General features: G+C 38.2%; 5 protein-coding genes across 7 annotated transcripts; 3 read left to right on the top strand and 2 right to left on the bottom strand.

Annotated features, from left to right (window-relative positions):
- Positions 1-775: 775 nt before the first annotated feature.
- On the top strand, positions 776-7,489 carry xkr5a (XK related 5a). The gene is made up of 7 exons (XM_055054496.1): positions 776-1,022; positions 2,114-2,297; positions 2,462-2,646; positions 2,731-2,943; positions 3,064-3,233; positions 3,433-3,544; positions 4,709-7,489. The coding sequence occupies exons 1-7, from the start codon at positions 887-889 to the stop codon at positions 5,653-5,655; spliced, it is 1,947 nt and encodes a 648-aa protein (XP_054910471.1). The 5' UTR covers positions 776-886; the 3' UTR covers positions 5,656-7,489.
- A 675-nt stretch (positions 7,490-8,164) lies between these two features.
- On the top strand, positions 8,165-15,450 carry tram2 (translocation associated membrane protein 2). Its single transcript, XM_055054422.1, has 11 exons — positions 8,165-8,348; positions 10,338-10,401; positions 10,577-10,686; positions 11,465-11,581; positions 11,708-11,766; positions 12,795-12,879; positions 13,066-13,136; positions 13,286-13,390; positions 13,509-13,652; positions 14,768-14,925; positions 15,035-15,450. The coding sequence occupies exons 1-11, from the start codon at positions 8,229-8,231 to the stop codon at positions 15,109-15,111; spliced, it is 1,110 nt and encodes a 369-aa protein (XP_054910397.1). The 5' UTR covers positions 8,165-8,228; the 3' UTR covers positions 15,112-15,450.
- Positions 15,451-15,970: 520 nt separating this feature from the next.
- On the bottom strand, positions 15,971-21,797 carry efhc1 (EF-hand domain (C-terminal) containing 1). 2 transcript variants are annotated; one of them, XM_055054420.1, is made up of 10 exons: positions 21,607-21,797; positions 19,735-19,947; positions 19,361-19,648; positions 19,090-19,248; positions 18,004-18,190; positions 17,624-17,841; positions 17,358-17,504; positions 16,549-16,762; positions 16,245-16,397; positions 15,971-16,089 (listed from the first exon to the last, which is right to left on the bottom strand). In XM_055054420.1, the coding sequence occupies exons 1-10, from the start codon at positions 21,673-21,675 to the stop codon at positions 16,073-16,075; spliced, it is 1,665 nt and encodes a 554-aa protein (XP_054910395.1). In that variant the 5' UTR covers positions 21,676-21,797; the 3' UTR covers positions 15,971-16,072. The 2 variants fall into 2 exon arrangements, with proteins under 2 accessions (XP_054910395.1, XP_054910396.1); XM_055054421.1 differs by having other exon boundaries at positions 15,978-16,086.
- Positions 21,798-22,310: 513 nt separating this feature from the next.
- Positions 22,311-89,119, bottom strand: LOC129375437 (protein eva-1 homolog A). Of its 2 annotated transcripts, XM_055054520.1 has the most exons (8): positions 88,855-89,119; positions 69,166-69,389; positions 67,675-67,798; positions 65,409-65,561; positions 57,407-57,550; positions 28,152-28,280; positions 26,121-26,276; positions 22,311-24,667 (listed from the first exon to the last, which is right to left on the bottom strand). In XM_055054520.1, exons 1-8 carry the CDS (start codon positions 88,964-88,966, stop codon positions 24,288-24,290), a joined length of 1,422 nt encoding a protein of 473 aa, XP_054910495.1. In that variant the 5' UTR covers positions 88,967-89,119; the 3' UTR covers positions 22,311-24,287. The 2 variants fall into 2 exon arrangements, with proteins under 2 accessions (XP_054910495.1, XP_054910496.1); XM_055054521.1 differs by lacking the exons at positions 57,407-57,550; positions 65,409-65,561; positions 67,675-67,798; positions 69,166-69,389; positions 88,855-89,119 and adding an exon at positions 47,313-47,724.
- A 1,686-nt stretch (positions 89,120-90,805) lies between these two features.
- On the top strand, positions 90,806-94,370 carry mrpl19 (mitochondrial ribosomal protein L19). Its single transcript, XM_055054141.1, has 6 exons — positions 90,806-90,909; positions 91,087-91,201; positions 91,290-91,408; positions 92,143-92,277; positions 93,499-93,680; positions 93,871-94,370. The coding sequence occupies exons 1-6, from the start codon at positions 90,837-90,839 to the stop codon at positions 94,090-94,092; spliced, it is 846 nt and encodes a 281-aa protein (XP_054910116.1). The 5' UTR covers positions 90,806-90,836; the 3' UTR covers positions 94,093-94,370.
- Positions 94,371-121,896: the final 27,526 nt, after the last annotated feature.

Genomic DNA, 121,896 nt, shown 5'->3' with positions numbered 1-121,896 from the left:
TGCTTGAGGGTCTCTTGTGGAACCTGGAGTGGCCATGCTCAGATGCATTTACCTCTGTAGTTGTAGCTGGATCTGTAAAAACGAGACCACATCCATGTTCCAGTAGCAAATGATGAAATTCGTTTTCATTGATAAAAACACTGCATCTGCAATAGGCTTGTAATGCCTTTACATAATAGGTGTCTTCATAAAGTTATATTGTCTTATCTGGCATGAAGATTTTCACTTCAGATGTACTAATATGAACGAATAACTCTGATATTAAGTGCATGATAATATCCACAGCCTTGTGCTTTCTTCCACAGTGCAACCCGGTGCTCCATATTAAACAAGAAAGCATTTTAAAGACATCTGCCTCCCACATACACAAATGATTCATCGGTGTTGTCAGTTGTTCCAGTTGTTCATTCCCACTTAGGTGGAGAACTCTGGTCAGCATGGGCTTACTGGTAAAAACCACGCAATGAGGTGTGGCCCACTGTGTATATCAGAACCCCCACGACCATCATCATTTGAGCTACACAGCTCATCTATTGGTGCTCGACATATACATCTCAACCAACAATACATGCCAAGATGAAGACATAATCAATGTTATTCACTTCGAATGTCAGTGGTCATAATGGTACGGCCGATGGTCATTAAATGCATCTGTGATGGTGATCAAATGATACAATGGCCTGCCATAAACTCTACAGTTACAGTCTCATGAGTCGCTCGGTAACTGATGCCCCTTTAAAGCGACCACTGACGTCATGTTTTTTGACAGGGGGGTGGGCAACGGGAGAAGAAGAAGAAAAAGAAGAAGGGAGCGGATGTTCCCGGAGAGAAGGATGACCAGGATCATGTACCCCGCTGCTCCTCGCTCCTCACATATATCTGCAACATGATGAACGCCGCTCCTGGAGCGCTCGCCCGCAGGATGCCGTCCGCGGCCCGGCGGAGCGGCTGCTGGATAGCGTGGTGCCAGGCAATCCTGCTCGGCGTGTCGGCGCTCGTTATCGTGGCCGAGCGGAGCGCACGTAAGTGGGCAGCTAGCTTGCCGGTGGCGTTCGCGCTCCCAAGTTAATGCTTTATGGAATAAAATAGAAATAAAAGCAAAACGACAGGTTTCATGACACTGTGGAGGTTTTAGCTGCATTCATGGAAATATGGCCTCTGTAGCACTGTCACGAAGCTTTATGTTCCGGTGGAAACGCAATTTAATAGGTGAAGCTGTTATTACTAGTGCGAGCAGAGAGCCGAGGCTTTGTTTACCTCAGCTGGAAACTGCTGTGAACACCTGAAGGTGTCCCCCAACTGCTTCACCTGTCATCCTCCCACTCACCACAAACAGCATTTATAGATATAAATATGTATTATTAAAATCCATACCCCATATTAATTTCTAAAATTTTAGTCCATATTAGACAAAATGACCTCTCCTGCTGTTCTCATCCCACCTGTAATCTGTCAGCTCAGTCTCCCTGAACAAGCGGATCAATGAGCCAAGGTCAGGATAGCAGAAAGATGACTGGGATCTGTACAAAGTGTGACTTTGTGTTCTACAGGTATACCATTCCCTGAAGATAAAAATACTCAGCTGCTGGTTGGACCCCACACTTCTGCCGATTTCTCATTTCTGAGCAGCATCAGTTTATGTAACAAATATTTGAAGTTTGCATCAAAACTGGTAGACAGACAGCATGACTTGCACTGGTGGGGATCTTTTTGCTCGTCGCATTCTGGGCTTTTGGCAATATATCTGAACATATGCAGTGCTTTAATACAGTTCACCTCAATTACTTTTATTTATGTAATGCCAATTTGCAATACATGTCATCTCAAGACACATTTCCAGGTGTATGGAAAGATCAAATCAATCTAATACAAACCATTCACATATTCAAATCCAGTTCCATTGTGGTTATAAAACATTGCAGTTAAATTCAGTTTGTAATGCCAAATGGTTAAGTTTTTTTTTTTTTTTTTTGCAGAAATTCGTCCCACTGATAAAGCATGCTTTGTGCATAATGACTTGTTACCTCATTTTGTTCTGGCACTCTGCAAGTTCCATTTGCACTTCAAATTCTTGCACAAACCTGCTCGTCTTTTGTTTGCGTGCGTGCATCAGTGATCTACTGTATAGGATTCTACCTTTGGAACGAGGAGACGCAGTGGGCGGGCCTCACGCTTGGCCTCTTCCTTCCTGGGACAGCAGTCCAGCTGCTAAGTGTGAAGTGGTACTATGATGACGGGGATGAAAGGCGGTGCTACCTCTCCATCATACACGTGCTACACTTGGGCATCTTCAAAAGGTATGATCTGTGTAACCCCAGCATGTCGGGGTTCATTGCATGTGAGCACAGCCAGCATGTTTGGAGAGATATGACACTCCTGAGAGTGCAGACAGGGATTTTGACATCATTCTGTCATTGAGAAGGTTATACCTGTTCAGGTGTTTGTCTCCCTCTGCTGGCAGGTTGTGGGACTGCATGAGATCCGTGCTGCATATGCAGGGCTCGGTGGCTGAGCTGGGTGCTGCTGTCATGCAGCAGGCAGACGTTGCTGCCCTGTGGCTGCTGGAGGCGCTTGTCCTAACGCTGCCTCAGAGCTTGCTGCAGGCATATGTGGTCGTATCTACAGACGTGGGGATAATGTCACCAGGTCAGCTCATGTCTAAGTCAGTTATTAGATCTTATTTGAGGCATGACTTTATTGTCTAATGCTTTGCTTCTGTTTAACACTCAGTGGCATATTGCTGTGGACTATGTGTGCTGTCCATTTCCTGGGCCCTGGTGCTGTACAGCCGAGCCTGCTGCCTGATACGGCCAGGCCACTTGGCAATGCCACCAGCAGCCCTGCTGTGCCAGCTGGTCTGGAGAGCAGGCATGTTGGGAGCACGAGTGACCTGCCTCATGTTCTTCGCCAGGGTCTTCAACTGGTGGGTCTGCGGAGTAGCAGGTGAGCACAGAGAGCAAAGGTCCTCCTGTGCCATTTAGGCACAACCCAAAAACAAACTTCAGTAGTTTGCGTTTGGGCTATAACTCTCTGATTCTGATGGCTTTTTGCCTTGATCTCCAGGTTTTCACTGGCTCACAGCCTCCTTCTGGCTAATATCACAGCAGCCCGACATTTGCACTGGTCACTGGTGTTGGCGTGCCTTTAACGCCGTTCTGGGGCTCATCCACGTCTTCCTCTTCCTCAACGTCAAAGACGGACCCTCACGCTTTCGCATGGCCAGCTTCTATGCAGTAAGAAATGTCTTGTTTTACAGAAAACTGTGTGCTGTGCACCGGTATGCCCGGTCATCCCACGCAGCGACCTACAAGGACACACGCTTATATAAAGCAAGAAGTTTGCACCGTCATCCTCACCTCAGTGTCCTCAGCCTGAAGTGACGTAAAGCTGTTGGAAAATTAGTGATGGTGTGACTTTCTCCTCCTCCCTTAGTTCATGCTCGTTGAGAATGTGACGCTGCTGCTGGCTGCGTCCGACTTCCTGAGCGAAGCATCATGGGATAGTATGACCCTTCCCACCTCTGTGCTGTGCAGCTTTTTCCTTGGTGAGTCATTTTGTCTGCAGCATCTGTACAAAGGGATAAACCAGTCCGATTTGGTTAATAATAATAATGACAGCAAAAGGTATGGAATCAAAACTCTTAAAAACAACTATATGGCTGCAAAGATAGAAAATTGATCATCTGAAATGTCTGAAACTGTTAAGATCATATGATACCAAATTTTCTTAAATACACAACATTGACTCTTGTCCATTGGTGTGGTGTGTCTGTGGTTGAACTCCTCCACAAAAGAGGATAGAACAAACAATTAAGTCTGCAGATGTTATCGTCAGGACTGACCTTCCCTCCATCCAGGACTTGTACAGGTCTGTGGTCCGGAAAAAGGCAGCTACATTCTCTGCATACCCCACACATCCTGGACTCAAACACTTGAGGCTTTTACCTTCAAGTTGGCACTACTTTTTTAAAAACGAGCCGCCAAGAGAGGTTTTGTTTTCTCGGGTTGTCTCTTTGATGAACACTTAACATTCGAAGTTCCCACATCGATACTTACCTTCACCTTCCCTAATTCAACCTTGTCTTCCTCTTTTGTAAAATCACTGTATATGCACACATTTACAAAAACATGTTTTAAAATGTTCATACTGAGGGTGAAATGGAACCAAAAACAAATTTCTTGTTTGCGTGCACAAACTTTGCGAATAAAGCTGCTTCTGACTGAAAGTGTTGGTCTGCAGCTTTTCACCATGACTTAACTGACTTTCCCTGATAAACCTGTTTGAAAAAATTCAAAATAAGTTGCAGTCAGATACATTCATAGAAAAACAAATTCAAAATATCCTTAATTACCATACAGTTATTACATATGGACAAAATCTTGCACTGAGGCATTTTTTTTTTAAATCACTGGTGCCAATCCAGTTTGCAACCCAAATAATTCCTGTAAAATAAGATAAAGCAGTTATTTATTTATACTTTCTTTCTAAGGTTGAGCAAAGTTACAGAAGACAACTAATAATTAATGGCCCATCTATCTTTGCCACTCTTCAAATTGAGAAAGACGAACATACCACCTGAGTAGGACACAAAAATGTCTGTGTTTACCTACTATCCCAAACTACAATGTAATAGAGGTGCCAATCAGTCAGAGGGCACAGGAAAAAAATACATGCAAAACTTTAATATTTTCTTTTGTTTTCTTCCAAGGAGCCACCTCGCTGGTCCTGTACTACCGGTTCCTCCATCCCAAGTCCACAGAAATTTCCCAAGGTACAAACCAGCATCAGATGGGCAGCACATGCATAGAGCAAGGAGAGTCCTCCTTCTCTCTTGGCGACAAAAGTCTGCCAGCGTCTTCTGTCCAGAATCACTGCAGCTTCTCCCTGTCTGGCGTGGCTGGCTCTCTGCTGGAGCACCGGGGAAACTGTCAAGGCCACTCTAACAGCTCCTGCCCTTGCTTCCACCACCACTGGCTCCTCATCCGTCTGGCCCTGAAAACTGGCGATCTCTGTAAAATCAACAGGGCATATGGAGCCGGTGGGCCGGCGGGCATACTGGACATAGAGGAATACAACCAAGAGTTTAAAAGTAATGAGGGCATCACCTTTACGGCTGGTGGCAGCTGTGAAGGAATGTCCACCTCTGAGTCCCAGGGAAAGGGCCTGGCTCCACTCTCAGACTGCAAAGACGAGTTCCAGAGCGTGAGCGAGCCCACGTCAACCGAGCGACCCGAGGGAGAGGACGACAGTCTGGAGATGGAAAGCCCCATGGAGTCACCCACGTCGGATTTCAAACGCAGCTCCCCGGAGGGCAAGTCCGTTTTCGGAGACAGCCCGGAGCCTTATTACTGCCCAACTGAATCAAGTTCTACCTTGTACTTCAGTGCTGATCCCCAGTCCCCCAGCAGCGCCAGCAACCCCCGTTTGGACCGGGACATCGGGGGTCTGGAACAGGGGGTCCGGCTCAGCTCCATCCCCAGTGATCCTGCCCTGCACAGAGACGTGCGTGGACTCATGAGCCGCGTCGGGCCACGCTGCACCTCCACTCCTAAGTTGGACTGCGGGGTGTTGGATTCTGTCCCCAGCATCCCACATCTCACAGGTCCAAGGAGACAGCTCATACTGTCCCGCAGAGATGAAGATAATACCTTCTAGCTGTCTTGTGGCACAATCAGGGAACAAGAGCAGCAGCTTATCCAACATTACCGGAACACACCAGCATTATCTGAGTCATAGGGATTAGAGCACTACATGCAGTAGGGAACCTAAAATAATCCTAAAATAACATCTATTTTTTCTCTTAACATTAACCATTCTTGAAAATGCTTCTAAATGTTGGAAACACAGAAACAGATAGTTTCTGTGTTTTTTTTAAAAGGAAACTCTGACATTCAAGTGACACTAATGGTGTATGATCATGCCACCAGTCCCAGTTTCAGTTCATATTTTTGCTATTGTTTGGCAGCTACACTTTGGAATTATACTGTGCAAAAAAAAAAAAAAAAAAAAATTGCTTCCACATGACTGTAATTACTTAATATGAAAGCAAAAGTATGCATACCCCTTGAAATTGTTTACATTTTGGAAGTTTCCGACCAGAAACTCTTTTTATTGGGATTCTATGTGCATGTGCAGATTTGTGAAGTTGTGAAGTAACTGGTATTAATTTACTAGTTTTTACCCAGTGATAGTCTCAACTGTTTATGCTCAAGACAAACATCTCCACAGTATGATGCTGGCACCACCGTGTTTCACAGTGAGCACAATGTTTTCAGGCTGAATGCAGGAGTAATCTGCTGCAGGATTCAGGGGGAAAAAAATGATTTTGTTGTCATTTGAATTTCTTCCACATATTTACAATGTCACACACATAATATGAGGTAAACTCCAAACAAAACAAACAGTTGTCTCTTCAAGAGTAGTTTGTACTATTCTTAACAATTTTTCATTAATAGTTTTGAGAACTTGTCCTCAACATGGTCTCGGGTGTTTTGATCAGTAGTATTCCCTAACAAATCCCTTCACAAAACAGCTGCACCTATACTCACATAAAATTTCATGCAGATTGACTGTATTTACAGATTAATTCTGGATTCAATTAGTTTCATTAGATATAGTCGTATCAGTGGTAGATTAAAGGGGTATGATTACAAATGCACAGCAAACATTTTTCATTTTCATTTGAAAAAAAAAATGTTGATCTGTCACATAAAATTCCAATGAACTGCATTGAAATTTGTGGTTGCTTGATGACACAATGTGAAAAAAATTCAAGGGATATGAGTATTTATTCAAAGCACTGTACATGTTAGTTTGGTTTAAAACATTTTATCATAGGCACTGACTCTGCTCTGAAACAACAGTAAATTTCAGTAAGTCATAACAAAACATTCATATCACTGCAGCTATTTGATGACAGAGTGCATAGTTCTAGCAGTGAGTGGAGCATCTGACCTCTGAACCTATCTCAATGTAAGCCATAGCTTTTATGGCTTCTTAAAAGCACAACTGTTTTCAGTATCATCTGTTTCTGCTGCAATGTTGTTGTTTTTTTTCTTTCTTTAACATAAAAAATAAGACTTCACTACATACATGTGATATTAATACGCCCTGTTTCTCATGTGGTGTTAATTGGCATTGCGTTGAGCAGAAAACTGTGATGTTTTTATCTTTTTTTTTTCTGTTACATGTTGACCATGTAATTGTTAAATAACTTATTGAACTAACATTATGTTGTAAAACAACAATAATGTCTCAGGCATAAATTCATCTACTGTGAGACAAAATGAATCATGTGCTTATGAGACATTTGTGGTGACTTTTTTTTTATTTATTTGCTCTTGATTGCTCTTTTCAGGTGACAAACTTTTATTAGAAGCACTGTTCTGAGACAGGAAAGCAGTGTAACAATGCTTGTGTGGCATTTTGAAATATGACGTCTGAGGCCGCTGGTGGCTTGAAATAAGCAATAAACAGCCTACATGTTTGACTGAGTTGCCTTATTATTTCTGTCATTTTTTTAAAGACAATTCTTAGGAAATTATTGAAACGATCTCAGATTTGTATGTTCTTCCTGCAGTGATAGTAAAGTTATTTAAACCGATGGAGGGCGGAGCTAAATACAAGAGACTCCTGGAGGAAAAGCAGCTTTAGACTGAAATATTTGACGCACACCACTTCAGAAAAATATATGTAAATAGTATGTTTCTTTTGCTTCACGGTTGTCCTTGGCTTTGTGTCGGTCTTTTCATAAAATCACGTGTAAAAAGCAAAAGGAACATGAATAGGACTTTTTTTTTCACGTAGTGAATATTTTATTTATTCACATGTTCTCCTATTGTTTTTATTTTTCCACAATTGACTGTAGGCTTTGAAAAAAAAAAAAAAACTTAAATGGAAAATAATAATCACTCCTATTGTTGCACTTACTATAATGGTTGTCTTTATAATATTTGGCTAAAGGTTTCTGTAACTTTTAGGCAAATATTTTTCATTGCTCGGTGTAAAAAAAAAAATACTGGTTGTTAAAGCAGCCTCAGTTTTGAGACGTGTGCCTTAATTACCTTTTGTTTTTCAGCAGGCTGAGACCAAACTGGCCTTAAAGGTATTTATGACACTCGCCCTTTAAGATTAGGCGCATGCGCAAACCGCCGCGAAAGTTAACTCCTGAACTTCGCAGAGCCGAACATTTTTCTCTTTTTTCTGATTTATAAAATCAGTGAGCTGACATGGCATTTCGCCGGAGAAACAAGAGCTACCCGTTCTTCAGCCAGGAGTTTCTCATCCAGAACCATGCCGACATCGTGTTCAGCCTGGTGATTTTCATTCTGATCGGGCTGATGTTTGAGGTGAGATGAACTCTGATTCTTTCTTTTCTTCCCTCGTCTCTGTTTGTCTCTCAGCTGTTTTAAGAATGCAGGTCTGTCTGTGCGTTCCTGCACTGATGTGTGAGCGAAAAAGCTCCGTTTCCGTCGATTATGTGCAGAGTGCATCAGAGGTTCGTTCACACCGACCAATACGAACGAGAATATCACCTTCTTTCATGTACTTTTTTATTTATTTATTTTTTGTACAACTTTAGTTGCCAGTCAGTGCTGCTTTTCTGCTCGAAGACATACACGAATTAAAGCTGCTTCACATAAGTGTTGAACAAAACTGAAAGGCATATTATGGGATCTGTTTTTCAAAGTGAAATATTACATATTTGCTTTTAGTGTTAAGTATCTTTAATGGGGCTTTTGAATTTCTTTTGCATAAACAAAATGACTCCGTAATTACCTGGTTTGCTTGCTGTCAAGATGAAAATGTGTTCTTATGTTTAACGTATGCTTCATTCCAGCACACATTGTGTTGTAACAAACTTTATGAACTGTAGCAAAAATCCCCAAATTATGCAGGAAATTAGGCAGTTCCTATTTTCAAAATAATAGCACGGCACTCGCGCTGTTGTAATTAAACCCGCTCCTTTTTATTTTGAAATGCCGTAACGGAAGTCACTGCATTTTCAGCCGCGCGCTTTCTCTGTGAAGTTAACTGCCACGTCTCACTCTGATCCTCTGCTTGTGGCTACTCTGGCTCCAGCAGCTCCAAAGATCGCTTTGACCAGCCTTTATTTCGGCAAGGACATTCAGCTAGATGGTTCATAGAGGAGCTGCGTCTCCTCAGCCCCCTGCCACAGCCACCGTGTCCCTACCTCCGGGTGTTTCAAGTTTCTGTCCGGAACTCTGGTTGTCATCACACATCTGGTCGAATTGAGAATAACTTGCTGGGGGATTCCCTTTTTTTTTCTGGTTTCAGAAGAAAAAGGGAACTGTGCATTTCATCTGAACTTGATTTTTCTGATCTTGTTCCCACAGGTCAAATACCCCCATCAAACAGAACAAAAGCAGTGAATCCGATGGCAGAGCACCAAGTCTTTCTCAACAGTCCTGCATGCTTTTGGCAGCTTGGACTGCTTAAAACAGTAGCAAGCAAATACTGTCCTTTACGAGGCTAGCTTTTGGACTTTTCACCACTTCACAATGAAAGTTATCTCAAGGCACCTGACTTGGAAACACGTGTAATTTGTCCAAATTCCAATCCACTCTTTTCATTCTTTGACTCCCAGTCATATAGTCAGATTCTGACCCTGTGAATGTGAAAGGTGGTTACTTTGTTTAGATGAGACCAAATCGGCAAACATAGGAAAGAAGATGCTCAAAGATCTAAACTGAACCTTTTGGCCTCCAGTTGAAACGCCATTAATGGCAGAAACCAAACACCGTACATGGTATAAAACCCACAATCTCAATTGTAAAACATGATAGCAGCATCAGTGGTTTACGTTGATGGAGGATCAGTGGTTTACGTTGATGGAGGATAGTTGTGCCAATCACAGTTGGATCCAAATTCAGTTCATATTAGTCTGAATAATTTCAGTACAGCTCAGTCGTATTCAGATCGTATTACCTATAATTGTTTTAATGGAAGCATTAAGAAGTTTTGTTTGTAGTTCGCCACAAGCCATGTCAATGGAACAATCCAGACATGTCTACGAAGGTGATCTAATCGGATAATATTAAAATAGAACTTTCTGGCTTGTATACAGTATTTTCACCACCACAGTAGAAGCATCATACTATGGAAATTCCTCATACAAAAAATCCTCAAGTATCTGGTCTTTCCTGTTTGGTACTCCTGATTACGTCTTTAACCTATTATCCATAGGAATTCAGTTCATCTTACCTCTTTTCATTCCTCCTGTTGACACTATCTTGATCTAACACTTTGAAGACTCAGTTTGTCGAAGCTGCTTTACTCAGATCACTTACTTGTTTTTGTCCTTTTTCTTTCTTCAGGCAACAGCAAAGACAGCCATACTCTTTATTCAGCCCCAGTACAACATCACCACATTATCACTAGGTAAGCAATTATATTTAAGACCATGAACACGTTTTTTTTTCTAACTTAAATGCAGAATATTCCTTTATATAAATATTCTGTCATTATGGTGTATTAAGGCAGTCAGCTTCTCCAGGATGTTTTAACAAACCGGACGGTGTGTTGTGTGTGTTTCTCCTCTCCTTTGTGTGCTTAGAGGGAGAGGTGACTACGTATAATTATGGATGGAAGGACTGTGCCACCATCCTCTTCTATTTCTTCATCGCTATCATCCTCCATGCCGTAGTTCAGGAGTATCTTCTGGATGTAAGCGCCAAAACTGCCAAGCAAAATTCATTTGTAAATCACAACATTTACAAACAGGACAAAAGTATTTTCTTCCATTATTGATTCAAAATTGCTAAAGTTTGCCTTTATATTAAGTTTTCTCCAAGTTTGCTAAATCATTAAATCATTTGTTAAACACCAAGTTTTGAATTTAAAAATGTTTTGATGACTTCACTGCTTTTAACAGGTATTCAGAGAACTTTGTCATTGTAATTGATTAGGAGATTATGTGACACGCCAACACAATATGCATAATTCAGAAGAGCAGGTAAAACAACCAGAAATTAAATAGAATTTTTTGGGCTTCATGCAAATTGGTAAAAGTAATGTGATTTTGACAGCGTGAAAGATTGTATTTCAAGTCTTTCCAAAGGTCAGAAAATAAACTTTTTCACCAGGCTGGATTTGCACACATAATGTTCAATCACAGTACATCACAAATATTTTCAAGCTCATTTTAAACACTGAAAAAGTCTGCTTGTGTATGGCAAAGTCGCATAATATTTGATCTGTCTTAAAATACAACCAGTCACTAAAGACAAATGAATTTTATTTTAGCACCGTCCATCAGTTTTTTGTTTGCCTTGAAAGGGGAGTGTTTGTCAGCAGCAGCCATAAATGGTATTGCCTGTCTCTTCTTGCCCTACTTTTTTTTTTTGTATCGGTGACACTTCCTTGTGCGCCACAGTGACAGTGACGAACATTATGACAGGATCCAGTGTCACTCACATGATCTGTTGTTTTGTTCCTGTCACAGAAAGTGAACCGCCGCCTTCACCTGTCCAAGAGCAAAAACACCAAGTTTAATGAGTCGGGTCAGCTGGGTGTGTTCCATTTAGTGTCGAGTGTGTGGAGTTTCTACATCCTCATTACAGTGAGTAAAGATTTCACTGGTACAACGTCTTATTTATTGATGCTCCACAAATATTCTCAAACTTTGACATGTAGAAATGAGGCAGTTAGAGAGTTTTATTTGTTCTTTATGATCTTTTCTAAATAGGAAGGATATCTTCTGCATCCCAGCAGCCTTTGGGAGAACTACCCCCATTCACACCTCAGGTAGATATTTACAAGGCTCACTCTTTTAGAAATAGAGAGCTGCTTGATGGTACACTGGAATATTAAGCAGAAGTAATAAAAAGTAAGAATTTACTTAACTGAATAAAGTCCTGCTGAAAAATATGCTTCTAGATCATTTTTATTCATAATCGGCCACCTGTATGATATCTGAGATGCACTGAGAAATTGGATCCTGACAAGAATTGACAATTTTCTTTTTTTTTTGTTTAGTTTTTTTTTTATGAAGAAGCAAGACCTAGTTTGAAGTCAAGAAGGATTGTAACTTAATTTACCCATGTACTCCATTTAGTTTGAATTGCTTTGGGTTATCAGAAGGTCGCCACATTTGCAAGCAAAGTTTTGAAAGAAAAATAAAAATGTTGAAAAGGAGTCGCATGTTATATGTATGACAATGGCCCCAGTGCATAATGCTTCCAGCATATCAGCATACTAAAGGATTTTCTTCTTTGTATAAACAATTTAAACTGACTTTTTAAAACTGCAGATCATTTATTTATTTATTTTTTTTACAGCTTAGTAATTAAATACTTTTGCAGTAGTTTTCAATGATGTAGAAACTGGCAAATACACGGCGTGCTGTAAACAGTGTTTTTATGAAAACATAAATAGGAAATTGAAAGGGATTTGTGAGGGCAAATTAAACATGCGGCTTTATGTGTTCTTCATATTGTTGGAAACCCTTATTTATGCTTAAACAATTCTTTTGATTTTATGACGCATAAAAACCCCATTCCCCTCTGAAAAGTTCTATTTCAAAGAAGACGCTACCAATGACCCACAGAACAGCTTCAGAACAGAGCTTCAAAACTATTTCTTAAAACAATGTCCGTCCTTGAAACAAAATAAAAACAAAGCCTAAGTGGCCGACACCACCAAAGTTAGTGCACTGTATGTTCCTGATCAGAAAAGAATCATCTGTGTTCATTTATGCACACACAACTGCAGCATGTTTGCTGCTGTTTTGCTTCTGTTTAATTCTCTCACCGTTCTCCATGTTTGCATTCAAGGTTTCAGGTGAAGTTTTTCTACCTCACTCAGCTGGCCTACTGGCTCCACGCTCTGCCAGAGCTCTACTTCCAGAAAGTACGCAAGGTCAGTGGGGGAGGCCCGGGAACAGAGGGAGCTCTGGAGAGGGACGAGATAAGCTTTGTTTAGAACTCCTTCCATGGACTTCTTGTGTAATTTCCCTGCAGATGTGCTAAACAAAATGAGGGGCAATGTCATGGAAGATTTGAGAGTCGGGTGTGTTTCTAAAAATAACTCTGCTTTCTGTTTCAGGAGGAGATTCCACGTCAGCTGCAGTACATCTGCCTTTATCTGCTGCACATCTCTGTTGCTTATTTGTTAAAGTAAGTATCTGTGAGGAGAGCTGATTGGTAATGTGATAGTGAAGTGTAGAAGACCTGTGAAGAAGTTTGCATTAGTTCTAAGATAACCCAGCTCAGTTGGTTTGTGGTTTTGCTTGTACGTCCTCAAGTTGATCTTTTCTCTTCTGTAGCTTGAGCCGTGTGGGTCTGGTGCTCCTTTTTCTCCAGTATGTGTCAGAACTGGGCTTCCATATTGCCAGACTCCTGTACTTCACTGATGAGAATCATCAAAAAATGTAAGGGGTTTCTTTCCTAAATAGGTTCCAAGTCATTGAGCTGTAAAAGTTTCATTTGCATTAATGCAGCTGCATGCAGGGTGAATCTGAAAAATGCCACGTTGCTGTGTTGGTTCAGGTTTGATCTGTGGGCGGTGAGCTTCGTGTTTACACGGATGGCCACTCTGACCCTGATGTTCCTCGCCGTGGGCTTTGGTTTGGCCCGCTGTGAGAATCAGGGGCTGGACATAGAGATGGGAAACTTCAACACAGTTCTGATAAGGTGAGCCCTGGTTTTGGTTTTTTTGACGAATAGAAAAAACTAATGTTTTATCATTTGAGAAAAACCTGCCACTCTACAGCCAACTCCAGTAGTACCATATTACAGCTTTGAAAAAGAATTTTCCTGATGTACTTGCCAAACTGAAAAAAAAGCTCACTTTTAAGTTCACCCTCCCACTATTATTTATTTTTTTTTTCTTTTTCCCAAAACGGTATCGGCTTTTCTTAACATGTGAACCTGAACCGTGTTTTGTTTTGAAATGTTCCCCTGTTGGTTTGAAAGTTGTTTTTTTTTTCACTTTACCAACACAAAACATATTCCATTAATAGCGTGTACATCAACACCTACTATCATTTTTTTTATTTATGCTTTTTGCTCCTTTGGATTATGCTGAAAATACAAGATGACATTAACAAATCATTGGTAAGCAGAAATGTGCATAAGTAATATGGATTATTCAGTTGAAGTGCAATTAAATGATGCTTATATTTCCTCTTTGCTGTTTTGTGGTATTAAATAAGTAACTCAACAAAATGAGGCTGGTTGGATTTATACCAGCTAAATAAACTAATATATATATTGTCTCTGTGGATAGTCATGTTTATATTTCTAATAATGAAATGACGTGTTGTAGATCTTGTTTTTCTTCAATTGAGTCTGTTGGTAATAGATGGTTTGGGTTTTTTAAAGCCTTTTGACAACAGGATGTTATTTATCAGAAAGAATCAGTTCCTATTAAATAGTTTCTGTTCTTTATAATGTGTGAGCTTGATAAAATGCAAATTTCTCAGTTTTTATTTTCTTTTAATAAGAAATTGATAAAGGTGGAGCAACATCCAACATTGGTGTACTGATATGCTAGCATCAGGTTAACTTACTGCCTTGTTCATTTTTGTTTTTTTGAGTATTTGTTTTGTTGAGTTAATTTTTGTTTGTTTAAGTATTTGACACTGGCCAGCTAGTTTGAATCTGTTTGAACATTGCAATTTTCTATCCAGACCCCCAGTATAAACATGTCTTTTGGCCAATATTACCAGGCCTATAAAGAAAAAAGAAGAAAGAATGTCAGAGTTAATGGCAGCAGCACTAATCTTCTCTCGTTTGGTCTCGCTCAGGATGACTGTTCTACTGGTGGTGTGTTTGACTCAATCTTGGCTCCTCTGGAAGTTTATCCGCTTCCAGTTGAGGCGCTGGCGGGAGTTCAGGCACGAACAAGCCGTCCGCAAGAAGGCTACTGCAAAACAACCCGTACGGCAATTAAAGAGGGACACATGTGAGCTCCTGAGATTTTTTATTATTTATTTTTTCCATTCAACTTGTCTCGCTCTAACTTTTATGACTCGTCAGAGAATATTTAAACTTTTCTCCTGTCTCCCTGCTAGTTGGTTATCATGAGAACGGCGTGCTTAAAGCTGAGAATGGAGTCTCACCGCGGACAAAGAAGCTCAAATCCCCCTGAGGTGGCAGATTTCCTGGCCTTAACGGTGACTTCATCCCTAATTAAGGTTTCTCATCAGCACAGCAGTGAAGCTGAGGGGGAGAGCAGCCGCTGGTCACAAAGTTTTCGCTGAGAATGTCCTGTTATGATGATGATACAGGGACTCAATTACTACAGACTTTTGGCTTGAATGCTGGAATATGAAAATCCAAGGACATCCTTTGAGCCCAACAGACATTTATTCCTCTCATTGTATCAGTATTTTTTTTTTTTTTTGTACATCCATACTGCCTGCGATCCAACACTAAGGCACAACGTTACTGACTCATAAACAACAAATAAAAAAAGAAAGTAAAGTGAGTATTGTGTGCTGCACGTTATCTTTGTGTCCATGTTGAATGTGTGTTTGCATACTCTCAAACATAAGTACTGTACTGCCGCTCATACTTGGCTTGTTTTCCATTCTGCTCCGCCCAGGCAGAAAAGCGTTGCTGATGAAACAATATGAACTAATCAGCAAAAAAAGAAAGAAAATATATATTATGCATTTGTCACTGGTCACTTAACAGATGTGTATCAAGTATATATTGTGGATGTTACCGCATGCCATTTCATGTCCTTTTTATTCCCTCTGTTTTGTTTATCAATTACTTTATTAAAAAAATACATTGGTCTGAAACAAATGGGTTTTATTTATTATTATTATTATTATTGTCTTTAAATGTTTCTTGGATTTCTTTTTCAGTTTTTCTCTTGGGCAACAATATATTTATAAAACCCTGTCAGCATGAAGCCTGAGATTTCAGTAATTATTTTAAATGACACCGTGCTTGTATGTATTGAGCTGAGATTTCGTTTGTTTTTCAGAGAACGACTTTAGAGTAATCACAGCACTACAATTTAATCTTATTTGGACGAAACTTTATTCATTGCCTTTGTGGGAGAAAAATAATTCTGAATTTCCTTCAGGTCATGGAGTTGATTATTTTTCTTCACCTGCTAAAACAAGGAGAAGCATTAAGTCTTAATTTGTTTGAACTTATGTGGAAAGAGCGACACCTACTGTATGTAAAGAGGACATGACAAGCAGAGAGATGTAAAATCTGAGGTCAATTAAAAAAGTTACAGGGAAAAAAATCAGATTTAATGGTTACCTTTTTGCTCCACTGGCATGCTACTCGCCATCTCTGCTCCCAGCACTTGTTTCAGTGACTCCAGAGTCTGAGAAGGGACCTCATCTGGGTTGGACTCCAAGTATTTAAGCACATAAAGGTCCGCATTGGTCAGAATGAAGCGGTGGCTGAAAACTGGTAAACAGTAAGCTCTGTATTAATGTCTTGTAACGGATTTATTGGACAGAGCTCACGGTTCATGTATGATATCTTTAAAGCATTGTAGCAAGACTTGTAAACTTTGCACGACTTCATAACAATCTTTCAGGACTGAAGTTAGGATTACCCTCCACAGTGGTTCCAATAACAAAGTCTGCAGGTGTGTAGTATACAGGATTATCCACAGTGGAACCTGGCTTGGAAACTTTGCACTGTCCCAGAAACTTCCCACTAATAATGCCAGAGTTGCGCCTTGGCGTTTCATAAATACTGATCATGTCGGTGTCCAGGTGGTATGTCAGTATAAAACGCCGGTCTCTATCTTCAGGGTATGGGGAGTCCTGAGGGACAGTGAAGAAAAATGTAAGTCTGGAGGGACTGAAGCATTAAGTGTCTCCATAGCAAGTAAGTGTAGTTTGCTATTTGATTTACAGTGCCAGTCAGAATATTACATATGAGCATTTTGAACATTAATTTCATAACTGACTGAGGTTTTAACTGTGCCTTTCTACAATGAAACAAAGTTGCGTATTTAATTAAGCTGACAACAAAATTTCTCTACTTCACAAAGGGTTAAAATTCCAGTAATTAATGGCAGCCTACTTAAAATCAGTTTTACACCATTGTCTTGTTGAAACTCTCAGTCGTGTTAAAGTTTCACGTCATGAATATGAACACGGTTAAAACTGAGTACAGTTAGTTTATTCAACTTGCTAAAGCAAATTTAGTAAAATATTAGTGAAGGTTTGAGATTTTCTATTATTTCAAACCTGTAAATATTCCACTGTGATAAACAAACAATAACATTGTTCATTAAAAGTCTGAAATTAATGGGACAATAATGTGAATGACAAGCGAACGTAAAACTCTGAGCAGCACTGTATGTTTAGCTGATAGTACTGCCACAGAGCTTATTATTCATCAGCGATATCTCACCAGCTTGGCAGTGTAGCGAAGCATTTTGTTGCTGTTTACTAATCTTTTCATTATATTCTTTCTGGGAGGCTCAGGAATTAAAGAATAACAGTATTGGAGAGAGTCTTCAAGAGAGCCAAATCCGTTGTAGGGTGGAATCACCTGTGTCTTTGGACAAAAACAAACACACTTTAACATTAGATAATCTAAAAGGTGTATGATCTGTGATGAGCAACCAAATGCAGATTTTATGGGGGGCGGGGTTCTGCAAATTAGCAAAGCCATACCTTCTTTGTTGTATCTTCCACCTTTGGTATTTCTACAGGTTTCATCTCCATCTCTGGGTAATTCTTCTGGTAATATTCTCTAGTAAAGCCGTCACAGTCATACAAGAAGAACTGATGGCTCAGGAGCTTCACCTTTTGACCCAGCTGGAAGTCTTTGGGGGAATAGTACTCCTCTACAAGGTCCTTGGAGATCTCCATCACAATGCTAGGGAAGGACTCTTAAAGGAGAGGAATTTAATCATGTATCTTCATTTTATGTAGTAATCTGTTGTTTGAGCATGTTTTAAAAATTAAGTATGAAAATATTTCAACATAAAATGAAGAAATATTTACACATATCAAGAGCTATATAGTCACTTACACATCTTAAAGCTTCCTACCTTCTTTGACTTTCTTAGGTATCTTTTGTCGGCTCATGAAAAGAGGGAAAGGATCGCGGCCACTGTTGCGCTGATGAGCCTCTCTGACATCCACAGTGTCGTCCACCAGGTAATAGTGAATGATGACAGGCCAGGTGTGACTCTGATAAGCATCAGATTCGACCCACTGACCGTAGAATCGGAGCACCTGACCACAAATCACAACAGGGAGTCAAGATACAATTAATTAATTAAGATCATATTAATGCCTTCTAAAAAAAATTAAGTAGTTGCACTCAAAATTTATGCTTGCCATTCAAAGATGGAGAATTCTGTCACTATTCAGAATTTTGAATTCAAGAATACTGCTTTGAAAGACGGAAGTGTTTTACAGACTGATTTCTAAAATTGTGGCTGAAACATGAAAAACAGAAGTGTATTTTAAACTGTTTTACGCTTTTTATCTTTCGAGAAATTATTGTGTGTGCTCTGTCGGAGCTTATCTTGCAACTAGTGCCCAGTTTTATTTGGCATCCTCTCCAATGTAAATTCCCTTTTGGCCTTCAGAATTGCCTCATTTCTTTGTGGCATATTCTCACTAAGTTGTTAGAAATATTTCTCAGTTGGTCCACATTGACACCACACAGTTCCTCATTTATCCAGTCTCCTGCTCTGGTGCATCACTATCTTACTGTACGTCTCCATAAGAAGATAGATAGTGTGCTCATAAAGGGATGGACATGGTCAGCAATAGTACCAATTTAGGTTTTGACACTGAAATGAAGGTCAATTAATATCAAGGCGCTCAAAAAGTTTCAAGAAAATCTAAAACACACTTTTACACCATCCAGCAGCAGATAATCCAAGGAAGGGAAACAGACATGCTGTAGCTTGAACTCAGGATTATCAAACCAAGCAAAATGTTCTGCTACTGTTCTCTTTTAGTGAACTTATGTGAAGTGTAGCGACAGCTTGCTGTTCTTAGTTGACAGGCGTGGCACCTGGTGTGTTCTTCTTCTGCAGCATGTCTTAGTTGTAACAAATGGTTATTTGAGCTGTTCCCTTTCTGTCATCTTGAAGTAATGCACCCATCTGCCCTGAATTTACCATGGAGTCCATATGAAGAAAGCGGTATAACTTCTCGAACTTGGCAGGGCTGGTGTTGACATGTTCTTGGGTTAATTTAACACTACGGTGTTTGATGTAAGGATCTTCTGGTGTTTTCTCTGGCTCCTTCAAAATGATGCCCTCACTCTCCATGAACTCCTGTTCAGAGGATGTGAGATATACACACAGAGTGTGTATGTTTCCAAAAGTAGAGCTATGAATGCCACTACATCTTTTTGTGTGAGGTAGGCAGAAGTGGTAATTACTGTACCTTAGTGAACAAATCACAGTCTGTGATGTGGTACTTGGTCGCATAGACCTCCAGGTCCATAGCAAGGTTGAGATCTCTCCAGTTGTAATAATTCCCATACTCGTTTTTAGGCAAACGCTGACGTCTTATACGCTTGCCTTGTGGTAGCCCAGAGTTCACCACTGATGGCTCGATGATGCACATGCTGTCATCCTCAAGGTAATAGTAAATGGTCACGGGGCGAACACGGTAATGTTCTGCAGGGGAGTACACGATTTCCTCCAAGAAGTATCCATAGAAGCGAAGAACCTAAAACATGGCATGCAACTAAAAGGCATTAAAAACAAAAAAGTACACGCTAACCCATCTCGAAATTTTTCTTCATGATCTCAGACCTTCTTATCGAGTGCCACATGAGCTGGAATGAATTCTTCATGTTGCGGCTTATCATATACAGTATATGGCGTGTCAAAGCACAGTTTATCAATATCGTGGTGAGTTAATGGCTCTGATGCTAGAACGTCCTTCCCAATGACCACAGAGGGACGATGAGACAGAGCAAAGCCATTCTTGTAGCCGAGTGTCTGGCACCGATGATAGGCTGTCTTCTGCACACACAGACCACTGAGAAGTCAATGACAAAGGCCTTTCCAAATCACAGTATCAACTCCAAGCATGTGCATGAATACAAAAGAATGTATCTGTATCTGCAGGATCAAACATTCATATGCACAGAATGTGCATATTAAAGATTAAAGATCACAAACAACTAAATATGTAACAATAACCTCACCCTATTGGGGAAAAAATCAATAAATTAGATGCTAGCATTCGATCAGATACAATGACAAAAACCCAGGGCCTGCTCCCACAGTTTCTTTCGAAAAGAACATGTGGGTATTTATTTATTTTTTTTGTGAAATTGCTTCTTCTGACCTTAGGATGAATTTGATGGCAATGAAGTTCAAATGATTTAATTTCGCTTTGAGGTTAGAAAAGTATTTTTGAACTGAACTGAATAAAGCAACTGACGTGTCTTAAATATTTTTTCATCTGTAATCTTTTTCTCTACAGAATGATGCCAATAAACATTAGACATTCAGTGATATGTTTTTTTTTTTCTTGGCTATTTCAAGTCAGCCAGTCTGTCGTTGTTTTTGTTAAACCCAAAACCGAATTTCAAACACATTTAGGTATCATCAAACATCATTATTTAGAGGCATTTCACCTTTCACTTTTTAACGATAATTTCCTGTCAAAGAGGAAAAGTGACACCATCTTTTCCAAGTCCTGACAACAAAAATTTGTTTAGTGGTATGTCCTTACATAATGAATGACGGCAAGTTGTGTCTTTAAGATGACTGCAGGAATCCATCTAGGCTCTGTGATAACAGACAAGTGTATTCTCTAGGTCAGCAAACATTTTTCATGCTAAAACTCCATGAATGGAAAATATTTTCCATGCTCTGGTTTTATTCTAGGGGTCTACAATTTGTGGCTTCAGAGCTGCAAATGGCTGTTGCGAGATATTCTACAGTGGGTCTTAGTAACTTTAGCTAAAAATGATGAATAACAAATTAATGTTTTTACATATAGATATGAGTTCCTAGTAATTTTTTTTCTCATGGAATGGCTGCAATTAATTTCCAAAACTGAATGACACTAAATGCCATGCCATTTGGTTGTAAATTATGTTCTTTTCTTAGACCTTACTAAAAAGAGAAAGTATTTATCCTCATTTCTTAGGTTTTATGCTATTCTTTAGACTCTAAAAAAGGAGTAAGGGGTGGTTCTTGACATCTTTTTTTCTTTTCTTTTTTTTCTAATGTTCATGTAAGATTTATGGCTCTAAACAAGCTGTATTTACTCGGACTGAGAGCAAAAAGAAATGCTTTTGGGATTGTACAGGTTTAATGTACTTGTTTTATGTTCATCTACACCTGACAATGTCTTGAATTTACCTTACTATGTGGACAGGACACCCTTACTGGAAACTGGGTCGCTGCAGCTAGAAATTCTCACAAACTCGTATGTTAAGGGGAAAATGTTTTAGCTCTTAAATTCGTTTGTTTTTCGGCCCCTTAAGTTAAACGGGCCCCGACTTGCTGTCTGAAGGAATGCGGTAGCTGCATTTTCATTACCGGGGGACACAAAGCTATTTTAGGAATGAAATGGAACTTCTTGAACAAGACCTTGAATCCTTAAAAAAAAAAAAAAAATTAATTAAAAAAAAAATTTAATAATAAAAGTTATGTTCAACAAATTACCTCCAGATCCCGAAAAGTGTATCCAGGTATGAATGGTAGGCCTAATCTGTCATTCCACTCGGTGGACATTTTCTTTATCGACTTTCTTCTGAAATTTTCCTCACTCTAAAGGCCTGGTAATTCCCTGTTTTAGGGAATTAAAACGATTTCTTTGACGCAAAAACCTGCACCAAACTTCCACTGTTTAGTTTATGGTATCCATGGAAACCGAACGCCGAAAACAACTTAAAGGCAAAATGAGGATTTTTAATTTATTTATTTATTTTAGTCACTCTGAAAATGCCACAAAATAGACATTAATGGTAGATGAATCGATACGGATTTCAAAAGTGTTACTTCTGATCACAACAGCCTAAAGTCTGTTTCAGTATAACACAAGTTGCAAAAACTGTCATTCAACCAGCAGGTGGCAGCAAAGCTCAAATCTGACTGACCCCAACTGACTTGAGTTGCATTGTGTTGCTTGTTTCCATCGATTATTAAAGATGTGATTAAGTTGTTTGTTTTCTGTTTATTGATTTATCCAGGTATGCTGTTGAGTACCACTTCTCATTTACAAACATGACCTGGCTACAAACCAAACTAGAAAAACAACACTGTGTATGAATACCAAAAGTGCTTGACTTCTTCAGTAAAAGAGTATATTTACATAAAAAAAATAACAATAATAAAATAAAAAATAGTAAGAAAAGGCAACGTGGATGATCACTTAATTTGAACACAGTTTATTTAAAGCACAGATGAATGACATAGTTTATTCTGACAGAGAGCAACGCTTAATTTATTTATCATGTAGGCATAATAGTCCATGTGGACTGGTCCATTATAATAACAACTCTGAAATGCCCTGTGTGTTTTGTAACAAAACTCTGTTAAGATATTACAAAGCCAAAGGCAGTAGCTTATGTTATCAAACTGGCAATGTGACTGAAAAACAAAAGCAGGTTACATGCCAGTTAGGGAGGTGCACATCTCAATAAATTAGAATATCATCAAATAACTCATTCACGTCAATAGTTGAATTCAAAAGCAAGAGCTTACTTTTGTTATTTTATTTTGATGAATAAGGCTTACAGCTAATAAATAACCAAGAAGTTAGTTAGAAAAGACCACATATTTATGACGATTGTGTAACATAATAGTTAAAAAAGTGTTTTTATTGGTCTTATCTCTTAAAAAATTTGCTCAGTAACTGAATGTTGTGTTTTTATTTGCTGCACCTCATATTAATCAAAGTTAACAGAAACAAATGTTTGAAATAAGCCACTCTGATAGAATTTCATGTTTGAATGGATTGACTTGTACAAATGAACTTTTCAATGCATTCTAATTTACTTATACACATGTAGCCTACTTGTTTATTGTGCAGAGCTGGTTCCTTCTTCAGATACCCACAAACATCTGCTCAGGACCACTAGCTTTACAATATGGTCCTGATTGGCAGTAGCCCAGAACTCCACACAATCCTAAAGGAGCGAGGACCAAAACAGGAAAAAAAAAACAAACAAAAAAACGTTCAAGCAAAACCACTGGTACGGAACTGGTATATTCTTGTAATTTTCAGATCCGTCAGAATACATAGCAAGTGCAATATTAAATAGAAACATTCAGATGTGACACAAGCTTCACCTTTTCATTGCAACTGTACTGTAATAGTGGCATGCAAATGAAGTATTTCAAATTAATTAGCTCACCTGTTTAAAACATTTGTTAAATTCTACAAACTATTTTTCATAGCTAGAAAAAGGCACTGATCTGTGATTTACTGTATCAAAAATAAGGTTATAAATCATTAAAAACCTCTTGGAGGCTCTTTGCATCATATTCTAGCTATTTTCTTCCAATGCCTTAAGAAAGAATTTATTTGGTCTGCTGATGACCCTCTTTTTAGAAAGAAAGCGCATCAGCCAAACACAGAAACACTAGGATTGCATCCCTGAGGTGCCAGACAACTTTTGCCATGTATAAAAATATTTAAAAATAAGCCATACTTGAGAGCAAAAGGTCAATATCTCTTAAATATTATAAAATATGTTTCATAAGGACTGAGATGAATCCCTCGCACTCACACAAACACACACACACAAACAAAGTCTTTTGGTTTTATGAAGCTCAAAGGCAGCACGGTTCACCATGGAAAGATTGTCTTAATTCATCTCATTGTCAAGAGCACTTTTTTTTTTCTTTGTTGAAGTTCATATTGAATACTGGAGAGTAGATAGCAGAAAGCTCAAAGTTTCACAGTCTCATCCAGCTGCCAAGTGTTCTGTGTATAATAGACCCCTGTGAGGCCGTGGTCCTTCAGTCTCCATGTAGTCTGTGCAGCCCTGTGGATGTCCCTGGCAACCAAATCCCCACTTCAAAAAGGCCTACTGAAGTCAACGGAGAGTCAGTGTTGCCCTTCACCACTCACTTCCGGCAGTAAGGGCGAGCCATGAGGTGAGCTTGCCGTGCAGAGCCCAAGCTTATTGTTTGACTGAGGGGGCTGCACCTTATGATATCCAGTGGAACACGCAGACCACCCTACAAGCCTGCAAAACTTCCCCTCTGTTTTCAGAGTCCACAGCTGCATTTGCTTGCTTGCTTCCAAAGCTCCATGCTGGCTCTGGTTCCTATCCTCATAACCAAGTGCATCCTGGATTACGTTAAAGGAAGTCTTCAATAAGAACGGCAATAAGTACTCAGTAATACCGATTGAGGCTCCGTGTCCCTGGAATATCGGGCTGCCCATTCATCCAGATCTCACGTATGATTCGCTCCCTTTCCTCGAGTCGCTGGGCTCGCTCCAGCTCCTCTGCTGACGTGAAAACGTTCATGTTGAGCGTGCGCTCGAAGCGCCTGTGCCTCCGCGCCGACAGGTCCGATGTGGTGTCCCAGTCCGAGTCTGAGTCGCTGGAGCCCGAGGATGAGTGGGCGGGACGGGGCGGTTTCTTGACGGCTGGCCGCTTCCGAGACTGGCAGTCTGTGCGACAGGAGATCTGGACCACCAGGGCAAAGAGGGTGAGGAAGAGGCCCAGACACACACCACAGACGAAGAATAGTGCGGCCCTTTCGGGATGATCTGTTTTTGAAGAGAAAGCACATTGAAAGAGGGAAAGTTCCAAATTAGTGAGAAAACAGGGGAAATATTTAATTAGACCTAATTAGTTATGTAATTTAAGTAAGCCTATTGGTGGTGCTGTAGCACTGCCCCACAATGACACAAGAAACACAGAACAACACTGTATGGCGCTGTGTTTTCTAATTTTGATAGTGAGGGTAAGGGTTAGTGAGGTATATGCAGATTACAGAGATGGAGCTTTTTGAAAAAAGAAAACAACAAAACTTTCAAACAGACCACAGAGCAGATTCTCATTACTTTTTGTCCTGTGCTGTGCAAACACAGCAAGAAAACATGGAGGTACGCTCAACTGGCTTATGACACTAAAGTTGTGATGCTAATTGAGATTCATTTCTGACACTAAACCAAAGGATTTTATCATCGGTTTTTTAATTAATCTAGATTTGATTGTCTTTAGCTAATATCTAAAACACTTAAGCTGGTGGTAGTGGTCACACAGACTTTGGGATTTATTTAAATTTTATTTTATATTTATAAATCCAAATAGCATGCCAAAAAGTTTTAAGGCTGTAAAAGCATTAAAAACACAGGCAGACAAACAACATGCAGATGGAACAGACTTGGACTGAAATATTTTACATTATTAACAACTATTAAAATACAAAATAGTTAGGTTTTTTTTCCGCTTAAAGAATGTGTTTGAAGATCATGTTTTCCAAAATTTTCAATTTAAGCATTGCACTAACAATACTTTAAATGAATTTATCAATAAGTATGGAGGACATGAAAGCATCAGTTTGGTCATTTTCCAAATTTCTAGGAGCATGTCAGACATTCTGTTCTCTTATGAGTTAAACAAACTGGTCAAAGCACAAAATGAAGAAAAATGTCATCCTTAGAAAACAGATCTCAGATTCTTCTCTGCAAAAACACACTCCAAATTCTGAAAATTTTGTTTGTACTCAAGGAAGAAATCCCACAATGTAATCACTGGTTATTTACATTTCGCTCTGCTGCAGCGAAATCGATCAATCCACATGACCTTTTGACTACATTGAGAAAAATAATCTCAATGTTTTTGAAACTGCATCATCACACTCACTCAAATAAAGAAGAAATAATAATAAAAATAACCCCATAAAAACCTGTTTTTGGCTGTGGTGTAACTTCTGCAGCAAATATTTATTGATCATAAAATGTTATTACTATTAAATATGCAAGAAAGTTTTTAGTTTTGTGCAAACTATTGTTCTTGGATGTTTATTTTTATGCATGCACAATGCAGTTCATAACAAATAAACAATTGTTTCAGTCACAGAGTTGGATATTAAACACTCTAATAAAGTCTGTTCAGATGACATAAAGTTTCCCTCCTTCTTTTGCACTTTTCCCTTTATATCAGATGAATGCAGTCATAGTTGCAGCTCACTAAATTTCACCAACAGTGTCCTACCTGATATGTAGGTGTATGCTGCCAGTGCATTGCTGATGAGGGCCATGTTGGCTCTGGAGGTGGCGTTGATCACAGGATTCATGCCTGATGGCTGTGATGAACTATTTCCGCTGCCTCTTCTGGTGTCAGATGGTTTCTTCTTGTCGGGACTCCGAGCTAAAGGTTGCAGTTTTAAAAGCAGTAAGTCACCATGAGGCTTCGACTTCAAGCCCATTACATTCAGTGTGAGTAATTCATCATTACTAGGGTAATTTATGGTAAAACAAGTGTGTATTGTGCAAACATCTGTCAGAAAACTGAGTCACCTGAGGCCTCTCAAGAGAATTTTGTTATGTTTTGTCAAAGACACACAGAGAAATTCAGAAGGTGGAACATCTGCTTCTGTTTGATTTACTCTGACTCAAAAATTTTAAGCGACAGAAAACCACATGGAAATAGTTTTCAGTTTGGCAGCATTTCAAAATACCCCCCACCCCCTATTTCTCAGGAGGTTGTGTTCATAAAAAGTAATACTCTGGATTTTCGTCATTTCTATTTGTGCCGCCTTTGGTCATGTATGTGCCAGTTTAATCACCGGCTACAGACCATTTTATTTAACTTTAAATTGTTTCTTTTTTTAGACACAACTTGATCTCCATGAATGAACAATGCACCGCTAGAAAAATAACCTATAAACAAATGCAAGATGCATCTGAGTGTGGTTACACTGTCATGTTACTACTTTTGGACTTTTTTGTTTGGTGAAGGTAAGCAGGCTTTGGTAAACTGACTTACCTCTAATTGTATGTTTCTTAGGATGTGTCAGACTTTTTTATCTGATAAATACAGTTTGGATTGGGTTTGCTCACTGTGCAGTTAAGTGGTTCCACCTGTGCCTATTAATGCGACGAGCACATAAGTTCAACATTCAAGCTGGGCATCTTTCTCTTTATCAAACACAAACATATTCACAAAACTGTGAACAGAAAACACAGGAAACAGAAGAATGTTTCTTTAATAAAAAGAAATCTTAAAATGTGAAAATCTTTTTGGTTGTTTGAATGACATTATATTAATTGTAAATATTTTGTTTGCATATGCTTTGTCTAATGCTAGAAAAAGCTTTTTTTCACAATTGTGGGTAGAAAGAGCTAAGTGTCTCAAATAATTTGAGACACTTAAGTTTCTTAATAATTTAAGAAACTTAAAACTATATTGAAAAAGAAAATAGGAACTTTTTTTTTAAGAAATACGTTCTTAACACCTGGATAAAAAAAAACAGACAATGATCAGAAATGGTACATTCCACATGCCATTAATGTCCCAGAAATCTGCATGCTAAAATAACTAGCTGTTACTTTAGAATAGGTTCAGATTATGTACGTTTAACTGTTTTCCTGCAACATACCTCTGTCTGCCATTGAACAGTCACTTTTGAGATAAAAACAGGTTTTTCCCGAAAAACTCATAAAGGATTTTGTTTTTGTAAGTTGTGCAAGGAAGTGAATCTATTCATGAGTCAGAGGCTGTCAGTGCTGCATCATTCTCAGTTCCCCCTGTGCTTTTTTTCCCTCTATTAACTCCTTGTTCATTCAAGCATCCTCCTGATCAGTACTGTGCCGGTAGCTGAGCAGAGTAATGAGTATTGGATGGGAGCCAGTGTCCCTAAAGAATGAAGCTTTGTTCGAGTTTTCTTCATTGCCAGGCTCTCCACTTTTTCATTTTATCAGTCTTTCTCTGTCTTTTTATCTCCCTGGATGTTTGACATTATAAGACGGGCTTAGACTATGCTTACATGCAGGCTAATCAGTGGATCCTTGAATGCTTAATGTTTGAAAGGCCACTGATCACAACGTGAACTCGACACATATGGAAACAGTTACACATGTGACTTTTAGTATACACATACCTCTAAAGTTGAGCCATAAATTATGATTGGTCTTGAGTCCTGGAAACCTTCAAGACTTCTTTTAAAGAGAAGAAACCTTCTCTTTAAAAGGCTGAATGTTTGAGTCTGGATCTATCAGCTTGTGCTTTTGCCTTGTTGCTTACTTGGAACAGTGTTTTGGCCTGAACTTCCCCCAGAAGGCCCGTCTCCCACTACATTGGGGTCACGGGTGGCAGAGGGTGGGTGGTACACCGGTGGTCTGCGGCCTGGGTCCTGGAGGAGTCTCTTTGGCACTTCAAAGAAAGGGAAAAGCAAAGTTAAAGAGTTAGTTAAAGGAGAAGATAATTAAAGAAAAATATTTTTTATTCTAAGGCACTTCTAAATAAATATTTAACAACTTTTGTGTATTTAATGTAATGCTAGCCTTATAACTAAGTGGCTTACATAGGTATTTGCAGCTCAATGTAACTGCTTCAAGCCACAATGATGAACAAAATTAGCACATTTTCTGCCATAAGAAAGTAGACTTGTGAATGAGATGCAAACACAGTTTTTTAATAGCAGTAAAAATAAGTTTTGGTTTTCATTTCACAAAAATAGCAAGTAGATCATTTATTTTAGTTTCGAATTTTTGGGTAAAACCCCTGATACAGCAGTTGTACTTTAGTTTTTTTTACAAGGAGAATCTCCTACCTGCCTGCAGTTGTGGCTTAGTATTTTCAAGCTCTATAAGCTCTTGTAGAGACTAAGTAGAAACTACTAAGTATAAGCTACTAAGTATAAGCCATGATTTCCATTTTTTATTCAGAACTAATCTTTCAATGAAGCTAAAGATCCAAAACAGGCTACAGCAGATGCCAGAGATGCTTAACAGATGCTGCTGATGAAGACTGAGAGTTTCCCTAATGCCTGGTGTGCTTCATTAAAGCAAAGACAAAAGAAAAACAATCATTAAACAGCTTCTGTATGAAGGAGACAGATGTAGAGAACATCTTGGCCATGACTCACATTCGTCTTCATGCTACTCACTGATTCTCAAAAGTTAAGATTCTTCTGTTCCCCCATACCCACTGCAGCCCCCCACCATCACTGCTACCCCCATATCCTAACAGGGCCCTGTGAGTCAGAGTCTGAACTCTTTTCCCTCAGACACAAACCCACAATGCAGTGGGTTATACATTCCTGTTCGCTCAAATGCGGTTTCTGCAGGCCAGGCCACGCTCCGGTCACCTTGTTTATCTACCCTGTTGTATCTGCAGTGATTTGTAACTCGACAGATGACTGACTGTCCGACTTTCTGCTCTTCTCTCATGTTCATCTCTCTGGACAAGCAATCGGACTTAGGAAAGATTTGCTCCATGTTTCTGCAGGCATCATCAGCCCTCCTAATACTCAGATTCTGACACATGACTAAGGACAAAACCCCCCCAAAAAATGCCCGGTTTGTTTAAAATCTGGGAAAATAAATATACTTTCCAGGGTTATAATTTGGCTGTGATCCAAAAGCCAATCAAAACTCAGGAAGGAGCTGAGCGGACCACACTCTTTCCAGTCACTGGATACTTATCCCCAAGACATATTACAAGGCTTTTCCAATTGTAAGCAATAATGAAAATATAACCACTGACATGCAAAGCTTTTTCTCTCTGGGAATTCTGTTTGGCAGAGTTATGCGCTTATCTTTACAGCACTGTGGAGAACATTTCATTGCCTTTATAGTAATTAGATTTACATCATATTAAAAGGGAACAGCAGTCTGAATTCCAAACTAATTGCAATTATCCCAAGTGACCTCCAAAGAAGCAGTCATACTACTGCTTTAATTGGTGTCCAGAGGAAAGTATCATGGTTATAAGGGTCGGTAAAATGCCAGCAGATTCTTTGCATAACTTTACCACCATTTCAAGAAACAATCTGGCAGCACTGGACTGAAAAATGATGCCAGGTTTTGAATTACATTTATACAGCGTGTTTGTAATTAGGTATAAGTACTTATTGTTACCTGAGGACATTGTGTGTTTATAATTGGCCATTTTTTCCTCAATATTTTCCACCAAAGTTCTGGTTCAGAAATAATGTGTGGCATCACACCCACTATGATTTTAAACATTTTCTTAAACATCTTGGCAAACAAAACATTAATTTATCTTTTTTTTTAATTATATTTTGGTGTGTAATGATGCAACCATTTGTCAAAAATTAGAATCTTTACAAATGAATTTTCCTGACTGGATTAAAAGTGAATAAAACAGTGGATTCAGACACAGTGGTCCAGCTGGTGGAAACAGTGGCTGTTTAAATTTAGTAAGAGGAATGTGAAAGGTCATAAACTAGAATGCTTTTAGGTTTTGGCCTTCAGAGGAACCAGTTAACTCACTAGAGAAATAAAGACAAGTGAAGCAGCCTGTATACACAAGGGGCTCTAAAAGACATAGTTATTGACTTCTAGTATTTGTTTCAGTTCGCTATTCGCTCAAATTCCAAATGGCTTTAACCATGTTTCCAGTTGCAGAAGCATATATTCTTACATTTAAATACTTCCCTGTAATTGTACAAGGTCATGTGGCAAACCAAAGCAATATATCAAATTTGGAAGTAGGAGAAACAGCAACTTTGAGAAATGAGATTTGACCTTAAAGTTACCCTGTGTTCTTCCTCATCTATCTGACCCACTAATCACAAGTCCTAAAATGCCCCCAATAGCACACCGCCATCTTCCCCATGCCCCGCCCTGATTACAGCTTTCTGATTGGTCCTAATTGACTGCACATGTGGCCTGTGCTCACAGCGAAGAGACACCATAGTGTGACATGCACAAACACACTAAATGAGATGCGGTTGCATTACCTTCCAAAAAAATATGCTTCAGTGCAATGTGTTACACTGACCACAGCTCGTCTAAAAATATCAAAAAAGTCAAAAAAACTCAAACTTTGTGAATTAAATGGCCGCAAACCACCCCTCAGAACCCAGACAGTTAGACCGAACCAGTAAAACGGGAGGAAAAAGGGGGTGAAAGGGAGCAAAACCGAGCACATAAATCACACCCCAAAGCCTGCATTATAATGACATGCTCACATAAATGCAGGGCAAACGATTCCTCGCGATTCTTAAAATAACTTTGCCAAACGAGGCCTCTCTGCTGAAGCCGTGACTCTCAGAGGCCTGGATCGCCACGGGGAGCGAAGATACGAGGCGGGAAAGAGCCCTCATTACAATGACCCTTGTTTACACTGGCAGAGCACAGCTTTGTTTTCACTGGGCTCTGCAGACCAGTGTGCGTGTGCATGTGTGTTGGTGTTTGCGAGCCCTGTGCTGACCAATGCTGAAAATATTTGAAGCAAAACCTTGCAAGCCGAAGGGGATATAATGAAATATTAGAGCCTAATTATCTGAGGTGAGATCAAAACTGTGCCAATTACTTTAATGTAATGTAGCCCTTGTGAACATGCAAGAGTGGAGGGGTTGGGAGATTCGGGGGGCTGCAGGGGAATAAACATTTACAGCATTGTTTTAAATTCTCAGTTTGGCTCTGAAACCGAACATATGTAATGTATTTAAGGGGGAAAAAAATACACTGAGACAATGTGCTGGCATCTTGTTGGAAGTCTGAGAATAAACTGTCTGGTTTCAATTAGCACACAGCCAGTGTCTACTTAATCTACATCAATAAAGTGATGATTAAAGCTCAAAACTCAACTCATGCACACAAAAGGGTAATGATTCAGTGAATCTGTTCTATGTTTATTGACACATGGAAACAAGAAAATGTTTTATTCTCTTTTGGATCTTTCTCTCACCTCCCACAGACATGCAGACGGACATCTCCATGCACACATTCAAGAACTCATCCACAAACCTAAACACACACAGTCATTTTTCACTTAGGTAATGGCATTCCTGCGGAATAACAAGCGAGGTGAACAGGGCAGAAGCTGAAGGTGTCGAGAAAGCTTCTCAATTGTCCCTCCCCCAGTGAAACGCTATAACAGTATCCAGATGACAACAGCCTCATTGAGGCTGAGTGTGAATATGTGTCAATTTTGACTTCTCGTGAGAGACAGACAATGCATGGACATAACACAATACAATGATGTGAGTAGGAATGAGTGTTTAAAAGACCAGAGGCTGGAAAAGTTTATCTACTACCATTAAAAAACAGGGATACTAATACTCCATCTGTGGGAATAAATAGCTTAAAAATTGTCAACTTGTTTTACGTTTTCATCCATTTCCTTAGATTAGGGTCTGTATGTCAGAGGGCGTGATTAACTCACTCATTCTTGTCTTGTGTATACAAAGCAGATCAGATTTAACTGCAGTAATCTGAACACCACCAAGGGACTGATGATCTGTGCTAAGGCCTTTTTCTGGTTCTGCTCCAATTTTCTGTTAGCTTAAACTATGCAAATGACTTTATTGCTTTATTAGGTTTAGAGTTTAGCATGCGGAAGTACTAGGAAAGAGTTACAACCCACTATCATTGTGGTAACTTAAGAGGAGTCCTGAAGCAAAAGGCCAACAGTTTTATTTTTGCACCCTCCACAAATATTGACATCCCCAGTAAATGTGTGTACAAAAACCCTTTTAAAATTTTTAATTTTTAATCCTGGATTAAAAGTTAGGAGACACCGTGATCCACTCAAAACAGAAAAGGCTACATAAAAAAAAAAATGATTTAGCAACTTAGGTTAAAGTAGTTTTCATTGACTGGACCAATATGGACCTAAGAAGTCAGATTTTGACAATAAATTTTTGTGACCTACCTTGAATAATTTGTTGGTCAAAACATAAATTTGACCACAATTTTTCAGAACAAACTCTGGTTTGTGGGTACTTACTACTTATTTGAATGGCATCCATACCTCTAATCTTTTTCAGGAAGCAAATAGATGGAAAACATATGACACTACATCTAGAAGAACTATAATAAATGCTATTCTTAGAAAATCTCATCTTGAAAAAAATATTTAAATGTGTTAAAATATATTTTTGAAACTCAAAGCTCTGTCAAAATGAAAAGTGATTTAAAATAAATTTCTATGGCTCTTTGAACACCTTTATATTGACACATAGGTGTGGAAATCTCAAGTCATTATTCTGTGTTTTTCGGTAAACAAAATATGTATATGATAACATGTCACAAATGATTCAAGACAAGGAGAACTAATAACTGACACTTTGTGAAATCAAGAAATTCTCTATTTTGGAACGAGTTTGTCCTATATTTGCATCTTTTTTTTTTTATCACAATACAGGCTTACAGAGCGACACTAGCCCAAAAAAAAACAACAAATGGTGATCCAATCCTAAGAGAAGATAGCTTCACTCCCTACTTTTCAGCCTTACTTTTATTGTATGCCCAAATTCAGCTCCAAAACACAGCATTTACAATTTTTATGGATAAACCATGCCAATTACTTTTCACATGAATGTAAATGTATGTGCACACACACACACACGCACACACACCTACGCGCGCACACATGCAAAGACTCCACAGACTGGCTTCAAATTGTGATCGCTCTCACCTCACCACAAACATTTGTTTCACTCGACAGCCCAAGCTGTTTTAACTATTTAAGTGCTTTTCATTCTCTACACAAGCCGATGCACACGCAGGGTATCACTAATATACATGAAGTGACAGAAATGGACAGAATAGGGTCACAATCATGAAAGAAAGACTTTGTTGTGGTACTCTTCCTCAGATCCCAACCCATACATGTAAATGATGTTAGATCTCTGATGCTAATAAATCAAAAATAAATGTACTAAACTCTTTAACAGACTGGAAATGTTGTCACAGCAAGCAGATCGGCTCTCTTACTCATGTGGCTGTTTTCGTCAGTCGAAAGCAAGAGAAACTTATCTCAGGCTGAAATCAGCAAAGCTCGTCATTATCTGGTGTCCATCTGTGGGTCAACAAGGATGTATCCAATGCTGAATCATCAAACCAAAGCCACCAGCCTAAACTCACTCGTTTGTATCATAGTTATGAGGTCATGGGGGCTATTTTCATAGGCCCACACAGCAGCTGAGGTCACCAATTGACTGTCCGTAAACCACCAAGATGCAGACGTGTCATTTGTTCTCACTGATATAAAAGGTAATTGTTTGGGCAAAATAAGACATCGGCAACATGCAACAAGCATGCCCTGACAACTGTCATGGCTCTTCTGAACAATAGCACTATCTTTAGCTGAGGACAACAACTGGTTAAACAGAGGCAATAATAACATCAGCAACTGAAAGAAATCTACTGGGACCAGGAGAGTGCATAATGCTCCAAGATTAACTGCTGTTAAATTTATTTCCCAGTGTGTATGCTAGCTAACTGTTGCTTTTCATAGCCACAAATGGAGGAAAACAATGCAATCACAACTTTTGCTATGATTGCAATACAATAATAGCGTGCAGAAGAAGCATCTGATAAGGGTCGTCATTATCAGATGTTTGCATTGATTTGGATTTTGATGAACAAAATCAATGCAAACAAATAAAAGAAATCTGTTCTACCTTTTTAAGAAGTTGATTTCACAACAGCCTTTGTCGCAAGTTGAGACGAACGAGGTAATCATACAAAGATAGAACAGTGTTGCATGCATTGTTTAAGAGATTTCCAACAACTAAGTGGCTTTTCAGTAAACACACAACAGAAGTGAATTAAATTAGAAGCTGTTGTCTTAGACACCAGAGGACAAAATTATAGAAGCATCACAAAACATCTGCTTTCAGCATCTGTGCATCATTATGCACTCTATGATTTGATGCAGAACATCTCATTCTATTCGTTATTCAGGTAAAAACACTACCGCCTGCCTTATGTGTGTAAACTGTATATCACTGGTGTTACTGTGGTCTGTCATTGTCAAGCAATTATACGAACCATAAATGAGAATGATTATGGCCACCAGATCTCAGATAAGTAATACCTTACTGTATTACGCAAACAGACAATCAGTGATAACTTAAGCATCATCACATTAAAACCGCTGCGTGGGAGTGCGTATCTAAATGTGAGGAATGCTTTTTTTCCCCCCCAAGTGCTGTCAGAGTGTCATACATTAGAAGTGGGTTCTGGAAAGAGATGCTGATAGCGAGGCCTGGCTCAGTCTAAGTTTGTCATCTGTCTAATCATAAGACACAGGAGATTACATAATGGGAAAAACTGCAACACCGTTTGTTTAGTCTACCGTTAAACACTGTGCTGGAGTTTTGACTTTTAGAAGCAATCGTTACACAGTAATGGAAATGAAAGGGTCAATGGCAAGAGGAAGAACAGAGTACAAAAATAGAGACAAGGATAAAGGAAACACCTGGTGAGCATAAAAAAGGAGAAACTACTGACAGAAAGCAGAGGTGGTAATTAATAAACAATCACTGAGTGATGGAACAAAAATCTGAATGATGCAGATAATAGATTTGTAACCCAGTCCAAAATAAAGGTGTTTGTGTTGAGTTAGGTTCATGGAATAATGTGTTAAACATGTCCAAGAAGGAATCATTACACAGAAATGGAAATGAAAGGGTCATTTCCACTTCAAAATTGTTTTAAATAAGTGTTAACAAAAAGTTGTGCTCATAAGTACTTATAGTAATATGGCATAATAAGCTTAAAGAATTTGGAAATATGGAGTTAAAACCGTTTCATAGAAAAGTAATTGTCACCATATTTTACTTTTGTTTTTTTTAGTTAATCATTGGTGGCCTTGGTGGACATAGAAGTGTGGGCCCAAATTAACTTAAGTTTTGTGAAACTGAAAGAGTGAAACATTTGCAATTTTGTAAATTTATTATTTTGTTTAATACATGTTCATTTATTATTCATGCTGAGGGCTGTATTATTGGGTGATAAGAATAGAAAGTACTGGTGTAGTATTACTCTAAGTTGAGTGAAACTCAACATAGGTTTAAACACAAGAGTGTATTAGAGTTATTATTTGTAAGTTAATAGGTTTGACGAACTCAGGGGCCCTTACCTACAATATTAATGTAATGCTTATTTCAACATTGAAACTGTTAAACATTGAAATTACTATAAATGCAATTATACCTAAGCTTCCTACATTTCTTGTGTGCTGCATAAAGATTTGTGATTTGAGACAAATAAAGGTCCAGAATCAACTTTAAACATCAACTTAAAAGTCTTGTATTTTCAGGTGACTCAAGAGGTTTTGATCCACTGCATTTGCACCATGTTGCTTAATTTCCTCACATCTGGACCCACATAGAAAACAGACCACATCTACAGACCAGGAATATATGCAAAACTGATACACTGTATGTCACCAAATGCATTTGTACCACATACCAGGTGCAATTACCAGACTTATCCTTTCCCAGCAGAGAATGTTTAACATGACTCTACTGTCAACTATTATTAGAACCAGATCTATAGTTAGGCAGTAGTAAGCAGGTGTTACTACAGAAAGCACTCAGCAGCTGTTTGTGATCAACAGACAAAGAGGAGAGACAGTAAAAGAGAGCAGGACAGCCTCTATAAACATTTCAAAGGGGAATGAGAACATTTTTAGACAGATCCCACAGTGATTCTTGGGTCAACCGATCAAGGTAAAGACTCAAATTTATGCACGACGTGTTTCCACTCACACGGTAGAGATGTTCTGGTTGTCTGTGTTGCAGACAACCAGACAACCAATACGTGTGCTGCTGTTTCCTAAAACAACGAATACGTGTGCTGCTGTTTCCGGTGACTCCAGTCGACACAGCCATGGCTTTTAAACAGCTTGAGACCAAACAGATGTGGAGGCATGTCCCCAGGGTTACGAGAGCAGAAAGACAGAGCACAAGAAATCAGCCGAGAGAGCAACGCTAGCCTCAGAGACAGCTCCAGACACTTTTACAACAGTCTGTTAAAATAAACACCTGCTGCAGCAGACCAGAGAACCTGCACATATCTCCTCCTCCTTATGAGCAATTCAATAAGAATATGAGATTTGCACAAGTTTTACAGGGAACAGTCAAGTATTCTCAGAACAACAACTGTAAATTCTGTTGTCTTGAAAACTACAAAAGATCTTGGATGGACAGCCGACTGTGGCTGACAGAGGAAGAAAATGCAATTTGATCTGCAAGGCTTGTCTTTTCTTACAATCCCTTTTATTGATTTTATCAAAGCCAGACTTGCATAAGCACATACACAACACAAATGTCACCATTTGACACATTACGCTCAGCTGTATGAGACAGAGTAAACATCCAGCACTCAGTTGCCAGACTGAGCAGGGGGGAGACAAGAAGTAAGGCAATTGTGGCTGATTGTGGCAAAAAGAAAAAAATACTTTCTCGAAGGAATGATGGAGGTAAGTTGGCTTTAAACCGCATTTTATCTGTAAATGTAAAAACATTTACAGATAAACAAAGACATTTGCAATTATGTATTTACAGAGATGTCTGACTTAGCTTAGTAGATATTTGTTTGATTTCCACAGCAATGCATTCCCAACAAACAACATATCTGTTTCTTCTTCTATAATCCAGACATTTAGCATGCATTCTCGCTAAAAGATCAAATATGTATGTATGAGCAACAAGTTTCTGATTTACCAGTTCCTGCAACTTCATACATGAAAAAAAAAAAAAAAAGGCTTGTAGAATACATATGGGGTCAGTGCAAGCCTGCCGTAAAAAGCATACGTGGTCCAATGGACCCTATAAGCAAAATCTCGCAAATGTGAAAAAATAAAATCTCTATATCCAGATAATTTGGAGGAAGCTAAATTCAGTCCCATAGAAACCTGAGTACATTGTGGCTAAGTTAAGTGTAACTCAGAAAGCTGGCTGAGCTGTAGCTAGTGCATGTATTTATGCACACGGATAAAAAACAAAACAAAAAAAAACCGCACACACACTGTGAAAGAAGCGTCTAGCTTTTCAGAGTGGGCCTGTGGATGGACATTTTCCTATTGGACAGGTGTGCTAAAAACTAAAGAAAAGTTAAAATCAAGCTGCTTATGGAGTCTTCGAGACCCAAAAATAGTCAAATGGAGTTTTTTCCAAAAAGTTTCCTTTTCTTCTCACATGCAAGACTTAAGTATATCTGAGAAAAAACAGACACTTTTCAAGCATTGTTCTATTACAGCATACAGAAAACCAATAAAATAGAAGGTATCCATACCTAACAAATTGACATAAAATACCCCATTACTAAATCAAGTATGTCAAAGTAACATGCGCCACATGAATCAGTGCTGCAGAAGAAAGTGGTTCCCAGACAGTTTTGATGAACCACGTTTATTATGTCACACCCGAATCACATGCAGCCACATGGGCCGCTCCGTACCAACATAAAAGCCTGCCAGCGTTAGCATAGCAGTTAATCATAAACCCCATAACAGCGCACACTCCCCAAAACTAGCAGAACCCAATCTGGCACAGGGTGTCATGTTGCAGGCAGGAAACAGATGGCCTACTGGGAGAAAAAAGTGGAAAAAAGTATGCCAAACAAGGACACAAAACTGCTTTTCCTCCCACTTTTTCTCTTGCCATTTCTTCTTCCATCATCTTTTGCATCTTTGTTGAAGGGAAAAGGAAGGGAGTACAACCGCTTTGGTGCTTAGAGTGCAGATCAGTGGGCTCTGGCTCGAGATCAGAGTGATGGATGTTCTCTGGGAGATTTTATAAATATCAAGCCTGCAGGATTGTACTGTACTCAGCCACGGTGGAGCTTTGAGCCTGCAGGATATTTAAGACAGACTGTGGGACTAATACCAGTGGGAGAAAATAGATTTGAAGCCTTTAGCAAAAAATATTATTATCTAGAGACAAGCCAGACATTCACACTAAGGATTATAAACTAAGTTTAGTATTCAGTGCCTTGCAAAAGTATTATCGCTTGACATTCTTATTTTGCCATCCGAATACCACAAATATTAATGTTATATTAATTTATGTCATTCCCAAAACAATGTATAATTTAGACATGCGCTGGTGATTCCGTTGTGGAATCTTCATGTGGAAGAGGGTCTTACGCTCAGGTCAGACCTTTTGGGCGACATGCAAAAAGCTATGTGTCATGGCAAACTAACACGTAACATCACCCAAAACACACCATCACCATGGTAAAATTTGCTGGTGGCAGGAGCATGCTGTTTGATGCCAAAGTTCAGACCTAGATCAAATTAAAAAACAGTTTGAAAAATGGGGATTTAAAATGGATTTTCACAGATGGTCTCAATCCACCTAAACTCACATTAACCTATTTTTTTTTTAAATATTTGTAGGAACAAAATTACTAACCATGCATATTTTCCCCTATATTTTGCAATTGTGCACTACTGGGTCAATCTTTCACATTAAACTTTCAATAAATACATAAAGTAAGGTGTTACACATTTTGTTTTATAATGTTTCATAAATTACATTGAGTCTGTCACTTAACTTCCACTTTCAAAAAAGCAACATCAGGTAACAACAAGTTACACACTCAGAAGTGAAGACTGAGTGTGATAGGTTCACTTCCTGCTGCTTAACCCTTTGTGGCCTTTGCTTGGAACACAGAGGAGACCTATAAGCAACAAAGTGTAGATAACTTTTGACCCAGAAGACAACAATTACAGATCAATATTGTTTGAAGAAGAGCAATCTGCCACGTGATAAGTGGACTGACCCCGGCTGTTTCAGGCCATCATCCATCACATGTTTACGTACTTCTGTGTCCTGTGTTTTGCCCAAATTGCCATTGTCAGATCTTTATCAACAAAACAGAGCTCTCACACAGATCATGTAACATTTACAAAATCTTAGTCCTTCAGTCTAGAACTTTGATAGATTTAGATGATCAGTTAGATGTGGCACATCAAAGGTCACAAAGTAACAATTTTAAGTAAAATTTTAAACAGTTCAATGTAGTTTTCTCAAATTCTAAGACTTAAAACAAAGAAATAATGTAATCACATTTAGAATGCTTTCATTTAAATTAAAAATGTAAATACTGACAGCACAGGAGGTGTACAGAAAAAGATTTAACGCATAATTTGTAAAATATCCTTAACTATAAGAGCTTAAGAGGCCATTTTTAAAACTTGTCTGTTAATTTGTAAAGGTTGTAACACACCATGAACGAAACTACTGACGAACTGCAACCCAAGACCAATGGTTAAAGTGTAAAAAACGTGCTTCATGTGGCCTGACTTACATATGTTTAGATAGAAACCTCTCCTCTAATGAACGTTCATTAAATTTGCACTCTGTAATCCTGCTTCAAAACATTTCAAGCTTTATAGGCGGTCTTAGAAGTTGGTTGAGGGGTGTTTAGTCTTTTTGAAAGTCTCCAGGCTTCTAATAAACAGTCAGGCAAGCTAAAATATAAAAACACTTTACCTCATCTATGATTCTTTCTTCTTTCTGTTGGCATAGGGGCATGGCATAACATCAGTTCATTTGCTGAACTTCATGAAAATTATTTTAAAAAATAATTGCAAATGTCTCTCCTTTCTTATTTACATCTCAGTTTCAAAGAGCATTCTTTTTTTTTCAAACCACACACTGAATACTTGTCTGAAACAAGTTTTAACTTTGTTCTGCTCACTCAACAAGTGTTTTCTTGGCTCAAAGCAATCTTCGCCTCTCAGAACAAATTGAGCTTAATAGGGTGAGACTGGGTGAGGTGACAGTGGGGAAAGGGGAGGGGGAAGCAAAAAGAGGGCTGTAAAAATACCACATGCTACTCTACACCAGTATGCAGGTTGAGAACAGAACAGCAAATTTTAGATCCAACTAAAAGGCTTAGTATACTTATTGCTTTATATAAGTGTTGTTTTTTTGCCTTAGATATCCTGGATTTTTATTGAATGATATAAAACTCCTGACATCCTGCTTTACCTCACTTGGGGGTTCAAGGGTTACATGCCCTTTCCTTACTGACATACTTGGGCCAACCAGATGTTTACAAAACTTAATATATCGACATGAGTAGCTACATAAATTTTTAAGAGTGAAGTGAGCAATTACATTTCCAATAGGATACAGCATTTAAAAACTATCTGCAAACTAATATTAAAACCAATACTGTTGGTACAGAGTTGTTTTATTTAGATGCATAAAATTCACATACTTAGTTATCTCTCAAAAGTTGCACTTCTGACTAACAAATGCTCAATACTTTTTTCTACTAATGTGGGACAAAATTGCTACAGAGAACAAAACATGTTATATGTATATACCCCCTAAAGAAGCCAGTGTCAAAAAGACACCCGTTTAATCTAATGTGAACAGTAACTGGCAGATAGCTGTTGACCGGTGTCCAGAATACACAGACCTGGCCAGACAGGAAAGTGGGCAAACACACACACCTTGAGCAAGAAGCCTGACACGTACTCACAAAGAAGGCATGGGCCTCTGTACTGGACTTTTTCCACTTTACCTCATGCTGCAGAGCTCTGGTTTAATTACTTGGTCTACTGTTAACGGTCTTCTACTGCCAACATATTTATTCTGTGTCCTTCACTCTCAACATGGGGCCTTGAAAAAGGTATAGTTAAAGGGCCAACTATGAAGGTAGAAACTTTTCAGAATAAACCCTTTAAAGAAGTCATCTTGTCAAAAAACCTATTGTTCAGACTCCTGCAGTAAAATTTGAATATTTTTAAATATATTTTATGAACCACATCGCCAGAGACTGTTTATTTAATGTGCATGAGATTTTGTATAGAATTACAACCAAGCATCAGTACGATTAACAGAAATACTGTATAAAGCTAAAAATCCAGTCTTTTCAGAATCTGTGAATGCACCATTTATTTAGGCGACCAGATAGTTCTGAACACATGTTTCAGTGTGGATGTAGTTACTGAGGGAAAAAACAGCAAAATATCAGTCAGATATTTAAAACTAATATCAGCGGAAGAACAAAGACTTGAAGAGAAACTGTATTTTCTACTGAGATATATTCAGTCGAGCTGCTACAACACTTCTGTCAGAGCTGAAGAATCACATGGAGTTATCTTTGGCCTTTTCATACTGCAACGTTTTCCCCATTTCATGCTTAAAATTTTCAGAAACAAAAGTCACTGTGCCAACACAGAATTAATTTCTGCCCAGTGATGTTTTATGAAGTTTGCAACGTCAGAAGATATCAATACTGCCAATGTGATGTTTCTAATCTATCATGGATAATTGCATACTACAAAATGTCATGAGCCTTTTATCAAATGTCAGAATAATGAGTAAGTTTTGAACACAGAGAGAAACCAGTATACACTTATTAATGCCAACTGTGCTGATCATGCTAATTGCTAACACAAAATATGACAAATATAAGTGTAAAATGTCAACTCCATAATAATTTGTTTTAAATTAGTACATCAGTGTTGCACTGCAGTCATGCTGTTGAGCCTCCAGCCAAGAAGGACTGAATACAGGAGCTTGGTATGAGAACTATTAATGTCACAACACAGTGCAATGACCTACTTTCAGTTTCAACAAGAGGAGGAGTTTCAGTGTATAAAACTGTGAAGACATTGCAATTGATACTGAAGTAATTCTATTTCTCTTTTATTGGTCTTTTATGACTGCCATAGGTGAGACAAGTGCACTACGTGAGACCCCTTATCTCGCTGACAGAAGGAAGGGTTTACTCCTTGATCAGAAACTCTGGATCCAATAGAGTCACCAGAAAGGTGACTCTATTGTATTTGCCACAGTCAAAGGAATACTCCTGGTTTATGGTTTTATTCAGAATTCTTTAGAAGGAACCTCATACTTACAGATTCCCTGAGATTGCTGTCGACAGACTGTCACTCTCTGCTATCCCTCCAAGCAGAAGGCATGTTTTAATCACAGATAATCCTGCAAGGTGAGACTTTCTCCTTCATGGGTATTTTGCCTTATCTTTTTGGCACCTAATCTATGTAAAACGGCCCCAAAAACATTCTAAAATCTCCCATTTTCTTAAAACAATTTGCATCTAAGCTAAATGTAGCTAAGGGCTACGGCATTTCCAAGACAAAGCTTTTTGTGTTCACACAGTCAGCCAAAACAAACTGCTGACAATAAACCACTGATATTGCTATTTATAGTGATATTGCCTTAAGATAGTTTTAACAGCAAAATGTCAGATTCTGTACATTTAAGCCACACTCTTGGTGTTCCAAATTATTAATCTATCAGTCACTGAAGTGGTAATTAAGTACATAAGTACAGAAATAAATAGATTACAAATATATTTTTGAAAAAATTCATTAATAAAGCACTATTTTCTTTTGAATGAACCTGTTTTTTCAATATTCACAACTCATGCTGAACTGTAACATCATTGTATAATTTTTCTTGATTTTTTTTCAATAAATTTTAATATTTTTATTGTTTTTATATTTTCATCATTCTTTCATGATTTTTCTCAGTGGTTATGTGTTACTAGATCAAAGATCTTGTTGAATACAGTATTTAACTGAATTCTTTTGTCAATAAATGTATATGTTACAAAGAAGTAGTTTTTATTTATTCCACTTAATATCTTTCTGCTGAAGGATATTGAACACTTACTTAACTTATTATTTTAAACCCTAAACCACATCAGGCTTGATTTATATGAAATAACAGAAACTGAACTGTTTGGCTAATATTATTCTGATATAAATGGTGCCCTTACTTGTAATTTTGATCAAAATGACTAGTTTTATGAATAATTGATCTAAGGAAACATTTATAGTTAATCATAGCCAAATCTAGACTCCTATTGTTGCACAACAGCACTCTTTCACAAATGATGTTACAAAAGAATAAAAAAAAAAAAAAAAAAACTACTCATGGCAGGATAGCAAAAGCAAAAAAAAAAAAAAAGATTTTTGTATCAGCACAAGACTAAACAAGCTGGGATTTGTAAATGTAACTTCAGAGCATGAAGATAATGAATTTCTGTACTTTGTGTGGGTGAGCCTCAGTAATCTTCCACTGTCTTACTTCAGTGACTTGAATTCTACCTAAATCTAGACGAAATGTTACTGGGAGATAATTTATTGTCCATAGCAATAGAGGTCCCCATGAATTCCTCAATATGGAACCAGCCCAGGCAGTAACCTGGGCATCAGAGGAAAGGCAAAAGTACAGGTGTTTTTTTTAGATAGGACAGAAGAAGTCTCTTTGGCCTACCAATTGTGGTAGAGTACAAAGAAGTGGCCAAAAAGGAAAGACATTCCTATTAAAGCACCTTAAAGAGAAGAAGAACAAAAGTAGGTAGCGCAGACCTGAAGTACATAAAACTTGATTGTGTGGCTCCTAGCAGCAAATATTCAGTGTTGTTTGACAATAGAGACATACAGTAAAATGGTACATGAACTTGCAATGATCAGCCTATCTAAAACCCAACACGTAGATGCATGTTTGTGTTAAAAGAATTTTTTAGCTTCCCGGTATAGTTATCCCAAAATATTTTCATAAATACTAGTATTTCTTGAAAAGGACAACTGAAGTGTGAAGAAAGAGGTAAGAAGAAGGATGGAAAAAGAAAACACTTCTTAAGGAGAATTGAAGCCTTGAGGAATGCATGCTGGGCTGCAAAAACAGAGAACAGAGAAGGAAAGGATAAAAATGAAATCAAGGGTAGAGGAAAAAAAACGAAGGCGGTCAAAAAGGGTTTTTCTTTCTGTGAGAGAATCAGACCAAAGCTCAGTACAGTGCCAGGTTATATTTAGACTAGACGGAGTAAATGAAGCCACTTGATTAAAAACAGCAAAGAAGGGAAGACAGTGCAGTAGGGTCGGGGCTCCACTAAGATGAAGAGATGCTCCGACGCTGCTTCCTCTCTGTTTTTAGAACTGAGCCATAGGTCTTATCTAGAGACCAGACCCAAATCCAGATTGATTAGCACAGCACTGTGGAACACAAAGTCACAGAGAAAGAGCTACAAAAGGTTAGACAAAGAATAACAGAAAGATAGAGAAACATGTTTCGTTTGCCTATTAATCATTTTTGCTGCCCTCCCAATCTCTGCAAAGTACTAATCTGGAATAACAAACAGAGGCAAACCAACATCCTGAGTTGCTGAGCTAAATCCTGTGTCTGTGCTGTAAAACACCTGCCTCACAAAGCCTCTCCCTTTCTCTTTTGCTAACACAAACCACACACTAATTCATAAATTACAAACAAAGAGTCTCTTGTGGTTTGGGAGGGTCCAGGCCGACACTGCAAACTGGCACTAAGGGGGAACAGCCGCGCATCAATTAGAAGCAAACCTGGCTGGCAGGGAGGGGTAGGCGAGGGTACATGCTTGGAGTAACAGATTCTCATACCTTTGCCATGTATGTATGGCTTACATTTGTTTGTAGCATGCAATGAAACAGGCAGACCATTTGGAAGCAATATAAACAACTTGCTCCAAAACTACTAAGCAGATATTTTGTGCCCAGCCTAAAAGACTTCACACTTTATTGGTGGCAAGAAGAAATGCTGAATCTAAAATATTTTAGATCACCTCTGCGCATGCTAATTTCACAACTGTTCACAGATGGAGACAAGTTCAAAATCCAGCTCACATAAAATTCAGCAGCGGAGACACAAAACTATCCAGATTGTACTAAACACAGGTGGCAATGCAGTCAAAATGTTTGGAGGATAGATTGCAAATATGACTCCACTTCCATCTAGATCTCCTTCTTTAGTCTGAACAGAAACCATCCTCATCCCTGAGATTACACATATTTCCCTGTTCTTTTAGACACCTTGAGTCACCACAAGAAGTAACTCCTTTCTAACTCCAAAATACAAGTCTGAAACACAAATACAACACAGTTTCAAGCTTAAAACATGTACTTTAATAATGGGGCCCATAACAGCAGCCCAGGCAACATCACCACCTGGCTATATCCTCAAGGGACACTTTTTTATTTTGACAGGAAATATATAACTGTTGCATGAACTTGTGTCATGAGCTTTATAATTAATACTACAACTGGATATATAAATTCTTCTGATTGCTATCACACCATAAAGTAGTGGAAATGAGAATAGCAAACAAAATAAAGAAACAAAGTGACATGTATGGATTTATGTGGTTAAAGCATCATAGAAGCAAAATGGTTGTTTGTCTTTTGGACTTAAGAGTAAGTTCAAAAGAAACCACAATAGTCTTATGTCAGTATTATGAAGAGATATCAACCAGGACGTAGGACAGTGGTCTTGCAGTAGTGTCAAAATTAGCAATACACTTAACCGTACACAGGAAATTCATACCAAGTGATACATTTTTTTCATTTCTTAGATCTTGTTATAAGTGAGATTGCAATTTTTAACTAAGGAACAGTTAGATACTTAAAATTTTCAATTTCAAGCCATAAAAAATAAAGCAATAGTAACTCAGGAAAGTGTTACTTCAAACCTTCAGGGCTGTACTAATGTCAGTATTTTAATGAATAAATCAGTTACCTAAATACTCAATACCCCATTCCTGCCTTATTGTGTTTGGAAAACATATTTATAAATACATTAAATATTTATTACAGAAAAAAAAATTATTTATGCTTTAAATGTTCTAATTTTAACTTCACAAACTATATGATCTTGTACTTATTTATTCTTTTTTTTTTTTCAGTTTTAAAATCGGGCTCGTTTAAAAGTCACTAAAGACTCAGAAGAATTTCCACTGTCAAGTTGTATAATTTGGCCTGATGGCTTTTAACAGAAAATTGATTTAGCACATCAACAAAAATAAGCAAACTTCTTAGTCTTTTAACATTTGATTAGCACCTGAAATATATATATTTTTAGAATGAAGTACTTTAATTAAGCTTCAGTGTTTCATCACATTTTCCGTCAGCATGTACGGTTTTGAGCAGCAGTTGGTATTTGCTGTGAACATCTCATTGCCTCTGGTATTTTTGATTAAACTCTGGAACCCACGGTTGAGTTAAACTCAAGCTGAATAAGTTGGTTCATTAGGAAAACCTGCTGATCTTCTATAGTCACACTGAAATATCTAAACAAATAGCGTAGCTATCAATGTAACAGTGCAGACCAGAGAGTTTGTCAATTTGTCATGTTCACGTTTGCATGCTGGCAAGTTGTTCCTGAATCCACAGTCCGTATAAGACTTTAAGCTTGCAAATTAGCCTCTGATCATATTTCACAGGAATAGAAAAGCACAATAGGAATAGCAGCAGACATATTCACTTCAAAATTATTTTAGCCATCTGAGACATTCTTTCATTTTGAAATATCCTTCAGAATAAAACAATTTTAAAGCTTGGAGGATAGCAAAAGCTGGTTCAGTCTTTACCACCAGCCTTCAACAACTTCAGCCCTAAGAAGACAGACAGAAACAGAGAAATTCAAGAGCGTGTTCAGGCAAAAGGCGAGGGGACACTTACATAGACATTGCTGAATGAAAAATCCTCCAGGTTTAACTTCTTTCTCTTTGAGCTTAGGAGACTGCTTGGCGTGTTAAAGACCACCCTTCTGCCCCGCAACGAGAGCTGCAACTATCTTAGTCGTAAAAACAAATGCTCATGTGAATAGTCCACTGTGGGTCTGAGCAGAATCAGAGAGTGAGCCAAAAAAAGGAAACATAAGGAAGGAAGGAGGGAGGATAACAAAGAATAGCCCCTTTAAGAAGGTATGGTCCTTTATGGTGACTCCCCCTTTTTTAGCCAAATAAAGTACAAGGGGAGTTACCTCTTTTTTTCTTCCTCCAGACCAAAGGATAAGGATTCTTCTCTCTTAAGCTCTGCCTTCCTTCCTACTCTCAGCAAGAGCGAAAGTTAAACTCGGCTTTAAACAACTGGAATGTGACAGCAGGAGAGAGAGAGAGCGCGAGAGAGAATGAGCTAGAGAGGGAGGGACGGGGAGAGGGAGACGTGGGACATGTGTGGTGTCCACCTCCACTGCTATGTGAGTGAGCAGTCAAACAGAATTACAAAGGGGAGGGACAGAGCAAGTCATAGAAGGCGAGGGGCTGGTGTGGGCGGGTGTAAGTGTAAGAGAGTGAGCACGAGACAGACAGAGCCGGAGAGCAAAGAGAAATGTCAGAGTGTAGCTCTGGGAAATGACTTGAGAATTTCATTCAACCGATCCTGGAAAATCTGGAAGCAGGATGTGAGTGAGCTGGAACATGCTGCTGGGAGCTGCACGTAATTGAAGACACACTGCTATGGCAGGAGGCAAAGATGAGATATTCCAAGCAGTGTATCTAACTTTTAGGACAAATGTATTATTAGATCTGCAGGAGGCAGACATTTGGGAGAAACATAACCACTCATTTACTTTAATATTGAGAAGACCATGTTTTCTTCTCAATATGTCATTTGGTGCTGATCTCTGGCTTTTAGATCCAAGGAAGCACAATGAGGCACAACAAACAATGGCTATTTAGACAAAGAGTATGGTGTGGTGGAGGAATGGATTAAAGAGAGGACTTTCAGTACATTTCCGTATGTATGAAGCACAGCTCACCTTTGGACAAAGATGCACAATGCATAAATCAGATATAAACTGGATATAAAATAGTCTTTGTAAAACCATAAAAAAAAAAACCTTAAGCTACAGGGCTTTGGCTGTTCTGGTAAACAGCTCAATAGAATAACATTGTAACCTGGACAGGTTGCCAGTCCATCACAGATTCTAAATACACTCATAATATATTCTCCAAAATAGTCTTTGGCGAATAAAGGCTTTTTCTGCAAAGAACATTTGCAAACAATATAACAAGGACTAAGAAGCCAAAGCATTCCAAACAATATTTATCCTAATCATCTGCTTTGACAAGTCAAGTGGATTGTTTCCTTAAACTGTTCAATGTCCATGTTAATATTTTTAAAAATAAAATAAACTGCTGTATCAATGACAGAAAATGCTGAACACCTTGTGGGACTCTTTGAACTTGTGTAAAAGTTAACAAACTAAAAAAATGTTAAAATGCCAAAAATTCCAAAAATTATTGTTCTTATTTGACTCCTATCCCCAGACAGGCCCTCTCCTCTCGCACACAAATATTGCTCACTGTCCCATAATCCCTCTCTCTGCAGTGGATAAGGAGGCCTTTTCCCTCTGCAGGAAGAAAACTGAAACCAGCCACAGACTGGAAAACATTAGTCTGCCCCCTCCGTCTTCTGATTCAACATTCTCCACATATAAATGAAAACAAGAACAAGTCACAGATAGAAAAAGATGCGTGTTGTTGTATTTGACAAATTTGGTCAATATTTGTCCAGATTTGCCTATTTTGTAGTTTGAAGAGCAGTGGCCCATTTGGCAAAAAAAAAAAAAAAAAGTACATTTTTACATGTGCTGAGTAATACATTTGCTTTTACATCCAAGCACACATGTGACTGAGTGAATGTTAACAGACTCTGTCTTTTGTGTTACCTGTCTAAAGAAGACAAATGGCTTACTGGGTTGAATGCAGAACATTCCTCCACTCTGGAAAGAGCTTCCTATGCAGAGTGCTGGAATGGCTAGTTAGACATAAGTGGCTCTGGCTCCAAGCTCAGACTTTAGAGAACTCACCAGTTGTAACAGACATAATTGTTAACATGAAACCTGGCCTTATTATGAGCCATAACAGAGAAATAACTTATTACTGAAATAATGGGATGAATAGGAGGACAGAAGGATTTTTTCCCCTAAAGGCTTTGATGATGTTCACATTATAGAGAAAAACAACAGTGGGCAGGAAGTAAAGAAAATCCACCCACAATAATTCCATTAGCATTTAGTCAGATGGAAAATGATATGATTAATGATTCAAATAAAGACAAAGATGGCCCTGGAACCTTTGGCAGCTTCAAAAAAGCTGGGTTATGTTTAGTAATTAAAGAGACAGCTTTGCAAAATTGTTGATCGGAAATGAGCCACAAGATCTCTTGATTGGTGCAATTCTGTCAATACTATTTTGTTAAAAATAAAATATTTTACTTCACGCATTTATTATTATTCGAAAGGAGCAGAATATGCTGGGCACATAAACTTAAGTTGCTTTGCTGATGCATGTGACAGTGAGTAATTGTAGACACGAAACACTGAATGAACTTTGTGGTAAAGCAAAACACTGTTAGCGTTTGAATAGACAGAAAAAGCAAAATAAATGGTCACCATCTGTTGATTAGGATACAATTGGATTAGTTTTGCTTCAAGTTGCATGAGGTATCTGCCAGGGTGAGCAGAAAAAGATCAGAGGTAATAAAACACCTTTTCTACTTCATGATTCATTTATTTTGATTAAAATTTAACAGCCTCTCTCAGCTGAGATCACACTAACAAGGCATCAAGCTTAATGAGAAACATATGACTACAACATATTCTGTAATGTTAAGTGTGGAAACATTAAAGTCAGGGAGAATTAGTTTGGTGTTACTGAACTGTTCAGACATCAGTTTATGCTGGCAAAGCATGAATTTTACAAATCAGTAAAACATGGAAACTCACCTAATGTTCCTCACCCTTATCAACTGATTGTACTGATTGCCTTATTTTATTTTATTTTATTTTATTTGCTGGACAGCAGACTGTTCAAATTGTTAGCACCTTTGGTAAACATATTCAGTTCACATTTTGGCAATCAATTCAATGCACCATGAAAGAGATTAACAGAATCAGTTTCCATTCATAATCATAGCAAACCAATAGAAATCAATCATATGGACAAACCTAAATTTGACTCTATTTCGATTCAATCTCGGTTATAATACTCTGAGTATTACAACTCAATTAATACTGTCGAAAAAAGTTTTTAGAAAGTTGTATAGATAAAGAAGCCCTGCTAACACAATATTTCGAAATCACTTAAAATATATTTTGTTCTTTATGTTTTTGTCATTAAAATGTTGATTTCTTCTCGAGTGTGTTTGTTCACTGCAAGAAATAAATTCCCATACAAAGAAAGCAATGCTCCTAACATTGAATAACCTGTGCCACAATGATTAACCCTGACAATCCACTAAATATGTCACTAAAAATATTTCTAATTTATAGTTTAATTTTATAATATGATCCAAATGTCTTTAAACATTAAATTATAAATCCATGTTTACTGTATACAGTAAATATTTTTCAAAACTCTCCAAAATGAGTAAGACAAATGAACTTGCCTGCATATAGTGTCGACCTTCATAAGTGCTGACGTAGTTACAAGAAAACATCCCCATACTAAAACTTTCCTGTATCTACTCTACAGACAAATGTTTGCAGGATTTGAAACAACTAGAAAAATGTCAAACAAAGTTGGATGAGGACTCATGTTTATTGTGCCACTACATATAGCAATGAGAGTGACGGGAGGGGGAAAAAACTTTCTCCATTTCTGCTGAGTAAGCTTTGTGTTGTGAGAATGGAAATAACTCCACAGGGATTCTGCGGGATCCACTTTCAGATAAAGACAGTTCTCAACATCTTGGCAATTTTTCTTTGCCCAAAACATGTGGCTAATAAACTAATGATGCAAGAACATTTTTCAGTTACCTGAGCCTGGAGTTGAGTTATTGTGTACTAGTCTGGATTCATGTCTGGTTACTCCAGTTCCATTTGGAACACAAAAAAACTGATTAAAACCACGCTAAACGGGTTTTAGAGATTAGAGATAAAGAACAGAAAGTCCTCTTCTGACTGATAACTGTGTAAAATGCTGTGTCACATACACAGCTGTGTGTGCAATCTGTGTAAATTGTAGTTACCTGAAAAAAAAAGCACATGGTTCAGTGAACACACTATAAAACACGTGTGTTTTGGGGTTTATGTTGACCAAAAAATCCAGCTATACAATGAGCTATGAGAGAATGATGAGTCCCAGCAGCAGCCACTGTCTGCCTGGCTGGGCAGCAGCTTCATACAACCGAGCCAAAATAAACATCTTCCCCACAGTCTCCTCTGCTGACATGAAATGAATGTGCTCAAGTAGGCGGAGTATTATTGTTCATCGGTGCCTGTGTCTATGTGTCTTGGCCCACTTCTGCAAAACCATTTGACTATTCAAACCACAAGTTTCTGAGTTACATCTTTATCTTCCTCCTTTCCCCAGTTGCATATAAGTCATCCCCAAAGCAGCCATATCTAAAGAACCACAGGCTCCAATACTGGGTTTGTCTTCCGCTTAAACACTGGCAGTAAACTCAAGGGTCCATCATTCTGCCACTCACTAGATTTTCTTCACAGACAAAAGTAAGTTACACAACAGTTACTAAAATTATGAAACGTAATTTAATTTATGTTGAAAAATATGTTGATAACTTTAGTGTACTTTTGCTAAAAAGTTATACTATGACTTGTTTTTGTCTTTCTTAGATTAATTCAGTGATAGTGATATTTGGACCCTGCTTTTTTACAGAAGTATTTATTTATTTGTTTATTTTTTCAAATACATCTACACAATCAGTTTCTGCTATGTATTAGGAAGAATCCAAAATGGCTGCCTTTACAAACACACCTTTTGATACTGTAGCCAAGATAGCCAAACACAAAACAAAGTTTGTACACAGCACATTCAAAAGTGTCAGATGTTTTTGTGTTAGTAGACTTTACGCAAAAGCAGAGTTAATTTTACTCAAATAGAGTCACACTCTGTTTATATAACTCTGGTTTGTGCATTATTGGTAGTTAAAATCCAGTGTTAAAACAAAGTGTTTCCGTATGAAATCTAGAGGGGTTAAAATGGAATCAGTATGTCTTGACTTCTTAACTCTGAACTCCCACAGCGGCTGTAACACTAAGAGAGTTAATTCACTGACTCCGCCCCCAGAATCACAGGATCCCACCAAAGCGAAGCAACAGAATCCAAGTCATTTCAGTACAATTTAATTTGGGCCTGCTGGATTTGCAGCAGGGCCAAATTTGCCGATGATCATGTGTTAAGGATGATAAATGTTAACGACAATGAGTTTGTGAATAATAACAGTAATAAGTCTTAATGTCAAAACATCAAGAAGAGGTTTGAAGACTTGAGGATAAAAATATGCATTGTGGCCACTGGCCAGGTGGTGAGCTGGACAAATCTGTTCTGGACAACTAGAGTAAATCTGTGGAGGATTTTATGAAACAACTCCTGCCTTTTTCCTGTGTATTTTCATCCCTTGGATTATTTACAACCAGCAGATATGCAGCATGTACACCTGTAAATAAAACAAGGCTGTATTTTTTGCACAACAGTCACTTTGTCTACAACGTAATACATCTGTAAAAGTTACCATTGCTCGTAACTTACAACCTTTTTCGCAGAGGTTAAGACATAGACACTGCTGCATGATTTTCTTAACTTTTCATGAGTAAAACATCTGACAGTAATGCTAAATAGCGTCTTGACAAGGTGTCACTTTCCAAATACCATATATGTACACTTGCTATCTGACAAGCATAGCAATTATAAGATATGTGCAGTTATAAAAACAGGCATTTTACATGTTTTTGCACTTTTGCCCAATTTTATTTGTTTTGTATTTAAAGAAATGTGCTTTATATGAACTTTAAGGCTTTGCTTTTTTAAATAAATGGTACAGACCTACAAAGTTTTAAATGACTCAGTGTTAATTCTAAAAATAAATAAATAAATAAAATAAAAAACATTGTGAATCACAGCATTTCTGCCCAAGGATCTGTGGAGAACCAGATTAACCTAATGTTAATCTGGTTACGATTGAAAGCTCTAAAAAGACCATAACTATTAGGTAAGATTTTTCTGTTTTATATGGTTCAACAGAAATGTGGCAAAGGGATTTCTTGCGTGCTAAAGTGGATGCAGTCGTAAAAGCTTTATGTATGAGTACATAAATTATGCTTAAATTACACTTGGTCTTCTTTCCATTCGGAGCTTACAAACTCAAGGCCGGACATTGATGGGCAATGTACAACAACAGCCCCAAAATGCAAAAAACACAACAACAACAGAACGCTAAACTGAATTAATTTTCTTTTTTGCAACTGAATAAGTTTATTTCAGCTTTCTTTAACTCTCCTCAACAATGTGTGGTATAGAGTTCAAAACAGGCTGTGATGTTTTTATCTATTATTCCACATAGAACAGATCTGATGCAAAACCTTCTAGAAGAGTTTGGAAGAGCCTCTCCTTCATTTTGATAGAAGTTCAAAGGCTTTAATACTTCTTACGGGAGTAAAACAGGAAATGCCTTTGGGGTAGTGAGACAACCTTAAAACTGAGATTGATTCAGAAAGATGAAGAAGGAATTTTTCTTTTTTTTGTTTGCTTTGAGTTCATATGATTAGAATGATTGTTCATAGATCGTGTTTGGTTAACTTTAGTTTCAATTTATAGCGACTTTATGTAGAACAGAGCAGCCATTGGGCTTCCCTAAATGTGGCAGGAATGTCATAATATACAAAGTTACTTCATGGAGGTCTTCAAATAAATAAATGACAATACAGCACAAAGGTATTAATCAGCCCTCGAATACATTTTTCACATGTCATTACAGTAGAAACACAAAATTAAATGGATTTCTTTTTGGTTTTATGTTATAGTTTAACACAAAGCAGAATGTGCAATTCTCAGAGGGAAAATCACATATGGTTTTAACCAAAGCTGAGGTTTTGGCTGAGTGTGGGAGAACACAAACAATACAAAAAAGAAAAAATATGAAAAAAGTTCAAGCAGAGATAAATATCTCTTTAAAGCACCTAGCCCTTAATATGACCCAAAATTCACATTTCACATTGAGCAAAAATGCTCTGGCAGGTTCTTACATGCAAGTCTTTATTTTGTTTTATTGTATGTTCCATTAGTTAAAAATAATTTACTCATTGTTTTACAAACAGCAACTTCAATTAGTGGTCAAATTGGGTCAAATTTACCACAATGCTTAAAAAACAAATCTAAGAACAGAAATGTTATAGTGACAAAAAGGTCTATTGTTTAATTGTCTTTCAATACAGGTCAACCTTCCCATATATCTAAAAAACATAAGAAAAACAAAACATTAAAAAGTCCCTTTATGAAAAACAAATGCTCCACAGAAGACTCATTTATCCGTCTCAGGTAGCTACAATAAAAGAAAATATTTACTTTGTGAATAATTGTTAGCTTTTAAATATTTCTTTTCAACCCTAGTCTCACCAATTATATGGCATTAAATTTGTTCTACTCATAGATACATGTAGCAGTTCTGGGACAAACAATTCACAGGGACTTCCTCCTGAGGGAGAAAATGTAAATGAAGTCTGGCAGCGGAGGGCATGCAGTGTGTGTATTCTGCTGGGAGACTGGCAGAGAGTTCCAGATCATTTGCATCTGTGTCATTTCTAAGGAGCGAGTCCATCCCTTGAGCTAAGGGAAGAAGAAGCTGTGAAGCTTCATAAATCACAGGCAGGCTGGGGCTGATAAAGAGTCTTCGTCATAAATCAAAATAATACTTTCACAAATTCCCTAATGGAAATACAGCATCTTACAAGGGTATTTACACACCTTGAATTTTCCACATATTACCTAGTCACAATGGTGTTGTGTTCAAAATTAATTTGAACACAAATTTCAAATTAATTGAACACAAAGACCAACACAAAGTAGATAAACTGACACAAAGTACCCTATAATTGTGACCAGAAAACTGTAACAGTAGATCAAATGTTCTGGAGCATTACTGCTCCAACTGTGCAATGACTGGAAGTTTTGTACAATGCCTCAAACTCAGTCAGACTGGATGAAGAGCAGCTCTGAACATCAATTTTCCAATCCTGACACAGATTCCCAATTATATTGTTGACCCATGTTTCCTAACAAATCATTGAGACTTTCAAAGAACAACTCAGACAAAAACATGCAGCCAACTGCAAACTATTTTAAGGCAGTTGGCTGCACAGGGTATTTGAGTAAAACAGGTTCAACACACTTTTAAGTCACTCTCATCAAATTTATTTAGTTTTTTAGACTGAAAAGCATATATATTCCTTTAATTAATTTTCACAGGATAAAAACTTAAAATGTTCAGGGCTATAAATATTTATGCAAATATCGGTTTTCATTGAAGTATTGACGTGCAAACCCTTCATGGTGATTTGATTTTCCTGGCATACATCAAAACCTTGCAACCTTTTTGATGTAAATATGTGTGCAAACAATAACTCTTAAACACAAAGTTCCTTTTTAGATCATTGACACAACTAGAAATGATTCACAAATGATCATTTTTATTCACCTCTCCCAAGGAACAAGATGGAAAGACAGAAACATGAATGCAAATTGTTGTAAACCAGGCTCCCAGACTCCATTCGCTGCCCCTACACTCAACCACCAATGAAAGAGGATCCCCCTTAATTACCACGTTGCCTGAGCTCATAGCCACCAGTGACTTCATACACATGGTGGATCTACTCACATTCAAACATCTCCCTCTTGAACCGCAAACCCCCAGCCTCCTCTCAACAAGCTGCACATTTACAGACGCAACAATCCTAACTGCTGTAAAGATAGCAGGCTAACATCTCATATTCTTCTCCTTTCTGCCCTTTCTATAATACTTTTACACAGGCATTCATTTAGAAACTGCAGCACTGGAGCTCTTGAGGTTGACTGTTGAGTTATCAGTGACGGATAAGGGAGATCAGACAGAGATTCGGGCCAAATGACTGCGTAAACACAGCTGAACAGTCTGTGTATTTTTGTCTGCAGTGGGAAGTTGTCATTGAGACAAAGGCTGCAAGGATTTATTGAATGATTGCTGATGGTATTTAGTGATTAGTGTCAAATGGGAGGGGGTCTTGAAAACCAGACAGCATGTAAAAAGTTAGTAGCAGAACTTTGGGATGCAGAATGATTACATTGAACTGATTGAGAATGCAGAAGAATTGCTGAAAATCCAATCCACACAGATAAACTTTCAAACCAAATGAGAGCATAAAAGGCTTTTTCAAGCCCAGAGGGAACAGTGAAAGATGAAATAAAATGCAGTCCTTAAAATTAGAACTCAAAAATGCCACTGACATGCCAAGCCTCGGAGCTGGATTCATCTAATTTGGGGTTTCTGAGGCTAATGTTCTTGACGATTTGAAAAGCTCCACGTCATGGCGCTCACTGATCGATTCATGGTGCTTGAGGCGCCTCTGGGAGTGTCTGCGTGTGTGTGTGTGTATGTGTGACCTTTTGAGCATACCACCAAACGTGTGGTTAATGAATTACATTCTTGACAGTTCAGGATTAACCTGAGGGTAGGGAACAGATAAAAGACGGAACTCCTTATCTATTTATCTCGTCCACTGATGTAAAGCTAAAACAGGAGTAATGAAGAAAGAAAAACTGCCCCAACTCAAAGAAAATATGTCTCAATCACAAAGAAAGAAAACTGTTTTCTTTGAGAAACTATAGGCAGTGGAATTTTTGTGTTTCAAAAGCTGTGACCTTTTATTTTGGGGTGTATTTTAGAGGCAAAGAAGAATAAAGAAAATTTAACAGAAAAATGCACATTTTATAAATGAGCAAGTATTACCCCCTAGTGGCAGGAACATAAAATCTGATGAGTGTTGTCTGGCTCACCACATGTATAGATGACACTGAGGTACTTCTTGGTGCCGGCGTAGCATGGATCTCCAAATTCTCTGGTGGAGGCTTGGACCCGACAGCTCTTCTTTCCCTGGCAGCGGGCAGTAAGAACCTGGAGGGCCTTTGCTGCCTGGCAATCTGGGGGTAAAACAGGAAAGAATGTTTGATTTTAAGCCAACCAGCCTGTTCAAAATGGAGGAAATTTGTTCCTCCAATTTATGGCATAACAATTATATAGAAAAGTTTACAAAATTAGATGGAAAAGATTTGATTGCTTTCTCCACAAGACCAAAGTAACTGAACTTACATGGGTACCTATAGTGCCTGAAAGCAATGACAGTATGTTCTTCAAAAAGGAAAAAAAAAAAACTGTTGTTATGACACTAAAGAATAAAATATAACTTTGTTGCGCAAGTTCTGACTAAACTTAAACAAATTAGTAGACACTGGGTTTTATGAGCTGCAGCTTTTGAAGATCAGTGTATTTTTTTTCCATTTTCAAAGGAATTATCTTTTTAATCTCTGTAAACCAATAACATCTCCTCCATTTTTATACATAAAAGGAACATATATATATGTATATATATGAATACGTATATATTAAATGCAGATACATGAATAATAAAGACACATAGGTAATGTTTAAATAGTTCCATAAATACATAAAATTAAACGTACACATAACCGTGCCTTGAAGAAATGTGATTTTAAGGAGGAATAAAATTAATAGATAATTTGACTCACATATCTAAAAGGACTTGCTTAAATCATATACAGAAAATCTTAGTGTAGTACAACAGTACTAAAGCTTTATAATTATATATATATATATATATATATATATATATATATATATATATATATATATATATATATATATATATATATATATATATATATACATATATATATATATATATATACATACAATATATATATATATATATTATATATATATATATATATATATATATATATATATATATATATATATATATATATATATATTTAAAGTTAAACTCATATAGATTTAGTAAATGCAGAAAGATCTATTTTTTGTTTATGTGGATTTATCTTTAAAGTTACATGATTCAAATTCTTCTTAAATTAAAATTTCACATAACTCTTAGCAAAATAACTTGATCTGAAAACACTGCAGAATTAATGGAGCATTGTCAAGAAGGAAGTAAGAGACAGGAGAACAAACATCATCTCCTTGCCATACAGATGTACAACAGATAGAAATGTAAATTTAATCAAATAAAAGTATGCTTTTGAAATTCTTCATTTATAATAAAGGTCAATTGCATTCAAAGTTATAAACTTCTACTTCTTAATGAGTCATTACAATAATAGAACAGGGAAAAATAAAATAGCCATTCACCTTCAGTAATCTCTACTAGTGGACGAGCACAACTACAGCAGCTGTAGGTATAAAGAAACACAGTCAAACCCTTTCCTCACTCAGCTTGCACTACATTGACGTGTGTGTCCACATCAGAAAGCTTCCAAGAGCCATAAATTGTCCAAAGGACACATGATACTGCATCTGTGTGTGCTTGTGTGAGGAGACAAGGCAAAGGAATGGATGGATGGGTCTCTCATATATCATCACTAAGCACCTGCCATCTCCTCATGAACATCTCATCTGCAGTTCTCATCGACAGGGAAGCGTGACTGCACAGATTATGTCGACATGAACTTAAAAGGTGTTCACCTTGAAGGCGGCTAACTGTCCATTTATCTAGGGCAGTGCTTGATAAATGGACCATATTGTCTTTTCATACAACCAATTGTGATTTACTGAAACACCGCCAGTGGATTTATTGTGTTCTTCATTTCATAATACAAACTGCGATAAAATAGCACAAAAGCACATCAATACAGATAAAGTCAGAACGAACTCCTGCTGTGTGTCTAATGGGAGCGTGAATGGTTCCTGGTTTCGCATGGATGCCTCTCGGGCCTCCATGGTTCACCTAAACCCCTTAAAACAACAGGAGGAAACGAGCCTTTGAAAGTGGACACTTGGCTGTCTCACTGTCTCCCCTGGTGGGCCTTAAACAGAGGATAAAAAAAAGCCAAAGGTAAAGAGAAAAGGCTGGTTTAAACTCGGCTCACACGTCAACGGGCCATAACAAATTACGGTGAAGGTCAGAGGTCAAATGTCACAGTCAGGAAGACTGCAAGGGCAATCTAGTGGATGTGTATAGTTTCATATAGGGATTTTTTTTGACTGCCTCTAGCTATGCTATCCTGATTTATAACCAAGAAAAAGAACAATTTAAACCAAATTAATGGAAGCTAGAATTGTGTGTAATAAAACTAATGTAATAACAAGTCATAATTTGTGCATTAAATTATTCAAGCTGGCACCCTGTGGGAACCAGTAACAAGATCCAGAAACAAGCTGTTCACCTCAGTTGTTACACAGTTCCCACTGTCTCCTCAAACACACGGAGTCACTTGCTCATTTGCATCGCAAGTCAATAAATAAAAACACTATTGGAAGAAAAGAAATGGGGAAACGTCAATACTAATTTAATAGCTGTCCTAAGTTGTTTTGAAGATTTTAGTTTGGTAAATCCCTGTCTCTCTCTCATTGTTGTGGTGTTTAGAAAATTTGATATTTAGAAAATATAAGTAATTTAAGTAATTCTAATTGACCTAAAACATGAGAAGCTTAACTTCATCTTCAGATAGTGAGGGAAAAAAAGGTGCAAAGTGTCTTTTAACTCTTTTCTACGACCCACTCATTTGGCAGCAAACATTTCTTCATTGAGTGACACATTTAATGAAAATGATGGCTCAGTTCCCTGCCTCACTGCTGGTGACATTCTAAAACTTTTAGATGACCTCAAGAATAATCAGTGTTATTATTCTGGGAGGAGATGACCAGAACATGCTGGCAGTACACACGCAAGAACACAGCTTCAGAATCAGTGAATGAGTGCAGTTTTGATCGGTGACAGGTTATCACATGGCTAATTGCTAAAGGATTTGATATGGGTGGCCAGAACAATCATAAGAAACCCTCCATTAGCTCTTTTTTAAATCTGGACAAGGTGCCCTTCAAAACTGAAGTTCCAACTGGAGCCTCAGTTGGGAAATGAGGCTCCAAAGTTGACCTTTGTTGAAATAGGTGGTGCATTGCAGGAGCAGGCCCTAACGCATCTCCAAATGCCACGAGACATTCAAAGATGATTCAAACATATATAAAAAAGTCAAGGCAACACTGTGGGTATGTTTTAGATGGGGAAATTACATTATAAAGTAATATAAACCTTTAAAAAAATGATTGCGCGTAATACCCTTTCCCCTTTTAAAATGATTCTGCTGAATCATAATTCGTCTGATTTTCACTGGTTAATTTTAAGTAAGTTTTTCTTTATTACTTTTGTTCATTGCAAGTATTTCATTATGGGCTTTTCGGTCATCGAAGGAGGTTTGCTAACAATTTTGTCCATGTGTCCATGTGTGTACTTCCAGTCACTCTGGAGTTTGACAGGGCGCACTGCTCTCTAACACCTAAACCAAAATTAGGGAAATGACAAGACATCAACCTTATAATTCAAAATTTCTCTGCAGGTGATCATGCATATGTAGAAACACAATGTTTACGCTGCTGTTTTTTTGTCCATCTTTAATAAACATGTCTATGGTGACCTGCAGCTTTATTCAAAAGCAGAATGATTAGTTTAAAAGGGTCTGTCCTGCAGGCGCTCATTAGTGGTATTAACATAGATTGACAAGGATACCACATTATGTAATCTTTCTCTTTTTATACACACATGTAAACACAAGAAGGCAACAAGTGACCGCTCGCCTTTACCCCTAACAATTTCCCAAGATTGTGCTACCACCATTTTATCCTCACAACAAAATAAGGACAGGGCCATTGTTCAGGTGAAGAAGGCCAAAAGCCAAGACAGGCAGAGGAGTTTCCCAGCAAAACACACCTGTTTACTCTCACCTATTCTTTTTTTACTCAGATTTTACTGATTGCATCTACTAATAGAGTGAAATAACAAATCAGTTCCAGCTGCATTTTGAATTCTCCAGTTTCTGTTGCTTTGATACCCTGTACCAGCAGTATCATAGTTTACACTTTTAGCCAGCTCACTCAACAAATGAAATCAAATGGAAACTTTTACCTTTCCACCTTATGTTACAAGTATCAATGATGGATTGTGTACAAGCTTCCCCCACCTTCTTCTTGTTTTAACATGCTCCCATCTTTTCACATGATAACACACCAGAACAATAACATATCAAATACAATCTTGTGTACTGACGCTTAACGTTGCTTTCACTTTGGAAAGGTTATTTACTGATATATTTTTTTTAGGATGGCCGTGAGTTAAACCTGCTTTCTGTTAAAAAAACAAACAAAACAAAAAAAAAACAGCCTTTTAACTCATACAGTGAGGAAACAGATAAACCAACACACATGCTCATATCAGTATATCCACAGCAACTTCCAAAACACTCTTGTTTTTTCCACCCACACACACCTTTCCCGGAATTTAAAAACAATGGCCGGAGAAGACTGTCATACATCTCCATCTCCTCTTTCACTCTGACTCACCTGCTTTCCACAACACATAGTACTGCTTTAAAGGGAAGCTCAAAGTGAGCATTTATGAAATTGCCTTAAACAATCTAACATATGGACATTAACTAACCACCCCATTTTATAAGTTAATCAATTTTGCCCCTAAAGCTGGTTATAGTTGTGGTCCAGACTGAGCAAAGTGTCAAAATAATTCCATGTGTTGGCCGCAGATTTGTTAACTGCATATTCATGATGTAATTGTTGTGTTCCACCACATCTCGAACTTGGTCAACTGGGCTCAGAACTGGTAACTGTGGAAAACATTGGAGTACAGTCGACTCATTGTCCACTGTACTTTTCTACAGTAATCCACTAACTGGCTTGAGATGATTTCTGGGACAAGTTTCATTAACCTGCTGGATGCATACATCAGCAGATAGGTATATTGTGGTTCTAAAGAAATTAACATAATCAGAGCAGTACTCAGTTAGGCAGGGGTGTTTATAGGGGGCTAGTAGGAACTCCTCTGAATACACCCACTCATGTCCATACGTGATGGAAAAGAAAAACGGCCACACCAGAGTGTGATGGGGTTATAGTATGAAAAAGTTTGAATCATTAACAACTAAACCATCGCCTAGATGTTTTTCATTTGCTTTCTATTTGATGATAAATAAAGTCATACGACAACAGATCTCACTTTTAAATTTTCACCAAATTCACCTTTTCAATTTTTTTTTCATCTTGCCTGATGGACTAATAAGCCTGGGTTTAAATATTTTGAATATTTTCTTTGAAGCAGCGACTCAAAAGTGAAAGCACAATGGTCTCCCCAAAGAGAGGGGAAAAATGTCTGAAATCCTGCATGCCAAGCATGGGGGCCTATTTAGATGTCAAGAGGTGTGTGTGATGTTAATGTGGCAGATGAGAGAGGAGAGCTGAGGCAAGCCCCTTTACTTTGAGGATTCTCCTTCACCACCAAAAGTTGCCAGTCGCTCCCCCACTCCCTCAAAAACCAAGAAAAAAAAATGGGATCAAAGAGGCTTTAGTTATGTGAGCATGTTTCATGTACCTGCTTGCATCTTTATCTTTTACATTTTTCAGGGCTTCAGCTTTAACAAGCGACCTGATGTATGATCTAAAAGCAGTAAATTGCAGTCAATGTACACACTTCAAGTACAGTGCCTTGCAAAAGTATTCATACTCCTTAGAACTTTTCCACGTTTTGTCATGTGGGTGGAGGTGGAATAAATTGTCAGCAGGACCACAATTAGTCATGCATTCACAAATCAAGAATAAAGCAGGGTGAAAAATGGTGGTGGTAACTTCATGCGACAGGAAGCTGGTCAAGGTTCATAGGAAGATGGATGGTGCACAATACAGCCTGTAGTTTACTTGATCAAAGAGAATATCAATCAGAGCATGAATAAAAGATACCCTAGTCACAGTTCAGACCTGATTCAAGTTGAGAATTTGTGGCAAGAACTTAAAATAACTTTCTACGTCTCCATGCAGAATAAACAGTACACCTGGGCAGGTGCAGACATAGTGTGAACTCACCTCAGCAAATAATAAACTTACTCGGTCCATGTACTTTGGGAGACGGTCCTAAGCTCTGCAGTTGGCACATATTTACACGTTTTAAAATTACAGTGGGTAAAAAACAAACTTATGAAATTATTTAGACTTACATGGGGTACCATGCCACTTTGTGATTTAGAAAGAATTAATACTGCGTAACTAAGCTGTCACTTGAGGCAGTCTTATTTCCTGTACCAGGTGACATGGCAGCCACATCAAAGTCAGAGATGACAGGGGAAATCCCACTACAGTACCACAAGTCTTTTTGAAACAGCCTCGGGAGATGGTTATGGATGGCTTGATTTCACAAGCACACACACCCACACACACACACCCACACACCCATACACACACACCCCTGCACACACACACACAGTGACTCAGTGTTAGAGTGAAAGACCAGGGTCTTCCACTGCTCTATTGTGATTCGATTTTTCAATGTTGGGAGCTAATGTATTTGGGTCTGAACTTGAAACCAAATCCTTAGGTGTCTAAATTCACCTGCTACCTGTTGCACATTTTCGGTCCACCTGTATGAGGACCCCTTCAATGCAGCTATCAGTGCTCGTGTATATACAAAAGGACATAGATACATGTACACATTCCCACACAAAGCTGTTTTGTACATTTGTCTATGATGACTCAGTGAATGACGCCTTTGTCAGGCTGTCAACACTGAGCTGAGACCTTTGTCAAAAACTTATTATGTTAACCCCAACATCTAAAAATGGCCCCCAGCTTTCAGATCAAGGGAGATGTAGAAAAACAGGTGCATCCTCTGTCATTATTTCCTCCGGTGCAATGACAAAATAAAGGTGGAGCAAAGTAAATTAGCTAGTTAGTAATGAGTCTTTGGGCCAATGCCACAGTAGCTGCACTAATACTCAGAGTAGGTCCCAGCTTAGAGTCATTAACATTCCTCTATAACAAGGACAAGTATACATCTGGAAATCCCAAGTGCTCAGATGCGCACATCCACTACATGGTCTTGCATGTAAGGGAATTCAATATGTCCCCTTTTCTACAGGCCAGAACGTGCACTTTGGATGACATTTGATCTGCATTCCACCCCAGTCCTCTGGCAGTGTTTGCATATTTGACTGCGTCTTTCGTCATTCACCCTGAGAGATGTTTTTATTTATCTGAAAATGCTTTCAAAACAAGTGTATAAAAAGCAAAGAGGTATATTATGTCAAAAGTAATTTTTAATTACCCAGAAATTGTAAGGCAGGTATAAACAGGTTTAAATAGCTGGTGTACGATGTTTCCTCGAGATCATTTGAAGCTGGTGGCATCATAGGAAATTATGAGGCCTTAAGAAACCATAAGAACCCCGTTCAGGAAATATCTTCTTAGTTGAAAGAAGTTAATGAAGGGAATATGCAACAGGCAATTTGTTTTGTAGTTAAAAGAAGTTCAAGTTCTGACGTGTTAAATTCATTGAAATTTTGGGATTTTCCATTCAGAAATGATGTTTTGTACATTTTTTTTACACAAGGTTGCCAAAAGATGCTATTGGTAATTCCCAAAACATCAACTTGTATGAGTAAAAAGAAAACATGTGTGACAAAATAAGCTGGGCAGTTATGGTCTTTGAAGGACATAGGTCTATTAATTATGCATTGCAAGAGTGGAGACTTATTAAGTCAAGTTACACAACAAAACTTGATATTTGGATGTAAAGACTTGCAATGAACAAATATGCAACAAAAAAGCAGTTTTATCAACAGAACCTCGTGTTAGCATTGTGTGCTGAACGACATCCACCAAAGCTTTGCCATCCATTAGTGTGAAAAGAGAATTACCAATCAGCCTCAACTACGGTGCATCATGAAAGCTGACACTGAGAATGTGACTCACCTACTGATGGGGGCCTCCTGTAATGAGGGGGGCACTCCAGTGTGCCTCGTTGAGTTCGACCAAACATGGCGGAGTAAACAGAAATCTGCATGCCCTGTTTGCAGTTGAGCCTCATCTGCTCTTCCTCACAGACAACCTTACTTTTATACTCATCTGTGGACAGAGAGAAGAAACAATTACACAAAGTTTCACAACCTTATTAATGTTTCAGTTATGATTATATTCTCCTACAATTTCCAGAAACAATAAAACGTTGCACAAATTATGTGGCATAGGTTAAGCATAGGTTCTGGTAACAGGAAACAGAGTTTTATTGCTTGAGAACAATGACATATAGAAGAATATTAATGAGTTAACGTGCAGAGCCACGTAGAGGAATTCCTCAGACACACCCAGCCAAAGTGACCTGTGACAGCAAAGAGCAGATCCACTGGGCTTGAAATGAAAACAACAACGGCAATCCCTTCTCCGTCCATGTGGGGAGTGGAACAGGAATGTCGGCTAAAAACAGCAGACAAAACGGACAGGATATTTCCTGGTGATGGATTCACTCTTGCTTTCTCTGCCTCTCTGTTTTTCTTCACTTGAGGTGCCCTCCATCCGACTTTCCTTTCAGAAGCAGTGACACCTGCCTGTTGCACCTCACCAACGCTCCATGTGGCCTTTCTTTCTTCTGCACAGAAGCCATTGGTTAAGTAATACTGAACAAAGAGCTGTTGATTGGCCCCAGCGTCCGGTGCAGAAAGAAAAAGTGGGGGCACCAGGAGGATCAGTGGATTATTGCTCACTTGTGGTCACTCTAGCGAGAAGTTTTACACAGCTCAGTGCAGCTTGGCTCAGCACAGCTCTTAGATTTGAATGGATGCTAAAATCTGGGTGGGATTACTGCACTGTTGAAGCTCACCTCTGAAGTGATACTCTTAACTTGCTGGCTCACAAAATGGAAGCAAAACGCAAAGACTTTTTCTTTGGTAAAAGAAGAGATCTCAACAGATACAGAAAGATTACATTATATTATAGGGAAATTAACTGATGAAAAGGATACTGCTCTGCTGCTTTAGCAACCCCTTTTCTCATTTGTCCCTGTCAATAACAACTATCTTCAATATTATTAATATTTTAGATGATAAATCAACATAAACTGATGCATAATTCTGAAGTAAATGGAAAAACATATCGTTTTCAAAATTCTAAAGTCTATAAAAAGTAGCGTCTATTCAGCACCTCTTAGTCAAGACTTGGTAAAACCAGTGTTTTGGGACATGCCTAGCTTTGAACATCTAGAGACACATTTTACTTTCCATTGTTACTTGCAAAATACCTCAAGCTTGGTCAGGTTGGATGAACAGTGTTGCCGCAAATTAGATGTACACCTGGACTGTGACAAGGCACCTGAACTTGCTTTATTATAAGCCACACTACTTAATTTCCAAGTTGCTTTGCAGAAAGGTGAATCTTTGTCAAATCTCACATTATTTTAAGCTTCTAACAGAATCCTCTAACAGGACTTAAAATTGCCAAGTTTCATTCACATCTCCCCTAACTTTGACTATCATTACAGCATGTTACGTGTGGCCAGTTTGATGTGAAAAGTCATACTTTGTGTCACTCGTAGCCATTATTACGTGTGACACACTCGTAATAATGATTTTTTTTTAAAAAAGCAGAAAATATAATTTTTATTTTTACTTGCATTTTGCAGATTTTTCACTGCAGAGATTAAACTGACAGTTGTCTATTTTAACTAATTGTTGTCCTGTATGAATAACTTCTACATATTTCATTAAAGCTTGTTGCTCATGAGAAGATAACCCTAACTTGTACTAACCAACCATCTATTATCTTTTGCTTAACTGAGATCAGATCACTGAGGTAACAGATTCAGGAGGGAAACCCCAGATACCGCTTTCCCCATCAACACCCATTAGCTCATTTTGAAGGAATCCAAATGGTTCCCAGGCCAGACGGGTTGTATATGGTTGCACTGGGTTTCATTTAAGGGTTGCATTGTCAATGGAGCTGAATTCAAATGCATGCACCATTTTTTTTTTTTTTAAATCAATAAAAACTTTGTAAAACTTCACATATTTTTTCCTTCACCTTACTGTCACTGCTTTGTGTTGATCTATCACATAAAATCCCAATAAACCAAAGTGTGAAAGAGTTCAAAGGATGCGAAGACATTTTTAAAAGCCCTGTCTAAAAACAAGGTCCAAGGGTCACATGGGAGGGACAAAAATGTCAGAGAAGGCAATGATGGACTTACTAGGTCTGCATTTGTACCAGACAATGAGGTATTTACTGCTGCCAGGACACTGGTCCGTCCCAAACACACGGCTGTTGACAAGGACTTGACAGCTCCTTCTGTCTTGGCACTCGTCCAACATTTTCTAAAGAAGAAAAGTGACACAGAGCAGAAGAGAACCAAAGGCAGCTTTAGAGGGAGAACAATAAACAAAAATGATGGTGAAATCGGGACCCTGCAAACCTAAACCCACATCAAACAGGCTGGCTATATCCATGGAAAGCCAAGGTAAGAAAATGCTTTGGGAAACTCCACTCTTGTAATTTCCTGGCATTGTTTTTATTCTCTGGTTTCATCATCTGCATCCCTGGTGAGAACATTCAACAGTAGCCCAGATTTTTTTTTCTCCCCTGAGTTCCTCTGCACAGTGTGAGGAGACAGGGTAAACTTAGTCTCTCATCCAAACTTTTTTGTCAATGTGAGATTTTATTAACGCAGTGAAATATGAACATATTTGGGATAAATTGTGTATATTTCTCCCAACTTTATGTTGCTGCCTAAAAAAATTATCCAGAAAAAATGTAAAATCTGTCAGTTATTAAACATACAAAAAAAACTGGTGAATTATTTAATAGTTAAATAAGTTCCTATTTTAGCTTCTTTATAATGTTTTATCATTGTCAAATAAAATTTTAAAAGACAAAAAAAGGGTCAATTTTAACATTCAAGAAAGTTTACAGAAAACAATTATACAGCAACAAAAGATTATATTCAAACTCTACATATTTAGTCTTAGTTTCATATGTACTTCATTGAATTAACAAGACATTTAAACAAAACTACAAACTCCAACACAGTTATCATTAAATTCAACATTTTACAGAGATATTTCCACAATAATGTCAACAATCCTGCAGTCATGAACAGGTGGTATGATGGGATTCCACAGTTTGGCTCATGTGGGTGGCAGATCAGGCAGTCAATGTTTCACTTCCATACAAAGCAGCCTCTGTGCCTGTGCATTCATGTCTGACTTGTCTATGGCAGAAATAGTGGGTGTTTGACTCTAAAAGGCAGGGCGAAACAAGAATGAAGCTAACAACTGAATGAATGCTTAACAATGTGTTTGTGTCTGTGTTGCAAAGCGGTGGTTTTAGTCCCACCGCATCCTAATTTGGGAAAGGATGCTGAAGCAAAAACTCCATGAAATTGCATTGTGCCGTGGGAATACACGAGCCCCTTTCCCATTTAAAGTGGGTAATTTGGCGGAAAACACCCCAACAAAGCATTACATAATCAGTCGTTTCACAAAACTCTACACTTGTCCAATTTGACCACCTTGTGAGACACATTCTGCCACAGAAATTTGGAGAAAAAGAAGTTTGTTTATGTGCTAAAACGGGACTAACAGGTGAGCAATGCCATGAATGGAACTGGAATTTGTAAAAGAGCTACATCAGAATGAATAAGTAAAGAAAGACATTACAAATTATCACCCTCCTGGTTATTTACCTGTAGTGCAGTGGACACCGAACAATATCGATCATCCTCCTGGGAATGGTAGGAGGTCAAGAGAGCCTGGTAAGTTTGAGGACACTGTTGAGGATCAGAGGGCCTTTTTCTACCGTAGAAAGCTGATTGGACAGTTATGGTGGTACGGGGGGGACAACGAACAGACAGGAACTCTCCGTCACAGGCCTGTTCAGTGTAGTTCCTCAACACTTTGGACAGGTAGCCTTTAAAACAGAGAAAAGCCACATTTTTACAAAACATTGCAAACTTTTTCTTGGATCTTCTGTACTTTAATTGTTTAAACTGCAACAAACAGAAAATCTTATGGGGAATCAAACATAATTTGCAGCTCTCTGGAAACGTATATATGCCCTTTTAGAAATGTCATATTTGACAAGTGATGTTCACATACAAAATGTTTATTCTCCACAAGTGCAAAGTAAAGATATACCCATAGCTGATATTGAAACATAAAGAGGTTTAAAAACTGTGTAGTCATATGAACTAACAAATATGCATGTCACTTTACTAAAATTACAAATATGACAAATTTTTATTTGTCAAATTTTGAGAATTATATGTGCAATAATGTAGTATAATATGTTTTTGTTAGTCTATTACAAAACATTCCAATGAATTACAGTGAAGTTGTAATGAGAAAAAACTGCAAGACTATTCATGTGTAATACTCTTGCATGACACTGCAAAATAAACCATGCACATTCTAATTTAAATGATCATTATTCAACAAACTAAATATATTTAACTGAGCTAAAACTTCCTTTTATTGTATTTGCAAACACATTTAGCAAAAAGTCAATACACTCAAACTTACATAAACTCACAATATGAACACGGCACGATTCAATTATCCCTATTTGTTCAGCAGTATAAAAGAGGAAGGGACACACACACACACACACAGTGTATCCAAACACACACAACAAAACACTTGAACAAGGCACACTCACACACACATTGGCCCCTTATCACCATGGCCACAGCTAAAAGGAGGAAGGGAAACACAGGAGACATTTGAGGGCTTCGAAAGGTCAGCCTCTCTCTGACTGGAGATGCTTTTAGAAATGATCATTTCACCAACTAACAGGTTTTTAGATGTGAAAATGGAAAAGGAATGAATATCCAGTCAGTATTTACGTGGGATTGATTTCACCCGTCACGTTATTAAAAGTTCAAGCCCCAAAAAACAACAGTACCTGCCTTTGTTACATGTATTATTTCCAATACTTGTATCATATATAGTTGAAGGAACTACCCATCTAATCCAAATTAAATTGAACATTATCTCAAATTAAAGGCTGCCTGAGCAGCACTTGAGTAGCTTGGACATTTCATCAAGACATCATTTCTCAAATTGTGATTGTTTTAATGATTTGGGCTTTGCTGGTCTCCCTCCGCTCCCTCACTACGATCTCCATCTTCAACAACTGCACACACCCCCTGTCTACTTTGCTTGCCACATTCCAGAGTGAGAGGGAACTTGGCATTCCCCCTGGCAGCAGGACCACACACACACACACACACACACACACACACGCACACACACACGCATGCACGCAGGCCTACACACACATAAAGAAACAAAACATCAACACAAACAATGTGGTCAGGACAAGCCTGTTTGGCTCCTGAATATGGGACCTCTGGTGATGTTGTAACAGTATAGTATTATCCAAAGCTGGTTCCTGGCAGAGTCCCCTATCGTGCTACAACAGTGCATTTGAGTAACCAAGGAAACAGACAGGGTTAGGAAGGCAGTGAAACAGACTTGGCTTAAGATAGCTTAGAGAAATTGCCATTTGGAGGTTTCTTCAAAGAGACGTCCTTGTGCAACAGTTTCTTCACTATAACCGCTGTGATGGGCCTTACTCCACCCAAGAAGGGGGGCAGGGAGGTAAAAAAACAAACAGATTATCTCACAAGAACCCTCAGGTGCTTTTCGTAAGACTCCAAGTTGTCTCTTTTTTCCTCCTGCTATTTCAGGAACATACCCATTGTTCATCTTCCTTCTACCTGTTGAATGAGGTCTACTTTAAAGACCAACAAACCGGGCGGCTGTGTGGACACCACGGCCAATGACAGGTGTCCCTCAAAGGCAGACAGCTTAACAATAATGGTGGAACACCCAGGCATCTTCCTCCTCCCGTTTCCTCCCCCTTTTCTTTTCATGTAGCTTCAAACTACTTCTTTAACTAGATCTCTGCCCTTTACCCCTAACAAAAGCTGTCACGCTATTTTGTCTACAGGTTTGTTTGTTCGGCCATTAAAAGACAGGAGGCTGCGGTGGAGAAGCCGTTCTAGTACAAACAGGTCACTTTTGTCTGAGTTCTTTGTTGATATTAACATGTTTAATCTCAATAGAGGGACCACTTGGATCTATTATAAACAAAGACAGATGAAGCTGCACCTGCCTTTTGTATCCAAGGCCCAAACGAGACAGGATCTTTTCCTGTGACGCAATTAAACCTGTCAGTCGGGTGTTCAGCTCACAGACCGTATAACTAGACCTTTGGCTTCTCATTTGTGGTCATGTGAGGACTCTTAAGTCTGACCCGGTGAGGGAGGAGGTCAGGTATGATGGAGATTAGTGACGAGTTACTGTGTTGTGTCAACAAGACAGAGAAGGAAGCTGCTGTGAGAAATTTTTCTTCTAAAATCACAGCTCGCAGCTTTCCCACAATGTTACCTGTCTCGCCTTTCAGGTCAGCTGGGCTTTGACTAATTCAATTTGTGGTCCAGGTTCATTCAGATTCTTGCCTTTGCTCATAATCAGTATGCCAAGCCCTTAGAGAGAGAGAGAGAGAGAGAGAGAGAGAGAGAGAGAGAGAGAGAGAGAGAGAGAGAGAGAGAGAGAGAGAGAGAGAGAGAGAGAGAGAGAGAGAGAGAGAGAGAGAGAGAGAGAGAAAAAGCAAACAAAACTAAACAAAAAAAACATGGGTTTGACAAAACACTTTTGGCCCAGGTGGAGAGTCAATGAGCTTGTTTTCTGTTTGAAAGATGCAGTCTCTTCCTATTGGCTATTACCTCAGTGCATTCACAATAGCAGCAGCTTTAGATATAACTGACATGTTGTTACAGTGTTAGCTTAGCACAGAATCTTAATGAAGGGCTTAAGCCTTTAGCTCAGTTTATTATGTAAAGTAAACCTTCTTGCCTTCAGTACTAATGTATTACTCTGGTGAATATTAACAGATTAAAACCTAATATAATGCTGCAAATATGGGTATTTACATTCACAATTAGAGATATTCAACAGTCTGCAGAAACTACAAGATCATGCAGAAAAGTCCAAGTGCAGTGCCGAGCAATAATCTTCAGACCCCATAAACTTTTTAAAATGTTGTCAAAGTACAGTACAGTCATAAAGTATTGTACAGTAGAAAGTGATTTATATATGGTCTTCAAAATTTTTAACGCACAATAATAATCTGAAATGTCTGGCAAGCATTCCACACATGGTTTAAAAAACATATAAGTGTGCGTTGAATCTTAAAAAAAAAAAAAAAGTGAATAAGTTCAAAGGATACGAATACTTTTCTGAGGCACAACATATCATTAACTATACTTCAAAACATTTAAAAGCCATGAAATCCTTTCGTTTTTGCGAGAGCAACAAGAACCAAAGCCTGTATTACGTACCATCATGCCACATTTAAGCATTTACAGCTTCATAAATTTATTGGGATTATTTTAAGCAAATTATACCCATTAAACCATGAAAGGTTCCAAGACGCTGTGCTGCAGGCTTGCTGTGGGAGAAAGAATTCCCTTCAAGTGGTAACTTATAGGAAGCATTACCACTCAAAGACATAGGCCACACTCTGTATTTGTAGAGAGATGGGGGATGAAAAGTAAAACTTATACCACTTTATTATGACAGAAAATGGCTCAGAGGTGACTGAGTGACTAGGTGACTGCATGAAAACTGTACTTAAAATCCCTAAAAGAGACATTAAGACACTGAAAAATAAAAGAAATAAAAAAAATAAAAGAAATGGAATGAATAAAAGAACTTTGAGAAAGATTTCTACTTTGAGAAATCTTTCTAAAAGTAGAAGCAGGATGTGGCCATAACTTTAAACCTTGAAGAAGTTACTATTCTTAATTCAGAAGCCTGATCACACTGTAGCTTCCAAACAATTCATGCGTCTCTTAGACGTCACATGAATTTTCTATCATTAAACCACAAGCTCAAAAATGAAGAACAAAAAATTTCCACAATTACCACAACAAAAAGACGTTTTCAGATGATAATGACAAATACCAAATGCTTTTCTACAGATACAGAGCACAATGCTTACAGTAAAGCTCTTCAGATTGAAGCCTAAAAAAATGCATTCCTTAAATACACAACATTCTTATCCTTACAATAAATTAGTCTTGTCCTTACAGTCACGCCTTGGATTAGCCTACTTTCTAGTTAATCACACTATGGGGCAAAGAAAGCGCATGGGGGGAGAATACTGCACAAATGGATACTTCACTGGAAGCCCTTTTAAGATGTGGTGAAGCCCCGCAGGATTTTGATCAGAATCTGAATGTGCATGGGAAATATCCTGCAGCTTGAAATTGTTGGGCAAGTCTTTAAAAAAATTGTTGGAGCAAAGTAATGTTTTAAAATTGTGGAAATAACCTAGAACATGTTCTTGGGGATGGTCTTAAAAATTCTGGGCAGATGGAGTCATTAAAACTGGAGACACAAACACAAACACCCCTGTTGCACAAGTCCGATGATTCCCCTGTGCCAACACTGACAGTTAAGCACACACTCATAAATAAGCCAGCAGGGTCACACAGAAGCAATCAGACATCAAACAACTCTGCATAAATAACTTCTAACCCAGCCTCTGCCCCTACTTTGTCTGAAAGCAGCTCATTAATTATTTTCATGATGTATGAAACCAAGAGAAGCAGCCTGCAAAGCCTGGACTTGCAGGTTGGACTCACGGGACTGTGAGTTTTATGTCTGAAATGTATTTACAAGAACATAACAAAAAAGAAAGTATAAAACAGTGAAAGTATAACACAGGATATAAGTATACTAATATGATAGTAATGGAGCATAATATTGATAAGTTTTAGGTACATATTTTTAGCAAGAAAATGATAAGTCAATAGGATCAACAGATTAAATAAGCCCAATATAAAGCAAAATCAATATCTTGCAGGTCAAAAAACAATCACTCTTTTTGTTATGCACAAGCTCTTAAAGTCAGTGAAACTACATTTAGATTTTTCAATCATTTCAAAGACGTACTGAATTGGTAAACATCAACCGAGGTTGAAAGTGGGCTCTTGGTCAATTTCCACCTTTGCCAATATGTATTTCATTTTGCACCAATGCATTGTGCTTTTATCTATTCTTATTTCCATTTAATGCCCATGATTTACCCACCCCCTGCAGGTAAATGTTTTTTTTTTTTATTTGATTGCAACAAAATCTTCCATGCTAGAAGTTACCATCTGGTACCCAAAAGATCATGTTTAAACTGCTTTTAATGGCAAAACATGCAACGATACAAAATGGCAAAAGGGCAAAATAACAAGCACCACATAAGTAACTCTAGGTCTGTTGTGACAAAGAGAGTTGACCCAAAAGGCGAGCTTGATTATTTACTACACTTTAAATGACACAATGATAGTTATATTTGCTTGTTGCCTGAAAGAATGAGACCCAGTACAAACACAAAAGTTAGTGTACTCAATAGAGTGGTTCTGGATACCTTTAAGGACAGATTTAGGAGACTGGCTTATTGGTGGAGGTCAGAGTACTAGAGTCATTACAGCAAAGTACTAAATGGAGCTAGTTAATGTGATTTAAGCATAGAAGGAATAGATGCCTCCTGGAGAAGTTTTAAGGGAAAGCCTAATACTGCAACGGAGAATAAAAGGTCATATTCTAGCTCAATAATCACAGAATAAGCCTACATGTTTTTCCTTATAAACATTAGGCAATCTTAACAAACAATAAGAGACGTTCTACTTGTGGGTCTGTTGTCTAAACTCTCCCTGAGGGATAAATAGGTATAAAACATCTGCTGGCTTACAGATGTCATCACAGCTTGACAGTGGCTGCAAAGTCTCCCTTAGGGAATCCTCAAGCATTGGTCCCACCCAAGCCCACTCATGACCTCTTTTAGCACGTGTCTTTCCTGGTGACCTCTGAGGGCCAAAGGGTAGCCAGGAGAGGGGAGATGTTGCTCTTAGTTTCTGTGCTGTGGGTTTCTTATCATTAGTGGGTGGTAGCTATGGAGATAAAGGGTGAATAGTAAGAAACAGAAAGGTTTCAAGAACACCGCTGCATGTCCAGACGCCCACAGACAGAGTCTAATGGAGGGGCAGACACACAGATTGAGAGAAAGGCCAAGAAGAGGACACATAAGTCATTTTAATGGTCATTTTTATAGCCTGGGAGAAGTGGGTGGAAACCAGACTGTCCATTATTAACTGGAGCTCCAGCTTTTATTGCTGCAAAGTGAACGACAGATGGAGTCTTCCTCAATCATTCAAAGTGGATCGTATTTAAGCGTCAGAACAGCATAAATCTGTGCCAAAAGCATGAACCTGATAAGTCTCAGCAAGACATTGTCCAAAGCTTGTGCATTATAGTAGAAAAGGTTGAACAATAACTCCAAAAATATTGTTTTGAACTAAACTTTATACAATTTTAATAGCTCAACAACTAAGTAAAACTGTGATTTCAAACCTTGACAAATAAGGACCCAGAATGAAAACAGGCAGTGCCATCCATCCATCCATCCATCCATCCATCCATCCATCCATCCATCCATCCATCCATCCATCCATCCATCCATCCATCCATCCATCCATCCATCCATCCATCCATCCATCCATCCATCCATCCATCCATCCATCCATCCATCCATCCATCCATCCATCCATGGTCTGTATCATGTGTTCTGACAATCTTGGGTATAAAAGACACTTAGTATAAGTGAACCCATTCTTTTCTCAATTAAATGTACCTCTCTAAGTAATCCTTAGGCCCAGCCCACCCACATCCTTCCATTGCTACAAAGGTTTGAACCTGCCAACAGCACAATACTTCGCCTCTAGCAAATTTCAAACATGTGCAGAGAAGGTGAGAGAAATATTTTCCTTAGAAAAAGAGAAGTGGGGGGAGAGGGGGCATTGGGATTCTTCTGCTTCTCAAGGGGAATTAAAAAGCTTATCTCAGGGGTTGTTTTTTGACAACAAGGAATAGAGTAACTCTTGTAAAACAGAAAATATAAAAGGAGGGGTGCAGCATGTCCAATGAGACTTAGAAGGGAGATCTTTTTCCTAAATAAATAAATAGAGTTTCCTCTCACTCCGAGAGCTTTTAGTTTTTAAAAGCTAAAAGCTCTCACAGTACCATGTTAGTGTGAAACAAGAACAATAGTTTGTTACTGGTGTGGTGCTTAAAATGTTATTCCTTTAAATCTTTTAGTTTAAAAGATGTCACTCTGAAGTGTTTCAATCAAATTATTAAGAGTCTGTCTCAAGGTCAAAATGTAATTTTTGTTTTTCACTAAAATGGGCCCAAACAATGATCACCAACTGAAACTCCTTTCAGCCTCAGCTCTGTGCTGCATTTGTTAACTTGCAAATTTGTTAAGTAGCAAAAGGTTACACAACTACCTGTAAATACTTGTGAACATCTTTCTCCTTCACACAACCTGTCCAAAAAATGCTCAATGTTTCAGTTCACAAACATGAAGAGTCATAGTCCTGCCGATGTACACTTTCTCTGTAAATACAGGATCCAACCTGAACTAGTGATTTAACTGCTAAAGAATGAAGATGTTTTTATCTAACCTGCCAAAATGCCAATTGTGCTAAGATTTAAAGTTTTGGGAAGCAGCCCAATAAAAACAATCCTTCAATGGCCCATGCTGCAAAAGAACACTGCTCATCCGGCATGCACTCTAACGTCTCAAATTAGTGTTCAAAAATTGGCTGGCCAAAAAAGTGCCCTGTTTTATTTTTAATTAATGAATATCCCCAAACAACTTTTCATTAAAGAGAAAAAAAAAACAGACCTAAACTAAGCATGCCAAAAGTTGGGACAGAGGACTGAAAAAGGCTTCAACAAATCCTTTTTATAAACTATACAGCAACAAATAACATAAATAGAAATAGATTGAATATGTATATTCGGACCTTATTCACAATTTCAATCAAATCTGACTGAAATTGTGAATAAGGTCCGGTTTGCACAGGTTTGCACTCTCTCAACTCATAAAAGTTATATTAATTTCTGAGTTCGAAGCTGAAAAATTTACTGAAAACAGAAACCAGCTACAGATTAGTTGTGATTTTGGAAGGTGTTTGCTGAAGTGTGCCGTAGTGTATACAGTCAGTCCGACACAGTTGGGGGGCTACACAATGCCTCCTTGTTCAGCCTGGCCCTTCTGCTTCTCCATCTCTCTTTCCATCTCTCAGTGTGCCTCAAGGAGTTTAATCAAACTACAGCCGCTTTGTTTTTCTTTCCTTTATTAAAAACGGTAAGATAAATAAGTTGGAAAGACTTGAGTGACAAGAATAAAGTTAATGTAAGATGAAGGCAGACACATTTATGTCTAAACCCAAACATAAATCAGTTATCAAAAAGCATGGTGAGGAACATGAAAGAGGAGGAGCTGACAGTCTAAAAGCAGCAGAAGTAGTTCTGTCCATGAGTTTCTGCATGTGCTTGTCATTGGTACTACAATGTGTTTTATTCCTTCACTGTAGGAGAGCTGGACCAAAGCGACTCACCGAGGTACGTACACACCCACCAACCTGTCTGAAGATCTCATTTCTGTTTAATTACATCTTATGACTATCAAACTGAATACTACAACATTTTGTGATTACAGCTGCAGACGCCATAATTTTCCGAATTCAACTTTGCTCTCACAGGATGAAAAATGACACAGCATTCTTTGCTAATCTTTCAATTGTTGACTAAACAGAAGCAGCCAAGATGTGAAGATAGTTTCTCAGCGCAGCTGGGATCTCTACTGAAGAGTATTCCTCACATTTCCCAGTGTTTTCTTTGGAGCATCTAGGGCAAGTGCAAACATACACCTGTGATGTATATAGACATTTTTGTAGGTAAGTGGTTGAAGAATCAGACTCCCTCTCTATTCACCACAATAACAGTCATTACTAAAAAGAATCTATCCGAGTCAACACCTGGCTGGGCAGTTTGGGTGGTTTCTTGTATTGAAAGCAGGCTTTACAAAATAATGATTATCACACGGAGGCCTCGCTTTTGGGACACTCATCTACCAGTAATAAGAGTTGATTTGGAAACCAGTGCTGCTCATAGAAAGATCTCCCTCTCAGCACATTTTAGTAATTCAAAAAGCAACACAGATGAGCCCAAACTGAGGCACTATTTAAAAATAAAGTGACACCTACTTTTGCTCAGACATAGGTGTGCTTTCTCTTTACAGTAAATAGAGCGATAACAGTGCATCGCCTTATCTGTTGTGGCCAGTTTAGGCTGCCTTGTTATGGTGCTAAACAGTGGTTTTCATGATTTAAACCATGGGAAATCTCAACAATTGTCAACTTGTGACTCATGAGTCATATAGCAATATGATAAGATGAACTATGGGATTTTAGTAAAGAAAAAAACTGATTCTATCCGGGCTGTCCTCAGTGGACCATGTCTAGTTAAAGTAACCTCAGTATACATATATTAGAGTACAAGACAATTCCAAAATATGAGTAATAGTTTGACCTTTTCAGTTTCTGATAAATGGTATTGAAACAAAAAAGATTTCAAGTTATCCATTATATTTTGCTAAGTTAAAAAGTCTAAAATAATCTAGAATTAGTTTTTATTTTAAATATCGGTTATCATTGACTGTATTAAATATAGAAAAAATACAGTAAAAACACTATGAAGTAACAGACAGTTTCTATTTTTAGCCTTTTTTTGGGCTGAAGAGGATGTCTCATTTGAAAAATATCGTTCTTACGTCGTCTAAAATCCACATTTACGTCCCCTACACAGAAACAGACAGCACAATGGAAAAGAATCCATCCCAAAGCCTCAGCAGAGTGGGTCAGAAAGAGCCATTATCAACCTTTTGGGTTGAATTCTGTATGCTGTCTTTTGTTTGCACTCCACACTACTGTACACTGATCTATTTTGCTTCTAAAATTCTACAAAGTACATAGCAAGAGAGAAGATCAAAGCCTAGCTTTACAGCAACAGGTTTATGCATGATTGTTCTTGTTGTAAGACCAAGATATCACTAAGAGTAATTAGTGTGATCAACTCTAAATCCTTTAAACCTTAACATGTGTTCGACCAGAAATTAATATCATAATAACTTAAACTATCAGCACTCAGAAATAAGAATTATTGACGTAGATTATGTGCACAAAAAAGGAATTTGACTTCAGTTTCAAATACTCACATTAATATCACATTAAAAGCATTAATATCCAAACTTTAGCAGGAATAAAATAAAGGTTAAAAGGAAGAGTATGTGTTACAACCAATTTGGCAGCTTGCATTTGTAAGGTTGTGTGTGCACATACTTACAAACCACAATTTTTATCTATTATACTACCAGCTTCCTGATTATATAAAAATAATCTCAACCTGAGTGGCCTCTGATTTAGAATAACTGGCACAGGAAGCTGCCGCATTGCAGTGCATTTGTAAAAACTCATTTCAGTGGAAAGGTAATCATGGTCCAAAAGAGCTTTTAGTGCTCAACACATTTTCTCTCTCTGCTGCTCACTCTGTGCATTGAATATGGATTTCCTGTTCATGGAAGTCCTTTTTGTTGACAGTAACATTTTCTACATAGCAGTGGCATTGGAAAAAAAAAATGTGTAATGTAGTTTGAATACTGCCAGCCCAGTGTGGCTGTGCTTAGGTTAATAAGGCCATTTGTTTTTTGTGTGTGTGTGTGTGTTTTAATTCTGGGATGACAGGTGCCCGCATAGTGAATAAACTACTGCTGGTTGTATGAGGCCTCCACAAGGCCTCCATATGTTGCCACCATTCTGATAAACTACCAAACTCTCAACAGAATAGTTTCGTGCAAGCTTGAAAAAGTCAGGGGACTTTTACACTCCTTCACATGTACAGGGCAGCTCACTGTGCTCTTGATGAACAGCCGGCAGAACACTCCAAGACCCAGGAAAAACTATCCACATTCTAGTCAATTTTTAATGCAGTGGTGTGGTTTTTCTCCAGTTTGAAGGAGAAATAGGTAATTAGTGAATCCTAAGCCTGAATTGCTAACAGGGAAAATCAAAGAAGAAAACCAAAGTGCTTCATATTTTCCAAACATCCCAGCATAAATCACTTAGCAGCTGTTTCCACCATGTCTGTGCGTTGCTGCATGATGGTGGGATAACTTAATTTTCTCATGTCGAAACTGAAATGAGTGGAGCTTCCTGTAGTAAACACTCATCTCTCGTCAGTAACACCACTTTGTTGTTCCCCCAGCATGATGTCAAGCTCTGCTTTATGTGTGTTTGTATGTATCTGCTTATTGTATCCTGAGGGAGGAACTTACAAATCTTTCATCGCTGTCTTGTTGTGCCAGGTCAGACTTCCTCCTGAAATAACACACACACACCCTGCTGCCTGCGCCTGGTGGAGACAGAAGCTGTCTATTATGTCCCTGAACTGTCTGCATTCAATTTATGTGTAGTACCATGTGTTTCCACACTTTCTTATCAAGAAAATAAAGAGAAACTTTAATAATTGAAATTAATTAATTGAGTAGTTTAGACCTTTATCTGCCAAGACCTTAACTACTCAAGACCTTGGCAGATAAACATTGTCAGCTTTAGTTGATGTTGCCTAATAGAAAAAACTGCAGTTGGCTCACAGTAATCTATTGTCATTCAATGCAAAATTGAATAACTATTAAATTAAGAAAAAATGTACAGGCCTCTGAAAAAGTTTGCAGATTCTTTGGTACACTAAAATGTTTCAGACCATCAAGAGTTTTTAATCCCAGACAACAATCCCAGATTTTAATTTATAAAATAATTTATCTTTAGGAAATATAAGTAATTGCTCTCTACTCCTAGTCAGTAATTCTACCACCGTTGCCATTGAGTGTGTTTGGTAATTGGTTTTCTACATTCCTGCTAGAAATATTTTATGTGCAGATTTTTGCTGAATTCAATCGAGTGGCTAAAATCTTCATTCTATTTTTCTAATTGGAAAATTATTATTTATAACGTAGTTTCTTATGGAATTGCTGGGTTAGACAAAGACCCATGTATAGAGTTATTTTCTCAACAACTGCATAAAGTTTGTGTTATGAAAACTAAGCCTAAGTGGATTTGCAACAATTTAGATTCTGTAAGCGGATTCTGAGCTACATTTAAATCTCACAACATGCCATAAATCCACCTATTTCCTTCTGAAATCTGTCTACTGTGAGTTCCAGACAGGCCCTAAAAAGATGAAATTTTAAAAGGATCTTAGTTGAAGCAAAACTCTTGTGGTCTCGTTCCTCTATTCACCTCTTCGAAAACACAGTAAAAAGACTTGCTCTTTAATGCCTCCTATTCAGTTCTTAAAGAAAAGCAGCCTCACGCCAGGCCCTCGCTGTCCGCCCAGCCGCCTGCCTGCAAAGCGGTAGACAAAACAAGTGGGAGGCAGGATTTGTTTAGACAGAGCTCACCTGGCACACACGCAAACACAGAAACAGTGATCAGGCAAGCTCCAGGGAGGAGTAGAGGCAGCACAGAGGAGGAGAAGGAGGGGTGGCGCTGGCTGGGAGAAGACGGAGGTGAGATAATGAGTGTGTGAAGGAGTGAAGGGGCTCAAAAAGCAGAGCATGGGGTTTGACGTGTTACCCATCTACATGGATACTAAAAAAAAGTAAAGCGGATAAAGGTTTGAGGGGAATGATTGGTGCTCAGCCATATGTGGAGGGGCTTGTATGTGAGAAGGGGTTTGGAAAAAGCCTAATCCAGGACTTGCTTGTGCAGTAACCGAGGAGGAGAAATTCTAGGTTTTGTGTGTGTCTTGGCTTCACTTTTACATATCTTGGCATAGAAAAACATTTGGGTGATTTATCAATCTGGATGAACTTTGCTCAGCCACAATTACATGAAGCTTCAAAAGCCTAAAATCCCAAATATTAACAAACTGTCAGCCAAAATCATCCAGAATAAGGGAAATAAAGGATAATCTATTACTACTGGCACCATGAGTCAGCTAATATATATATATATATATATATATATATATATATATATATATATATATATATATATATAAAATTCCCTTCTCACCCACCGCGGGTGGTTCTTATCCTCTGAGCTCGGGTCCTCTACCAGAGGCCTGGGAGCTTGAGGGTTCTGCGCAGTATCTTGGCTGTGCCAAGGACTGCACATTTCTGGACTGAGATGTCTGATGTTGTTCCTGGGATCTGTTGTAGCCACTGCTCCAGTTTGGGGGTTACTGCCCCGAGGGCCCCGATGACCACAGGCACCACTGTGGTCTTCACCTTCCAGGCCCTCTCCAGTTCTTCCCTGAGGCCCTGGTATTTCTCCAGTTTCTCGTGCTCCTTTTTCCTGATGTTGCAATCACTTGGTATTGCTACATCTACCACAACGGCTTTCCTCTGATGTTTATCCACTACGACAATGTCTGGTTGGTTCGCCATTACCATTTTGTCTGTCTGGATCTGAAAGTCCCACAGGATCTTAGCTCTGGCGTTCTCCACCACCTTTGGGGTGTTTCCCACTTTGATCTCGGGGTTTCCAGTCCATATTCTGCACAGATGTTTCTGTACACTATGCCTGCCACTTGGTTATGTCGCTCCATGTACGCTTTCCCTGCCAGTATCTTGCACCCTGCTGTGATGTGCTGGACTGTCTCAGGGGCCTCCTTGCACAACCTACACCTTGGGTCTTGTCTGGTGTGGTAGACCTGGGCCTCTATTGCTCTGGTGTTTAGGGCCTGTTCCTGGGCGGCCAGGATGAGGGCCTCTGTGCTGTCCTTGAGTCCAGCTTTTTCCAGCCATTGGTAGGATTTACTGATATCAGCCACTTGGGTTATTTGCTGGTGGTACATCCCATGTAGGGGCTTGTCCTCCCATGATGGTATCTCTGGCACCTCAACCTCCGTTCCCTGTTGTCTGAGACATTCACTGAGCACATTGTCTGTTGAGGCTTTGTCCCTGATGTATTTATGGATCTTAGTTGTTTCGTCCTGGACAGTGGTTCTCACACTCATTAGTCCTCTGCCTCCATCCTTGCGGCTCGTGTACAGTCTGGGACTTATGAAATGTGCTTATTTTTCCTTTTTGTTTGTTTTGTTGTTTAGGCCATTGTCATACAAATTTTTAGACATCCCACAACATGACATTAATTTTACATAGCTGTAAGTTTGAGAAAGGACAACTGATAAAAAAAAAACTGAAGTTTTAATGACTTTATAAACTGTATTAATCATAAATTAAGTGTCAAATAATATAAAAACTATAAGCTTTCTTCTTCTCAAACCAAATAAAAACTAACATTTCTTTGCTTTAAGAACTCATTTTTCATTTCTGTTCAATCCAAGATGATAGGATAAAGTGGCAATATTGTTACTATTTGCACACCTTTTCGAAATGCCTATCACTTTTTGTCCCTGTAACAAAAAGCAAATCATCTTTCTAGAAACTCACTGGAAATACATTTAGTGACAGGACAAAATAAACATATAGAATGATTTAGTAAAAAAAAAAAAAAAAAAAAAAAAAACAGCCATAACGGAGTATTATAAAATGCAAACATGTAATTGCTATAAATTGAGCCTCGGTATCATTACATGGAGTTTTTCCATTGCATTCTACTTGACTGTGCTTGACTTTTCTCCACTCACTGCAGATAGTTTCCTCTCAACAAAAAGGCTTCAGCTGCTTATCATCTTGGCACAATGTCAAGTTTCAGTGATATAGATGAAGGCTTGCAGGGAACTAAACTGAAAAGCAAGATGGATTCCAATGGGAAATTATTGCATATTAGACCATTTTGATTAGGCTCCTCCCTACAATCTCTGAAAATGGCAAAATATAAGAGACAAAAGAGCAGAAAAAAAAATCTTAAATGTAATTTATTAAAAGAAAACTGGGTTACAAAACATCAAATCAATTTTCTTCTGCCAGTTAAAAGTTGGCTATGACTGAAATAAACTCAAAACTAAAATAAATTAAAGACTGGTATTGTCTTGACTTTCCCTCAACCTTTGCAATCTGGGAAAGAACATGTGAGAAGGGCCGTCAGGAGGGAACAAAAAGCAAGATGGATGGTAACTTCCCTCTAACCACACACACTCTCACAGTTACTATGGGTTGACCTCAGTTGACCCCACGGCCCCTTGACAGCCTCTCATCCTATTCACTGGGATTAGAGAGGGGTTTGTCCACGGGGTTTTATGACGGTGAAAACAGAACGAAAGTGGCCTCACAGTAACCCTTCGGCGACAACGTGGTTTTTCTGGTGAGACCGCTCAACAATGAAACATTTTTAACACATGTGGCAGAGTTTTGTTTGCTTGGACTAAGAATGACTCAATCTAATAAAAAATAATTCTTTTTAGTTCCTATTTTGGTTAAGCCTTTCTGAGGTCATTTCATCTCTTTCAGTTTCCTTCATTTCCACATGTTGATAATCTGCTGTGCTTGAGTTCATGTTGTCATCCAGATATGAAAAAATAAACACATCTTGTGATCCTCATACTGAAAGATATTTAAAACATTTCTGTCAGTCGTAAGATGACTGTTCATTTTTGGTAATAAAATGAACAGGAGAGTAGTAAACAAAACGAATCATCTATAAATTAATTAACAGAGCATCAATAAAACATACAGATGAGTATTAATTAACTGCTGCCACTGTAAGCCTAAAGACTCTTAAGTGTTCCACAGCTCACTCTGCACCTCTAATTATCTCTGTAGGCAGCTGTATACTGTAATAGACGAAGATGACGGGGCAGAAGCAGGGGTAAATTACCCACCAACAAACTATAGTTTTCTGCAGTAAGCTAAAAGATGCTGATGCTGTATTAAAGTGCAGCACTGATATGACATGCAAGCACACACACAAACAACTTCAAACAATATGAAGCAGAATATAAACTTCTGGTGTTTGGAAAATAACAACTAATTCCCACTGGTTATTTATCTTCAGCTCAGAGGTTAAACGTCATATTTAAGTCATATATAGTGCAGATGTGATTGAAGTGACAAAGGACCACCTTCTATCTTCCCACCATAGACCCCCCAACAGGATGGTAATAGAAGAAGAGAAAAGTCTCTGAAGCATACTGTTTGATAAACCAACAAATATAGACAAGCATTTGATGTTGTCTGGCAGCTTTTGTTTGGCAGCTGTGTCACAAAAAATGTGTCTGTCATCCACTTACAAAAAGTAATATGCAGAATCTGCCTCTACTGGGACTCAAAATGAAATCACAGACTGGCATAAAGCTCCCCCCTCCCTTCCCCATATGTAAGCTGCCTCTGCTGTTCATTCATCACCTGTCAGGCCCATTGGTGATGAATGAGAAGGCATTCACAAAATGAAGCCAGCATTGCAGAACCAAAGGAGGCATGTAGCGGAACTTATCGAGGTTGAAATAGAGTTTTACTGAGAAAATGAGGGTCTTATTCTGAAAGGTTAAACACATTAAATCCCTGTGATTCCTGACCACTTTCATACTCAAGTCAACTGTTCTGTCTCAGAACATTTTATCGCAACCTGTTCAATGTGAGATGAGCAGTACATCCATGTCTTGCAACCTTAGTTCTATACAAAGAGGCTTAAAGTGTTTTCTGAAGCTGGCTTATGATTTAAACTCCTGTTGGCCAGAAATAGCCTGGTAAAAACTAGACCATTGGATTATATTTTTCTTTTTATGAAGACTCTAGGCTCCCTGCTGTTGAGAAACAATTGCTTCCTGAAGGCAATTGATGTTTTAAATTTTGTCCAATTGATAATATTTATCTGTTAATGTTAATTCAATATATGGAAGCATTCACTTCCGCCAATGCCACTGCTAAAATTACAGGCAGACTACAATTCTCAAAACAGGGCAGAAAATCAATGTCATCATTCACAACATCTCCTCCTGTTCGCTGATTGGCCCGGTCAAAAATTGACAAGAGACAATCCAAGTCATGGGGGAGAAAGCCCACACACAATATGCCAGAAATGAGAATTTTTTTCAAGAGGAATTGCACAGGAAGGCAACGGCCAGACAAGAAACAAAGGAAGAAAATATGGGAAAACAACTCATCTCTCATCAGGTTTGTCATGCTGTGGGACTGTTTCTCTTTCATAGGCCCTTAAAGTCTTATGAGAGTGCATGCCATCATGGACTTTTACTATTTTAGATAAAAATCTCTCTGCCTTTTCCAGAAATCTGAATAACATCATGACATCTCTTAGCTAGATTCCTTCATCCACTTTTCATACCCTTTTAATCCATGCAATGTCCCTGCGGATAATACCTATCTTCAGTAGTCAACAGTCAAGAGGCAGCGTACACCAAATGGTCACCAGTCCCTCGGAAGATATTTCAGCTTGACAGTGATCCTAAACATACAGCAAAAATATCTGATAAATATTTAAGCAATCACATAATTAACCTCAGATGGTCATCTAACTCATTAGAAGATCTAAAACCTTTACTGGAGAAAGTATTCTGAAAGAGCATCAATGAATTCTTGCAACACAGAAAAGTTGCACCATAACACCTAAGCTTGGACCAGTCAGCTGAAATCTAAAATTGCTTTGCCTCTTCCTGAGTTAACCACTTTCTAGTCCACTCAGCAGAACTATTTGTGACAAAAAAAACAACACCCTCTCATACGTGGGGTAATTACAGCTTTACCAGCCATCCCTAGACCATGATCTTTAGCAGCTCATTAAACAGTATCAAGAATAGTATGCATGGGAGTATATTTCACACATCTGTTGTTCAGCAACTCTCACTATATTGTCACTTTGCTGTTTCCAACCATTACACCCATTAGAGACTAATTAACACTGTGACAAACATCCTTCCTGTTTTATAGCACCGTAAATAAAAGTGTTCTGACTTAATATGGGTTCCCTTCCTCTTGTTTGTGTTTTTTGTTGCTTTAAATTTTTTGAATCACTCAATTCAAAAGGCAGTTTTCAAATCATAACTTCATTTATAAATGGAAATAAACCTGTCTTAGTCATCCCAACACATCCTGAATAAGTAGTTACTGGCCACATTACAGCAACTAACTGTGATTATCCACATCCAAAACTACTCCAAGAGAGCATCAACAACTCATCCAAGAGGTTGCAAAAGAAGCTGGAACATTAAAATCACTGAAGGACTCGCTGTCCATTATTTAACAGTGACAAAAATACTGAACAAAAATGGAATCGATGGATGAATTGAAAGGCAAAATGAGCAAAATACTGTCTCAAATCTTAATCATCTCCAAGACTTGTTCCAAAAATGATTGGTTTTAATAGTTGTGTTTTGGTGATCAATATCGTCATTCACATCTCCTTCACAACTTGGTGATGGCATTGTTATGGTTTTAGCCTGATGCTCTAGTTTGGTACAGGACAATTTACCATAACTAAAGGTAACTAAAACTCCCAACTGTGTCTGAATTAAAACAGCTCTGCGAGAAGAGACCAAATTTCCATTTATAGTGATGTCAAATTCTTATATCCATTTACTGAAAACACTTAATGGAAGTCCTCGCTGCCAATGGGGCTCAACCACTTCTGAGCAGGGCGTTAGTTATTATTTCCACATAGTGGAACAGGTTTTGAACAGCTTTTTTAATAAGTAAAATACCAATTTACAAATTGCACTTTGTTTTTCCTCATGTTTTCTTTTTTTTTTTTTTTGACAGCTAAAGTTTGATGATCTGAATTATATTAAGAATGACAAACAAAGCAAAAACAGTAGCAACACCTATGGGGGTAAATAGTTAACTGTGGTTAAGTAATACAAAGGATTTGTAGTAGCAGATGAAAAATCCCAGCTCGTTACCTAACCAAAGTAACAGGCGGGTCCAAGGCACTGCAATGTATTAGCTTTCAAAGTGGCACCAGAAAACATGAAGCATGAATCTGCAGCAAATATTGTCCAACATATAGTAACCACATTATTCAAATCATCCGAGCCGCATCACCAATAACATATTCTATGTGTAAAACTACTTCACAGTAGCCTAACTGTACACCCAGTCGTTTTGAAGAACTTGTTCATGCAGATCGTTCAACAGAAAGTGACCAAAAGCAGGCCAAAGGTTCGGCTCATTCTGGCTCTTTATTCCCTCTCCGTGTGTTCGAGTTGTACATCTCAGAAGGTTTACGAGACAAACATCTGAGAGCGCATGCTGGAGCACGCCAGAGGCACGGGTCGTGATGCGACGCTGGACTGAAATTACACCTCAAAGTTGTTTTGAAAGACGCGCTTCATAACGAGCGCTCTCAGTTAGATTGAATCATTTCTTTGAAAGAGTGTGAGTTTTAACTGAAAATGCAAGGTAAAACGTGGAGAACCAATACGCAGAATAGTTATTTTATACATAGATTTATTTATATATATTTATATTCTTTATATATAAATACATATAGCGCATTTGTTTTATTTTATTTATTTATTAAGAGGTCCACACTTTTAATTAAAATGGTTACCTGAAAAGTCCGGAGAGCCCTTGGTGAGATCGCAGATGACGGTCAGACACGTTATTCCCAACAGGAGCGCAAAATTCACGGCTGAGATAGTCCAATCTGAGAATAACATCATTGAAACCTCGAAGTTTGTAATTTCCCCCCGAATCACCGAAAAGAAAAAAAAAATACAATAAAGTCCAGCAGCAACGAGTTCCAATTTCAAGAGATGTGTGATTCCATGTTTCTAGACTTCCATCATCCTCCCTCCACCACAAAGCTTCTTGCATCGACGAGGGCTGGGTTTGGAGTCCGTGTGTGTGCCGAGTGTTATTTCCAACCGCGCTTTGAAGGAGGAGGCATTCCACCTGCTGGAACTGCGCCACCCTGCATGCCCTCAAAGAGCTCAGGAAACACAGGGGGCAAAACACTCTGTTTCGAAATGACAATCTATACTGCACAATTTAGAATTCAACGACACTTTCAATTGGTTTTAGCATTTCATAAAATAAATAAAATTTATAGATTAAAAAAAAATAAAATCATTCCCCCATGCAACTAAACATTCGTTGAGAAGTCACCTAGTAGTTAATTGTTCTGTGAAGAGCAGAGAGGTTTTTTGAGACTATTAATAATGGATGAGGCTGTAAAGACGTTCAAAACAGAGTTAAAATTATATCCCAAGCTTTGAGCACATTATAAAAAACTATCCAGATGATCCCTTAAAAATGAAGATTATTGAACAACAGAAATCATCCAAAAACATAGCCATGCGAACACTTGTCAGGGTGGGCAACGGCAGAATGGCCATTTACCAACAGTTGTTTAGAGATCCAAAAAATCAGGTGGGAGACTCCGTCAACAGGAAAACTTTGTAAATTCTACAAATCTGACCTTTAATGAAGACTGGCACCAAGAAAGCAACATTGTAAGAAAGCAGTAATAAGGTATTTTTTGGAGACACTACCGATGTGAGGAAGAAGTGTTCCAGTCAGATTCACCTAAAATGTAACTTTTTGGCAATTAGTTACATTTGCCAAAAATTTAGCTATTTTTGGTTTTCAAGTAGGTGTAGGTCGACTTGAAAACCAGCTAACATGAGCAAATCATGGTAATAATGAAACCTGAGTGTCGACAGGACTGTATCAGGTGGTGGCATCATATTGAGAGGATGCTTTCCTTTAACATGGAATTGGTAGGAACAGGAATGGAGTTAAAATTAGGCAATTCAGGAAAAAAAAAAAAAAAAAACAATGTTAGAGACTGCAGAAACTGGAGGCTGGAGTGAAGATCCACCCTGAAGCAAGACAAGTGGGAGGGTTCAGTTCAAAGCATATGCACACATTAAATTGAGTTTTTGTCAAGACCAAATATTTGCTGTTCACAGATACTCTCAGTCAAATATGACTATGTCTCAGCATGTTTGCAAAGAAGGGCTAAAAGACACATTCCCTAAGACTTGCAGATACACTTTGCAGTAAAAGGTGGTTGTATGAAGTGCAGACTTAGGCAGACTGAATAGCAATGAACATGCACACTTTTTTATATCAATGGTTGAACAAAATAAAAAAAAACAATGCATAATTTTCTTTATGCAGTGTTGAGTCAACAAGTAAAAAAAATCTTTTTAAAAGCGACCAGTCTGTAAGATAAGAGCTAAGCCATAACTTACTCCACAATAATGGCATTTTGGTATTAAATTAGCTTATACATTTGACTATTTCGGTGTGTTTTTATACCTTTCTCCAGCTCCTAAAACTGCCTTAAGATTATCATCTAAGGCATAACAATAGCAACTTTTACGTAGATTTTACGTTTTCGTTTCAATTAAAAAACACGTTTTGTTCAATTTTCTCCTTTGAAAACTTTAACAGAGAGCGGCCGATTTATATTAGAACAATTGCGCCATCTTGCGAAGTAAACACCTGAACTACAGTACACCGTAATCGCGTTTCGAACGTTTGGCCTTCACGGTTTCCGTACAATGTGACAACAGAAGGTCAGACATGGCGGTCTGCACTAGAGGACTTTATGCAGTGTCGCTGCGTTTTTGTCGAAAACTGCAGCACCAGAATGGACGTAAGTGACTTAAAGATGCTTGAAACTGTCTGCAATGTTGTTTAACTCGCTTTCACTCTTGGAATGAATAGACTCTTAGTTATATTTTGTTCTGATATCGCTAAGGTTAGCGTGGTTAGCAAAGCTAGCCGTAGAAAAAAAAAAATCAACTTGAGATCGTTTCCTTTTTATTTTCAGGGTTGTTTTCTACATCCATGTGTCGCCCTGCGACAGACAGTGAACCACCGAAATTTGTCCCTCCTTCCAAACCTGTCATAATAGATAAAACACAAACGGTGGCTTCCCTGAGAAAGTAAGATTATTCTCTCGTTGGGAAAAGCTTAAGATGTCACCTTATCATTTGTTATTGTGTTGGTTCAGCTTGTTTTATTTTCTGTCAGGTTTCTGAGCCCCGAGTTCGTCCCTCCCAGGCAGAGGACGGTTCCTTTCAAGTTTTTCTTGGAGAGGAAAGACATGATTCGCAGGAGGAAAATACTCAACATTCCCGAATTCTATGTTGGTAAGGGATTAAATAAGTGGATTGTGATTCCATTTAACATTGTTTCATCTGGACATCTCTCCTGAAATACTTGCTATCAGTAACAAGTTACTTAGTTGATTATTTTTTCTGTATTTACACGCAATTGTATTACCAAAAAAAAAAATGAAAAAGAGCTGCTGATCCTCCATATTGAGAAGATTCTGCTGTGATTCAGACATTTGCTTAGCATGTCTCATGAAACTTTTATAAATTGAAAAGTAAAACAAAAGAAGCGCCAAACAACTAAGCAGCTTAAATCCTGCGTTATCTATGAATAATAATGGGTCAGGATTTGATGTCTCAAAATGAACTGACCAAAATGGAAAATTAAAAAAAAAAGAACTTCCTTTGAGTTTTATACAAAAACAGTCTTGAGTCTGATGGTCCGTGACCATCATGCAACTATCTGGATGATGACTGGCACCTTGTCATCAAGGTTTGCATATAGTTCACTGGGGCTCAGCAGAATGAGATCATACTACAAAAGCTATTAGAGTGATGGAAAGAATTGAATCTCAGCTTTTTTTTTATTCAAAAGAATTATTGATATTAAAAAAGAATCAAACCTAATAAATATTAACAAAAGTAAAAATTGTGATTGTTAGTGAGCAGAGATGTGCCCCAATGTGGTTGTTGGTATTAGTATTATTACAAAAATGTATTATTTAATTAGCTTTATTAGTCCCAGTTAGTATTATTTTAATGTCTTTCAGGCAGCATTCTTGCAGTGACCATGGCTGATCCTAATGCCAGTGGGAAAACAAACCGCTTCGTTGGTATCTGCATCCAGAGGGGTGGAAACGGTTTGGGCAGCACATTTGTCTTAAGGAACATCATTAATAATCAAGGTAAGATTAGTTGTGCTGCATAATTCAGCATAGAGAAGCATATTTGGCTTAAGATGTTATCTAAAATTCAGTCCAACCCTGCAAGGATTTTAAAAGCTTTAAACACTTGACATAGTTGGAAACAGATTCTGTTCAAATGTAGAAAGAGTCTTAGATGACCGTGTTTGATCATGCATTGAAACTAGTATTATGTTTTTTGGAATATCTTTAAATGTAAACCTTTAAGTCAAGATTAAAAAATTATTTTTTTTTTTTTGTTTTGTTTTTCTTCATTCAAAATTTTGACTAAATATTTGTCCAGCCTGCTCGCTACTGTGTTAAATCATTGACGATATTTGGATGTTTCAGTTACGTAATACTTGCAGAATAATTTTGCTAATGGAAGGAGTGTAACAGTGCACAAAAGTGATGGTTTGGTAGGTTTTATCATACACTTTTTGTCAAGAGAAATTAGTAAAAATGTGTGCTTTTTTTTAACTAATTTCACACATTAGTAAAAATATCACACTTTGGAGTTGTTTTGATATTTGGACAAACCAGTGTCCCAGCTATATTTGTGTGTAGTATGTGCATGGCTCCTGGCTGAGCCATGCACAGCGAATGACTTCATTAATCTTTAATGACAGTAGTAGATTCTCTAGATTGAGCAATTTTTGCAAAATGTCATAACACACATTTTTGTGAAAAAAAACCCTAACAAATCAAACTACTGTTATTTATTTTTTTTTAAACTATTGGTACTACAATTAGTGTGCAACATCTTTTTATTGTATACTAATTAAGCATTCAAAGGATTTCTTTATTCTTCTATAATCTTTACTTTAGCTCAAAGCACCCACTGCATGGCAGATTATAAACATTTGCTTTTCTACAAATTTATCCTCCTCATGCCAGAAACGGCCAACTGTTTCAATCTAGAAAACTCCATATTGTTACATTTTATGATTGTAGGGGGAATAAAAACATTTTCCTGACATGCCTCCCAAATAACCTGATAATCTTTCAGTAATTTGTCGGCATCACAGATCAGTTTACAGATATCTTTATTCTTTAATTGTTTACTGGCCTTCTGAAATGGCCAGAAGATTTTTCTGTATCCAGAAGATTTTGAAATTATGGAAAAATGTGCTAATTTTATTGTCTTGCTGATTAATTGGTCAGTACTTACTGGTACAAGGAAGAAAACTGGTGAGCATCAGACAAAATGTGTGTGTTTCCAAGGTGTTGAGATCTGCTTCGAGATGTACAATCCTAGGATCCAGAAAATTGAAGTCCTGAAGCTGGAGAAACGACTGGATGATAACCTTATGTACCTTAGAGACGCTCTGCCTGAGTACAGCAGAGTGGACCCAGAAATGAAGCCAGTGCCTTTCTCCCCTACTGGAGAAGTGCCTGTTAACCCGGTGAGTGGTCTGCTTTAATTTAAACTGCTCTTTGTCGTGCCGTGTCAAATTGTTCATACTAATTAATGTCTTTATGTTGTTGTTTAAGTAAAACCTGCAGTAAAACAAAACAGTTGAGAAAGAATAATAAAAAAAAACAATTAAAAATTAAAACAATTAAGCCATTTTTTTCTCCCTCTTTGTTCTCCAGCTCAAAGTAAAAATGCATCCAAAGCCGTGGTCCAAACACTGGGAACGGCCCAAGTTCAACATCCAGGGCATCCACTTTGATCTGTGCATGACGCCCAATCAGATGGCGGGTGCCCAGAAACGTGCAGAGCCTTGGAGGGAGTATGACATGCTGCGGGAGTACGACACCACCGAACTAGAGGAACAGATCGTCAAAGAAGTGCAGGAGGAGATGAGCAAGTGACTGGAGTCTTGTTTTACCCCTCAGTGCAACCATGGGAGCAAACATTTCCAGCAACAAGAAATAATTGGAAAATAGATTCATTCAGTGTGTGACAATTAACTTAAAGGTCACTGAATAATAAGAACAAAGGAAGCAACATGAACATTTCATATTTGTCAGTGGATTAAGTTGTTTTGTATATATTCACTTTACTGTACAAGTTCCTTTAGCTCTCTAACTTGTCTCCTTCCAAACAAATTAAGTTACCATTCTAAAAATATTAAACTGTTGAACTTTTGGATTTGAGTTAATTGTCTTTTATTTAGCTAGTTTTTCCCTTGTTATTGCTTTTATTTTAATACAACTTGTTTTTATTTTCTACCTCTTTCTTTTTCCATATATTAAGCTTTCACTTTTAACTGTTTGTAACTGAGGGGTCTGCAGTGGCAATATTTTTTATTGTAAATTTATGAGACAATAAGAATAGGAATTTTTAACAGAAGGTTATAGTACCATATCATAGTTTTCACAATGAAGTAGATGACTGCTGCCTTGAGGGTGGTCCAGCAGACATATCGCTCTATAAAAGCGATATGTCAAAATATGGTCATTGCTAAAGAAACTGGCAACTAAAGCAAGTTGACTAAAAAAAAAAAATTGGTAGAAAATGGTGCTTGAAGAGTCACCCCACACATGTGCATTACAAGGGCTATTGGGAACTGCAGGGTTCCTTTGCAGTGCCAAATTAAATTTTTAGGTTTTCAAGGTCTGGAGAAGTGTGGAAAAAGCACATACGGGCATATCCCATTTTCCTTCTGTTCTACTTCCATATCTTCTGTTCTTCCTGTATTCATGGCTGTCCTGCCTCCTCTGTAGTAACTTTCTTTTATCAATACTTCCTTATGTTTATATATATATATATATATATATATATATATATATATATATATATATATATATATATATATATATATATATATATATATATATATATATATATATTACTTTCCTAGTATCATTAAAACTCTGCCTGCTATAGCTATATGGCATAAATTCATAGTGAAATCTTGTATTTTATAAAGAAGGTGAATGACAGAATTGTGGAAGGTTCGTTCTTTACTTTTGAGTTGTGGAATGTTAAGGAATCCCGCAAATACATTACATTAAGCCACTCCTGAAGCTCAAATGTCCCTTTACTATTTCTCAGTTGTCCAACACGTATTTAGACTTTTAATTAGGCTAATATGTCTATGTTGTTATTATTTATTGCAGTATGCCTGTATAACTTATTTGAAATCTCCTTTCCCTTCCTTTTGTGGAGCTTGTTAAGACAATAGATTCACTTCTACTTAAAAAAAAAAAGGGAGATGGGAAACACAAATTCAAAAATTTCACAAGGTGGCACTGTTCTACTTTTATTATTGCTCCTATAAATGGTTACATAACTGTCTGCCAGGGATTTAGAAGGTAAACACCTTACAAACTAAAATAAACAATAATGTATTATTTGAATAAATCTAAAAAGGGCATTTTTCTAAAAAAAAAAAAAAAAAAAGCATTTATTTCAGCATGCCTTTCGTTTAAAATAGACTTGGTGTTTAAACAGAAAAATTCAAGGAGTGCAACCAAAGACACCCGGTAGTGTTTTACTACCGTGGATGGAAAATTGTGGTGTTAAGATGGTATGTTAGAGCGTCAGTCGAGCTGTATAAAAACACTTGGACTCCTTATGTTATGTCTGCTCCCTGTGAATGTGTGTGTGTATAAACAGGCTGAATGAGTCTCTGCACTCTAATTTCTGCATATTACAGGATGAGACGTGGAGAAAATGGTCTCTAATACAGGAGCAGCAGATGTTTGCTGAGCTCATTATGGACCACACAGAGTTACTGTGCGGAGATCCAAATCTGTAACTGAGAGTGATTATGTTTTCTGCTTTAACAGCAACCCATAGCATGTTTGTAAGTAGTTTGATTATTAAAGAATCTTCTACCTGTTAAGTAAGTTGTCTCGTATGCAGCTAAGTTACTCTGCTCAATCATAAATCTGCAGCAAAGAAAGCCAACTCCATCTGCTTTTAAGTGGCTGTCCTGCACATTGTCATTACCTTACCCACTGAACCAGCTGGCCCTTTCACCTTCTCATTTCTCTCTCTCAGTATTTCTGTTTGGAACTGATTGATGATCTCTTGCGGAGGCAGTAACTGAAATGTTTATCCTAAAGCACATTACAGACTCTTCAGAGGCATTCCACAGTAACACCACTGGACTGGTAAACCAGTTTAAACCGAAAGGTTACTCAAAGGAAACTTCCTGTCACTCTGTGTTTCCGTGTGTGTGAGATCTCGGCCCATCGTCTCATCTGCACGAGCCTCCCATGCCCTCCGGTTGACTTCTCTGCACCTGGAGTGAAGTTAAAGCCCCTTGGCTGGGAACCAAGATCAAACACACACACACTCACATTCGTCAACTTGCAGACAGGCTATCAAATCACCTTTCACCACAACCAGACATCTCAAACTTTGCCAACTGTAGATGTCTGGGGAAACCTGTCTGTCAATTCTTGAGCGAAACTGGATATGCTCCATTCATGGTTGCCGTGGCACCAGGGTGGAGCATGCAGGTTTGTGGTGACAATAATCCCACCCATCAATAGCGGTCAACTGTAAAGCATGGTGGGCTGATGATAGCTCCATTGCCACACCACTCTCAAGGTCAACACAGGAATGTTGGGAGGGATGTACTCTTCCAATCAGTCTTCCTCCCTTTTCACTTGCCCTTCCAAAGACTTCACCTTTTTTCTTCAGTCTCTCTCTTTCTCGGTGGGTTAGCTCAGGCTTTGAAAAGGAGCCAGCTTGGTGAATTGGAAAGGATGTGATACAGTGTGTGAAGAAACTCCCACAGACAGAAATTTTGGTCTTTACCTCTTTTTCTTTATCCTTTGGAGCGTCGTGTGATTTCCTACTCTTCTACCTGCCCGGCCTGGGGAAATTAGTTTCACTCGTTCTGTCCTTGTCAGTGTTAGTGTGAACTATATTCAAGCTGTCTACATGTATGACAAGTGCAACTGGATACTGGGCCACCCGTAGACCCCCCCAAACCCACTTTCTCACAGGTAAATTACACCCTGTCATTGTATGTGTGAATGCACTTGTGTGTATGTGCAGCTCAGGGCCACCCGTGGTCCTTGGTAGATTACACACTTGAGTTTCACCATATGCTTCCAGTGAAATGACGCTGCCGTCTGTTCCTCTGTCCAACTGTCCCACGAGCTTGGCTAGGGTTCCTGCTGCCATCACTCTCCCTTTGTAAGAGACACGCAGACAACCTGACAGAGCAACAGCTGCTAGGAAACATTACATTGCAAGCAGCTGATAGCTGAAGCTGAGCAGTCACATATTCCAGTTATTTTGCTGATGTGGTCCTAAGTGAGGAACCATGAAATTCTTGCAGTTGAAAGGAGAATCAACTGTAATGATAAGTAGGCATGAGTCAGTATTAGACTCACTGTGTGTCAACCTTGAACTTTAAGATAATATTGAACAAGACAGCTTTTGTCTAAATCCCTCTCTCAACAGTGCCACTTTCAGAAAAGTGGCACCACCATCAAAAATATGTCCAAAAAGCTTCTTTTCTCTCTTCAATAAGAATGAGATTGTTTTGAGACAACATGTGCGGGAAGGGCAGGCTTACTTTATAGTTCACACAGCTGGAAACGAGTTCATTCTCTCCAAAACACTCACAAGAAGTTAACTTTTTTTTAAACTTCGGTATACATTCGTCCCACTAACAGTCCAGTCACATTTAACTTTTGACAAATTATTAAAGACTGAATTGACCAACAAATTCCAGTGATACCATTATTTCTTTGAAAGTACAACATTCATCATCACTGGGAAGGGGGATGGTGGAGCGGTAGAGTGGGTACCACATACATGAAGCCTGCTTCTTCTGAATGTAACTGTTCGAGTTTTGACTCCTCTCCCCATATTTATTGCTGCTCGTCTCCCTGATTGACCTCAACACATTTTTCCCATTTTTAGAACTACTGGCAACAAATGAAATTCTGCATCTTAAATTATGAAACACCCTTATCAACTTACAATAAGCATAAATGACAAAAGCACTTACATTTTTAAAAGGTTTAATTTCGGTTGCCACTAATTGTGATGTGACTGATTTAGATAAAAACATTTATGGCTTAACATTTTATCTTTCCATACTGAATAAATGTATTTAAATCAAAGCTTGGATTTTTAAACATTCTTAATGAGACCTTATGCTTCTGCGATAAAACAACCCTACTTATTTAAATATTTAAACAAACTGTTTAGCAGTGGCAGTAATACAAATCTTGAAAAGACCCATTAAAAAGATACGTTAGATTTTCACAATACTTGCAATAAGAAACATCTTCCTTTACATCAGGCACAAGTATTAACAACTTTTACACTCAGTTATTTGATATAATTTTGTTTTCTTATATATTTATAGAAATTAAAATGTCCTTCGTCATTGTACTTAAACAGTTTCAATATCTCTTGTTTGAATTGTCCTATTTAGTATGTGAATTACTTTATTTATTCCTTAGCTTAATGCTATGGAATTATAATAGCAGCTTTTTTGTCCCTTTATATAGAAAAAGGAACACATCTGGTTTAGCTCCTTTTTGTGAAAGCTGTAATTGTGGTGGTTTAGTACGGAGAATAGGCCTTGTAGGAGGAGGAGCGATGTCCTCTCTGGGAAAATTTTAAGATTTGTTACTTTGACCATCAACATGCCCGACATAAAACACTGGAGCAAGGTTAAAGGAATAAATAAAACTCAATATGACATACAAAAATTTATACACATGCATTGCAATTTCCCTGCATTTTTACTTCTAACACAAATTAAAGTTAGGTCAGAACCACCCACAGACAAGAGAGAAAAATAAAAACACTTTATCACAGCAATGACAGAGAGCAATGAAGTCATTCACCACATATTCAACAGACTAAATAGAGGCTTCACAAATAAAACTCAAAATGTTGCTTGAAAATGTGTCTCACAACTGCAGTATGAAAACCTGAGCATTTCTTTTCCTTCAGTTTCACATCAAAAAATATTATTCATCCCTGGCAGTTTTGTTATAATATTATTATTATTATTATGTGTTTATTGTTAACAAAGAACAAGATATTGACAAAACAGTTCAAAGAATGATGGCATTGCGCCTTGAACTCCTAACCTGGGCATGAATGTGTAGAAACACTGTGCAGTGAGCCCAGCATGCCTGTATTTCACTACAGCTATACAACCATTTACAAATAAATAAATCCAAAATTTCTGCTTTAGATTCTGACCAGCGTTGTTACTTTGGTACGCACAGGTGAGAGACAATTGTTCTCCAGAATATATCATAGCAGTAAGCCATTAATTGTAAAACACAACATCAGTAAATGGGAGGAGCTGAAAGGCTCACATTTCTACACACAACCAATTTGATAACTATTAAATTCAATAATGCTGGACAGTTATTTTTTTAATGCTCTCATAAAAACAGTAGAAAAGAATGGTTTCAGCTGTAAAAATAATCTTTGTTTTGCTATCAGTTTGTGGAGCTTATTAATGTCAATCAAAGTTTTTCAAAAATTGCGATAAATCAGTTTTTTTTTATCATGATAACAGGCTGTAAGAAAATTGTCCATACCTATTTCACAGAATCAAGGCTTTCATATTAAATAATACTGTTCCAGTTATAAGCTTGGTGGTTGCCTGATACTGAGGGTCTGTTTCACTGTCGGTGACACTGGTGTAATCCAAAGTGGATAGCATGATGTAGACACCACCAGATATTGTGACTTCACCTCAAATAAACAGCTTGCTGGTTGAAATGCAGACAACTGTATGTTCCAACTGTGCAATAATGCCAAAAAGGGAAGTTTTTTGGCATGGGAACCTACACCACTTAAATTAACTTTCCCAATGTTGGTCAGAAGAATGGTGAAATATCTAGCTAGAATTATGTGTATAAAGATGCATTGCCAACCTACTTGCAAACTGTATTGACAATATTTCTGCCATTCCACCCAGTATACAGGACACAGACATCTGAATTTATTACACATCCTCATGCACATTCTTGACTTTCTGGATCTCCATATACATATGCTATCCAAGATAACATCACCCAAGGTTGTTTGATGCATTTTCTCATAACCCTGATATCAGTGCTTGCTACTGCCAAAGCTAGTTCAGTTGTGGTATAAGAATCAGGACATGTGATCCAGGTCATAACACAGTACATTCTTAATCATAATATATCCTACTCCTGTTTGGTCATGATGACCCCACTGTGCACTTTTAAAAGAACATTGCTTTCAAAGACATGCCTTTGTTTGGCATGCAATGGTGAACATATGTAGTGGGCATATTAGCAGTATGGCTTTCTTGCCTCTGAAGGGCGCCCTTAGCTTTGTCTTCCCTCAGCTGTCGTTCAGAAGCCCCTCTACAGCTGGTCTTCCTCTCTTCTGAGCTGTAATTGCACCTCTGTCCTGGGAAAAAAAGGGAGGAAATCCCTGAGCTTTCGCCTTGCAACAATGACAATAAAAAAGAGGTGAGGAAAGGAGGAAAAAAGCATTTCAGCTGAGATGAAAGAGGGAGGGAAGCTTTGGAATTGAAGGGGGTATCGAGAGTTGTTGGCTCAGGAGTGCATAGAGGTGGAGGTACAGAGAGAAAGATGAAGGAGAAAGCATGGGAGGAGGGATGGTGTTAGTGATGGTAGTAAACTCTTGAGTTTTATTAACCTCATTTGGTTGAGAGGCAGAGAGTGAAGGGGAAAGGAGGAGTGGTGTATTTAGTCTGTGGATGCAGACTGGAGTTTACTAATGAGGCCTCCAAATGCACACACACTCACACACTTTCTGAGCTCATTCCCTTACACATACCAGATTCACCTTGATCTAATGCCAAGTATGCAGTCAAAGCAGGCCTTTACGGGGCCGGGTATCACTAACTTCAATCTAACTGCCTCTGTTCATTTATTCCCTCGTATCAAGCAGCAGCTGAAAGGCAATTTACCCTAAATTGCTGTTGATATTCAAGGATGGAGCTGAGGCGCACAATCATTTGATTCAAAGCCAAACCCCATTGCTGTGGGTTGTCTAGTTATTTAGCACATCTATTATGTTATGTAATTCAAATATAGACGCCATTTAACATTTCCATTTTCTTAAAAAGGAAAAAAAGAACTTCTGCATGAGAAAAAACTTCACTATAATGTTTATCTTTAGATTATTGGAAGGACCCAAAGGATTTAGAAGAAACTCAAGTGAACTCTAATCTAGAACACCCGGGGCCAGAAAGGTTGACAAACAACTGAATAATTGACATACGGTCCTGTGAGGTAACAAGAACCCTGCTGCTGAGTTATCTTACTCCAGATGTAGATCCCCTTAAGTGATGTCTCAACACAAACATATAACAGATCCTTGACATTCATTTAGAATTCAACTCTGTAAATGTATCTGCTGCAAAAGTGTATTTGGAAGTTAATCATTGTGTCTATTTAAACTTAAGGTAACAGTTGAAGATATTTGACAACTTGATTTTCACACACTTTGGAATCTTCTCTGTAGAAATATTTACAGTGCAACAGTCTTTTTAGTATAATCATTTCATCATTTGACAGTGTCAGACTACAATTCATGTTTTTAGGGCTTAATGCAACAAATAAAATAAGAGCAATTTTATCTACAGTTATTAATTTACTCATTTGTGTGGTCCTGTTTTGATGTTTGACGTTTTCCAGTAACCACACCTGTCTTTACCTATACAAACATATATAAACATTGTAATATTTCTCCTATGCCATAAGTGTAGGAATAACCTGATTCTAATTCTGCAGGTTTTATTCTGATTGCTTAAGTCTGTTTATGAAGAAATAGTTTAGCACCAAAATTGTTGAACAGTTTTTAACTATTTTTGTTTGGTTTGAACTTAGAATAGATCTAAAAATTTTCAGTTTGTCACCATCTTATTCACCTGTTATGCATGTTCACCACTGATGACCTAAAATGGACACAAATAAATCCTACTTAGGACTCTTTCTAAAAACAGAACAATGAAGATGTGAATAACAGACAAATGGCCTGAAGGACATACACACTTTGTGAATACCTACTATACACTGTGAAGATAAATGACTCCGTAAAGGTGCTCTCTGAACTGGACTGGAGCTGACAAATGGTCTGACACCTTGGAGCATGAACTGACCTCCTGCTCAGCGCTAACCATGGGAAGGTCTTTATGTGATCTGACCAGAGGTTAAGAGGCCTTCCACTTTTGTTCATGAGCTGACGTTTAAACAAAGATCCCAATTATGAAGCCCTTTTTGTGCTAATAAGATGAACAGAATACATTCTGACTAAGACCAATTTATGTTGAGTAACATTTTAAAAATGAATATTTTCAGCTCAGTTATCGATAAATGACCAGAGCAATTTGATTCATAAACATTGGCAAACCACATGTCCTGATTCTACATCTAGAGAAGGATTCAAATTGATTCTGCCACAAAAATTTACTATTTGCGATAAGGGAAGTGAAAAAATCTCCAAAAGATTTGAAAACTACAGCTACTTTTGTGCGGTTATACTACAGCAAAAGTCCCCCCAAAAGATGTATTTATTTAAAGCTTTTTACACATGTTTACCAGGAATGCCAATAAATCTTTGAGGCGCTGTGCAAAAAAGTCTAACATCAGCTTACAGCTCTCTGATTGACAGCTTACCAAACACTCTTTGAACTTTTCTAAAGCAGTAAACTCTTCACCATCTGGTACTTCAGGCAGTTTAAAAACTGATTAGCAAATGCGACCCAGTCTTGATATAAAAACAAATTCTACAGCAGCCAGTAAATTCCACACAAGCTCAAGACCTCATCTGAACTGCCCAAAGCCATCAGTTGAAAGCGTTCAAAGTTTCTCTTAAAAAGCTGTGACGGGCCATTCAGGGCAGCTCTGGCCCGTTTGTCTGCGTGTCAATATGCTACCCATTCGCTGTGTCTCGCATGGACGCTATCATTAAACTTCTGACCTCGCTACGTCTGACACTATTTGACAAAACTCTGACTACTGTCTATGTAATGCTTAACCCTGTCACACTGAGTTTACTTGTCTTGTCTTTATTATTTAGCTATCATTATCACTCCCTAGCCCACACACCCAGGGGTATATAGGTCAGTTGTTATAAATTGGGAGCCTACAATAAAACCTAAAACCTATGGTAAGGCCTCATAGACAATTTGATTGCTCTATCGGAGCTGCCATCTTCAACCCATGCACCATTACCCTACAATAGCCCACAGTATCAAATTACAAAGATCTGCTTCACAGCTCATTACCAGCTTATAATAAGGACACTTTAATTGTTTTTCTGGTGTTATTTCTAGACCTATTTTTGCAACAGAGCAGCATTTAAATAAAATAACTTTTCAAAAGCACTCACAAGGTCAACGTTTTCTCCTTTAACTATCAAAAATTGCTTTTGTTTTTATGACAGAATAACATTCAGTACTGTGTAATTATGCAATAAATATCAACATAGTATTCAAAATTTTGTAAATTAAATCAGAAAAGTATGTAGTGAATTTATATAGACCCTGACAGATTCGGGATAAAGATGTAGAGAATTTTAAAGCAGACTAAAATTACCAAGCATTATTCCAAGATTTGAAAATCTCATGGAGCAATGTTAAATCTATGACAAATTGAATGAATATGGAACAACTACAAGCCTAACGAGGTATTGCAATCAACATAAACTGACAGGCCAAATCAGGAGAACATCAATCAAAAAAGCAGGTAAAATGAAATGTGTGGAAGAAAACTAATTCAGTGTTAATATTTTGAAACATCAATGCTACATTAGTATTTCAAAATATGAATATAAGATTATATATATGTTAGGAATATCAATTTCTATGTCTGTATTATATGTTGCCATACCATGAGGGGGTGGATAAGCTAATTTTTGTGGTTTTTCTACACTGATCTTGATATCCATTACTCGATACCATCCAACAGTGATCACAAATTACCGTTCATTGTTTCCTCTTAACCAACTGCTGGCCAATACCACTCAATACCCCAGGTCCAGTTTCCCCATCAATGGTACTCCTACTCTGCCCCCACGCCCTCTTGAGCCCCAGACCAGTCCCCATAGTAGTGTCTGCATAGGAGGCTGTTGGCGCCTAACCAGCAGCAGATGTGGTTCCGCAGAGAACACCGGCCCTCATTAACTTCAATGGATTTCCTAATGCGACAGCTACCATATTTCATTTACCGCGCACCCACACCCCAGTGGACCTGATGGGGGCCAACTGATACTTCCATTCTCTCGCATCCCAGAGTGGTGGTGGAGGCGGAGGGATTAGGGTAAGAGGTGCACTCATAGTCCTTAGGGAGTAATGGGGGAGCGGGAGGAGTGTAAGGCAAAGGAAGAGAAGATGAGGGGAGTAAAGGATTTCAGAAACCAGAGCAGAAGACATGACCCCTCTTACGAAGAGGAAATCAATTAATTCAAGCTTTTTATGGCACAGTCTCTGAAATGAGAAGCAAAAGCCAAGTCAGCAGTCTGAGCAACATTGCAATATGTCAAAAACAGAAGAGGATAGAAAAGGGGAGTGACTTATTTGGGGTGTGAAAGACAAAAGGGAAAAGCTTGTGGAAAAGATCTAAATACTGAAAAAAGCATGGATGCTAAGAGAGATGGATGTGAGGGGAAGGAGGGAGTAAGGGAATTTATGGTCCTGGGTCTTATTGTTCCTGTACACGTGAGAGTGTGCAGCTGGGGGAAAAGAGGGAAATGGGGTGCAGATGTACTGTATCAAACACAGAGGCCTGAACTTCAATAGATACATTACGATGTGCTCCCCTGCTGCACTCCTTTCCCAAACATCAAAACCTTTTTCTAACTTTCTCCCTCTTGTAGCTACTGATCCCCCCCCCTTTTTCCAAGCAACACATTTTTGCCTTGTAACCCCCTTTCTTGCACTAATATCCGCAACCTGTCCCACATTTTTTCTTCTTCTCTGTACCAGTAAGCTGCTCTCATTTCCCCTAAATGCAGCTTCTTTTACTGACGCAGCGGGTATCAGGATTTGCCAGCAAGTGGTGGCCTTCTTTGAACTGAGACTGGCTTGTTTAAAAATTCAACTTAACACACAGCTATGTACAGATGTTATGGAGCCCTAATGGTGTGGGTATACTATGCCCCGGATAACAGTTCGTCACAGCTGTTCACACTTTCCCTCTACCTCTCTTTCTCCCCACATTCCTTTAAAACACATACAAATCATTATAAGAAGACATATGGAACTAGAAGGGGAAGGGTGTGACAGGAGTCTAACCCCCAAGTTTGCCAGCTCTATCCTCTTTCAGGATACCAACGGTTCATGGGGGTGGGTTAGAGTACAGCGAGAGGTTTGGTGGTGGCACTGGAAGTGGGACAGGACATGACACTCCTCTCCTCGTCTTCCCTGCTGACTAAAGAAAGACAGAGAAAGCACTTCCCTAAGGAGTGGAGAGCTGAGACTCTGGATAATTCCCGGTGCTTTCCCGGTGCCTATAGAGGAAGGGGCCCCTCTGGATTTGTCAGTTGTGGCTGCAGCTGTCTCCGGGCAAAATGGACCACAGTGGACTTGACACTTGATCTCTCTTCTCTCCCTCTCTGCCTCCTTTTTGTCCTTTTATCTCTCTCTTTCTCTTTACTAACTCTCTGTCTGTCTTGCTCCATCATTTATTTCACTATTTCAAATTTACTATTTGCTTTGGCTTTCTTAAATTATATGAATTATTCTCTGTAGGGTTGTGTCTTGATATATTCTGAATGCAATTTTTTTCAACAATGATTACACTTAGTAATGCAAAATCACCTTGAGCCTATGTAAAAGGTAATCACCTCCTTCAAAATTATTATTTAGTTATACTTTTTCCATATTCACATCTTGGTTTAATTGCTTCTAGACCTGTACAATCAACAAATTATTTTAATTGAACCCACTGGACAACATATAATAGACAGGAGGGACTCAAAAAGCACACACACATAGGTGAAAAACCAAGTCACTGTCATCTTTCAGGAAAGGGTTTAAATCCATTTCCATGGCTTTGAGACTTCAGTGAAGCACAGTCAGAGCCATCTACAAAAGGAGAACTTTAAATAATGACACACCTGTTATAATGTTCTTGTTCCTATCATGTTTCATGCCGCTTCACTGATCTGCCCCTCCCAAACCTGCTGGCTGCTGATTTCTCCCATGGATGCTGCTGCCACTCACTCAATGCAAGATCAACTTTTGTCATCATTGTCACACCCTTAGAGCATTCCATGTCTGAATTTCTGACTTATTTTATGCCTTCTGACCATTGCCCAGCTTGTTCCCTGACTGCCAGGTAGCTGACCTGAACTGTTCAACAGACAAAGTAACCTCCCACTTTCCCATGATCAAACCTTAACATCGGATTGGACTGTATGATCCAACCCTGCTACTTTGTTTCCACTTTCCATGATGCCATTGTTCTCAGTTTGTATATTGTAAAATGTTCCGTTCTATACGGTACTGTGAGTGGAATAATCACTGCTAAAATGAAATTTTCCACTCCTCACTAGTTACATCTCTGAGGATTTGGGTTTGTTGAGTTCCAACTCTGTCCATTTCACAGAGTCTGGCCAGAAATGCCATGTAAAGAAGAAGTTTTAGTCCATGCCCATTCCAAGTTTGGTCGTTAAAAGTTGTTTAATCTTTTCTGGGCTGTAGTCTGAGTTCTGGGTCCAAAATGTACATTACCCTTTACAAGGAAGGTATTAACAAGTCTTTGATGATGTAACTAAAGAACATCTAGGCCCCACTTTTCTCAGTTAAGATACTGAGAACAGTCGTTGTTCATGATTTAACAATAACAAAGAGAGAGTGAGAAAAAATGGCCTGAGAGTTATAGCTAACCAAAAGGAACACAAAGACCTTAGATCTGTCAAGAATCATTTTGAGGACACCCAAGACTTTTTTTTGGGGGGGGAACAACTTTGCTGCTTTAGAACATGGATTGCTCATTAGATAATTGATGATTTTGTCAATTCTACTCTTAAAAATAATCCAACCATCAGTGACCTTAAGTCAGTGTATTTGGGTTATGCAGAACAACAGTGATCCAAAGATTCAGCAAGTCTGTCTCTGTATGGCTTAGACTTAGACAAAGTCCATTCTTCATGACAATTGTTCTCATCAAGAGTGACACAACCCATTTTTAGATTCAAAATTACATTTTGACTTTGGGCCAGTCTGGTTTGAATGTTTTTTTTTTCTCTTAAACAATAAAATCATTATTTGAAAATTGCATTATTTGAATGCTCAGTTTGGTTGAAGAGCTGGTCTAGATCTTCAAATTAGCAACTGTAAAAAACGTGTCATGTTACTGAGTACATGACTTTCAAAGACATATTATCAGAACATCTGCAAATACATCTTTGGGGTCCATATTTTTAGAAATATTTTGCTTAAATTCATTCTGTAGCAAACACGTGAACATTTTTAGCACCTTCCATTGACTGTGAAATCCAGCTGACATTTTAGTGCTTGTACCTGAAAAAAGTAGTGGTTAAGTAATTTACCTCCTTTGTCTGGGCAACACATCTGGCTCACAGAGACATCTAGTCATGCCCAAAGTCTCTATAAAGTGAAACACCATCCATAAAATCTCCATTAGAGAGGGGCTGCCTGGAGGTCGTCGGGAGGAGAATCAGGGGGTCACAGTTCCGCTGTAGTGCCTTCACACGTAAGGTTAGAGGTGAGTGCTGTTGACATTCCTCCCATCACTGTCTGATATCACCAAGATTGATAAGCCAGAGAAAGGTTCTGGGAGGAGTCCACCCACTCAGCCCCTGAGCTTAAACATTTATGTTTGGTTCTGTTTCTTTTAGACTATCTGCTCTGTGTTTTCTGGTGATGCATCGTGTTCTTTATTTCTCTGTCACCTAATTGTCTCATAGATATTCAGTTAGGCTTCAGACTCACACAGGGATTGACCTTGGAGGAACAACACAAGAGAGTGTTTATCTATCTTTCCTCTTAGCTAGACCAGATAAAAGAAGAGAGTTATGACTGATCTCCCACCCTTCTCCAGAGTCTTCTGGGATTTTCTGTTAACAATTTCATGTGAATTACAGTAAGAGTTGTGAATTATCGCCTTGTCAAATTCCACACCTTGTGAGTGCAGTTGCCCTTGGAGGGCAGGTAAAAACTTCTACCTGTGCTGTCTATAAACTGACGGTTTTATATTTCTTTTGATTTAATTAAGGTTTTGCAGCTACTCTAGATAGAAAATGTGGCAATCTTAACATGCAGAAAATATGTTAACCTTATTCTCTGAAAAGTCTTTTCAGTGAGTTGGACATAAACACAGAGATCTTTGATTTCCACTGCAGGGCTCTTAGCAATTAGCTGCTAATACCTTAGGCTGGAACCTACACCTCACTCAACAAAGATGGCTATAACCTTTTCTTTATATTTTTCAACATTATACAAGAGAATAAAATGACACATCTTTTTTTTTTATTTATAATTCCAGGTTCTGTAAAGCCACAATCCAATCATCTGTTTTGCAGACATTTACAGTAAAAGGAAAACTAGACAAAGCACACCCAGCTTTCCCGTAGGTCAGTCGATCATTATTGCCCTCTCACAGTCCAGCTTATCTTTTGTAATCAAATACACCAACCCCACAAAATCACATGTAATTGAAGTTTTTTTTTCCCCAAACTTCTTTCAGCCTGAGCTCTGTGAAGATAACATTCCCCGCTTCTGCTGCTGTCTCTGGTGTGTTTGAGTAAACAAACAAACAAAGTTTGAAACAGGCACTCAGCAGCAGGGCAGCCTTGTTAGGTTGAGCCACCAGGGCGACGGGATTCCAAGCCTGTTAGTTTTCCCCCTGGGAGACATGTTTGTTATGTGTGTGTGTGTTTTTTTGTGTGTGTGTTTTTGTGTGTGTGGGAGGGTTACTTGTTGTTTATTACTATAATTTGTCTGAGTGGCTCTGGAGAGATTTTAGGCTCTTTGAAGGAAGGCTGGATGAAGCCTGGAGCGTGGCATGCTGTGCCCAGGATTTGGGCCCAATTTCTAATTCGTCTAACCCCTGAATTCACCCAGCCTACTCCCTTTTGGTAATCCTCTGTCTCAATCCTTTATCCTGAGCTGCATCATCCTTGGTCCTCCTGAAATGTATGGGCCACACAGACAGAAAATTTTGAAAGACAAATGTCTTATGTACGATTTCAGGCAAGTCAAAAAAAAAAAACTTGTTTCAGTTTCTTAACTTTGAAAAAGGGAGACATTTTCTCTCCATTTGTTGAACAGTTTCCAAAATGAAAACCTCTTAAGTAGTTAAGCAAGTAGTTACAATTTTCTATTTCACAACTGCACCTGACAATTATGAAAAAGGCTGCAAGAACTGTAAATTGTTATTTAATGTAAATAAAGAAACAGACAAATGGGATGATGTAAGTGACTCACCCTTCCAGATCAAGATGGCTTCAAGGTATTTCTTTAATATTTATCAATTTGAAAAGAGGAATGAAATGCATAACTGTGTCCAAAGGTAACAGGGTCCTGCTTATCCAAGCATTTGTTGACCATATATACTGCTGTGCTGTGTTGAACTAGGACCATAGGGAAAATTACTCCAAATCCTAAAGTCTAAAGCAAACCTATCTATATTTATTATTTTTCCATTAACAATAAAAGAGCTTCAAATAAATAAATCTGTTTTTGAACTGGCATTATCTCACGCTGAAAATTTTAGCAAAAAAAAAGACCTTCAATCTTAAGTATGGTCACTCAGTGAGAAAACAATCTGCATTACTGTGAAATATGATTTTTGTTTATAGTCAGACACAGAATTTAGAAACTTCATTAATAATCATTTCCAATGTTGGAGTACCATGTGTAATACTTGTTGGTGGTAGAATGAGTTCCTAAGATCAGAAGACAGTGGATGTTAGCTTCTGCAGCAGTGGTAAGACAGATTCCACTTACTTCATTAACTCGTATTATGGTATATTTGGTGACTGAACTATTAAAAGTTTTTCAGAAGAGGTCTGAAGTATTTCTGGATTTTAGCTATTTGTGGGTGGCTGTTGTCCAGGATATCACAATGTCACAAAAGCAACTTTTTCTTTCTTATTTAATTTGAATGGAGCTAATACTGTTTATAATATTCTTTGCCATCAATTTGCAATAGTTTATTATCTGTCTTATAGTTAACATACATGTTTGTCTTATAGTTAACATACATGTTTTTGGATAGCTTGCAGACTAGAAACATTTTCTTGACTTTAGAATCTTATCTTATCCGAACAAGACATCTTTCCAGTTATTTTGGTATTATTTGAGGCACTGTGTGTCTGCATATACTCTTGTGTCCATCCGTGCATTGTATGTCTGCATAGGAAGTCCTCTTGCATACCCATCCATCATGCACATGTCTGCGCTCTAGCTGTGTCCTGCGGGGAAAGGTTCACTTAGAACCAAAGCGGGTTTAATTGGTGTCAAATAGGTCTCAGTAAAAAGTCATCAGAGACTAGGGACTCTCAGCAAGACAGGAAAGCTTTTATTAGGGGACTTCCTCCAAACTGTATGACTTTACATGTCACCGTCTGTCCTATTGTCTCTTCACATATCCCACCCTCTTAAAATCTCTCATCACTGCTCAGTTTCCATCTGGTCTCTTCCTCTCCCACTCAGACTCATTTGAGTTCAAATGTTTGCTATTTATCACTGGTCCTCCCAGTCACACTGCTAATTTTATTCTATACATCATGTCTCTCATGATGATTTTGGTAGATTTCTCCATTCTACGATGCAAAAGTTCTCTATCAGGTTGTGAGAACAGCTCTTGCCTATAGACCAACAGATTTTTCATCAGATTTAATTCTGAACATATGCTTGATTACTTTAAAATTTTAAATCAGTTTCAGTATTTTTGTTTGTTGAATTGCATGCATGTTTTGGCAAATAGTAATGCTGAAAAATAATAAACCGCTTAATTTCCAGCTTTCTCGCAGACATCTGAAAGTTTTGGCAAATAAAGTAAAACAAACAAAAAAAAATCTTTAAACTATTCTTGATTATATGAACCTTGACAATACATTCAGTTTCATTTGAAGAATGGTTAACCCACAGCATGATATTTCCACCCCCATGTTTTACTGTGGAAATGATGTTCTGTTGGTGAAGGACAGTGTTGCTTTACATGAAGCATCCATTTTAGAATTGCGATATTCTAAGGGAGTTTTGCCACCTGATATTCTGGGAAACTTGCTTTGTTTGGGGACCTAAATTTGTTACATTTTCAGCTGGTGCGGGTTGCTTTCACACTGCACTGTATCAAGCAAACCAGACAAGGGTTTGGTTTGCGAGGCGCCATCACCGCACCAAGAACCACAGAAGGAAAGGACACAAAGACCTCTGAATAAAACACAGGGCATAACTTCCTTTTTCATAAAATGTAAAAAAAAAAAAAAAAAAAAGGGAGTCGGTTTAGGGTTTAGTAGCTATGCCTTTGTTTTTTGCGTTTGGCAGAAGACTACTAGCCATTTCTTCCGCTGGCACTGAAGTCAAATCCTTGTTTTGGTTGTAGATGCCCAGAATGCCCTGTCCTGAAATCCACTTCCTGCTTTTGGAACGTCTCCAGACTGCTTGGCATGCAAACCGCACCAGAATTTACTTCAACCAAACCAAGACCTCGGTTTTTAGAAGAACCAGAATCCACTTTTTTGATCCTCATCAGAGTTTGATTGCATATTTACACCTCCCAAAACGAACCAAGCTATCTGGGGAAATGAACTAGAGTTCAATTAAAAAGCCAAATATAAAACTGTTTAGGAGTCTATATGACATTCTCTCAAAAGCTTCTGAACTTGGGTAGTTGCTTTTGAAAACAAACCCTCTGTCTTGAAACCCTGCAACTTAGCTTAGAGCCTTGGAGAAAGCAGGAGAGTGTTATCACATGTAGAACACGGACAGTTTTTAACAGAAATACCAGCAGCTCCTTCAGTATTGCCATTGGCCTTTTGAAAATTTGCATGACTGGGTTCTGTAATGTCACTGTTAAACCCAATTTTTTCTGATAAATAATGATTGCCTTTACCGTCTCATGGCATAAACACAATAACAAAACATTTCTTGTTCTCTTCTTCAGACAGGAAATTTGTATCCATTTAGATCTGTCAGATCCATCCTAACCTCTGTCCAAACTGATCTTTAGCAAAATCAAGCAAATGGATAAATGTTAAGAGATTCTGCAAGCACAGCAGAATTTTAATTCAGGGGCATCAGACTCAATATCTGAAGTCTACAAATCCATCAAAACGCAATACCAAATAATAGTCTGAGTGTATTCTCACTTATGCAACACTTTCTTCACATTGCACCTCCAGCAAATGAGTTTTTCAGTAAAAATGTACATGACATTTGATACAGTAAAGGAAGGGCTGGTTTTCTTTAAAGACACCAAAACTTGATATTACAACAGTACACCTTGGAGATCCATTGTGTCATTTCTGATAAGTTATTAGTTTGATTATATGATAGCTTGGCGCCAGGAACAACTGTCATCACAATATGCCAAATCATATGAGTCATTGTTATCCTGCATCCTTTCTTATTATACTGTGGTATGTGAAGAGATGACATCTACACTTCTCCTTTGTTTACTTTCACTGTGTTTATTTGGGCTGTAATATAAATAGTCAAAAAAGTCCAAGTGTTATACTGATAAGCTTTTTACAAGCACTGTCATGACATTTTGTCTTATGTTTGTCATTTCACACTTGACCTATTTTGCACCCTTGAAGGCTTTGAGCCGTCTATAATTGTATGTTTCATGCTTGCTTTTACAAGCAAGTAACTTTCTATAATTGAGTCATAAGCTTTTCACATTATAAATGTGGACAATTTTTTCTAGATTCTCTTTTCTTACAGAAATTTGTTTTTACTTTGTCATTGAATCAGTTATTACTTTGTCATTTGTCACAGAAGGTTATTCTTACATTTCTGATGCCAATTTCAAGGCATCAGATATCACTATGATGCAAAGTTACATTTCTTTTAAGATGTTCTTGATATAGCCAGCATTTAGATAACAACTGATATTAACACAGTTGTAAAATAGCACACTGGTAGAATCCCTTCAAGAGAGATAAGAGAGACAAAGACTTGAAAACATCATGGAGCTCTGTTCACCCATGATGTAAGGGGACTATTGAAATACCACAGTTCCTTGTAAAAATAGTTTCAAAAGTTTCTTCATCTCATATTGGTAATGTCTTGTTTCTTTCTCAGCCCACACATATTTCCAATGATGTACACAAAACAATATTAGTAAGGATCATGGAGCAGCTGCATCTTTTAAGTTTTGTCAACAGGTTTAACTGAAAGTGCAACAGTGGCTGTAATTACTGTTGCTCAATGACAACCAGACTAAGAAAACACATAACAACTTTGGAGACAGATCCTCTACCCATGTGTGTATATTTTAACGCTTGCTGGCATTCAGGCACATATGGGAACACCTGCCCCTCAGGCATCAGGATATGAGGAAAATCTTTTCCCTGATAAAACTCTGTCATCGAAGTTTTATCAGTTATTCTTTCCATGTTTGCACTACATCTTAGTGCCAATGGAAGCAGAAACTACTTAGCTGTCACTAGATTTGTTCTTTAGTGTCAAATGTGATTTACAGTGTTTTGTTAAAAAAAAAAACGTTACTGATCCAACCATCACTAAAGAACATTTCATTCTGTGCCTATCTGTGTACGTCACAGTACATTAATAAAGTGGAACAACCATATTTGTAAAAGGAACAGGAAGCAAAGACAAGTAGAAACTCATCCTGACAGCTTAGCTGCAACGGTGGACGCCTAACTGCCATTGTTACGAAAGTCTGCACAGAGTTCGTTTCTTGTTTCATGACAAGACAAGCTCACACAATATCCTAGCGAAACCATCAGAGTTATCTCTGTGTACCTGCAGATCTAGAGTCTTTCAAAAGAATTCGCAAGGTTTTGGCTCAGTTTCTACAATAATTTTTAAAATTACTCTTGAAAAAACGAACACATCCCACCGTTTATCTTATAACAAGACACTCTGCAATCAGCCCTCCAGCCAATCTGTTTCTCACTTGCCCTCTTTCTCTGCTTTTGTTCCTTTTCCCTGCTTTCTTTTTTTATGGCCCTCCACCTCTCTTTTTGGACTCCCCCATAGTACTCCCCTTTTCTTTTTTCCTCTTTCATTTCATTTATATCTGAATGCAACCCCTTTCTATAAGCCCCCCTTTTTTCTCTCTGCCTCCCCAACCATTTCTTCTCCACCCCTCTCTTGTTCGATCCCTGACTCAACTTTCACATTCCAGGAGCATTCCTGTAGGATTAGCCTTTAGCATTCTTACGCTTTGCAAAGGCCACGGCCCCCCCACTGTGATGGTGGCAGGCACTAACGGACGGCAGAGAAAAGAGAGTGTGTGTGTGCTCTCACTTTCTTTCATCACTACCCTCTTCCATGCCTGCTGCCCCATTTCTATCGAGCTCAGCTTCCATCACAGTCATCAACCCTTAGTTCTCACCCTAAAATGTCCTGGGAGTTCCTGTGTGAACATACATGAAAAGCACAAGCAGCCATTCACAAAATACTTCAGATATGCTGATCATAGATTAAACTTAGAAACAATAATGCAAATTCCATCTTGCTTATTTACAAAATACAGTTTGAATCTTAGATGAGGAAATTATCACAAGTTGTATAGTCAAATTTCTCAAATAAAAACTTAGGCATAGTATAAGTACAGATTTTCTTAAATGGAAATATAAATTTACCCATATAAACATAATCGTCATGACCATTCCAAAATGTAACAGATCCACAACCACGGATACATCTGAATAAGATTCAAGAAATGAATTACTTATATGTTATATGTCTATCTATATACTTTTTTTAAATTACCCTTTTCTAGAGGGTTTTTGTATTCAACTTTCTTATCCCAGCACTGCTTGAGCCATGCTGTAGAGGTTTTCAGGTTTAAAAAATGTCATTGCTGATGTTGCTCCTGTCAGAATTTCAAAGTCTGTACAGATGTAGATATTGATCTAAAAGCAGGTAAAAAAAAAAAAAAAAAACATTAAAAACCAATTCTGTTGTCATAAAATTTTGCCAGCATCTACACTTATAAACAATACAATGTTCGGTAATTGCATCCACTTGCATCCTAGCTTTGCACATGCAGATGACGCTCAACTATATTCATCTTAAAGTTATAGCATTTCAGAAATCTTAAAGACTTGCTCAACATGTCATGCATTTTGCCTTTTCTACTTAGGTAAAGAACTTTTGGTTACTCTATTGAGAGGGATTTTTCCCTTAAATCTCACATTAAACATGCTTTTTGTTCTGTATTTTAAATTACTGATAACCACTAATAAGTTTAATGTCAATATACCCGTTTGATTGTAGCAAGCAACAGTCTCCCTAATCCACATTTGACAGATTTTCAAAAACATTTAAAAAGCTAAGCAACATTGATATTTTCAATTGATGTAATTGTTTACAATTTTATTTTCTTCTCTCCTTTTCTAACTTTTTAGTCAGGGCAATCAAGCAAAAAAAAAAAAAAAAAAAAAAATTAAGCACTATGAGGTAATTGTGGCCTCTTCACTGTTTGTCTTTGTGCTTCCATAAGGGGTCTTTGTGTTGAATCAGTGTAACAAGCCAAACTGGTAGCACTGGCCTACCACATGTGGAAACACTCACTTCACCTCCCAGGATAAAATACTTGGCAAGGACAGACAAGCGCTGGAGTGGGGGTGAGAGACAGAAAGAGAACCAATGTTTGTTGGTGGGACCAGCGAGTGAGTTCGAGTTTTCCTCAAAATAAAAGTGTGACCAGAGCGGGGGACGCCCCTCAAAAATCTCTCAGCTGTTTCCATCTTTTGTCCAGCCAACATCATAAATTTTTCTGGCAGGACCTCCTTTTCTTCCTTTTATTTTCCTCTTCCCCTTTGTGGTTATTTGCACAGTCAAATTCAAATGTCTAAAACGGGAAGTTCAACTTATATTTCAACTCAAAATTCTGTAGAAACTATTGTTTAATTTAAGTATTTACTGAACTTATCACTTCTAGTTCTAGAACCAGCTGTTTTGGAACTGTGTACCTCAACCGTTTCCACTTTCTCTTTTCCCCCCTATCAGACCCTTTATCTAAATCTCCCTCTCCTGGCTCACGTTGCGGCTTTTTTTTTCTTTTTCTTTTTGTGAATGTACTGTACTGTATTCTTTCGCTCCACATCAAGCTTATTGCTTTCTGTCAGGCTGCTGCAGGCGCCCCAAAGGGAGACGGCTCCCCTCACGTCTAAACATCTGTCCATCCCATTACCGCGGCTGCTGCTGAACCTGAGCCCCTTTTCCTCATGTTGACAGCAGCTCTGACGAGAATGCGAATGATATCCAAGGGACTGATGTTACTCCCGAGAGCCTGCTCAAAGCTCCTGATTATGTGAGCCAGCTGGCTTAGAGACGTGAGGAGTCACCACGGCAGGCGGTGTTCCGCTGGGCATCCAATATGGTCCCGGATGTTTTCTAATCATGGCTATCTTAAGTGTGAGAAAGGCACCACACAGGGCATCAGTCGGCTGGGTCGTTTGGTTGGAATGTGATGCAGGAAATCCATAATGGGGGTTTCTGAAAGTGCTGGCAGGATGCGCGTTGTCTTTTAGCATGGAGAGGAACAGAGTAAACGGATATGGCTAAAGGTGGTGGCAGCAGTGATGATATCAGTGATGATAATGATGAGAATGCAAATGGTGAACATTTTTAAAATGACCTGGTAACAGATGGGAAAAATATTTGCTTAGGCACTGACCCATCACTGAAAAAATAAATCAGGAAAAAAGAATATTGTTGAATTTGTCAAAAGTGTTTCCATAGGCTTGGGGAAAAATTCTGTTTGCGAAAACTACGCAAAAGGAATGTTTGCATTGTTTTTAATGATGTATTTTTGAATCATGGAAATGTGTTGAAACTCCACCCTTTCTTAAAAGCAGTGAGATATGTGATCATTTCCTGTTTGTTTTATTTGTCTATAATTTTAAATGTTCCCATATAAAAATATTAATTGTCAACAGATTTGTGCCTGTTTTCCTAAAAATAGGCATAACTGTTGTAATACAACTGTTTGAAGTATTAGGTCGCTACCCTTGTAGTGGTTTTACCCACAGTTTTGATTAGATGTGACAACTCTCTCTTTAAAGAAATATAAATTCAAAATAGAGCTCTTGTGGAATTCAATTCGAACATAGTTTACATTGTATTATTTTTTTATTGTCATTTAGTTTAACAATAAATATATTTGGCATTTGTTTGTTATTGTTACCTATATGTAATGATCTTCTTGAAGAAAAATGTTCATTAATGTAATTTCTCAAAATGTTAGGAGTAAAAGTTAAGCTTTAATAGAGGGACAACTGGAAATATAAAAGGTGTCGTACTACATGTTTTGTTTTTATATGAACTTAAATAAATAAAAAATAAAAAACCTGTTGACTTTTTATAGCAAATATTGCAGGAAAAGATGATCTTGTAAAAAAATAAAAAATCTAAGCAAACATAACATTTTGCTAAAATCTTCTAAGTTGAAGCAGGGCTACAAATGAAAGCCTAGTTTTATGTCAGCATTTCCACAACAAATTAAAAATTCCTCTGTCTCCTGCATCTGAGACATAAATGTAACATTAAGATCAAAATCAACCAAGCATGGTTCACTAGGGCAGGTTGTAGAAAGTGTAGTGTTTAAGGGGCATTAATTGAGGACAAGCTGTCACTACTATGCAGGGACAGTCAACAGTAATTCCAGTCTGGACAAACGGGTAAGAGACTGTGAATGGATGAAACCACATCCATCACGACCAGATCCAGTTACCAAATGAGAACCTCTCCCTAAACCTCTCAAAGTAATGGTTTGGACATTTTTTCTTTTTTTTTTTTTTTTTTTTTTTGTTGCTTTCTAGCTTTGTCAACTGCAAACAGGTAATCCCTATTTTTCAGGATTATGTCCTGCAGATGGACCGAACAGAACACCGTTGTGGCTTTGACCTCCTCTATAGCCTCACCAGACAGGGCTGCAGGTAAACACAAACATTGTGAGAGGAGAGAAAAGGTTTTGGTGATAAATGATGCACACATGCTTGGACACACACATGCAGACAATCTCAGAGGAACTGCTCAGTAATTGCATTTCTCAGGTTTTGGAGAAGCAATTTGGTGGCAGTTTGAGAAAATTTAGGTATTGATGCTTTTCCTCACCTCCGTTACTGTTGCCTGAATTTGCAAGTTTCTGATCATTGGATTGACCTGGTTTCATGTGCTCTGACCTCTGATTTTTGCCTAACTGTTGTATAAGTAATTTGTTCCCTGTCTCCTGTTGTAGTCCCCTAAAATTCTCTCATGCCTGTGAATTGAATAATGAATTTCTCTTACCCATTAATTACTGTGTCTCTATCACCATCGCCTGCTGTTCCCTGATTTCACCTTGGGAACGTGCTGTGTTTTCCCTTCCATCCTTATGAACGTGCTGAAGTGTATCTGATATCTGAACTACTAAAGCTAAAGCTCTGTTAGCTTTCTAGCCCCAATTAGTTCTGCTGTGTTTACTCCACAGCCTGTTCTATTCTGGCTGTGACACACTGCCAGTACTCATACACACAATAATATTTGTATTAGTGGTACTTAAAGGTACATGTGTTATTTAGAGAGGTTGCTAAATGCCACAGCTGCTGCTATTTTCTGTGTTGTTAGTTGAGCCGCTAATTCTGGATGTGACATAATCACTCCTGCTCTCTGTCTGGGAAAATATGAGTCCATATCTGCTTTTTATCACCATCTCGGTGGGCCACCGCTCTATTCAGTCTAGTTAGCGCATTAAGAATCAATTATCCAAAATGTATATATTTTTTAACATTATTTTGTGAAAGTATTGCCTTATTTTCATTCTGTTTTGCATTGTGAACTGCTTCTTAACCCTTAGAAACTGGTGTTCTTTATTAGCTTTAAGAGCTAATTTGATCTCACTCTAATTTGTTTTGGGTCTCTGAGTAACAAGGTTTTGAGACCCAAACAAACCTTGATGACACTCACTGTGACATCAGTGTATCATTTATTAATTAGTTAATTGGTGATCAGTTTCAGTTTTCTTCTCATCTTTTACTTCTACAATTTTTTTTCACATAGTTTCCTTATTCTTTTTATTTTAACTTAGTTGAATGTTACATGCCTAGTTAAAGAGATTCTTAACTATAGTATCTTAACTGAAAGTTAGGTTGAAATTATTTGTTATTACATGTTCATATTTTGAAGAAAATTTGATTAATCCTGTGTGCGGAGCTTGTTGTTTGAGAACACCGGCGCTGAACCTTGTTCTTTGATTTACTGTTCTGAAATACCGCACCTCACCATTCAGATATTCAGGGAGAAAAAAGTGGTGCCCTGACTTGTTAATTTTGATTAAATCACGTTTTCTTACTAATTTCCCCTAGCATTTATTAATAATTATTTATAGCCAAGACAAATGTCTTGTTGCAAAATAATGAATACTTTTGCAAGGAACTGAACATTTTCTTCATTCAATACAAACACATGCAAACATACACACAAATGCTCCTTCATGCCTCAGCACAGACCCCTCCACACACACTACAGACATGTCCCTTGTAAGTGAGATGTCTTCTGTTTCAACAAAGTGTGCTGTGTGGGCTGCCTGTCTTTTCCTCCCATGGCAGAGTTACCCAATCTCCTGACACACATTCTGCACAGATGACGAAGGACTCTTCTCATGACGCCGCCGGAGCCACCCGTTTAGTTCCGCCTTGGTTCTGTACACGCACAGATCACAGAGGTCAGAGGGGCCCAATAGGGGCGTACTCTTTAAGTGAGGAGTTATGAAAAGTCCCAAAGTGTATTAGGTCTACGATGAACAACTTTGATGTGCTCAGCTCATCCCTGTGCCTGATTCTAGGTACAGTGCCATGCAGTGTCTAGTTACAAAAATTACAACTGACCCTGAGTGTGATCTCTGGAGACCAAGAACGCATGAATCCAAACCTCTGGAAAGCACTAAAACCTTCTTTTGTTGACCTTCCTGGAAGTCTGTAGACATGTAGATATTGTGTGAGTTCATGAATGTGTGTTTGCATTTGAGTGAGCTCGCCTGTGGCTATTCCCTCACCTCTATTGACCCCCCACAAAGAAAGAGCTCAAAGGCACAGAGGTGGTGCTCCCTGACCCTTGACAGAATCCAAGCCAAATTAGAAAACTCCACTCATTTATTATCACAGGTCACGACTTCTTGTGGATAACATGGGAATGTGCTCCATAATCAACTCTGTCAGAGGACAACCTGCCTGTTTACTCGTCAGAGATTATCATATCTCTTTAATTTACACACACGGTTGACTCTGTTTTCCTAGCAGTTTAATCTGATCACAGACAGCAAAAAATTGGGTGGATTTTGTAATCAACTGAACCAGCAAATTCCACACAGTAGCACAAACCTCAAGCTTACATGTGAGGACCAACTTTATTAACAATGTAGTATTTTGCTTTTGTTTTTTTTTTTCAGGCCTTTTTTTTATAGTTCAGTATTACTGGGAGACTCAAGTGAGAGTTCTGAGTCAAAACCAAATGAAAACGCAACAATTTTTCCATAATTGGTGGCGCAAGCTTCTGCATGCAGCTGCTGAGCCAGCAACACCCCAGAGCCTCTCCCCAGCTGATTCCCAGAGAAAACAAGTTGTGTGCCTGTGAGACTTTCAATTAAGAGACACTGAGCCTGAGGTCTGGCATTCGGCTCCCATACTCACTCATTTTTATGATGCCCTCAAATCTATAAACTCACTTATTTATAAACATATTGCAGAGGCCATAAAAGAGGGACTTGTTTCTGGCGAAGTAGTACACTGAGTACACTGAGATGTGCTTGGGTGCTCGAGCGTGTGTGCGTGTGCATGTGTGTGTATACAGAGGTGTGTCTGGGAGAATAACTGACAAAAAAAATGTGTGGATGTGGAAATATATAATTGCTTTTGTTTATCTGTCTTTATCCAAGATTATGTGGGTGTGAACTGCGCACACGCAGGCCTGTTCCGTCAGGAACAGGATGCATGTGCGCAGCGCAGACTGGGGTTTGGAACGGCCGCCCGAGAGGCTGGCAAAATGTGGATGAAACTGGCACAAGGTCATGTTGTGACGCTGCATGTTGCGTAAAGAGCAGGAGAACACGCTACAGGAGCCACAACACACTCAAAGAAAGAAAGAGGGTGTAGCAGAGCGCGGGAGTGAGAAACACACAAAAGATGCTTTCACACAGTCAGGGTTTTACTTTGCTGCTGTAGCAACTGGAATACATTTGGACAGTTTGTGTGCTGAAGAATACTCAGTAAACACTCCTTACATCACGTTTTATTTGCACAAATGAGAGACGCTTGTTTCTTTTTACTTCAAAAAAAATAAAAAGTTCTCATTAAGTTTCTTGTAAAAATATTCATGCCCCTGCTTTGTCACATTGCAGCCACAAACATTAAATGCATTTTACTGAGTTTTTAGCTAGACAAACACAAAGTAGTGCATAATTGCAAAAATAATTTTTCAGGTTTTTTTTCAAAAGTTTCTTTTTCTTTTTCTTTTTTTTTTTTTTTTTTGGGAAATAAGAAACATGTACTTTTATTCAACTCTCTTGAGTAAAAACTTT

The sequence above is a fragment of the Poeciliopsis prolifica genome, unplaced genomic scaffold (assembly GCF_027474105.1).
Source record: "Poeciliopsis prolifica strain line A6 unplaced genomic scaffold, Auburn_PproV2 SCAFFOLD039, whole genome shotgun sequence".
Classification (NCBI taxonomy): Eukaryota; Metazoa; Chordata; class Actinopteri; order Cyprinodontiformes; family Poeciliidae; genus Poeciliopsis; species Poeciliopsis prolifica.
Note: the sequence above shows the minus strand (reverse complement) of the source record. Positions and strands in the feature narration are given on the sequence as shown.

Bases quoted from the DNA above. Each gene is read 5' to 3' on its own strand.
- LOC129375437 (XM_055054520.1), bottom strand. From the start codon at position 88,966: ATGATGTTATTCTCAGATTGGACTATCTCAGCCGTGAATTTTGCGCTC. The intron at 65,562-67,674 runs GTAAGTCCATCA...CTCTGTCCACAG, and splicing joins CTGGTACAAATGCAGACCTA to ATGAGTATAAAAGTAAGGTT. The intron at 24,668-26,120 runs GTAGGACACTGT...CTTCAAAAACAG, and splicing joins AGCATACACCTACATATCAG to ATCATCCCGAAAGGGCCGCA.
- xkr5a (XM_055054496.1), top strand. From the start codon at position 887: ATGATGAACGCCGCTCCTGGAGCGCTCGCCCGCAGGATGCCGTCCGCG. The intron at 1,023-2,113 runs GTAAGTGGGCAG...TGCGTGCATCAG, and splicing joins CGTGGCCGAGCGGAGCGCAC to TGATCTACTGTATAGGATTC. The intron at 2,647-2,730 runs GTCAGCTCATGT...TTTAACACTCAG, and splicing joins CGTGGGGATAATGTCACCAG to TGGCATATTGCTGTGGACTA.
- tram2 (XM_055054422.1), top strand. From the start codon at position 8,229: ATGGCATTTCGCCGGAGAAACAAGAGCTACCCGTTCTTCAGCCAGGAG. The intron at 8,349-10,337 runs GTGAGATGAACT...TTCTTTCTTCAG, and splicing joins TGATCGGGCTGATGTTTGAG to GCAACAGCAAAGACAGCCAT. The intron at 11,767-12,794 runs GTAGATATTTAC...TTTGCATTCAAG, and splicing joins TACCCCCATTCACACCTCAG to GTTTCAGGTGAAGTTTTTCT.
- mrpl19 (XM_055054141.1), top strand. From the start codon at position 90,837: ATGGCGGTCTGCACTAGAGGACTTTATGCAGTGTCGCTGCGTTTTTGT. The intron at 91,202-91,289 runs GTAAGATTATTC...ATTTTCTGTCAG, and splicing joins ACGGTGGCTTCCCTGAGAAA to GTTTCTGAGCCCCGAGTTCG. The intron at 93,681-93,870 runs GTGAGTGGTCTG...TTTGTTCTCCAG, and splicing joins GAGAAGTGCCTGTTAACCCG to CTCAAAGTAAAAATGCATCC.
- efhc1 (XM_055054420.1), bottom strand. From the start codon at position 21,675: ATGTCCACCGAGTGGAATGACAGATTAGGCCTACCATTCATACCTGGA. The intron at 18,191-19,089 runs GTAAATTCAGGG...ATTTGTGGTCAG, and splicing joins TTCTTCATATGGACTCCATG to GTGCTCCGATTCTACGGTCA. The intron at 17,505-17,623 runs GTATGGCTTTGC...TTTTGTCCAAAG, and splicing joins TGGAAGATACAACAAAGAAG to ACACAGGTGATTCCACCCTA.